This window comes from Syngnathus leptorhynchus, chromosome 8 (genome assembly GCF_054491065.1).
Source record: "Syngnathus leptorhynchus isolate UIUO chromosome 8, UIUO_Slep, whole genome shotgun sequence".
NCBI classification, from domain to species: domain Eukaryota; kingdom Metazoa; phylum Chordata; class Actinopteri; order Syngnathiformes; family Syngnathidae; genus Syngnathus; species Syngnathus leptorhynchus.
Window position 1 is genome coordinate 12,882,545 of NC_141202.1, and position 136,099 is coordinate 13,018,643.

Consider the following 136,099-nt stretch of genomic DNA (forward strand, 5'->3'; position numbering starts at 1 on the left):
TTCCTTCACACTTTGAATAAACACTCAAAGATTTGCTGTGTAATGAGCAATTTCACATCAGCCCAATAGACACATTTGTATTTGGGCAAACACAAAAATGTTTTTCCCAAATTCTATATTTTGATGTTTAATTCACAAAAAGCAACTTTGAAGATTCTGTGAATTAAAATAGTGTTTTTGTTATGATTTAGGTCAACTTGGTCACTGGATACAATAAGATAAATCACGCCGACACAAATGAAGTCTGTAAGTGACTCGGTTAACTACTCAGATAATAAAAAACTACTTAAGGTCAAGAAAATATGTGTTATATTGTCTGTTTGTGTTGCTGCAGGTGTGTGCTTGTTTCGAATACTGTATGCAAAGTGTAATTTTCCTAAGCGGCAATAAGCAGCTTGATACTTCTTTTTTGATGAATCGTTCTGTCTCGAATTTGCTGTTGCTCTTAACATAAGGATGTTTCAGCTTGAGCAACATCACCTCCATGTTCTCCAAACACAGAAACATTTTTTTGCATCAGACAATTTCAGTTGGGCAAACACACAAAAATAATACCTTTTGCTAACAGTGTGTTAGTGTTTAACTAACAAAGCTGCCATTTCGTAGAGGCGGTTTTCTTTCAAATTTGTTTGCAATGAGTTCAGTGGTGGCGTTTCTGGGGAACCCTTTCCCTAGCGCTTTGGAATTTTGGGCCCTCCAAATACCTGCAGGAAGAGCCGAAATTGGTCGTGAGTGCGTGTTTGTCCATACGTGCCCTTGCATTGGCCGGAGCCCAAACTAGAGTAAGCCGGTTGTCGCTTGACTCGTGCAACATTGGACCATAAATTGACATCACACAAATGCGCTTTGGTTACTGCGTTCACAAAGCCACCCAAAATCAAAGACAAATGTCTTTTATGTAAACATAAAAATCAAGTGTCTTTTATTTGTGACATTGACGATGGCAGAGGAATATTGATGAATCACTTTGCATGATGACGTTATTGCGATTCAAAATATTATTATAGTCTGATCCATAGGGGACATGTGGGCCTCTTCCGCACCGTGGCATTTGAAACTGAAACGAAACTGCTTGGTGTTTACACTTGATCCACCCTCACCCGTCTGACATGTTTGTGCTGGCGCCAAGCACTTTCTGTACACGTTCAATAGCTCGTGTCTGCCGGATAAATATTTTATTATCATGAGCACGTTACATCACATGAAATGAAGGCAAACAATATGATACAATGAGCAAACATTAGAATAGAACTGAAATGGAACAAAGCCTACATTGTTGATGACAGCTTATGCCTCAGGGGTGTCCAAAATGTTGATAGTAAATCAGTAATCATTGTCATATAATTCACCAAGATATAATTCCTCCAGCTTTTATTTTTGTCAAGAACTTTCAATAAACCGCCTGCAAATTGAGTCAAAAAATGTAGTTTGCCCACCCTTGTTGGTGACATATTTGTAGCATTATCTATTAGCAGCCAATGTCACGGAAAAAAATGACAAAGATGGCCGTCTCAAATTGTATTTGAAGTTTGGACACTGCAGATTCACACAGATATTGTACATGCGTGCACATATGTGCTTCTTCGGGGGCCGCCAGCATCTGTGAACAGACAAGCAGTCATTGTTTCAGTATTCTCCTCCTTTGCTTGTACAGCACCATAGTGTCTTTGCCAGGCCACTTGACACCCCTGGGACAAACACCCTTTGAAATGTCTCAACAACATAACTTGAGCCAATAAGAACCGGGGAGGCATAATCATTATTACATGATAGGAGGAAGCAGGTCCTGAATCATGGATCAGATTGTGTCCCTGACGTTGAATGTATAGTTAAGCAAAGCTTAAACTGCTAGATCGTTACATTTTGTAATTGGTGAGGTCACACGTCGGACAGGAGGCATCTGAACCACAGCATCACGGGAGATTGTCTCCCTGACATTGAATGTATAGTTAAGCAAAGCTTAAACTGCTAGATCGTTACATTTTGTAATCGGTGAGGTCACACGTCGGACAGGAGGCATCCAAACCACGGCATCACGGGAAGGAGCCACACGTGTGGCTTCAACGATATCGCGTGGGACTCTGAGACAAAGCACACATTATGGGCACCAAATGCAGAATGCTTTTAGCGCCTTAAAAATAAAAAGTAAAAACTTTAATTCAGCAATTCTTTCATGGGCCACCAGAGGAGCACATGTACATACATGTCCAATATGACTCTTACTAGTTATGAGGATGTCTTCAGTGATGTTGCTGCTCCTGTTGGTCTCATTGTTGAAGGCCAGACAGGAATAAGGGCCGCTCTGCCCCTGGTTGACGTGGACAAGTTCCAACGACGGGCCCGTGGCGTTTAGAAAGCGGCCCTCGAAAGCCCAGTGGAGTAGAGCCGGCGGACAGGACTGGGCCGAGCAGCGTAAGGTCAGGTTACTTCCTCTCGCAAAGGAAGCGGCGGGGTGCTGCTCGTTGACTGTCAAAGCCACGTTGTCCGGGCCGTCTGCGGAGAAGAATTTTAAAGCTGCCTGCGTTCGCTTTCATGGTTTACGTTTAAAGGGTGTCGCTTACAGATGACGGTGAAGACGAATGGCTCGCTGGTGCCATTGCTGACGGGGTTGAACGCAAAGCACCTAAAGGGGCCTCCGTCGTAGCGACTCACGTTAAGGATGGTCAGAGTTGAATTCCCGTTGGAGAGCGCTACCCTGTGGTGGGCCGTCACCTCCGAGCTTCCGTTGAACCACAGGAAAGATGGCAAGGATCCCGAGGAGACGGAGCAGGTCAGCGCCACTGCGGACGACTCCAGCGGGCGGCTTTGGTTGGGCCCCAGTGTCACGTTCAAAACTGGCTCTGGGCAGGACACAAATGGACAATAGAGATTTTCTCTTTTTTTTACTGTACGCTGTCTTAGTGTTTGGAAAAGAAGAACCTATCAAACATAAAGGGCCTTATTTTCATTCACTTGAGCTCGGTGTAAAAGCTGGCGGATCTTCTCTTTAGTTCCTGGGAAAGTCTAGTTTACCATGTTTGAGAATTTGGCTCATGATGATGATGATTATGATGCTCCAAATAGAGCGTAATGACACAGGACAAGTCAGACAGGAGCTGATGCCATTATGCGTAGCGACAGAAAGTCTCAGCTGAGCCAAAACACATATACACAAGCTTTCACCGACTCAACCCCCCCCCCAAAAAAAACCCCAACTCAGTTTCCTGGTTGTCAATCCAAACATTGAAATACTTGAAGTTCTTATGTATGTCAATCTTGCTTAGGGACATCTTACGATGGAAAGTTGTTGGTACTGAGTTGCCTGGCACCATACAGTGCTCGCATCTCAGAAGTCAAAGCAAACAAAAATTGGTGAATGACTTCTAACATCTGCAAACTCCAGCGTCTCGGTTTGTGTGATGCTGTGTGTGAGTGGATTTTTAATTTTCTAACATTGAGAGCTCAAAGGGTTAGAATTGGGGACTGTGTGTCTGACAAATGTGTCTTAAGTACTGGCTCGCCACAAGGCTGTATCCTTAATTCTTTGTTTTCTTTATGTACATATGACTGCATTGCCTCTTTCCAGAATAATCTGATTGTAAAATACGCTGAAGATAATCCCATCCCTGGGCTAATACATTCAGATGACGAATCAAACTATGGACTAGAGGTAGAGAACTTAATCAAGCGGAGTGAGAACAATAATTTGATTTTAAATGCCTCCAAAACAAAAGAAATTGTGTTTGACTTTTGTAGGAATAAGGTGTCCCATCTCCCTCTCACTATTAATAGTGAAGAGGTCGAGATGGTGAGTAATTTTAAATTTCTTGGTGTCACTATCACCAGTGATCTCAGCTGACATCTTAACACCAACATCATTGTTAAAAAATCTCTTCAACAGCTTTTTTTTGTTCTGCGTAAACTTAAGGAATTCACATCTAACTGCCAGATTTGATCACATTTTTATGATTGTGTTATCGGTAGTGTTCTCACCTCCTCACTTGCAGTGTGGTTTGGAAATCTGACCGTACGCAATCAGAAATGTCTGAGAAGAATTGTCTGTCTTGCTCGTAAGATCATTGGTACTGAGCTGCCAGATCCGGAAATCACTTACAGGTCCAGGCTTAGAATATCCCATGCCTCTGTTATCTTAAATGACCCCACTCATCCTGCCTCTGCTTTTTTTGTTCTTCTTCTGTCAGGCAGGCGGTATTGTGCAATAAAATTCTCTACCTCTAGGCATGCAAACAGTTTCTTCCCTAGGGCTGTGCGCAGCCTTAACAAACTAAAGCTGCACAATTATTTTTTTTTTATTTTGTTTTGCTTGTATTATGCTCCTGCAGGTGCCAGTGGCGGGCACCTTGCACTTTTCTAGTAAGCATTTTTTTTTTTAATATGAACTGTATTTTTCTTATGTGACTGTCAGCCTATCCATGGGGGCAAATGGTCCTTTTTATTCTATCGTATCTGTCTATTGATTGTCTATTTATCTGCTTATTGGTTGTCTATTGTTCTTGTCTTATGTGTATTTTTTTAGCTCTCGCAAACTCTTTTCCAATGTGGTTTTCCACAAATGGCAAATAAACTGACTCTGCTCGCATTTGTCGTTCTGTAAAATAATCCACGATACAGCGTCTCACCCAGCACCGTAATGGAGGCGTTGGCCCTTAGCGGGGGATCGCTGCTGAGCACGGCGTACACTCCCGAGTCCTCCAAGGTGAGTGAGCTGAGGGTCAGGGTGGCTGTGCGGACGTTCACCGCCGCCCTGCCGCTGTGGTTAGGGAAAACTGCCTGCTGGTCCCCGAGCCAGGTCAGGATGAGGGAGTCGCCCACCGCCCAGCTACCACCCTTTAGGTCGGCAGCTGGCCAGAGCGAGAGCGTCAGGGTGTCCCCGGCCGCCGCCGGGTTGGAGGACGGGAGGACCTGCATAGCCGAAAGTCCTGGTGGGCGTGAAGAAAAAGAATGCTCAACCCGAACCACTGCACAATAACCACTTCAGGATCACCTTGTATTGAAAGCAGCAGCAGCAGCACAGCAACCTGTCCTCTCTCCATTTTGAGGTGTCGACCACCACCTCTGTTCTGCCATCGTTATATACGTCCACCCCCATCTCCTCAAATATGCTACTTCTTATCTGCAGGTGGCTTCTGTATTCCATCTTTGTTTGCCATCTTGGGTGAAGTTCTACGCATGACAAATGATGACAAGGGCTATGTTGTGTGCAGCGAGACTGAAGGGGGCTGTTTGTTCAAGGTTCTATGGCCTTTTCCGTGCAGGTCCAATTAAGACGCAAGCTTCTTGTCATTATTGTTGAAAAACTTTGGCAGACATGCAATCGATAGGTGACCTGTTTCAGTTTTGCGCTACACCAGGAAGAAGTCGTTTGGCCAAATGAGGGAACAAAGAAATGGCTCTTTGATTTGGATGTTATTGTAATTGAAAATTTTGTGTGTAAATCTCAGAAAAGGAGACACGATGGACTGTTCTTGACATTGGTTCCCGTGTTGTAATTTGCTCCTGCTGCCGGGTCTTTCTCATTGTTTGCTGTTTTAAAATCCCGTGTGGGTGAGGCCTACTATTATGTGCACGACACAATCATAAACATTTGTATATAAAAGCACATTTTTGAGAAGGCTACTTCATTTGAGCTTTAGTTTTCAAATAGTTACAACACTTAGCAATGTTTTGGTTATGATCATGTAAGAGTAACATAATGATTGTCTGACTTACGATATCCATACAAGACAGGGGTAGATAATCTAAAAGCAAATACAGCAAGATGTGAGGGGCCCAATAATGCGTCAAAACACACCGGAGACCTTTGTCACTCATGTTTACTCTGTGTGATTCACACACTTCTATTTATTATGTGTACAAAAAATATGAGTCAGAGAGGGGAAGGATGGTCATTGAGATTTTCCGATGTACATCACAATGGCTTCCATTTAGCTTCGGGTGAATCAATAACACGAACCGGTCAAAGGTTGTCATCCAGGCAAACAAACCTACATCCACACTGGCTGGTGATCGGACGCTTTATCGGCAACGTACGCCATCAGTCATGCCAATCGTAAAGCGTAAGCCAATTCAATGCAAATGAGCCAGCCCGCATCTCGACCCATACGCTGTTGGGCCAATGGCCAGTCCGGCTTTTGTTGCCATGACGACCAATAGGTAGCTCCTATTTGCGGAAGTGCGCCAAAACTGCGGTGGTCGTGGGGTCGCGAAATCCATGCAGTCCTTTTCACTCGCAAGGCAGAACTTTATCCTGTGTTTATGTGCATCGATACACTTTTTGACACATGTAGACAAATAATATAGCAATACTAACAGGCAAATTATTTTTACCCCCAATGAAAAGTGGCTCATATTACAGTACCATACTGAGTGATTTACTGAACAAGTAGAAGCGCTGTTCTTTTGTGTGTGCATGACTGTGTTATACTGCCCCCCGGTGGCCAAAGCAAGCATGCTTGGAAAATGTACATTATGATGTACACTGTTGAATTCTTTACACTCGAGGAAATTATAGTGTTAAGTTTAAGAAGTCAATGTTCTACAATCTTTCCACTGTTCATAAATTATTTCATGATATAGAGAATGAGTGAATGTAAGAAGACAACTATCAATATAAAAGTAGTTCTGTGAGTTATTAGAAAGTCATTGATAGTAGAGCCAGGCCGAAAATCAAAGTGGACAATCCGGTGAGCTGTATGGATCCAGAGAGAGGAATACCTGCAGAGGAGAAGAAATAAAATTATGATTCCCCTCAGTTGAACAATATCTGAGCTCGCGTAACACTAATTCACAACCAATGGCCAGCAGCTGCTACCTTTTACTTCCACCATCTTGGTAGCCTTGGCCGAGCGTCCCGCTGCGACATTCTCCACAAGGCAGGTGAAATTTTGGAAGGTTCCCGGCACAGTGGGAATCCACCAGAGCTGGTTTTCATGCACAGAAAAGTAACTTCCCAGGGGGAAACTGCCCTCGAACGGCCACCTCACGGTGCAGTCCACGTTCAAGGTGCACTTCATCAAGCAGGTGAATGAGCACATTTGTCCCGCATACACCTTGTCGGGACCGCTGATGCTGACGTTCCACTCAGCATCATCTGCCAAAAAAGAAGATTAAAAAATGAAACGATGGCTATAAAGACTTCGGGCTCTCAATGTACTTACCGCTTAGCAGGTAGCCCAGACTGAAAACCCGAGTCTGCTTCATCATGGTCTCACACATGTAGAATCCAGCATCAGATGGCAGCAGTGAGTCAAAATGGAGTGTAGTGTTGTGGAGCAGGTGCATATGATCTCGCCACACCACCTTCTGCCCATCTTTGTACCAGACCACGGGCAACGCTGAGAGGGTGGTAGGTGGGAGTCCATTAATGTGGCAGACGAGGTCCATGGGCCGGTTCAGAGACGGAACAGCACCTGGTGGACTGACTTGCACTGACACTGGATCTGCAAATGTAATATGTATGGTTGGTATAGGTATGCTTGTGGGAGTGGCATTATACATGCTGTACTGCAATTACTTTTAATTTCCAAAATGGTCTTGGTGGTGCTGGAATCTCCTCTATTGTTTTGCACGGTGCACTGCAGCGTCACCGACGGGTGCAGTCCATCCGGCGTCCAAGTGAGCGTGTTCCCCTTGAACCGGAGGTTGAACAGAGACCAGGAGTAGGTGCAGTTTGCCAAGCAGTTGGACGAACATGTGAATGTGGTGCTGGACCCGGCGCTCACTCTACCACTCCAACCAATTTGCAATTTGAAGCCTGATACTGGTCCACCTGCATGATGGGGATAAAAGATGGAGAGGCCTGTTAGACTTGATAATAACCCATCCATTTTCTGTACCGCTTGTCCACACGGGGGTCGCGGGCACTGTGGAGCCTATCCCTATCCTTGCCTACCTTAGCCTATCCCAGCAGTCATCGGGGAGTAGGCGGGGGACGCCCTGAACCAGTTGCTGGCCAATCGCAGGGCACACAGAGACAAAAAAACTTTCTGCACTCGCACTCACCTACGGGCAATTGGGAGTGCTCAATAAGGCATGTTTTTAAGATGTGGGAGGAAACCATAGTGCCCGGAGAAAACCCACGCAGGCATGGGGAGAACATGCAAACTCCACACAGGGAGGGCCAGAGGTTGAGTCGAATCCACACCCTCTGAAATGTGAGGCTGATGTGCTAACCAGTGCGGCACCGTGCCTCCTTGATAATAAATAAATAAATAAATAAATAAATAAATAAATAAATAAATAAATAAATAAATAATAACGCACTGGGTAGCACGTCCGCCTCACAGTTAGGAGCACTGCGGTTGTTCGTCTCTGTGTGCCCTGCGATTGGCTGGCAACCAGTTCAGGGTGTCTCCCGCCTACTGCCCGATGACGGCTGGGATAGGGTCCAGCACGCCCACGACCCCCGCGGGGACTAAGCGGTTCAGAAAATGGATGGATAATAATATACTATGCAATACTATTAAAGCTGAAAAAAAACATTAATTCTAAATAATAAGATTAAAAAACTCACCGAGCCACAGTAAATATCAATGTTACAATGTATACATTTTCGGGGGTGAAGATGTTTTCTTACCATTCAGTACCAGCAGCAGCAAAACGACGTATACGGCGACCATCTTCTCCCTGTGTGGACAAGTTGAGGTTGTAGAGTTTGTGAAGTCTTTTGTAAGCTACGAAACTCTACTCGACGATTGGCCACACCTTCATTTCCACAATAAACTATAGAATATGGGGCAACATGATCGGATTTTTCTCAGAGGTGCGCAATGACGGGAAACCAAAGTCAGCCGGATGTCGCAATAGAAACATATACCAGGGAGCGCTACAACAGCTTGAAGCGCTAAACAGACGTTGAGCCCCTAACAATCGTTAAGAGAAATATTCATAACACTTGTCTGCCAACCAATTTCACAGAGGGACATTTTACACCAATGTCATTTTTAAAAGACATTTTGAAAGACATTAAAACACATTTTTTTCTGGTTCATCTTTGCAATGCTGGATGTACTTTGCACTTTGGATTTATTGCAACAATTCTACTGCACTAAAATATCTTGGAATTCGAATTATGCAACAACTAGTTCCTTGTGTACTTTGCGGGAGGTTGCCTATAGTTTCACCACATTCTGTTTATAAAGGTTAGTACCAAGAGTACCTGAAGGTAATCGTTATCAGTTTGCACGGTAAACAAACAAATCGGTATTTTTCCCAAAGTGTTTGTACTCATCAGAATAAATCACGGTGATTAACCAATAGCGTTCCTTGAAATAGTCACTTGGTCTTGTTAACCCGAAAATGTCAGAACCTGACAAAATTTGACGATAAAATTCCAGCTTAGTTTGTGTAGCGTCGTTTTTTAAATTATTGTACCGCAGTGATTCAAGTCAAGTCAAGTTTATTTGTATAGCCCTAAATCACAAGCAGTCTCAAAGGGCTTCACATAGACAATCAATTGACAATTATTCTCAAAGCATCCCCTGATCTTGGGCTCCCAAAAGGGCAAGGAAAAACTCAAAAACCCCTACCAGGGGAAAAATGAGAAACCTTGAGAAGGGACCACAGATGGAAGGATCCCCCTTTCAGTGATGAATAAAAAAGTTGGCGAAGTGAAAGGAAGAACGATAGGGATGACAACACGTCATATTACCTGAACACATGGCCACAATAAGAGGTCAGACGACTTTCTCATCACACATCCACTGACATTGCAGTTCAAACAATTTTTATATGTCAGCTTTTAAAGGATGATATTAACAAGTTTCTGCTCGTCTTGTGTTGCACCTGCAGTATCTGAAGGTCATATATAGGTTCCTCACTAGATAACATTACCAACTTTTAAACAATGTGAAGATTGTAAAAAAATAAATGTTTATGGAAGCAACCCACAAGAAGAACTATTTATTTGCCCCTTTGAGAGACGTTCACGTGAAGCTCTTAGTCCACGTTGCACTTTTGAAGTCTTTCAAACAATATTTAGAGATTCACTTTGGTCAGATGGATACATTCATAAACTTGGGGGGGGGGGGGGGGGGCATATACATTACAGAAATGACAAGACTGCCCGTGGGCCATAGTTGGCCAATTCGCGCTTGTGTAGACAAATCAAATTAAGTCGATAAATCTAATCAACCATTGTTGTGTTTTGTGACAGTCAACTGATCAATGATTAACACACACACGTAATGACTACGCAAACACTCAGCATTATTTGCGTGCCATGAAGGAAGTGTGAGCACACGTCAGACTGTTGACAGCTCCCCGCTTCCATGACACGACTCGTTGCTGTGAACCTGAGGGCGGGCTTCTAGTGGCTGAGGGGCTCGCCTCTTCATCCGCTGCAGGTGGGCGTTGTAGGAAGGAGGTGCGTTGTTCACTCGGACCTCGGCGTATTCGGTCTGGCTGGCCTGGAGCTCCAACTGACCTTTGCCGCTGCCCTTTTCGTGCAGAATAGTCACGTCGGCATAGTTTAACTCCTGGTTGAAAGATGGAGAGCATCAAGAAATAACTAAGAGGAGCACTTCCCTAAATAAACACAAGCACAAATAACGCAACTTCCCGTTTCCATACCACTGTTAACGGTGTATCTTTTTCCCGGTTCAAAGTCCAATGAGTTACAACGAGAGACAAACCCAACAAACATGAACCCAGACTCATAAGCCAACAATCAAAGTCGTAAAGTTGTTTTTTTTGTCCCACACCGGCGGATATGTCGTAGTATCGTTGGAACGGAACATACAGAAGTTTTAATGATTAAATAAAAGTACATTCTTAGAGGATGTTTCAGATGTCTGTCGGTCCGGACCAACTGAATTTCAAGTACCTGATTTTGGGGTTCTTCTGTGTTGTCTTGGCCTATTCCTCCTGCAAGAAATTTCAATCCGAGACACGGACATATCTCTGTCAACAACAGCATTACGTTGAGTGGAATGTGAGTGAATACAAAACCTAAAGAAAAGCTCTGTTTGGATCGAATCGTTTCCGTGTCACACTTACCTGTCCTGTTTGAGATGTCTCTGTCGAGGCGATTCTTTGTCTTGTTCCTGTAATGTGACATTGTCATACCGTAGATCAACGTGAGGATAATATCTCATTCAGTTGTCAAAGAATGCTTATTTTGACTGGTATTGGCTCCAACATTTTCTTAGAGAGGCTTGTTCAGAATTTTGGACAATCCCAAGAACATACCGTTGAATGTAGAAGGCGTAGGCACCCCCAGCAACTGCTACGCAGATGACTAAACACGCCAGCACAATGCCGGCGATGCAACCAGCCGAACACGCAGTTTCATCTGTGAATGTATCCCAGCAGATATCTGTCACGATGCCGCTGCATGCTCCAAGGCACATTTTATCCATCAGTGCTTCTACTTGCCTGTCACATCCAACCTGTGGCTCGCCGACATGCTTTTGCCAGTAATACTGTTGGTGGCGCTACAAACGTAGATTCCGCTGTCGGAAAAGTTGACATTGTATTTGACAAAGGTTGAAGAATTATGTAGCACTGCTGTGCTGTTCAGTGCTGTCCACATGTAGGTGGCGGCTGGGACGGATGCCGCAGAGCAGCTTAAGGTTAAAGTCTCTTTCACGATGATTTGGCTCGGTCCCGTGATTTGGACAGGGTCAGGCCCATCTGCCAAACACGGCAATGTTTGAAGTTAGAGAGGTTTGTACAATTGGGTTAAAACCTGTCAGCCGCAAACTAACAACCAATTTTATAAATTGGGCGGATTGTACTTTGTAGATTTTGATTACTTACAGTTAACAAGCATGCCCAACGTCACTTCCTCCTCGTCGATGGGGTTTATAATCCGACAGGAATATGAAGTGCTATCCGATCTGGTGGCGATCCGGAAAGACACGGTTCTGTTCTTATCGTGGAGCGTCACACGCTCATCCGGGATCAGCGCCGAGCCGCCCTTGGTCCACTCTCTGAAGAAGACCGACCCAGCGGCGTCGCATGTCATATTCAGCTCCATTCCCTCAACTGGGCGACTCGTTGACAGCGTGACAGAGGCACCGGAAATTTTCTCTGTTGAACGCAAAATTTGAATGCATAGTATATGTATAGGAACCTATTAAATAGTGCAGTTGCCCTTACTTAGCACATGAATCGGCCATTGCTGAGAGTCTTTGTGTCTCAGAGTCTTCTTGTTAAAGGACCGGCACCTGTACTTTCCACTGTTATGCTGCTGGACGTTCACCAGCGAGAAATCTGATCCCGCGACCGACAGATTCTTCCCATTCACAAACCAGGTAAAGATGGCGACTGGGCTGGAGTTGGCTGAGCAGGAAAGATCGACATTCGACCCTTCTGCGACGTATTCTTTCCATGGCGAAATAACGAGATGTGTATCATCCGGGCCATCTGCAATGTACACATGGTAAATTTGGAAACATCCGTTAGTTAAAAGGTCATACATTCACCGACCACAACATTTGGTACAGCTGCACAATCTATTAAAGCGAGCTACATGTGTAGCAAATTGTAACATTTAAGTAATTTCTCTGCGACCCTACACACCTCAAAGAAAATAAATTCTTATCGACATTTTGCAAACCGAGATACTTGAACTCCTACACTTGGGGCAGGATCTCATCCCCGATCCGGAGAGGGCATTCCACCCTTATCCGACCGAGGACCATGGACTCGGATTTGGAGGTGCTGACCCTCATCCCGACCGCTTCAAACTCGGCTGCAAACCGCTCCGGTGAGAGCTGGAGATCACGGCCTGAAGAAGCCAACAGCACCACGTCATCTGCAAAAAGCAGAGACGCGATGCTGCTCCCCAAACCGGACCCCCTCAACGCCTCGGCTGTGCCTAGAAATTCTGTCCATAAAAATTATGAACAAAATTGGTGACAAAGGGCAGCCTTGGCGGAGTCCATCCCACACTGGGAACGAATCAGACTTACTGCCGGAAATGCGGACCAAACTCTGGCATCGGTGATACAGGGACCGAACTGCCCTTATCAGTTGGCTCGGCACCCCGTACTCCCAAACCACCCTCCACAGAACCTCCCAAGAGACACGGTCGAACGCCTTCTCCAAGTCCACAAAACACATGTGGACTGGTTGGGCGAACTTCCATGCACCCTCGAGGATCCTGCCGAGGGTGTAGAGCTGGTCCACTGTTCCATGGCCAGGACGAAAGCCACACTGCTCCTCCTGAATCCGAGGCTTGACCTCGTGGTGAAGAGAGAGCTGAGCCAAATGGCAAAGCTCTCGATTTACCGGTTGATCGACGCTCCTACCCTCATCTATGGTCACGAGCTATGGGTCTTGACCGAAAGAATGAGATCCAGGATACAAGCGGCCGAAATGAGTTTCCTCCGCAGGGTGTCCGGGCTCTCCCTTAGAGATAGGGTGAGAAGCTCGGTCATCCGGGAGAGACTCGAAGTAGAGCCGCTGCTCCTCTGCGTTGAGAGGAGCCAGATGAGGTGGCTCGGGCATCTCATCAGGATGCCTCCTGGACGCCTCCCTGGGGAGGTGTTCCGGGCATGTCCCACCGGTAGGAGACCCTGGGGACGACCCAGGATGCTCTGGAGAGACAATGTCTCTCAGCTGGCCTGGGAACGCCTTGGGATCCCCCGGGATGAGCTGGATGAGGAGAGGTAAGTCTGGGAGTCCCTCTTAAAGCTGCTGCCCCCGCGACCCGACCCCGGATAAGCGGAAGAAGATGGATGGGTGGATTTCGCAAACTAAATCGTGCAGTACCAAGACTGGCCTGTGAGAGGCAGCGTAGGGCATCCAGTCTGCTAGGAAATTCAAAGAAGAAGAAAGACCACCAGGTTGTGCAGGTATATCTTATGTTTTGGTGGGTGAAATGTTTCCAGTGGAGTGGCCCTCACAGCTGACGGAAAGATGCACCAAATGGCTGGCATCTTCACTGACAGCGTTGGACACGCGACATTGGAACGACCTCTGGTCGTAGCGGGTCACGGGAGCGATGATGAGTGCCGCGCCTTCGTCGATGAGATGAATTCTGTCGCTCACTGAGATCTCAGCACTGTTATTCAGCCAATGGAAGGAGACGGACGATCCCAACGAAGAGCAGGACAGACGAAGGGTGCTGTTGAATTCCAGCAGGTCTGTGCTGTTGACCGTCACAATGACATTGGACACTGGCTCTGTACATATTTAGAAATCATGCCGGTGGTTATGGACGACACTGTTTCACGATGACGTCACAATGCAACATTTAGCAAACTGATTTTTCATGAAGAGGGCTAATTCTGCTTAGAATTAAGAGAGATTTATAATTGGCTACAGACAAACAGGCGATAAAATACTTCTGTCGAAATCAAGGGCCTCCTCTCACTTGATGACAAAGCAGAACCTTTTTATTCGACAGAAATCGATGCTCTTATTTTGAAACTTTGTCACACCACCACGCTCATATCACATCCAACACGCCAAAAAACATCTGCTCACCAAGCGTCTGCAGTGTGGTGGATCCCGTGATTTGGTCGCCGCTCTCTGTTAGCATGGAGAGACTGTATTTTCCGCTGTCATGGAGAGCCAGCTTGCTGAGCTTCAGGGACCCAGTCTGTATGAAGAGAGTGATCCTGCCGTGGTACCCGGGGCCAGTTTTGTTTTGAGACGTGGCCGTTATCACGGGTATTTCATCGCTGCCATTGATAAACGTCCACAAGACAATCGGGAACGGCGTCGGCATGGCCGCCACCGTGGTGTTAAACATCACAGAGCCTCCCACGGCTGCGGTCAGAGGCCCGTCGGGCAACACACCAGATCCTGCGGTCAAACCTACATGACGGTTTCGGATTAAAAAATAAAACTCACTCAATGAGATAAAATATCTGGTCAAAGTTTAAACTTCAAATTGTTGTGTAGTCTACAAATATTTGTCCAGGTGCATCTTAAGTGCCCTATCATGAGGTTTATGGCCAGACTTAGTTTGTTGCCCTTTGACAGGCATGCTCAATCTACAAAGCAATGTTTGAGACGACTCATAATACAATTGCGTTCCAAAACATGTTCTTCTTCCACGTTGGCACCGTTACATCGTTTAACAAACACCGACTAGGCATTTTTAGGTCAACCAGATGAGTGCTCAGCTTACCTGTGAAAGTCGCCCAGACGATGCAAAACACTGCTAGTGCGCCCATTTCGTCTTTTTGTAAGTTGTATAGCAGAGAATGTCGCATTGAGCTCGTCCACCAGCTCCATTTGACATGTTCAAGTAGGAACAAGTGGTAAACTACCTGCGTGCTGGGCCACAGTCCATCAGCGCTAATAGGGAAGCTGCGCGGCTCATCTTCAATGCGGCATTGCGTCGCCCTCTAGTGTTTGTGCTGGAAGTCAACACAAAGGCACAGCCAGGTGGCCCAGGAAGAATTTTCACTTGAAGGATTTTGCTAACGTGGATACGACACAAAATTTCCTTGAAATATTAAAATCACCTTTGTCGTTTCCTGCAGCCACAGGAACAACATGCGTGGCACCATTTGTCATTTATCACAAGAAAAAGGTTTCTTGTAGTTTGTTTTGTTTCAAATTTGGAATTCGAAGAATATGCTTCTGGAGGGAGACATATTAAGATAGCATGAATTTAGAAATTTTTGTATGAATCTCAGATCCACTGAAATACGTTTGGTCACTGTTAAATTCTGTGAATTGCTTGATGTAAAGATGTCATCAAATTCTCGCCATGTAGCAATAATTCCAAAGGTCCTTCAGCATTTGATATCTCACTTATAAATCCTCGTCAGATGTTGGGCTACATTATGAAGCATTGTATTGCTTATGTAACTTAATGGTGGTAATAATTAAGCGTGCTGAGTATCCAACTTATGATATGTCTTCTTGATTGCAGATAATCTCCAAGGCACTCTTTCTATTGCTGCTCAAACTGTGCAGACAACAATTGAAGAGGAGCAGATAGAATCAAAGGCGACGGTGGTTGATATGTTTTGCCGGGCGGCTGTCTTTGTGTTGCTCTCCTCGGGTCAGTAAGTCAGTCGGGACGACGAGTGGATCGGCGGGCCGCCATGTGTCCAGTACGCTAAGCGCACCGATCCTTTTTGCAGGTCTTTGCCACGGAGCCGGGATCATCCCAGTCGACTGGCTCCGCGGGACACCTGGACAGAGCGTGACCTTCGCGACATCCCTGACGCCGACATCGGAACCCTTTCTGGCTCTGACTTGGAGCTTCAACGCGACCATCAGCGTGATCACCTCCACCAGTGTGGACGTGGTGGGAGAAGGCTACAAGGGCAGGGTCACCCTGGATAAAACCACCGGCGCTCTGGTGCTCGCAAACTTGACGGAGGAGGACAGCGGAGAATATGAGGTGCTCATGGTGCCTCATGCCGCCCAGCCCATTCAAGGGCGTGTTCGACTTAACGTGCTAAGTGAGTAACACGAGCCGTGGATGTCCCCTTACTCGCTTACTTTTTACAATCATCTTTCTAATCAATTCTATCAGTTATTTAAATCGTATTTTAGTCTAAGGGTAGTATTATGTGATGGATTCACAATTTAACACATTTCAATAGCCAGCAAAACTAAAGTTTTACTTCAAAGACCCCCAAGACTTTTGTATTTGTATTATTTGTATTAAGTATTTGTATCCAAGCAATTTGAAAGTCACATTTACCATGCCACGCCCCCTTTCAAGTATCCCATCACTGTTTGATTCCTTTCCGTGCTCAGGTGTGGTGTCTGTGCCCGTTATGGCCTGTCCCACGGAAAACTTGATTGAAGGGAAAAGCTCCCTCAATTTGACGTGCGACGCTGAAGGTGGGGTGACCCACCGAGCGTGGATGAGAAAAGGCAAACCGCTGCTCCCCGGCGGCAGGTTTGTCTTCCACGACGACGGCCGAGTGCTCTCCGTCAGCCCCGTGGACAGGCAGGACACCGGCGTCTTCCTGTGTAACGTCAGCAATGCCATCAGCTTTGCCACTGCCAAATGCAAGCTCAAAGTCTTCTGTAAGTACGCCGACGCATGTCAGACCAAGTCATACATTTGCCGCAGCACACCCGACAGTCTCATGTTGGGCGTCACTGACCTAAAGAAATACCTCCTCTTCGTCCTTTCTGCTTAGACGGGCCTGACCAACCCTTTATCGATCAAGACCCGGTTGGCGCAGAACTCGAGGAGAGCGTCACGTTGCTCTGCTCGGCTGACTCACTGCCCAAGGCCAAGTTCACCTGGAAGTTCAAGCGCACGGTTGCGTCTGGTCCCCAGTATGACATAGAGGAGATGCAGAATCGCCACCTGGGGACGTACACCTGCACGGCGCACAACGAAATCACCGGCTTGCAGGTCTCGGCGGAACACACATTGCAGGGTATTTGAGTTCAGCATTCTTCACCTTTCGATAACAACCCTCGCCCCTTGGTTAAAATGAAGTTTCTCAACCAACATGGCGGCTGCTCTCCGAGTGAAATATGATCCAATTTCTTTGTGGGGAAGTTGTAATGCGCTGTGATCACATCACCATCCATCCATCCATCCATCCATCCATCCATCCATCCATCCATCCATCCATCCATCCATCCATCCATCCATCCATCCATCCATCCATCCATCCATCCATCCATCCATCCATACACCCAATCATCCATCCATCCACCCATACACCCACAAATCATCCATCCATCCATCCATCCATCCATCCATCCATCCATCCATCCATCCATCCATCCATCCATCCATCCATCCATCCATCCATCCATCCAACCTCCCTCCCTCATTACCTTTATTGCATTTTCTTAATTTTCGCATGTACGTACATCAATTGCACATGAATAAAACGCTCACAATGGTGTCACTTTTCCACTGCTTAAGCATGTGCAACCAAAAATAAAGATTTCGCAAAGGGCCACTTGTGACTCATTGTTAAACTGTAATTGCCTTTGAAAGAGCCAACAAAGCATTGGAAAGTTCTTTCAAATGCCAGTGGTCAGCTCGCCTTCTTTGGGGCGCGGCTTAGCAAAAGACGATCAAGCGCCACTTGGAAAAACGTGTGCAAATGGCAAGTGAGTAATGTGTTTCTCTTCCCGCGCAGACTCGGCCGTTCCCCTCCGAATGTCCGTGCTGGTTTGCGCTGTCCTGACGTCACTTGGCTTCCGGTTGCTCTAAAAGATGTTTTCTCTGAATGTGTTTGTTGTACCTCCATTCAAAGCTTGTCCCTCCTCCAATGTTATTTGGCTGTTTGTAAAAGTGCTGTCCGACATCATAATAAAAGATACATGAGGACTTGTGACATCCTATGTAGTTTTTCCTGACATATACTTCTTCATTTTGCTTCATTTTGACAGCCGTGAAAGCTAATTTCTTTGTCTCATTTCTGCATATTCAAGCTCAACCTCATTTGACCTTCCATTTGATCTTCACTTTATTCTTTTATTCTCCGGCGTCCATCCAAAGTGTTATCATGGCTATTCTGATGGCTTTGTGATAACTCCTTATCGGGATGGTCACGCCATAAACGTTTATCAAAGGTCATGTGGCGAGTATCAAGGTTTGTTGTTGTTGCATGCGTTTATCAAGAAGGACTAATACGGCGCCAATCGTGTTCACGCCTTTCTCGCAGAAATGGTTCACGACTTTGCACATCAATTCCACTGAGTGGAATATAAAAACTTCAACTCGAAAAACTTCTTTTTTTTGCTAAACAATTGATTGGTCATGACACATCAGCCGCATCTCAATACATTAAATATGTATCCATAGGAGTTTCACTTTTTGAATTGAACTTTTTTCCTGATATGCACCAGAATACCTCATAGTATTAAGAAAGTGAAAAGTTCAATTTTAGGACAAAAAAAATAATTGTGCCAAAGCATTGAAGTCAGCCAAGGTTCAAGTAGGTTGAGGCTCCTCCCCCCTAAGTGGTGCCTTAAGTGCGCTGCAACGTCTCTGCAATCGCTAATCGATGTCTGAAGCCTGCAGCGATGGCCACACGCGTGCTGCTTCTGATGTTGCTGGGAGCCCTCTCAGGTCAGCCCTCGCACACTCACCAATTATGAATATTGACATGTCGATCTTTTAAAAATCAAATACATCTTGTTGTTAAATGAACTGTCAAAAGGTTATTGTAAGGAAGTTTTGACAATTTTACATTTTGAATACATTCTGATGTTTATCATTTTGAAATGAAATATATGCTGTGATCATTGGATTGTTTCACATTTCAAATAGGAATTAATTATATATGTTAAATGTACTATGTACTGTAATTGATTACGAATACACAATTGTTCTAATCATTGTTATTGTTAGTATTGTGAATAATTGTAACAATGAAATAAAGCTGCAGTATTTTATATGTGTTAGTTTTTTATGAGGCAGCACGGTGTGGCGCACTGGTTAGCATGTCTGCCTCATCGTTCAGAGGTTACGGGTTCAATTCCACCTCTGGCCCTCCCTGTGTGGAGTTTGCATGTTCTTCCTGTGCCTGTGTGGATTTTCCGTGGGAACTCCTGTTTCCTCCCACATCCCCCCAAAAAATGCTTGGCAGGCCGATTGAGCAATCAATTGAGCAATTGCCCATAGGTGTGAGTGCGGTGCGGATGGTTGTTCGTCTCTATGTGCCCGACGATTGGCTGGCAACTGGATAGGCTCCAGCGTGCCCGCGACCACTGTGGGGACAAGTGGTACAGACAATGATGGATAGATAGTTTTTTATGTGAATTGCAATTGTTGGTAAATATTTTATGAATACGTACGTCATTCTCATAATGGTTTCAAAAGTGATTCAAATCCCATCTTTTGCGCTGGTCAGGCTCGAGCTCCGCGGCTGGTGTGCTACCCACCGACAGGCTGGTGGCGGTCGCCGGCGAAACGCTGACGCTGGCCACCACGGTGCCTCCGCCAGCAGAACCCTTCCTGGTGATCACCTGGAGCGTGACGGACATGCACGGTGCCACTAGCAACGTCATATCCTCCACGAGCTTTGCCAACATCACGGCGCCCGAGTACCGGGACAGGATCACCCTCCTCCGCCACACGGGATCTCTGGAGCTGAGGAACGTGAGTGTGAGGGACACCGGAAATTTTAGGGTCACCATCGTCCCGGCCGCTGGGGCTCATCAGAGTGGGAACTGCAAAGTGGAAGTACACGGTACGTGCTTGTGTTCATATTTATTCGTCCAGCCATTTACAGTTTTTATTCACAGAACGGATCTCCGGCGTGGTCTTGGTTGCAAGTGGCACAGACCTGTTGGAGTCCAACCGTCCGCTCAGCATGTCCTGCTCCGTCGCCGTCGGTTCCGGACTCTCATTCCGCTGGCTGAATGACAGCTCACCGATGAAGGCCGGGGGCAGAGTTCAGATCACCGCCGGCGGCTCCAAGCTCACCTTAAGTCATGTGACCCGCTACGACCAAGGACCGTTCAAGTGTCACGTGTTCAACGTGATCAGTAATGGCACCAGTGATCCGGTCCAGCTCTACATCAGCTGTGAGCTCATTGTTCTGATTGTTTCCGGTGTTACTTCTCAGCCCCATTGCCGAGCTTCATAATGAGCCTCTTTTTTTTTGTCCCTCTGCAGATGGCCCGGAAAACATCCAGCTGACCACATACCCGTCACTGAAATACCACTTGGAAGGCTCCAACATCAACCTGTCCTGCTCTGTTGGATCTCGACCTCCTGCAGTGTTCCAGTGGTCCTTGGATGGAAACCCGTTGGCCGCTTCAGGACCTGAGCTTAGACTGCAGAATGTTCTGGACAGTCAGAGCGGGAAGTACCGCTGTCAAGCCTTCAACAACAAAACAATGAAATCCAAAACACGCCGCTCGGCTATAACTATAATTGGTATGTGCTCGATCAAAATGGGTTTATTGAGGTTCTGATTTCCACAGAAATGGAGTCTTGAGTTTTCTGCATTGTCAACAGCACCAGTTTCTAGGGTGGAGATCAAGACCAACGCCACAGAAATGTTTGAATTCAGCGGACCCGTAAGTCTGTCGTGCTCCTCGGCTGGGACCTCGCCCTCCTTCCGCTGGCTGAATGGCAGCGTCGAGGTTACGGAAGGCGAGAGAGTTCGGCTCACGGACGGAGGCGCCAAGCTCACCGTCGTCAACATGACCCGCTACGATCAGGGCCCGTTTTGGTGTCACGTGTTCAACACCATCAGCAACAGCACCAGTGATCCGGTGGTCCTGTCGGTCTACTGTGAGCCACAAACCTCATTTTCATCAGTTGTTGCTTTGGCCGTTGTTTTCTTCCTTTTCTTCCGCCCCACCGTTGTCCTGTTGTCACTATTTATTTATTGTCTGTGCTCTAAAAAAAACATTGACTTGACTATCACCTTGCTTATCAGTGATGCGCTTTTCCCCCGATAGTTGGACCGGAGAATATTAACCTGACGAACCGGCCATCCCAAGACAACTACGACGAAGGTTCGGACGTGGACCTCATCTGCTCAGTGCACTCGGGGCCTCCACCAAAATTTATCTGGTTCCGCAATGGAGTGCTTTTGTCCCAGGCTGGATCGAAACTCAAGCTGATGAACGTTCATTTGCATCAGAGTGGAAACTACAGCTGTCAGGCCTTTAATGACAAAACTATGAAGAATCTAACATCGGAGCCCGTGGCTATTTCGGTGAAAAGATGTAAGTTGGATGAAAATGTTTTAAACCAAGGCGATTCGTGTCGCGGAAGTGATGCGGCTGATTGTCCTCTTTAAATGGTTTTCTTTTATTATTCTTATAGCAGAAATCTCAAACGTGGTGATTATGGCCAGCAGCACGGACATGGAAGAGCTGAGCAGCCCCATCAGGCTCTCGTGCTCCTCGACCGGATCGTTCCCAACCTTTGTTTGGCGCAACGGTAGCTCTGAGCTGGTGGCCGGCGACCGAGTCCAGATCGGCGGCAAAGGCGCCGTCCTCACCATCTCGAACGTGAGCCGCTATGACGAGGGTCCCTACACATGTCATGTCTTCAATAACTTCAGCAGCGCCACCAGCACGCCGCTCAAACTCGCCATCAGCTGTGAGTCAAACGACATTTTTGGACATTCATTGGTGGTTGGAATTAATTTTTTTGGGGGTTGTTTCACCACAGATGGACCAGAGAGCATTTTTTTCCAGCTCTGTCCCTCCGGGGAATACTTTGTGAGAGGATCCAACCTCAGCCTGTCCTGCTCAGCTGCATCCAGACCTCCTGCCCTGTTTGAGTGGTTCTTCAATGGAGATCTGCTGTCCCAGGTCGGCGCGGTGCTCAATCTGCAGAAGGTTCAGGAGAACCAAAGCGGGAACTACAGCTGCCGGGCTTTTAACAACAAAACTGAGAAATATCAAACAACAAAGCCGTCGGCAATCGTTATACAAAGTAAGTTAGGCTATGCCAGATCAGGGCCCCTCAGCCTGGTCCACAATGCGAGCTAAAAGTTGTTGTTGTAATCGTCCGCAGCACCGGTTTCCAACGTGAGCCTTACCTCAAACCTCACAGTCATGTTTGAGTTCAGCTCAGCGACCATGTCCTGCTCGACTGCTGGGTCGGGACTTTCCTTCCTGTGGTTGAACGGCAGCTCAGAGGTCTCGGCCAGTCATAGAGTTCACCTCAGTGATGGAGGCTCGACGCTCACCGTAGTGAACGTGACCCGCTACGACCAAGGACCGTTCAGCGTCAACGTGTCCAACGGCGTCAGTGCGGCACTGAGCCGCCCACTGCATCTTTTCATTCAGTGTGAGTTTAAGGCGGAGACTCACACACACTCTCAGCTTGTCAATACGATACTGATATTAGTCGTTCTTTGCAACAGATAAATAATAAGACTGTGACTGCTGTCATGTTGTAATACTGCGACATAGATGCTATTTAGCATTAGGATGAAGCAAGATGACCACAGGATGGTGCTCTGTTTTTTGTTGTTGTTGTGGTTGCCGAAATTACGACCTATTATTTTGTATATTTGTTTTGTCAGATGGACCAGACAGCCTGACCATCGAGGGCCCGGACTCCGTCTTCGTCGGACAGCACGCCATGCTTTTATGCTCCGCCTCATCCGTCCCGACGGCGAGCATCTCCTGGCTTTTGAGCGGAAAGCCCACGGGTGTGCACGCAGCTGCATTGGTCATCGCTGCTAGCCAACATTGGGATGCTGGCGAGTACGTGTGCACAGCCCGGAATGCCGTCACCGGACAGAGCGCCAGTGGAAGCCACCAGTTGGCTGTTTTGGGTACGTCGTGCGCAACCAAGTTCACTGTGGCGGCGCAAATTGAATTTGTATGCAAGTTAAATAAGTGAAAAGGAAAACATCGCCTTGTTTTCTTCAATTTCGTGATCATTTTAATGAATTTTGATGAATGTGACTAACGGACAAAAGAAAACTTTTTTCAACAACAACTGTCTCGTAAATTGTTTTCCTCATGCCTGGGGAAAAAGTAAATTAAATAATAATTTTTATTGGAATTGTTATGTATTTGTAAGTAGTGCAATTTGTTGCACGAACATCCGAACATCCTTTTTTTCCCCAGACTTGTCCGACTGCAACTGCTGGACGTCTATCATGGTTGCTGCCGCCGTCGCAGTTGGATGCTGTGTTGTCGTCGCCATGGTGATCGGCTTGATCCTGTATGGTCTCAGAAGAAGGAAAAGGTGAACCTCCTCATACTATTACACATATCCAGAAGAGAGGGAGTAAAAAATATGAACTTTCTAATGGCTTTGTGGGAAATATTTCAATAACATATTCATTTGACTTGACAGACACAGAAGCATATATCCAACTCTCAAAAAAGGTTAGTTCTCGTCTTATTTGGTCAAAACTATTTTTTAGACTCTATCAATAAAGACCAATTTGACTGGATTCTAGGAAGAAAAAGTATGAGGGTGAAGCAATCAGACATGTACAAGATCTCAGCTAGAACTCAGAGCGAGCGTTAGTCTGCTGCTTCCTTTCAAGGTGAGTCTGACAATTCTTGTCAGCATCCAAATACAAAAATGGATTTGTTGATAACAAATTTTTGGTATCTTTGTTTTCTGCAGAAAAGAAGCGCAACTAAGTCCCCCACATGAAAACAAAACTCTATTATTTTGTTTATCTATTCCTACTTCGGTCTCAAAACGTCCACGTCATGGCACAGATTAGCTTCTGCCATGGCTGGGATGGAAGTTAGCTGTGGACCACGCCCTCAGCGGCTCAGGCCTCCCTCTCGCAGATCCGCCGGGTTGTGCTCAGCTGTGAAATTAGCAAGAGCGGGTCAAACCCAAGGCGGCTCGGTGGCGCACTGGTTAGCATGTCCGCCTCACAGTTAGGAGGGTGCCGGTTCGGTTCCACCTCCAACCCTCCCTGTGTGGAGTTTGCATGTTCTCCCCGAGCCCGCGTGGGTTTCCTCCGGGCACTCCGGTTTCCTCCCACATCCCAAAAACATGCTTGGTAGGCCAATTGAAATTTCCAAGTTGCCTCTAGGTGTGAGTGTGAATGCGGATGGTTGTTTGTCTCTGTGTGCCCTGCAATTGGCTAGCAACAGGTTCAGGGTGTCCCCCGCCTACTGCCTGATGACCGCTGGGATAGGCTCCAGCACTCCCGCAACCCCCGTGGGGACAAAGCGGTACCGAAAATGGATGGATGGATGGGTCAAACCCACCTACATGCACAATGCCGCACGAAATTAGAGCTCTTGTAGTTGTCTCTGTTTATTTCAGTAATATAGACAATTGTTTATTCATTTTTAAAATTGCGGATGAGCAACTATTATGAAGGAATGTGTGCAATTATTTGTGCACGCGTGTGTACAAAAAAGGTAACATTTTTTGACAATGCGTCACATTTGCTGTTGAGTACATATTGCATTTGTGTATATAGTGAATTTGTAATAACTATTATTGTACACTGGTTATCTCATACCAATAAAATGTAATCGCAGTACGCGAGTTGCATTTCAATCGCATGGAAAAGACAAGTAGACAATAAAAATTTTATTAGGTTTCATGTTCTTATCTTCAAGTTCATAAAGCAGGTGAGGAACGTGACATATAAAAAAGATCTAATGACCGTGGTGCTATTAAGTATGATTCTTTTGGTTAGTTTGCAGCTTTATGCACTTAGTGTAAATTTGTTTTGGTTTCATAAATATGATTACATTATTCATGAATATTTGTTTCCTTGAATGAAAAATATGCAGAGTGTTGTCAATGAGCTCAGAATAGCAATTATTTTTATGAACCTTGTTGTGCGTAGATCAATGGACTTTGTGATTTGTGACAGGCGGCCGCCCTGCAGCTCTTCTTGTGCGGCCACCGCATCAGCATAACTCCACGATATTAACAAGAGGTGACCTCATTTCAGACCTTAGCTGCTGTTATATTCATTTTGGGTCAAAAATTGTGAAGTTTTGAAAAAACTATTCAGTACTGGACAGAGAAAAATGGAAGCTCGAAATGTGTGGATTGGTGGTTTAGGAGGCTTCACAGGGGGCGCTACTGAATGAATTAGGGTAGTCACATTCGGTCACGAGATAAATGTGTCTGCCAAAATTGGTAAATTTTCAGTCCTCTACAGATGTTTCATAAGCAACGAGATGACACAACACAAAACAAGCAGTGAATATGACAATTGTAGGAATGACTCCAAAATCCCTCCAAGCAGGTGTGGCCCTGAAACTGTTGAGGCACTGTGTATTTGCACTTGACAGAGATGCATTGTTTGAATCCGCCTGCCGTAAAAAGGTCAACTCCGAGCACAGTTTCACCGCCCCTCGCTGTGCACCGCTAATTCACATGGCTCCATTGACGACATCTTGGCCTGTAATTCCTTTCGAAATGGCCAAGCAGGCTTTGATCGCCCTGGCGTTGCGGAACTGAACAAGACGGCTGACTGCTGCTGCTCAAACACAACTCACTCAAAAGCGATACATAAACACTCGCAAAGCCGACCTGCCGCACTGTCATCTTGTAATCAGTGACTAACATAGCTGAAGAAAAAAAATCACTTGAAGTCCTGTGTCGGGTTGAGTCGGGATTTCTCATTAGCATTTCTTTTTATTTTGTTTTGACTTTAGTGTTCTTTAATTTCAGTTATTTTTGTTTAGGTTTAGAGCATAATTGTTGTTTTCTACTTTGTCAAAAATGCTTTGTTTTACTTGAGCTTCTGATAGTTTAAGCGGTAGTTATAAAAAAAAAAAAAGTTTCATTTTAAATTTGGTTTTGAAATGAGAATTTCAATGTCGGTTTTGGCTTTCATTATATAGGGTCGGGGTTTCAAATGAATCTTTTAAGTTAAAGACTCAAGATAGGATTTCAAACTAGGAATTTGCATCAAGTTTACAAGTTTGAGTTATAAATTAGAGTTTCAAATTGGTATTTCATGTTAGGGTTTTGTCTCAATGCAGTTTAAAACTAGTGTTAGGGTTTCAAATTTGGGTTCGCCTGGGAGGTGATTACATTGACAGACAGACGTCAAAACTGAGTTCCTTATTTTTGGAACTTTTCTGTCATTTGTCATTCAAAATCAATTGTGGTTCAATTTAAAAAAATTGTGTGGTGCAAAGTGCGCTAAATGTGCACAATGAACTGCATGTGTGTGAGTGTGTGTGTCTTTGTGTGTGTGTGTTGTGGCACGCAGCACATACACATTCCAGCGTTTGTGTTCCCTTTTTAAGAGAAGGGGGAGCTTGTTGAGCATAAAAGAGACGGGAAGACAGGGGCCGCTTCTTATTTGAGACTTGTCAAGTCGCCATGGACAGTAGTCTGCAGTGGAGCACCTCCGTTGTCTTGTTTGTTGTTGCAGGTACACTTCTCCTTTTTTCCTTTTCTGCAGTTCAGGGAAGTACAGTTCATATCTATCTATCAATTTATTTATTTAGTTTGGAGTCAAGGTCTAATCTGCTTTCGTCAGGCACGTGCACGGCCCAGAACTTGCTCCCGCCAGGCCCGTTGAGCGGCGCCGTGTCCGGCAGCATCACCTTCACCACCACCCTCCGGCCGCCGGAGCGCCCCTTCCTCTCTGTCAGCTGGACCTTCAACGGCGCCAACGTTATCACCTCCACCATCGACGACGACCTACTGGGGGACGGATATGGCGAGCGGATCACCCTGAACCGGACCACAGGCAGCCTGCAACTCCGGAGGCTGACGGCGGCTGACAGTGGGGAGTACGTGGTCGCCATCATACCGCGAGGCGAAAGTCTGAAACAGGGCACGGTTGTGTTCAACGTGTATGGTGGGTTGGTCCTCGGACAGATGCCTCCTGCCTAAAGGGGGCTCAGACCCAGAAAGAACATCTGTTTTTTATTTTGGCCAGTGCCGGTCTCCGGGGTTACCGTGCGGGGTCCCACGAGTATCCTGATCGAAGACCAGCACTCCGCCAGCGTCACATGTGAGGCCTCGGGCTCCGTCAGCGCCCGAGTGTGGACCAAGGACGGTCATCGCGTCCTCGCCGGGCCCACCGTCAACTTGTCTCCGGACAACGTGACCGTCTTCATCCAACCCGTTCGCAGCTACGACGGCGGCGTCTACCGCTGTCAGGTCAGCAACCCCATCAGCGCTCTGACAGCTGCTTTCAACCTCACCGTCAACTGTGAGTATGTCGGCTGGCCTCGCTTCTGCGCTCCTCGTGTATGTAATCGTCATTTTCATATCAATAAATGTGCTTCAATGAGGCGAATTTAAAAATTCAAAGGCTTCATTTGCAAGCTATTGTTGTTTGCGCAGTCGGACCACATAACGTGTCCATTGCGGGGCCCTCGGCGGCCTCGCTCGGTCGCAGAGTGACGCTGCGCTGCTTGGTCAACTCGTTCCCGCCGGCCGACTTCACCTGGGAGTTCAACGGCAACGCCACCGGCGTCAACGGCTCCTCGTACGTGGTCCCCCGCATGGACGAGCAAAGCGAGGGCAACTACACATGCACGGCCAGAAATGCGGTGACCCGGCGCCAAACCTCCACCCTTCTTTACCTAAGAGGTACCAATCCGCTCGGAGCACCTCTCCAGTCAGAATTTTCCCATCTGATGTTTTTCCTATTTGTTGCTGATGTCATCAAGCGTCCTGCGTCGCCCCTTGCTGGTCCTTATCAGCACTGGTGCTGAGTGCAACAAGCCTCAGGTGGTTCATCTCAGCCTGAACATGAGCGGGTGAGTTCCAAATCGATTGATCGGCCGGCCGTTATGATCTTTTTTTTTAAGTGGGAGAAATTTACCTTTTTTTTTTTTTTTACCTATTTTTGTTGACACCAACACATTACTGCTTAATAAAAAGCGGTTGGAGCAACATGTCAATTAGACACACTTTTAAAGATTTTTCACACATTGATTGTGGAATAAAAAAACTGTCAACAAACAATAAAAATCATGTTTATATTCGACGTTGACTTTGCTTTATTTTCGGTATTGGACCTAACAGAATTGTTAAATTGGCAGATAGGAAGAGTGACAGTATTGATCGACAAAGATTTGATAAATCATAATTTTATTCTTTGCTAGAATCTGAGAGCCTTTTGCAAATGTTTGCATTCTCACCCTGATGCGTCCACTTAGGACATATGTCTTATTAAAAAGCCTTTGCGAGAAGCATCACCATGGAGATACAAATGAAGGAGCTTGCTTTGGAACAATTAACGGTACAAATATTTCTTTGGACTCAAGGATTTGTATGAACATTTGTGAATATGAGATGCACTGGAGCTGTGTATAGGAATCCTGTTTTCTTTCACGCTCACAAAAAAAAGATGCTCATAACACACGCATGAAATAATGATTGTGGATTGTGGATTGTGGATTGTGGATAATTCATGTTGAAAATAATTCCCATGGCATTACGTAATTTAGCAGTATTGTCATTGAAAGCCCTCCTTTAACAAGGATATCTTCTCAACACCAGCCTTAAAGAATCACTTTTATGTTGTTCGCTTGAATAAACCCCTCAAATGACTGCAACATTATATACCCTCGTGAAAAAAATGTCTGTAATTTTTTGGTTTGTTCCACAGTAAAAGCTTTTGTAATACCTTTGCCCATATTGATATCTATGCGCATCTCGTGAATATATGCATGCCACAGCTAAAAAAAACACGCCTAGTTGATCATTACATGATAATTACGCATTGTCAGCACCATACCCTGAATCAATTGAGCCACTCGCTTGAATAAAGCCACGCAAAATCATCATGCTTAGGTATACTGTTACTTGCTTATTGTCATTATTATTGTTATATAAGGTATTTCTGTGTTTTGTTTAAATGAAAAAAATAAAGCTGTTAAAAATAACAGATCAGATTAAAATTGAGGTTGCAGAAACCCATTTGCATAGTCAGGTTAAATTTGCTCTTTGAACGCACGATTTATTTAGTCGGCCCCCCCATCGACCCCAGCGCCCCCCGCAGCCCACCACACGAGTTGTTTTTCTCGTCAAGCCTTTTTACACCAGCGATTTACATGCGGGGCAACAAGCTGATTGGAAGCAAATGAAAAAGCTTTGCATCACTGACCTGATTAGCTCGCTCGACACCTGCGGCTCATTTTGCCAGGCAGATAATTATTTAGCAGTGCTTTTCCCGCAGGGGGGGAGGAAGCTTAACGGCGGGCCACTGGTGAGAAGAGCCTTTAAATAAATGCACCGCCTCGCTACTTTAGCGGTAACAGTTAAGCGAGTCATTCAACCGGATGCTGATAGTGTCATGAAATGGAGACCACCGCTACTTTTTGAATGTTAGGGGTTTTGGATGCGTGTGAGGGTTAGGTTGCGGGTTAGGGATCAGGTGCGGGTTCGGGTAAGGGTTAGGTCGTAGGTGAGGGTTAGGGGTTACAAGTTCAGGGGTTGGAGTTAAGATTTAGGTTAGGATTCGGGAACGTGTTAGGGTGACGGTCAGGATGAGGGTTAGGACTAGGTTGCGGGTGAGGGTTCAGGTTAAGGTTAGGTTGCGGGTGAGGGTGCAGGTTTAAGTTAGGGTGAGGGTCTGGGTTACGGGGTTAGAGTTAGGATTAATGTTAAGGTTCTTCCATCTATCCATCCATTTTCTATACCGCTTGTCCCCACGGGGGTCGCAGGTGTGCTGGAGCCTAACCCAGCAGTCATCGGGCAGTAGGCGGGGGAAACTGGTTGCCAGCCAATCGCAGGGCACACAGAGATGAACAAGCATTTACACTCGCACTCACACCTAGGGGCAATTTGGAGTGCTCAATCGGCCTACCGAGCATGTTTTTTTTGGGGATATGGGAGGAAACTGGAGAGCCTGGAGAGAACACGGGGCACGGGGAGAACATGCAAACTCCACACAGGGAGGGTCGGCGGTGGAATCGAACTGGCACCCTCCTAACTGTGAGGCGGACGTGCTAACCAGTGCCCCACCGAACCGCCATGTTAAGGTTCTTAGACTTCAAAATAACCATGGCTTTAAAAAGGACCATGTATCATAAATTGAAATTTTTTTACTTTTTATATCTTTTAAAGTTGGGTTTTTATTTAGGATTAGAGATTAGGGTCTGTCTGTATGCTAACGCGCGACTTTGAAAATGTGGTCTTCTTGCACATGCAGACACTGCCGAGCACGAGAACATGGGTTGACAGCTGCTTTGGAACCGCCGAGAGGAAGAAGAGGAGGATGTAGCTTGTCGGCAAAATCAAGTTCAAATGGTTTATTCTTATTGTCATCATCCAACCATCTGAAGAAAGAGCAACAGCAATGTATCACACACACAGGGCAGTAACTTTCCATCACACATAGATACCAAATGGCCAGGTGATAACAGAACAGAGGTTTACTTTATAAGAACATGTTTTGGCCTCCCTGCCTTGTCCCTTCTCACCTTTTGCTTTCCCGCCTTTTCCCTTCTTTGTTCCTACGTGCGGACAGTATAAAACCTTCTGACCTGGAGTGTGGGGGTTGTTGTTTCATCTGATGTAGTGCCATGTATACTAACTGCCATAAAACAACCCAAGATCTTGCAAATAATCAACTGTTACTCCACATCTTTGTTTTCCTTGCTCAACGATGGACATCTTGAACAAAGCGCAACACATCCATCCAGTTTCTGAACGCTGACCCTCCCGAGTGTTGATTCTAGTACGAGTAGTATGTGAAGAATGTACCAAAATTATTAAATGAATGGAACCACAAACAAAATTGAACTGAACATATTAAAATATCCTACATTCTACATTCAAGTTGCAATTCACTATTATTATTATCTGTAATACGGATGATACGTACTAACAACAATGTCTAATAAAAAATAAAAAACACAGGTGACTTTGATTTTCATTTTTTTTCATCCATCCATCCATTTTCTGTACCGCTTGTCCCCACAGGGAACCTGCCCCACCCATCATTGGGCAGTAGGCGGGTGACACCCTGAACTGGTTGCCAGTCAATCGCAGGTCACATCAAGACAAACTAACATCCACACTCACACCTATGGGCAATTCAATCAAGCATGTTTTTGGGATGTGGGAGGGAACAGGAGGACCCTGGCAAGCACGGGTAGCAAAACTCCACATAGGGAGGGCCGGAGGTGGAATGAAACTCGCACCCTCTAAACTGTGAGGTGGACGTGCTAACCAGTGCGCGACTGGGACGCCATTGTACTTTTTAAAATGTATAAAATAGATTCTTAAATTATTAGTTATTTGACAAAAAATAACATTTTCCATCCATCCACCCATCCATCCATCCATCCATCCATTTTCTGAAACGCTTAGTCCCCAAGGGGGTCGCGGGCGTGCTGGAGCCTATCCCAGCCGTCATCGGGCATGAGGATAGTGCCAGGGAAATAGACAAGCCAAACGGGATCAAGAACTGCTTCAGATGGGCATGGCTCGAGAGCAGCGTCATTGTACAACTCGGAACACAGTCCGTAACATATCCGTAAAGTAGATTTCCCGGGGAAGGTTTTGTGTATTTTCTGTCGAGATATGATCAGCTATGGAGGTTGCGGTGCTAGGAACATTAAGGAGCACATCAAAACAAAAATACCACAAAGGTACATTTGTACTTTTACAAGCATGTGAATTTAGAAGTAACATGATGTTACATATAAGCTAATGTTCCGCTATTGTCATGATATATATATATATATATATATATATATATATATATATATATATATATATATATATATATATATATATATATATATATATATATATATATATAAAAATATATACACACACGGGGTCTGGGGGTGCTGATGATATATATCATCGGGCCCCCTGACCCCCGGCTACTTTTCAATGTTTTTTCACATTTGCCATTCTCATCTCTGATCTTAAGTGTAGGCTTAAGATGAACAGTTTCAATATGGAACGGGTTGAACTGGTCCAAAAAATGTAGAAATTAGAAGGGACAAATGAAATTTTCTAAACTTTTGCAGGAATTTTCAAGTTGAAAATGTGGAATATTTGGTTAGTGGGAATGTTTGGAACAGACACAAGATGAACAAGTTTAAAGTTGGAACGGGTTAAATCGGTCAAAAAAAGTAGAAATTGGAAAGGAAAATGAAATTTGTTTTGAAAATGAATCGGATAAATTATGTGCAAATAGTTAAGCATCATAAAAGTGGGGGGAATACGTAGAAAAATAATAAAGTACAGAAGGCTTTTCAACGTTTTCAACTGGTTTTGTCCAAGGAACCACCATTATAACCAAGAAGCAACTCGGGGACCACTGCTTTGGGGGAATATTATTTCATATTGCACCGAAGGAGGATTGGCCTTTACAGGCTATTTATTTGCATCTGTATGTCTATTTTGGGAATCTCAGCTATATTTGACATAATTTGGATGGGTAAATGATTCACAAGATTAGTCAAATTAGCTGGAAAATAAATCAAGTCTAAATAATAAACCAATTTTATTTTCAAAAATGTTAGTTATTTTCCATTTGCAATTTTGTGGACCACCTGCAATATCGCCACAGACCACTAGAGGACCGCGGACCACCGGTTGACAATCCCTGGAATGCCATTCGTGTGAAGGCCTTTGCCTTCGAGCGAATGATATTTTGAATAATTAGGCCAGTGGTTCTTAACCTTGTTGGAGGTACCGAACCCCACCAGTTTCATATGCGCATTCACAGAACTCCTCTTTAGCGAACATTTAAAAAAAAAATTCAAATCCAAGACATAGATGTTTTTTACTGGTGTACAAAATGAGCCGTGCATGATCATCACCTTGTTCAAAGAACAAAACCAACACAATGCATGACCTCAACAAATTACATACCTGCAAATCAGTGTGCCTTTGCGAGACTAGTTCAGATATACATTATCACGAACTTACACGATAAACGCGTTCGGACCTCCGCAGTGGAGGCTCTGCCGAACCCCGGAGACGGACTCACCGAACCCCTAGGGTTCGATCAAATCCATTTTAAGAACCACTGAATTAGGCAAACCAACTTAGTCATTAAAAAAAAAAAAAAAAAAACCTAATTAGTTTCAATCAGTTTCATTTGAACCTTTGTATTGATCTATTGGGGTCAATCAATAAGAAAAGGTTATACGCTGGAAGAATATGCTACAAGTTGAATTTAAATCATGTTTGAAATTAACGTTTGAAGGTTGCCTTTAACAAGACACAACATTCAGCAAAATGTTCATGTAAAGCTTAAAAAACACATTAAAACAATTCAGTCAGGTATTTCAATGACAAGCCGTAATTGTCGGTGATGTCTGTTTGAATATTTTTATTGCAAAACAAGTTGGATCTGTCTATGAGCTTTGCACAACGGGGCGGACCAAGGGACTTCATCTCCCCTCCCTTCTGCCGCCATCACCCACACACACAATAAACATCTTGTTCAGCAACAGGAAGAATGACGACAATGTCGTCAGAATATTCAATAATCCATTTACCACTAGTATAGAAATATGAAAACAAATTCCATCCAAAAGAAAGAAACAAGAAGAAGAGAGCGCCCGCCCTCTTGCGTGAGTGACCGCCTGACACACTTCTATTGGTTTTGTGAGCCTCCCTCCCTCTTGAGTTTCATATTGAGCCCGTAGTTCACAGATGGTATGTTTGATCTTCTTGATAGCTTCATCATGGTGTTGGTTTGATGCCGGCACAGAAATGAGAAGAGAACACAAAAGGCCATCAAACCTACACAAAGAGCACAGTGTGCAAAACACTCTTAGAGAAGGTGGCTGTTCTCAAAGTGCTGTGATTTGTGGAAAATGGGTTTTGTTTTCTTGACATCCAAGATGAAGCCTACCCTTACACACAGTACAACTTTGAACATCTAACATCAGGGACTGGCATGAGAAGAAAAATTGCTGCACTTTAAGCTCTCGGCCTCTGGTGGACTCGAGATGAGCAACACAGCACACAGAAGGAGGGAATTTGTAGTACCAAGAATGACCTGACAGAGGCAACAGAGTGTCACAGGGCATCCAAACTGACAGAAAATCCAAAAAGACAAAATCGAATGAACGGGAAAAGCTAGGCTAAGTGTTAGCATAGCACAACCAAGGGCTCCATGCTTCGAAAAGGTTTGACACTTGCGATTGTTTTCTGAACATATCGGGCTAAAATAATCGTTGACGGTAATATTTCTGACGATTGGGCCTTTGCTGACTGAAGAGAGACATTCGGGCTTTGTCATCTTGTACTCGGGGGACAGGTTTAAAGGATGTCTCTGCTTTGGAAGGAGTTAGGAGACTCGAATTTTGATCAAAGGGTAAAGAATCGACGGCCTTGGGGTCGTTTGTTCTGGGGCAAGGGTAAGGGTCAGGTATTAAGGTTCAGGCTAGAGGAGGCTTCTGTGAGTAGGCATGATATGGGGGATCAATCTGAATTGGCGGAGGCGTAGTTAGGCTGTAAAGATTTTAGAGTTTAAGCGATTAAGTTTGAGGGCTTGGCCGACTACCCCTGCTAACCCATGTAAGGGTAGCAACTTGCTCATGCCGTTGGAGGGAGACGTTTAAAGGGTTTGGTGCTCTTGGTTTCGTGGTTGGCAGGTAATGGTTAAAGGGTTGGCGGTTTAGCTTCAGGCCGTTAGCTTTGCAGTCAAGGAGGTCTTGCAGTTCATTGAAACCGTTTGAAGTTAACCAGATTCCCCCAAATGGGTGACTGGCAGTGACCATGGCAACATCCATTTAGCATAAAAAAATGCAGACATTGACAGATGTTCAAAATGCCACCGCTATTGAAAGTCAAGCTGAGCAAATGATTTTCATGGGATGAAGCGGGGACTCGGCCGTTTTGCTTTTGCCTCATTGAGCGAGCGTTCACGTCGCAAACTTTCAAGCGCATCGACCGCTTGAGCGTTTTGCTCAAAACCAAAGTGCCTGTGACATTAACAGCTCGCAATGGAAAAAAACAGAGTGTCGTCGTTTGGCCCCAGCGACTGATAAAAACATCCAGTCGGCGGAACGCCACCGGTCCAACGGGCAACGTTCTGACGCGCTTCCCCATCGGCCGGGCGAAGGGAGTCGTTAGGCAATCAAAAGCTTGAGACGCTATCGACGATCGTTCTGGCAGACGGCCTCTGAGCTGGACGGCCAAGTCTGGAGCTGCAGTCACAGCTTGCTGGCGTGTGAACAAACACTTTTAAAAAGATGCCCAGAATTAAAGGATCAGGACCCATCTAATTGCAGTGGTAAAGTCATCACTGTTTTTTTTTTAAGCTTCTTTCTGCCATACCTTCTATCTCCCGGGGAAGGGAGCCCGATAACGAGCGACATTCATTTCCCATTTGGAAGTCTCCCGCTTGACTAACAGAAGGGTGCCGTGCTGCTCGTCACGAGTTCTCCTCACACTCTTTGAAGACGCGCACACACAGGAAAGAATGAACTATAGACCGAAGTCTTCCATCCTTCCGAGAGCGACGAAGGGAGGGACACAAAACTCTCCAACGCAATTAGCCGCAGTCATGTTTCTTGTTGTCACGATGCACGGCAATTGTCACATAGAAGGCTTTTGATTGAAGTCCCACTCGGAACAAACGCCAACAAAACGAGACAAAAAAATGAACAAAACATAGATTAATCCTCAGGAAGTCTTTCAGTGTTGATTTCAAACGGCATACAGGTACAACACGTTGTCCAGTGAGCAGGGAGGTTAGCTTCCAGGAAGTGTCTGTGGAAGAAAAGAAAAAAATCCTCGCTCACATGAGGGAAAGAATCAGAAGCTCGGTCTGGCCATGAGCACTCCCATCATCAGTCTTTGTCCAAATGGGAGTGCTCAAAAGCGCATGCGTGGCAGGCTTCAAGGTCAACCACACAACGGGTTCCAGTTTACATGGTTTTGTAGCCGCCTGTTTTTTTTTTCCATCCTTTCAAACTGCCCATTCTTTTTTTTTTTGGTTCCACTTTCAGGCCTGGTCCCCCAGTAGGTCCGCTTTGTTCAGGTTCTGCTGAAGAGGTATGGGCCGGGCGGTGTGGTGCGGGGGACTATGCAGCCGCCTGGGGCTAGGACCCCCGCCACCCTCGCTGTCCGTATTGGATGAAGACGGGGGAGGCGGCGGGGGCAGCCGCGGCAGGGGTGCCGACGATGGCGGTATCCTGGTGACGGTCGACGCCAAACCGCCGTCCGATCGCAGGCTTTGGATGCGGCGGCACTCCTGGCAGATCCTCACGTGGGTGCAACCGCGGCTGGGCAGCATGACTGGGGTGGGTGCCGGTGGGGGAGGTGTGGCGTTGGCGCCAAGGGGCTCTTCCAGGAGCCGCTGAGGACCCGGGCCCAGATCGGGCGGCCCCGCGCTGCCTCCTCCTCCAGCCCCGCCCGTTAGGGGTCCGGCTCCGCTGTAGAGTTTGCCGTTGCTGAGTCGCATCTCACGGACCAAGCGTAAGGGCCGCGGGGCTCCCAGGGCGATACGGCCGGGGTGGCGCAGTGCCGCTGCCGAGCTGCTGAGCGGGCGCCGACGGCGCAGTCGGGCGCTCTTCTTACAGGAGACAGCGTTTCGGAATTCGGTAATCATCTCCTGACAAACAGACACCTGAAAGGACAACCGGGTAAGGGGGGCGGGGACGAGGAGGGGAAGGAAAGACGAAAAGGAGGGAAAAGAAAGACAAAGAGTAGACAGGCGGCGGAACGGGATGCCACACCGATGGGAAAAGCATGGAAAATGGCGGAAACCAGGCGGGCCCAAAAGAATGGACGAACACAATGTAAAAAGAGCAGCGAAGGTGGAAAGACAGGAATGAGGGGGAAATGGATTTCGGGATGGGAAGAGTTTCCAAAGAGCAGAGAGAGTTATTACAATCCAGAGACACGGCAACACCCAATGTCGTTTAGTGCAGCCGTTCCCAACCAGTTTTGCACCACAGACCTGCTTAGTCCAATTACAGTGAAACCTCCTTGATGTCTAAAAAAACTAAAAAAAAAAAAGAGTTAGACATCAGGTGATAATTTCATATGGTGTTCAGCATTCGCTCCTCTCACTCTCTTCAAGTGCCAATCAAACTTGTTTGATTCCAACGTGTTGGCATTATCACGTGACTGAGTTTGACAGGCCCGGGTGGAGGCACCTAATTTCAAAATAAAACTTATTTCAGGTTCTGCCAATTCATCAAACATTTTGGAGGCTCCAAATGGCACAATGGAATGGTACCAGTCCGTAACTGAGCGGTTGGGGACGGCTGGTTTAGTTCATGGACACTTCATCATGGCAACGTGGACGCTCAGGCAGGCCGGCCACACACACGCTCGTCACCACAAACAGCATTCAAAAGAAAAGGTCATGGGCTCACAGAAACAGAAACAGTACTCTTTGTCAGAGAACACCAACTGATGGACAGATGACAGAGAGAAAGAGAAAGCAAGAGCAAGAGAAAGAGACGGCGACAGTGAGATGGGGGAGAAGAAGGAGAGGAAGAAGTAATGCAAAAGATGGAAGACCAAGAATACCAGCAGAATGTGAAGCAGGGGTTCTCAAACTTTTGGGGCCCGGGGACTCCACCCCTTAAAGGATGTCAGATTTACTTGATACTGTACGTCACACAATCATGTCGCAGCTTTTCATTGGCTGAGAGCTAGTTGTTTCCGTACGTTAGTTCTCTTGGTGTGAACTGAAGACGCACGTTTTCCTAAATAATATGATGCAATATTTTATTCCAAATAACCTCAAACGTACGAGTCACGGAAAGTCTCCGGACCCCAGTTTTTGAACCCTTTCTTAAAAGGAGACAGCGACATTTAAAGTCTGATCACAACGTGGCATTATGTCAGCAAATATTGTCAGTTGACAATATTGCTCCTGTGTAGCGGCACGTTTAGTACACAAACAGCTGACATTTACGCTCGACACTCAGAGATGTGCGCTGACCTTAAAAACAGGCAGGACATGCAAAATGGACGCAAATGGCAGTGGGGAAAATGCTGCCGTTAGCGTTTCATTGAGTCTTATGAGAAATCAAACCTGACTACACTAGGAGGGGGAAAAAAAAGCCGAGTACAGCGCATGATGGGAAGATTTGATGGGAAGAAGTTGCTATTTAGACGATACGTTGCTAATTAGTAGTGTGCTAGCCTTTCATGCAGTCAAATTAGCATGACTGGTTTTAGTCGGCATGAGGTAAAATCTTTCCCAATCTGCCAAATTTAGGATGGTTTAAAGCTGCTATGTGAATACAGTAATCCCTCGTTTATCACGGATAATTGGTTCTAAGACCACCTGCTATATGTGAAAATCCGCAAAGTACTCTTTTTATTTAACATACGTACATACATTGTTTGTGTATCAATGAAACCATATAAGTGCATATGTTATCATTAGAACATTAAATAATAGTTTCAAACATGTAAATACTATATTAATACGTAGTATAAATGACAAGTGTACATACTGTAAATATGTTAGTAGAACTCTTATTATTGTTGTAACAATTTTGTATAAGAAGGTACAATACTGCAAATATGTTTTTTGAACTCTATTATCACAACTGTTTTTTATAAAAAGGTACAAGTGTATGTACTGCAATTGTGTGGACACTCCCTGTCTTCTGCTGGCGTGTGGGCAACTTTTGTGCCATAATTCCTCAATTTAGAAGGTTTATTTTGAATTTTTTTTTGGGGGGGAGGGGACGCGATGTACTGAAGCCGCGATAATCAAACCGCAATGTAGCGAGGGATTACTGTATATCTTAGCATTTTGTACTCGGGTTTGTTCGGTTCACTATATATTATAGCATTCCACCTCCTTGCATCTTAGCATTAGTGCAAAGATTACTATTATTGTTAGAAATAAAAGATGGTGCAAGATCTTTCACCCAAGAAACCTAAATGCTGTGTGAAAAGGCCTGCCTCGGCATCTTCCATAATCAGGTTGCTATCTTGGCCTCTGTTAGCATGCCAGCTAATAGCATGTTAGCCTTCTATCCTGGGAGGTTTTAGTACTTCTGACTTGCACAATCACCTCATGTGCACGTAAAAGACATGAAGCCCAAATAAAGTGGGACAGCACACACAAATGGAGACAGTTCCGGAAAAGAAACAAACCACTCACACGCTCACGTACACGCATAAGAAAAGATGGAAAAAGGGTTGGCGGGAACCTACTGGGGTGTGTCCGCGGGTTCGGCGAGGGCAGGTATGGGGGCATACCTCATCGGTCTCTGCTGAGCGGCGCGTCGACCATACAAACTCCATGATGGCCACAAATACGGCAATGATCAGGCCGCAAATGAGCACCACAAAGATGCCGCCGATGTTCTCCATGCCTAGGCCTGACACAAAGCAAGAAACAGAGAAGGACCGCAAACGTCTCAATGGGAAAACAATTGCTCGCTTTAAATTGACTGACTTGCAAATGGATCAAGTTTTCCTTCTGTGACAATCCAGACAGAATTAAATATATCAAATCACTGATCAAGAAGAAGTTAGTGTTTGCACGAGACACAGCTGCCATTTTGATGGATAGGGAACAAAAGTAAAGCTGGCCATGCTTTTTAATATCAAACAGGATTGATGAGTGGAGTGACCTTTGGCCCGGTGGTCTTCCTCCTTGGGACACTGCCCTCCCTCCCACCACCTCCTCTTCAGGATCTCCAGCCTGTTGTTCTCCTGCAGCTGGAGGATGGCCAGCGTGATCTCGTCTCGAAACGGCGAACCTGGTCGATGATGACGAGGAGAGGAAGAAGAGGAAGGAGTGTTTTGACTTTGTCATATAGGGTGAAAATAAATATTTCTATTATGAATTCAATGATTTGCGAAACAGAATTGTAAAAAGTGCTAATCACTTGCTGTGTTCAAAAAGAGGTTTAAAAAAATGGATAATAGAAGAAACTTTCTATCTATATATCAAGGTACTAATAGTGGCAAAGAGTCTGAGAGAAAAATGAGAAAAAATTGAGTTAACCCACTCCAGTTGTTCTTTGCGACTCAATTATGTTCAAACACAAGATGGAAATATAAATTGGCGCTGCGCCGTTAATTAAAAATGTGAGCGGCTGTTTGGTATATTGGAACGCTTGAAGATTCTTCTTGTTGATTAAGATTCCAGTGTGCAGATAAACGGGCGTGGAACACAAAGACGATAAGCTGACCTACTTGCGCAAGGAGCGACGGCTTTGCGTACCCAACGGCATGCCGATGCCGTAGCCCTTGGTGTCCAGCAGGCCTCCGATTTGTGTCAGGTTGCAGTTGAGGCCGCGATGGTACTCGTTCATGGTGCTCTCCATCAGGAAGGCATACTTGGAGTTTACCACGCGGGCGATGCCCTCCTCCGTGCTCTTGACGAACACGCTGGGCTGCTTGGAGTTCATATAGTTCCACATGCGCTGGTACGTCTGGTAGCGAGAGTTCTAAGGACGGCAACAAAGAGGAGATAGTGGGCACAGAACGTAAACAAGCTAAAATACTATACTATAATACGCATGTGAAAAAAAAGGCATCGTGACTCTCGAATAGGGCTAAAAGACACGCAGGCTAAGATAAGGAAAGACGTTGTGCGATAAGCAAAGAGGGTAAAAAGATGCTCGCTGGATAAACAACATTGGAACCCCGAATGTGAGCGTGTGTTTATGAGAATCCAGTGTGAGTAATGACGCGGTGACATCACGGCAGCTAGACGGGGGGGGGCAAGACAATGCGAGGTAACTCGAAGGAAGAGATTATTCCGTAGCGACGTTAAGCAGATACATCATCTCTTGCGATCCAGGTGGGCGAGGCTGGCGGGAGGGGGGGGGGGGGCAACACGATGGAGTGTCTGGAGTGTCTTGCAACATTTTTTAGCGGACTGCATTGGAAGAGGAAACGCGGCATGTTGGGGAGGGGCGCCAAACGTGTGTCTTTGGAATAATAGGCCGCAGTGTCGTTGAAAGAAAAAGGAAAGAAAAAGGAAAGTAAAATTCTGAGAGCGGCTTCTGATTTCCACATTCTTTTCTCAGTCACAACATGAAAGACAAATTTATCACACATTCAATTACTATGATGTTGTGGACTTTGTGCAACACAGACTAGAGAACCACTTCACGCCTGTCAGCCCCCAAAACGATTGTCACAATTTACTTTTTTCACTGTGTTACTCAACACAAGCATTTTGATCACAACACAAGGGAATACAAACGCTTCCAACCTGGCGTGCGGCCATCCGCTCACAGAGAAACAAATACACTCACCTACTCACATTCCCATATGTAAACACACCTACACGCAAAAACACAACATAAACACACGCAGACTCTCGTTGTGCAAACACAGATGCCAACATGGATGCCCTGAGGCGCTCGCGGAAGCAAACAAAGGCGGCCGTGCCGCCACTTAAACACCCGTCGCAGCCAATGAAGATAAAGCGGCAGATGTAAGGACAAACATTAAGACAAATGGGTCATGGCACAAAGAGAAAAAAAAAAAAACAACCAACAGAAACGGGAAAAAAAGCCTTACCATGAAGAACGTCATGGTGCTCCCTCCGTGGATGGTCCCGTACTCGATGTTGGTCTGGTCGGCCAAGTCATCAGGGGACTCAATGGGGACCTCCATCCTCTGCACGGTCAGGAAAGCGGCCAGGTTGGCCGTGTAGGATGAGATGATGATGAGGGTGAACGCCCACCTGGACAGCGGCAGAAACAACGGCCATGGCTGACTTGGGTGTCTTTGCCAAAAACAACAGTTTCAGCTGCAACCATTGATTAGCTCAGCACATAACTTGCAGTCCTAAGGAAAGCCCTCGGATGAGATTTCCTGCAAGCATTTACTAAACAGTTCGTCTCGAATCTTACGGCAAGGGAAAAGAAGTGAGCCGCACGTCAGCTAAACGACCAAATGGAGACAATCTACCCTCGCAATCTAATCCCGGTCCTCCACTTTGTTTAGAGGATTTGTGGATTCATAATTCATGTTACGGGAAGAGCAAGAATTCTTTAATATCCCACGAGGGGAAATTTGATTTAACATTCTGCTTCTAATTTACATGTCATCAAGATGCACACGTTTAATCAGAGGGCGAATGATATGCGAGTCAGATTGGTAGTTTTAGTCTGTCTTGAATTTGCCCTCTAATCTGACTCGCATATCATTCGCCCCGAGGTATCGATAGGTATCTAGTTAGCTAGTGTGTTAGTGTATATCTTTTACTGACTTTACACCCTGGTCTAAAGGCCTGTCCTTAACTTCTGTTAGCGTGACGCTTAGCTAGTGGGACAACTCACCACACTCCACTGACACATCTGGTGGACAAGGCCCTGGGCATGATTTCGGAGCCCTGCTGCATGAAGCCGCCGACGGGGAACCACAAGCTGTTGCCCAACGTGTACTGGTTCTCAAGCATGTCCCGGCGCTCTCGCAGACACGGGTGAGGGTTGTACCACTCGTAAGGGCTCAGCCTGCTTGAGAGAAGGCAAGTCACCACGGGAGTCCGCAGTTTGATTGATAGGCGCGGCGAGGCCAAATGCAGCGGCAAGTGACCCGCGCAAACGGAATATGGTCGGCGACCTTGCAGCCAGGAAGAGCACACAGCTCACGGCCAGGTAGGCGAGCAGCATGAAGAGCCAGACAGCTGGCGAGAAAGGGTCCAGGAAGGAGAAGTAACCCGGTTTACGACCCTGAAGAGGAAACGGATCGGCGTGGGACGGACAGAAGGGAAGGTACAAAAAGAGGTGAACACAGTGGGGCGGGGCACGACAATGTTGTATGCCGCCATCCATACTCGCTGTCTTTTGCAGTCTTCGCTCAAAAGCTCATTAGCGATGTAAAGCTGCTAAAACAGAGCGTTCCACAGCATTTGACTATCTAAGACTAATTACAAGGTACAATAGCACAACACTCAAATTAGGCATCTGATTTCTCCCTCGGGACCACCGATGATAAATAAAAGAAATGCTATGTAGTAGCGTACTGGAAAAATCTGACAAAATAAAGTCAGACCAAAAAAATAAAAAAAAATCTAAAGACCAAAAAAATAAAAAATTGGGGAAAAAGGTGTAAACATGATCAAACAGGCATTAGCAACCAGCGTAACTGCCGAGAGTCTGTCCCCTTGTCTAGACAATGGAGGGCTGCACTACTGCGGGAGTGGTCACAATCATGACCAGTCAAAGTGGCTTCTCTCATGGCCTGTAAACTTTCTTAAGTCAAGTCTAAGCAAAACAATGAAAGCCAGGAATGGGCGTGCCCCGAAAAACATCCTTACCAAATGAACCCTGTAGAGGATGCTGATCCCCAAGGTCATAAAGGGCTTGGAGAAGTCAATCACTTTCTCGCGCTCCGATGTGATGGTGAAGCCCGCCACGGCTAGGTCGGCTTTCTGAAAATAGACCAAATACAGAGAATAGAGACCGGCAGATGGAGAAGAAAAAAGAGAGAGAGAAAAAAAATCAAAGCAGCACAAGTGTTCAGGTGGGTGCAAAAAAAAAAGCGTGCGTCCGCACTCAATCGTAGCGGCACAGCAGCCGCCAGTGCCTGAATGCGCTTGAAGAGACATTTGAAAAGAAAGAAAAAACAGATACAAATGCATCCCTCTCCTCATTCTATCCATCAAGTAGGTGAGGCTAATTGCGAGGAAATGCAGGCTTGGCAGCTCTTTCCACCTGTGCCCCCCCCCCCCCCCCATTAGAAGCTAATTGATGAACATGGGCCGTTAATTAGAGCCAGAGTTGCCTGGTGGTTGAGCGTGGCGAGCCGGTGGGGGGGCAGCAGCGTGCCAGACCCCACAAGGGGATCGCAGTCTGCTAATTGAAGAAAAACGTATGGTAATTGTGTGTGTGTGTGGGGGGGGGGTGCTCTCATTTTGGCTACCCTAAAAATGGCCGTCACTTGCTTCCAAGGCCTGGATGGAGGAAAAAATGACGACATGGGCAATTTCAGTGTTTCTCCCAATTATCACTTTTTGCAAAATCTTGGTGGAGAGCCCGGCCAAAGACAGATGGACGGACACATTTATTTGTTAGCCAGTTTGACAAGATTTTCTACTCGCCATCCTGCATTACAATGAAGCTGCTCTGGAAAAGTACAGCTACTTCCGTAGCTTTTGCCAGGCACGGTAAAACGTTTTTCTGACCCAAATATTTTGAGGAGCCGCTTTGCGAGGACTCACTCTGTTGATAAGCTCTCCAACCATGCCCGTCCAGGAGCCATTGGGCTCGGGGGCGCCGTACAGCCCGTCGTCCACCAGCTTGATCTTGAAGGAGAACTTTAGGATGTCAGCCAGCTCCCTCAGCATGTCTACGCAGAAGCCCTCGTACTGCTCGTTGCCCAGGAAGTCCTGGTAGTTGTCCTTACGCATCACGTACGGGTTTTCCTGAACAGAAGAAACACATGCACGGACATAGAAAATGGGGGCCTGCTTGGCAATTTGACTCCCCGACTATAATAAGACGGGTTCTTCTTTCCCACAGTTGCACACAAGCGCTCTTTGTTGTGTCATCATGTCAAACTCCTTCGAGCTTGTTTCTTGCTTTCTTTTTTTGGATCTTGTTTTGAATGACTGCAGGTTGCTCGGCAGCTTCTTCCTCTGCTCGACTTCCACTTGGGAGCCGTTTTGTGTAATCCTCCAGAGAGGCCAAAACGAGAGCAAGAGGAAGCTCCCACATCGCTGCCAAAGACAAAATTCACAACTTTCTTCTGTATGTGAGCGTCCAAAAAGTTACTTTCCAGGCTGGTGATGCTACAATCCTCATACTATCAGAAAGGCAGAAACGGTGAAGTCACACACAATCACAGATGCTGATCGAGACTCAGGACATTTTTTTTTTCTAATGTCATGAATTCCTAATAGACGAGATATTTATTTTTTATTATATATATATATATATATATATATATATATATATATATAATAAAAAATATATTTATATATATATATTGGCATGCTGGAAAAGTATATATATATATATATATATACTTTATATATATATAAAGTATATATACTTTATATTTTATATATATATATATATATATAGCTATGTATTAGTCTTTCTATAGTGTTTTGTGTTGTTTGTTAGCATTAAGCTAGAGAGTCTACACTAAAAGCAAAGCTATGTGGTTATATTCAATGAATTATTCTCTTTGTTTTATGTTTAATTTGACAGAGTCAAATTCAACTGCAAGTTGAAAGAAAAGAGTTGATCCAAAGTGCAATTCTCATGTTATCACAATGTCGTTTTAAATGCAGTCTGTTTTTCTTTTTGGAACCCACAGCCTCTCGACTTATTATTTTTCTAAATATTTTTAAGACAACAAATGTGGCCAACGAATCCGATGATGTGGTGTGCCTTTGGATTTGCAAGATGAGTCTGGCTCTTGTTGGGCTGCCGTCGCAGCCGCACAACAATTTGCATGTGTCTCCCGTGAGATGGCCCCAGTCTGACTTCGCTCCAATAGCCAATTAGCCTTTTGTTTTGATTTTTCAAAGGAAAGAAAATGGCAGGGCTGATGCATTCCGGCTGCAGATGCGAGCGACAGCATCAAATGGTTTGCATTCCAAACAGGTAGCCGTCGTCCACAAAGCTGGGAGGACGAGCTGCACCAGAACGCCGAGCAAACCAAGGGCAAACAGTTCGCATCAACATTCCACTGAAAGGATTTTTAGTGTGTGTCTGTATGTGTTTTGAGTACAGTATTCCCAACACGCAGCCTACTTCACACAGTGGAATCGAGGCGAGAGGCCCCGCCGGGAAAGCTAAGAACTCATTTGAACAAACGCAGAGCGTAACGGACGCGTGCAACGGACGGCGGCAAACGTCACCGAGGATGCTGCACCTTGTCAAAATCGCGACTCCCCTGCGAGGAGAGAGCCATCACGCTGCTTTGTAAGCACCTTACAAAACACCCTACCTACCCTGCCACACATCACAAGTGCAAGGCAAAGCTTTTCATTTGGTGCAGCAACAGCAAGCCCTCTTTTGTTTTTTCATGTTTCAATCCACACTCACTTCAAAAGATTTCTCAATGATACGACACATGCTTCACACACATACTGCTTCCTTCTGGGAATGGGCGAGTATCGGTGCCCATAGCAGCCTTATTTCAAGGTATCGGTACTCGCAACAACCATCTTTTGGGGCCATTTTATCAGGAACTAGAAATTAGAAAGAAGGAGAGAAGAAAATTGCGGCTAACACAATGTCACTTTCAGGAAAAATGCTATCTTGGCATACGGAGGGCTTGTTTTAAAAATTAATTTTTGGAAGAAATCGTATGTATCAACCGTATAAAGGGCATCGGTTATTGGTATCGGTGACTACTTCAGAATTGATTACTCATAGGAAACATCCTAGTCGCTTGCTTCTAACACCGCCGAGGCTCCTGAGCGTCAGTTGCCAAACTGTTCCTTCTCGTTACTTCAAGCATCCAAAAACACCAAACAAAAATCGCTCGCAACAGCGGAGCAAGCTGGCAAAGGCAGTAAAGATTTGGCACCTTTGCTCACTGCACAAAAACACTTTCCTTGCGACTTACCTCATTTTAGAGGGAAATCAATTGGCACACACAATCGTGCTAAGAAATTAAGCTACCAAGCACACATTTGCACACTTCGATTTGCTGGTAAGCTTGATCTAGTTTCTGAAAGCACATACTATGTGCGTCTCTGTGCATGCGTGCGTGTGCGCTGTTGACTTTTCATATCCGCTCTACTTGACACAAGGTGGGTGTACTGCAGTGCTAAATGGACCGTTACTATTCTATTCCTGTAAACATTTCTCACTAGGTTCGATTGTCAGAACTGACCTTGATTAGGCTTTTGCTACATACAAAGCCAATGGCGAAGGTGAGCACAAAATTAAATGGACTGGGACAAGATTACAACCAGAATGGATCAGTACATGATGGAAATTGAAATAGTTGTCTCTCTGGGTAGTTTTCCCAAATATTCACACTAGCGAAAGCTGCACTGGGCATTGGCCCTGTCGCGAGGTTCAATTGCATGAGCTGGCCCCGCCCCCTTAAAAAATGATTTGATTTGAGCAACGCTAGTCTCCTAGTCTGCCCCCACGTCCACTTCATCTCACAACAACGGGAATATTGTGGATTGTTATGTCAACACTGTCACTTCTTATGAGAACAGCTCGAGCCATGAGTGAAAAGCTGAGTCTCCAACACACAAACGTGTGCATGCACGCCGCCGCGACCCGAATCTTGTGGCGAAGGAAGGAGTGATCTTACCAGAATGGTGGTGACAATGAGGGTCTTGTTGGCGAGCGTCTCTGATACGTTAATATCCAGGCTTGTGGAGTTCATTGCCAGGGTATTGTTGGAGAACCAGATCCCGATCTGAGCGAAAGATAGAAAATGTCTTTCAAGCTTCGGAACCAAAAGAAATACGATTCCATTGTGGAAGGTTACAGCCAGAAAATCACGGTGACACAAAGAAATTATGCAAAGCAAATGAAGGAGAGCACAAGACAGTGTTGGTTCCTGCCTGCGCGCATACTTGCAGCCAACAACGAGGCTCTCGAAAGCAGACACGACCAAACCAAAAGGTTGAATTGGGCTATAAAGCTCTTTTTCTTCATCCCACTCAAACATTTTATCCCACCGCCGAGCTGGAACGTTAATTATAGCAAGTGAGGCACCAAATTAAAGAACAGCGGCCTTTTATCGGTTGGCATTTGGCGCTAAACGCAGGGGCGCCTCATAAGTACGCGGCCCCATCTCGAGGGGGTCGGTGGGGTTCATTGCGGGCACGCGCACGGGCGCTTCATTTAATCCCGCCTTTGAAAGGACACGGCTGGTCAGTTTCGTGACACGGTGGCTTGATTTTGGGGAGCTGACCCAGAGGTCAAAGATTCCCCAAAACAAGCTCTTTTATGGAAGGTAATGGGGATTATCTCTTTTCAAAAAGACCCTCGCATAAAATACATAAACATGAAAACAAGGAGGGGAGTGGATGAGGATGATTATTCTGATTTATTAGCCAGCCCAGAATGCAGCTCATCCTCAGCTCCCTAAAGTCATTAGCAGAAAGACCAAACTGCGGGGAAGTTACAAAAGAGCCGCATGATAAAAATCCCGTCCACGTAATGAAATGGCCTCCGCCCGCAACGGCCTTTTGTCCAGTTCAAAGGCAACGCCAAAATTGCTTCCTTTCTTCGCCGTTATTATTAACAGGCCGAATTTTACAGTCATGATCATCCTGGTGAATATTCATGTCTGGTAGGAGCCGTGGGCGCCCTTTGGAATTTTCTCAAAATTCAGCCCCTGGAGCAAGAAATCAGACAGACTCACAAAACACGTCTCAGAAAGCCTCGCCTGAAATTTAGGCTCAAACAGATTTTCAGTTGAACGTAAGCTTCAGCCAAGCATCATGTTGGTTGCGTGCAGAAATAAAACTTACATTCCCTCCGGGTGTTTATTAATTTTATATATGCAGCACACTACTTTCATTTTAGACAAGCAGGTTAAATTTTTTTTTTTAAATCAGCTGTCAACAACTGCGTAGCAGACGGCTGCTGACCTCTTTGTGGCCTCCTCGGTGCTTCTCCAGGATCCTCAGGGTGTAGTTGGTCCTCTGACCTTTGCTGTTGAACTCCACGTGCCCCGTCAGGCCGTCGTACTCCACCTGGCAGAGAAGAGACCACGGCGGAAGAAGAGAAACCAAAACCAACAACATTACAGCCATCTTTTGATCATGGTGACTCATTCAGGGAAAATGCTGCTGCTGTCGCTTCATTTTTTTTGTTTTATACTTAGTACGGTTTGACTGAAAAATGAATGGCAGTCATATATACTGAGGAATAAAAGTAAGCAATATTTTTATTCTATATTTCATGGATATTGGCACAAACATTTGTGCTACACAAACTCTACCAAGCAACAAGTGGTGAAACGCAACTAGGAAAATAATTAGATTTTTTAAAATGAAAAAAATCAAATTAATTAAGTAGGGATATGAATAATTGACCCTGGCAATTTTTTTCCACCTCACTTGTTTCCATGGGCCACAAATGAAAGGTGCCGTACAAATTCTGCCTCTCAAATCTTTTGCTCCACCAAAACTTGCTGCATTCGCTTGACAGCTGAAATTGTAGCTCAATTTCTCTCCCTGTTGCGGAGTAAATGAAAAATTTCAATTGCTGTTTTGCTGGCCTTACTTTTTCCCACAGAAAAGGGCTCCAAATGCAGACATCAACATGACAATCAGTGTTAGAATTCAGTCGGGTAAACGAGGTGGCGTGTTTGTAATGGCGGCTTAACACAAGCATCAATATTTGGCTCCACGACATCAATAGCTTATCAAGGGAAGAATTATCATGATGGAGTATCGATATTTTGTCCCGTCCTTTGAGAGCGCAAAAAGCAAAGAGTGAAGAGCTAGCCGGGCCAGAACGGGACCGGCGGCTTCAATTCAACGAGGAGACGATGAACTTGAGTGCCCGGGAAATGAAGGAGGAACGTGGAGGACAGCACTCATCGTGATGTTGACGACCATGGACAGATGTCTGGCCGGTGGGGAGGAGACAATGAGGGATGGCGCCACAGCCACGTTGACAACGCACACGCCGTCCTTCTCGTACAGATGCACACGCCCAGACCACATGCAACATGAGATGAGGATGATAATGAAGCTGCCATTCGTTCTCATTAAGCGGCCAGGAAGAGACTCACAAATCATCATCATCATCATGACAGCAGTCAACACCACTTCAAAGGGGTTTCATGGCAAATGAAGTCAAAAAATGACTATTTGCCTTTTGGAACACTCCGTCACCCAAAAGAAGCAAAAAGCAGTTTTGGAAATAAACACAAAATTGTATGACACGCCGTGCGTTGAGTTTCCCACTGAATGCAGAATGAAGCGAGAAGGCGTGTGCGTACCATGCGCAGGTAGTTCATAAGACTGGTCCCGTGTTGCCAGATCTGAGGCGAGGTGCAGCTGAGCGGCTTCACTCCGATTTCCTGGCTGCGGTTGAGTTCCCGCACCGCCCCCACCACCACGTGCACCGCATCAAACATCAGCGCCGACGACAGCTGCAGAAGCCAGAGTGGGAGTACGGGAAAGAGGAAAGGGGAGGGGCGGGGATGGAGGGATGGATGGATGGATGGATGGATGGATGGATGGGAGGAAGGAAGGAACGAGGGAACGAAGGAAGGAAGGAAGGAATGTATGAACGAAGGAAGGAAGGAAGGAAGGAAGGAAGGAAGGAAGGAAGGAAGGAAGGAAGGAAGGAAGGAAGGAAGGAAGGAAGGAAGGAAGGAAGGAAGGAAGGGGGTACAGATGGATGGATCAATAGTCATTACATACAAGTAAAAAGAGGTTACGTGGCGTGTTTGCATCATCAGGAAACAAAACGTCTTTAGTGGCTGCTAATTAGGGTCGGTTTTTGAGGGTATTTGCGAGGGAGGGGGGGCGCTGACTGTCAGCGTATTGAAGATGGTGCCTGTGGGTGAAAAAAGCTAGAGTAGTATAAAACGAATACGGAGTTTTAGTCTTAAAATAACTAACGAGTAAAAATCATTAGGTCAGATGCTATTTTGTTCAAAATGGATTGGTACAGAACGAAACGTGTCATCTTCAGCGCTAAAACCGCTTTGTCAGCTGTTTCATTAAATGCACGGCACCAAGAGCTTTGCAAAAAGAGTTTGAGAATATGACTTCAGCACAGTTCAAGGTGTGAGCAAGACCTGGTATGAATCCATTTTCGTACAAAGGGACTGACCGCCGGGCCGGGGTAGGACAGGTGGCAGCCCTCATTCCATGACAGGTTGAGGCTGCGGATGAACTCCAGGTAGAAGGGATGGCTGGTGTTGAACATGGAGAAGCCCACCACGTTGGACTGCTCGTCCACGATGTCGTCCAGCCTCATGAGAGGGAAGTCCTACAAAAAGCCGGAGAGACTTTGAAGCTACGCCGGTGACGAAAATACAGTGCCAGCAAGTGACAGCATCTAATCTTAGAAGGGCTTTGACAACAAGGAGAGGAGATGAGTAGCAATTGAGTGAGACAGCGACTCGGGTTGCTGACACAGCTGCTCCACTGTTATTATATTCTTAAACAACCACTTGCTCTGTTACTGTAACGACCTTTTTGACAGTAGTCATTTTGTTGTTAGTCATCCCCACATGATCGCATTTCACCCCAAAAATTTGAGAAAGCGCAAGAAACCTTTCCTATACTTATGGGCTAATGTGGCTCATTCACGTTTTTTAATACGAATTCAAAATATATCCAAAATATTCTTTAGGTTAAGCTAAACATATTAATTAATGTTTTATGCGGCCCCACTAGTCCAAAAACGGCATTCAAATTCATATTGCGTTTGTGGAATATCAGCAAAATGTATCCATCACAGATGGCAGTCATTTTACCACTTGCTGTGGATTGAAATGATATTATAGTGATTGAATGGGACAGTCCGACTCCCTAGAATCACAACCGTACTGACTTCAAACATGGGCCGTTCAGACAGTTTTGCAACCCCGGAACAGATCAAAACGTGCACAAACCGGAGCTTGACCAGCATTTGGAGCAGATTTTCTTTTTGAAGTATATCTTTAGAAGCTCAACGGCGGTGTACGTTCATCAGAGCTTTGTATCTTAAAAGTGACTTTTGCGCGGCGCCGCACGCAAACATCCAAATCGCATGTGAGGCACGTACGGAGGACGGACGAGAGATGGAATGAAAGGAGGCAGCGGAGTGAAGGCTGCATGAAGCCACACATTAATCAAAATGCTAAAAAGGGGGGGAGGCGTCGGCACCGCTTGGCTCGTCCTCTGCGCGTTCCCGTTTCTCAGCCTTCCCCCTAAAGTGTGCTTTGCATCACTTTATCTATTTTTTTTTTTGGTCTCCAAACAAAGAAGGGCCTGAACGTCTTTATTGTGCACAAACCCAAACAAGGAAAAGGTGCATCTGAAATTATGGCCAAGAGGCAGTTCAACAAGTAGAAAAGTCAAAATATGAATGAATTAATAGTGAATAAAATGAAGTTTGATGGTACTGTCCTGAGCAATCAGTCGAGATCCTGTGAGCAATTTTGCGCTTGTCACCATCGTGGGAATATTGCACATGTCAAATTTGCACTTGGGTTGCTGCACTTGTAATGTGATTACAGCTCATATAAATAACACTCGGGATTTACTGCACTTGACTTTAAAGTCAGTGTAAAGTGAAATTAAATAAGTCTTCGGATTTTGCCACACCACAGGGATGAGTGTTGTTAACATCCAGGCTACATTTTAAATAATAAAAAAAAAAAAAAGCCAAGTACTGTAAAGGAGGTTTCAAAATCGACAAAAATCAAGCCGTCCTCTACGTGCCGAATGAAACAAAGTCACGCTTACCAGTCAACTGTCAATCAAAATACTGCAGATGCGACGTCGTCAACTAGCCTCTACCTTGTGCTGACACCTTTTAGAATTGACACCTTCCCCCTCCATACTCTTCTCCTTACTCTGTCTGACAGGTGTGCACTTGTGGCCTACAATGAGGCGCTCTAAATCAGCCAGACAGGCTCCAAATGAGGACAACAGACAAACGGATGCATGAAAAATACGAAGGTTGCACTCTTACCATTGTGGTGAGGATGTACTTGTAGAACGGTGACGTCATGCCCAGCTCTGACGCCTGCGGCAGAAAAGGGGGTGGGGGGGCAATGACAAAGACACAGTTGGGTGAGACGATGAGGGATGGGAGCAAAAAAGGGAAGTAATGCTGGCGGGAGAGGATGACGAGTCAAATCATTATTTTACATCACGGGAAACATACGACCCCCGGAGGGCGCAACGGCTCTCCCGCGCACCCCGAGTGAGTCCTCACGGAGCTGCGGAACGATTCCCGCTCCAAAGTCCCGTTATCACGATGGTCCCTCAAGGTAAAAATCCGGCAAGGTAAAATTAGACCTCCAATCCACTTAGTGGGGCAAGCTTGGAGCCCATGGAAGTTAAAAAATTGCACTATTCTGTGGATGATGACCTCACTTGAGGATCTGGCACTCCCACCGAGGACACAAACACACACACAAAAATAAAAGTACCGTATTGGCCCGAATATAAGACGGCCCGACCCCCTTTTTCAAGACTCAAGTTTGAAAAAAAGACTTTTTGAACACCAAATTTTTATACAGAAAATAATTACATCTGAAACAAATGATTATAACAATATATTGGAGAGAAAAAGCACGTTATTTTGCCTCATTCAAATCATGCAAAAACTGTATCACATCTTAATATCTGAACATTCAAATATGTAAGCGCAATCACATTTGTAAATGAATGGTTTCTGGGTTTTGAAATGTAAATAAACCAATCTACTGTGATAAAACAACAACATTTGCAATAACTGCATTAACCATCAAAGTGAAGTCTAACTGAAGTCTTGAAACAAATCTGAATAAGGAAAAACATTGCAATAAAATAATGCAAACTGCTACTGTTGGGGAGCCTGAGGACTGTATAGGGGGTTGGCTCGGATGGTTATGCTCTTTTCGCCCCCGGGTGTCGGTCAGAACACAGGAGGGAAAACCTGGTTCACTTTTGATGGCTTTACTGAATTATTGGCAAAAAATAATAATAAATGACCCTAAATGAAATACTCTCGGCAACACACTGAACATAAGTCATCGATCGATACAACAAAATGCATTTGTTGGCGACCGTTAGTCACCGTGCCGCTGCGTAACAGCCACTCGTACGATGCGAGGCAAACTTAAAGGAGCTGTCAATCAAACGGCCTGCACACAAAGCAAATCGCGATCAGACAAACGGCACAACAGTGGACAGTAGTAACAATGAAACGTAATACTCACTTTGTGTCAAAGACGCACACAATCACAGCAACATACTCAGTCAATACCAGCAACCTTTAACTGACCGCTGCGCATAAGTGAAAATGGGTATGATGTCTAGACCCCGAATATAAGACGACCCCCACTTTTTCCGTCTTATTTCAGTGCAAAAAAGCCTCGTCTTATATTCGGGCCAATACGGTACTCCCACAGTGTTGCTGTGGGCACCAGACTGCAAGAACAATGGCAGGAGCTTTTGTGACACCCCATTTCCAATAATCGTCAGTAAAATGTTCTGAATAAGCACGAGCCAAAAAACTTCAATAAGACTAAGTCCTTACACTATATGGACAAAGGTATTAGGACACCTACAGTGAGCAGAAATAGGATGAATAAAGGCTACAAGTGGTGATGAATTTTTCACTGGTGTTAGGAAGTACTCAGTAACACAGACCAACAGCCAGACGCTCACGGAAAGACTGGCTGACATGAAACAAAAAAAGGGTGTGCGCGTGTACGCTCTGACCTTCTTGAGGATGAGGTAGGAGACGGAGGCGTTGGCGTCAATGATGATGGTGGCGACTTTGTCGTCACGGATCTCCTTTAGCAATGGGGTCGGGTCCAGGCTGTCATCCAGCATCCTGACTGACAGCGTCTCGCGGGAGATGAGGAAGCGCCGCACCAGTTCCTCCAATCTCAGCAGGCCTGAGGCAGAGCGACGCGGCGTGTCAGGCTGCATATCAATGTCTCTATCAGCGCACGGCAGGCGGAGCGGCGGCTGCCTCGCAGGGACCGTTCAAATGGTGAAATATCGCTGGGCTCGGGGCTTATGTGTGTTCAAACCTCCCCGCTCAGTAAAAATAATTGTTGCTTCGTGACAGCGCTGGAAAACAGATTTGTGAGCTGCTGTGAAAAAGAGTCAATATTTTATTCCTCTTGAAGGATTTATTTGAGACCATGATTTAGGGTGCCTTGTTTTATTTGGCTTGTTTGTTGTTTCCAAGTGTAACCGTGGAGATCCGGGGTCGCCATGGCAACAAGAGAGAAAAAAAAAAGAAGGCAAATTTGATTGGATTTTATAAAATATTTCAATAAAAAATAATTTGACTGACTGCAAGACGCTTGATTTTTACCTTCATTTTTTCGAGTCCTGCTGCTTACTTTCACATACGACATTTCTATGTCGTTTTGTCCTTTAGAGTCAAGCAGGTGCAAATGGGCAGTCTGCACAGGCAACAACAGTGATATAATGGCAGCAGCTTCCATTTTAGTTTTACGCAATGGGTGAAAAGAAATGTCCATCTCGGAGGAGGCCTTCAGGCGTGCTGCAATTCACAGTTTATGTCACAGCTCAATTACGGTTTTCGTTCCTTTGAGCACTGCTGTGATTATTCTTTTTGAAAGGCAAACGGGGATAACCGAAAGCTGAGTTAAAAAGAAAGGAGCAGAAAGACAGAAATGTGTGCACTTGAGCTGATTCTTGCTCTTCACGCGAACTTCTTGGTTTGGGTAATGAGCATAACCAGTGGCAGTCGAGACACATTTGACGCCGTATGCGGAGTGAGCCTTGACCGCAAAGTCGACTCTGCCGACGCACGTCGCCTCATCGTAATGCGAGAGTAAAGCACCCCCCAGCTATGTAAATAAGTGGCAGAGGAGGGGCGGGGCAGCATCACCGCGCATCCGGATGGAGAGGTAGCGGATAGAGCCCTTCGGCGGGAGAAAGCCTCTGTAAGCAGAGGGGTAATCACTGAAGCAGGCCAAAACTTTAATTAGTTTGAGCAAGGAGGGGAGAAAAATCAATGCACTTTACAGCTTCCTCTCTTACCTCCCTCTGCCTGCTCGCGTCACATTTTTCTCAGCTGTCTTTGGGGCGGCCTCTCTTCTCTCTCCTGTTCTCTGTTTCTCTGCATTCAACACCTCGCCGTCCTCCACCTCATCGAGTCGCCGACGACCGCTTAATGGAATTAGTCTCACGATAGAGCGTCGGTAGCAGGCCGCGGCGAAAGAAAAGATGCGTCGGAAATGACCCGAAAATTCGCTCACATTTGACGAAGCGAACGGGGATTAATTTCTGTCGGCGGCCGACCATGTTAAAAAGGGGCACGATCCAAACCACTCTAATGGGTCCTGGGATGGTGAAGACAGATGATAGGATGAAAACCATAGAACAAAAAATCTGCGATAGCCAAGAGGGAAAGCCAAAGAATGGGGCATCAGAGCAGCAAATGGGAAAATGCAATCCTAAACTTAGAACAGGAAATGAGCTGAGGAAAAATGTGACAATAACCATAGCAAGAAAATGGCAAAACAAGAAAACAGCAAGAACAAGAAACTTAAAAGGACAAGTTGTCAATGCAACGTCATCTGTGTTCTTCTCCCCACTTGAAAACGTTTGCTCTCATTTGTCCCTGCGAAGACGATTCATAGTTGCCGTCTGCGTCAATAACAGCCGCCTGCCAAAAGGTTAGTCCCCCGCCCTCCCCTTCGCCCATCTTAAATGACTCAAACGTCAGCCTAACAAATGGCCAAAAACACTCTCAATCAAAGAGGACCTTCCACTCTGGATCCAAAAAGCACACACATAGACGCACACACACACATGTGTTTGCCCCAACGCAGGGCAAAGTGAGCAAGCAAGCAAGCAATCAAACAAATGACGAGGGCATCACGTAGCAGGACAATGAGAAGCGCGAGCGGCAAGCGCACGTACGCCCACGCCGCGTTTGCGCAAGTGTGGAACAAGCTGGCTGCTGAATGGCAGTTAGCACCTTTCCCGCAGCCATGGCAACTGCCGTCATGGCGATAAGATAGCACAGCCAAGTGGGTCACCGGCTTTCCGTGTGATAACCTCGTGGGGGAAAAAAAAATAGAGAATTGAAGAGAAGGGATGAAAATTGCAGCGTGTGCTCTATTAGGGCCACCGGAATATAAAAAACATCCGCGATACTTTGCGGAGCAAAGGAGAGAAAGAGCTCAGAGTCATGAGAAAAAGCTTTTGGAAGTCAATGGCGCGCCCGGTCCATAAGAATTTGAAAAAGCAGCTCGCGGCTCCCTCCATTCACGCCCGAGGATAATGATCGGCTCTGTGTGACGCTTTTTTTCCCGGAGGCCTCCAGAGACTTCCGTGGGCGGCCGCAGCACAGCACAGCGCGCCGTCCGTCCTTTGATTCCGATAAACCACTGCATAATCAATCAATAATGTGCTCTTTCAAAAAGGAACATAATGAATTCCCTGACGCTGTCTGAGAGCCTCGTCATTTTTCCCTTCCGAAAACAAAACATTCCAACATTACTTCTATGATTGGATGAGTGCGGCCTGACAAGCCTCCCAGGAGGATGCGCATGCAACTGTAATAAATAAAACCCAAAAAAAAAGCCTCCGGCACGCGCTCAACTTTATGATCGCTGTCCAAACGGTGAAAAACACGCTTTTAAAAATCAGTCACGCGCTGCATTGAAAACAGAACTGTACAACAGTTTGGCAGGCAGCACAAGAGTGGCCTGCTGGCCCTTCAATTTCAGGACACCTGTTGATTTTCAGAACTGAATTTGAAAGAATCCCTTCCAGAGAAACCTTCACCTTTGTAAACTGAACTGAATGTTTTAAGTCACACATTTTGGACCTCATCGGTCACAAATGTACAGTCGCTAGCATCTAGAATATAGTCGCGTTAGTAATATTAAACTAACACTAGCATGATAAATAAACTGGCTTGATCCTAGTTGCCACATTGGCAGCATGGTGTTACTTTTACATTAGCATGATATAAGGAGGCATTTCTTTCTTCTCAGGGTGTGCGCATACTCACATTCCGCCTTGGCACAGAGCAAGCTGGCTGACGGGTAGCTGAAGGAGCGCAGGATGGCCCCGATGGCCAGGCTCAGGTCTTCGTTGCTGGGGTACAAGGTGACCGAGGCAAAGCGCAGGTATGGCAGGCGGGGCGTCTCCTCTGGACCGATCTTCACGTGCGGGATCTGCGAGGAGGTACAGTATTAGAATATTATAATCTTGCCAACTTTTTGCGTGGCAGACTCACTCACCTCCTTCTCACCGCATATGTGACTGACAGTGGAGCCGGACGCGGGGCTGGAGGCGGGCCCGATCACCGAAACCACGCCTTTGGGTAGAATCTGACACACTGCGGGGAGAAAGTGGACCAAAACAAAAAAAAAAACTGAAAACGTTAGATACATACGCAGAATCCAGGCGGGGTTGGAGTTTTGGAATTTATCCATTGATCTCATTGTAGCAGTGAAATCCAACTGTCTGTAATCTGATTTATGTGCGAGGAGGAGTGTCCCCAAAGACAACTGCTGCTGCAGCTGCTTGAAATGTTTTGCGCTATTGTAACTTCATTAGCACAAGGAAAATAGAGCGACTGCGCATGCCAGTAATGAGAGCCAACACCAAAGCTGCATCAAAAAGCCGCTTTTGTTGAGAGGTATGCATCTCCATTCGTGTTTTTGTTCATTGTGGAGATTAAGTGAAAAAAATCTGTTTTTCATATCCTCAAATAGTGGCCCTGCTTTTAATAAATGCTTTGGCTCAATGTACTTATTCTTTGTAATTGGAAGTTCTATTATAATGATAGATTTCTCCCAATAAATGCCTAATAAATGCTTAAAAGTTAGCTGGAAGGACAAAAGACTTACGCTATGGAGTGAAAATGAGGCTTCTTGTGGCCAAAATCAAATGGGCAGTGGGGAAAAAGCACATCGAGCAGCGATCAATAGCACTCTCACACTCGCTCATGCCGTCCACCTGACAGACGCAATTAAAAGCAAGGCCCAACATCGGCCAGCGGACGCACAAGCAGATGTTTGTCGAATAATAGCCCTGCCATCCAAAACAGATGACGGACAGAATCTTCTGATTTTGGACATCACTTTCTGACCTGCGTCAGCAGGGAGAGCAAAAAAAGAAACAAAACCAAATGAATCAATGCCAGACAATTTGTTATGTCCAGCTTGTTGAGAGTCAGGGAGGAAAACAACAACAACAACAACAGGCTCGAAGGCGTTTCAGTGACGCCTGAATGTGATCGCTGAGCCAAAGCTGCGGGTCAACAAGCGCTCTTATCTCACAAGATGAGACGGACCGCTGTGAGGGGAGTCAAACGAGCAGAGTCGAGCTTGTAGGCAGGACATGAATGGACACGACTTAGACCTACAATTCTCAGGCTTTTTCTGTCAAATCAAACAAAATCTACTTTGAGAAACCGGTGTGATACTTGAAAGGATCATAACCCGAATACAGTTTTGTTGTATTTCACTTTTCAGTCTGAGGGTTAACTCAATGGTCTCCAGGCAGCTGACTGTGTCCGTAGCAAATGTACAATTTTATGTTGCAAGGACTTTTTTTTTTAACGCTTCATTTCTTATCATAGAATGTAATCTTTAGCAAACAATAAACAAAAAACATTCAACTAATAGCCCAAAAACAATGTTGTTGTTTGTCTTCATTTTGACCTCGCATGTAAACATTCACAGTGCAGGGTGAAGGGAAACAAAGTATGCGAACCGACTTCTTCAAGAGCTTATCGGCGCGAGCAGTTGGCCAGCCAAGAGTGCAATCAATATGAGTTTGAGGGGATGGGTTAAATGCACGCCGGCCTCAAACAAATACAAACAAGTTTGCTATTCGCAACAAGCATTGCCCGATTCGGAGCGTGCCACGCACAAAAAGAGCTAATCATTTTTATCTTGCATGAAGGTTGAAAAGGTGATGAAAATACATAACTGAAAAGGCCTCAGCATTCATCAGTCCATGGTAAGACAGAGTGTCTATTCAGCGCTGTTGCTACTCTCAGTAGGCAAAATGACTGCAAGAGCGCAGCACAAAATGCTCTTGGGTGACTTTCTCATGGCGGAAACAATGTCAACCAGATGTGTGCAGTTGTTGCAGATCAGATCTGCACAACAGTGAGGAGCAATTTCCGATCATTACCAATTCGGACACCACCCCACAGCAGTGTGGTGTTCCACCAGGGCTCAATTTCAGAACCCCTTCTGCTTTATTCGGTTTGCTTCCATTTAAAGGAAACTTTGGATTTTTTTTTTTTTTTTTACGACAGTCAGCTCTATGTCCCGCTAAGCTAAAAGACAAGGGGTTCACATAGTTTTTCCATCCTGTGCTATGAATGCGGCCGGGTCAGAATAATGAAAACATATCATTGTTTTATTGGGATTTATGAAGCTCAAATGACACTAGCCCGTAGTGACACAGGCCAATGTATATGTTGGTGCTTGCTGTATACGTCAGTATGTTAATTGTGTGTGTATGTGTGTGTGCGTGCGTGCGTGCGTGCGTGCGTGCGTGTGTGTGTGTGTGTGTGTGTGTGTGTGTGTGCGCGCACTTCAGACAGTCATAGCTGTAAGACGACAAGCTCTCTGATCTAAAGACCCGCCCAAAAAATGGCTTTGAGCAAACAAGTCAGAGTCTCCTGCCCATCGGTCAAAGACAGCCACACGCACACACACAGCCGCACGCACATATGTACACAAGCCTTGTCATGCACAAGTAGACATTGTACCAGGGGCTGATGGCAGGGTCAGAGAGCCACAGTATCAGAATTGGAGCAAGGGAGTCAAGCCTGCACTGATGTTTCATTTTTTATCAAAATGGGCATTTTAGTGAGCCATACTGGGCGCAGTGGTGGACAGAAAGCGCTGTTCCTGGAGGGCACTGGTCCACTGCTTTTAATGAGACTGGCTTGGCGGGTCAGCAGCACTCTCCACTGAACATATAAACTCGTTAGCATAAGACCATCAAAGAAAAAAGCAGTGCTTTTTTTGCTCCCGGTGTCATTTTCAGCCTTTTTTTAAGAAAAGAAGGAAAGAAAAAACACAGTGCTAATGAGAACGTTTTTTTTTTTTTTACCATTTGCCAAAGCCAGAGCTGTATTTAACGCCTTCATTCATCAAAGTTGAGCAACAGCGGAACAGTTTGATTTTTGTGAATGAGAGCACGACTCACTGGTGTCAGTGGTGTCATACTGGGAGTCTTTCTGCAGCTCGTAGATGTCTACCTCCACTCGAGCTCGGGCCGGGCCCTCCATCAGGCTGTTGATGTTTTCCCTGGCCAGCGACAGCGCCAGACGCTCGCCACGCCCACACACAGACTGGTCATCCAAAATGGCCGCTAGACAGAGAGCGAGAGATGGGGATATACAGAAAACAAACTATTACAATATATATTTCAGATCTGTTGAAAAAGAAAAAAAAATCGGAATCAGTGGGTGTTGAACCGAAAATACCTAGAGGCTGATTGCAGTTTTTAGTTGTGATATCACCAAGCACCACCAGGCGGCATACAGGTCTCAGTTCCAACTGTATGTGCCTCCCCCCTCCCCCCTCCCCCCTCCCAGTCGCCCTGATGAAAAATTGCGGCCCCTCCAGCTTTGAAGTTGCCCTTCCAGGTCTGAGCTCTGTTTGTATTTTGGACTGTCTTCAGTCTCGCCTCCTGCTTGAACTGTTTCTGTTCTGTTGAGTTGCTCGAGGCAGTGATGCGCTCCCTCGACCAGATTGAAGAATGATAGCGATGGCCCGAAATAGCGGCGACTCAAAGTAACTCTGCTCGCTGCTCCTGTTTGCGAGGTTGACATTTTGCAAGGCTGATTACACAAGAACTGTTTCAAGCCCAGCAGCAGGTAGGAAATCAGATATGGAAGCCGTCACATTAAGGCAAAAATGACTTCATCTTGTTGGACGCATCTCGTGAAAGCTTGTTTAAGAGGCCGCGATGCTGTAGCATCGTTAGTGAGGACCCTTAAAGATGCTGAGTGGACCAGCTTGCTCGTCAAACCATTCAGTTTTTTATTTTACAGCGCTGGAGGTGCCACAAATTTCATTCTCGGTGTTGTGGCAGGTCCCAATTTTCAACGTTGTCGTTATTGCTATCAAAAAGACAAAGCTAAATGAAGACACAGGATGACAAGTCAAAAGCGAAAGAACTGCAGCACCAACAAATTTCATTCTGGGCACGTCGGCAGGACCCTGTTTTCAATGTTACAAAATCTATGTTTTTTTCCTCCCAGAACATGTATGGATTGCTATATCGCAAGGCAGGTGGAGCAATTGTTGTCTTTGCAGCAATGTAACCACATAAGATTCATTGGAGATTGAGTCAAAGGTGGAAAAATTACATGCTCCTTTTCCGCAGCAGAGTATATTACTCTAATTGCTCTGCCGGGGCCCAATTTTCAACAAACCAAGAACTTTAATGGTTTAAAAACAAAGAACAATGCTACACAAGTGCAGGTTAGGGCTCAGAAGCTTTTTCAAGTCGATTAATCAATAATTAATCGACATCATTGATATTTTTCTAGCAGCGGACAGGCCTCGCCAACTGATGTGGTTCGTGGTGCAAGTGCAGTTCAGGTTTTCTCACATATTATTGGACCTAACGGAGCTTAACTTTGCACCGTTGTCGTCGTTCACAGATTGTTTGGGGGAAAAACATGTTATGAATCAGAAAATGACAGAGTTTTGCATGACAACGTGAAGAATTTCTCTTCTCCATCTTGGAAAGACAGATGCACCCTGACTTGTTGTCCCGGAAACGCCACTTGTAGGATTGGAGGTGGAAACTCACCCAAGCGAACGGCAGAGAGCACGGGAGTCTGACAGAGCGAACGTGGCGGCATGTTGGCTAGCAGCAGGAAGGACAGCAAGTGTATTGACAGCAGCAGTGCTGGCAGAGCCGGCATCTTCTACTGCTCCTCATGGAGAACGGTCTGCTGGCTGCCTGTACCACCACCTGCGGGAACGGAGGATATGATGCACGTTCATGGACTGAAAATCACATTGATTGAACATGCAAGAAGAATGAAACTGGCAAGTCTTTCAGCTCAGCCTAGATTATTGAAGGTGAAATGCGCTCCAATCCTGCATTTTACGGATACGAAATGTGACGGCGGTCCGATCACTTGATAATCAATAATGAGGAGTAAAATGTATTAGTTTACGGGGGAGGTTGTGATTTGTTCAGTGGGAACAGAGGTATCGGTATGTTGTTTGTACAATATTTTCTTATCCATTGCTCTTCCCCTCTCCCGATATAGTGCATGTTTTTATGTTTGTATTATTTTAAAAGTGCGTTTAAAGACCTTTAAAAATATAAGTGTTGTAAAAGCGGTAAAAGCACAGCCAGGGAGTATTTGAATAGGATATTTCTATTCTTTGAATTTCACTTATCGTGACGGATGGTCTGGAACGTAACCCCCACAGTGTTACTGTAGTAGTAGTTGAGCCCACCAAGGTAGCGCAAATGGCCCCTGGGAAGAAACATGTTCTTCATCACTGATTTCAATCGTGTGCCGTAACAAGTAGCGCCTGCTCTCACAAAACTCGACTTTCACTGTGGCGAGATTTAATGTGGTGCCGCCATGCACCGCCTGTCTAGGGGTGAAATATGCCCGGCACATTCCCTTGTCGGCAGAGACTGGCTCTTTTGGAAGTGACAGGCCTCAGCCTTGAGATCTCCGGAGGCAGTTCAAAGAGAGCGCCGCCGTAAACAAGAGGCTCAGCTTCCTTGCTCGTGTCCCGACATGAACTTCTTCCCAAGTTCATCCGGAAAACGATTACCGCTGCTAAGCAGGCAGCCCGGGGGCAAGGCGATGCCGCCTGGCCCCGACTGACGACATGGCCAGAAAGGATGGAGCAGGTGGACGAGCTCAAAAGGTTGCAACACGCACGTAAAACGCCCAACGAATTGAGTCATTCGACAAAATGGAAAACTTATTTGTTCATCTCCTTTGGTTTCACTTGATGGCCTTTTCTCCACACAACATGCCCCACTCTTTCTTTTGCTCTGGTTCCACGTTATCCTTCCTGTGTTTCATGTGTCAAAGAGCGGACAAAAAAGAGAAACGAGGGGGTGGCACGCGTGAGCAAACATGGCACTAATACTAATAGCTCAGCATCATACTGTGCAGATGGCTGCGGTGGCCTCATTACGCTTTGCCCTGGTCAAAGTGTACTGAGGACGGACCCGAGCGCGACACCTCGACAAAAAATGGCCGCGTGGTAGGAGACATTGTTTAACATCCACGCAGAGCATGTGTGTGTGTGTGTGTGTGTGTGTGTGTGTGTCTGTGTGTGTGTGTGTGTGTGTGTGTGTGTGTGTGTGTGTGTGTGTGTGTGAAAATGAGCGGAATGTTGTTGTGGGGGGAAAACAACCAATGATTAGTTTGACCACACACTGAGATCCGTGATTTCCCATCGGTGTGCCATGAAAGGTCACAGGGCATGAATCACCACGGTAGTAGCACGCATGTCATGTCATTATCCATTCTTTCTTTTTGTGTGTAAACCACTTTGGTCCAGCTGCGGTAAAAGCGCCATGTAAACAAATTTGAGTTCCGTTGGCTTCAAATGTGCGCCCTTGCTGTTTTCAGCATGTTCATGGCATGCACTCGCAGAGTGTCAGCGTGATGGCGTATCGATCAGGGGCCATAGAGGTGGCGCCGCAGCCGCACTCAATCAAAACGTCGTGGGTAACCTATCCCGGAAGAGGGCCAGCATTTGAGCCAGGCTGTCTGATTGGCTATTACCGGAAGGCGGATGACTAAGGGCCCTCCGAGTGAGGCCTCTACGTCTTTATCAATAAAGGAGGATTGAAAGGGGCCCCTATTTCATTGCTACTGAGGGCTTTTGACAGCATTAGAAGGGGGAAAATAACAGCATCTGTACTCCCGGCGGGGGGGGGGGGGATCCAGGAGGATGACTGAGGAAAGCTAGGCCGGGGGAATTGACTGAGGCCGGCGAGGGAATCGAAGAAGCAAAATTGAATGCTCGGGCTGAGGAGATTGGAAAGTGGTTGGCTGGAATGAGAGAGAAGAGTGAGTCGCAGGAGAAAGGGCACCTTTACAGACACTGCGCCTGCCGCCGTGTTTACATAATTTTCACTGACGCCGCCCAGAGATGTGATCAAGCGAGACGGCGAGATCGTCGTAATTTAAGCTCCCGGCAAGTGGCGGATCCTCCTCAACCTATAGCTACAAGTTGCCGATTGATTCCTCCGAAGGCTCCGTCACTCGACGAGCACATGGCTTCCATCCCAGGAGCCTGGCAAGCCGATAACAAGGCGATGTCGCATCCTGAAAGGACGTTCTGATGCCGAGATACAGGACAACCATTTTTTTCTTGGGCTGACTTGAAGTGAGAGGCAGGCGAGGTCATGGACGTGTCGCCAACGTATCACAAGGCACAAACAACCATTGGGTCTTTTTTTTTTTTCCTGGAGAATGTCGTCTTGAAGTTACCAGCGAGATCCGAACGTACGTGCTGACTGCCCGGCTCTCATAATCAGCTGTAAGTGATGCAAATCTAAAATGGGCGGGCCGGCGCACGTCATCATTTCCACTTGGACACGAGGCGCTTGTTTTATCTGGTTCCCAGTCTAATGTATTCAAGACATCCATCCACATTAGGCTTCAGGTGATTTTGGTGAGTTGGTGCAGATAAAAGTAGATGAGTAATGAGTCTCTAACTGGTATGGTATTACATTTGGTGTCAAGCCTCTCAGCCAGGAAATTATATTGTGGTAGGTGGCAAACACGCCTATTGTGCTTATCATACATGCAGGAGGGAGGGGGATGTGGGCTGGAGAGACGAGGACAACGGATGGATGGATGGATGGATGGATGGATGGATGGATGGATGGATGGATGGATGGATGGATGGATGGATGGATGATTACAATACACATTGTACTTTTCTAGACATTTCAAGGACCATACCAACATTCCAACACACAATAATAAAACTACAGAGCGCTTAAGTAGTTCATTTGAGTCATATAGTGGGTCCTTCCACACAGAGGATAAAGAATATATGCCTGTGAGTAATGTGTTATTATGCTTCACCGTTTGTGAGCCGCTAAACATAGAACCCCCCTCCCCGCCAAAAACTCAAATATACATTTAATATTCAATTGTATCGCCACCACAGGTACGGAGTAACACAGCCGCAGTAACAAAGGCTAAGAACATGTCACGCTGTGATTGTAATCAAACGTGTACGTGTGTGTGTGTCAGCTGTCAGTCTGCAGAAGCCCCCTGCCCACCCCAGCCGCACCCACGTTCCCCTTGTTGTATCGAAGAGCACGCGCGCACCTTTCATGGCTCGAGCCACCCTGCATGCCACCGACAAACACACAAAAGGCAAAAGCAGAGAAATATTCAAATTTTTTCCTGCCTGCAAATGCAGCTGAGAAGAAAAGAGAAATCAGGGGGCATTCATCTTGCCGCGCTTGTATGGAAATGCCTATCGTGTGCGTGTGCGTGTGCGCGTGCCTGAGAGTGGACTTGGCTGCCTGCATATTGTGTCTGCAGTGTCTGTTATGAAAGAGAGAAACATAAAATCAGAGATCCTAATTATCTCGAGAGAGAGAAAGACCAAGGAGAAGAGGTGGGAGTGAGGTAGGCGAAGAGAATGATGGAGGACAAGCTGGACGGGAGAGGGGTGAGGTGGGGTGAGGTGGGGTGGTGCTTGGAGAAAATCAGAAAGGCTATCTGGCCTTGTACCCACCGGAGATGAGCAGAGGATGAATGAAGACTAAGGCGAGAAAGGCGGGGAGGGGGGAGCCAAAAGACAAAAACAAGTCGGATGGAGGAGGGCAGCTTGAGGCGGGTAGGAGGAGGGCGAGGAAGGGAAGCTGGGGTGGGGGGGGGTCTGGCGAATGGTTTGTTTTCCCCTCTCTGCCTTATTGTGTGACACAACAAAATATGACAGTTGTCATAATGGCGGGATGAATCATTCCCGTAATTGAATCTGCGAGTGGAACGGCTTGGGCAGGATTTCAGCAGCGCCGCAGCCTTGCAACATGGCTGACTTTGGCACGTTTATGTGCATGCGTGTATGCGTGCGTGTGTGTGCGTGTGTGTGTGTGTCAGATGCACTACCGTAAACCTTCAAAGTTGAGCGCAAGACGTACCGTGACACCGGTCGACATTTCTTCCTTATGAGATCAATTCATGGACATCAGTGCAAGTGTTGAATGGTTCAACTCTTGTACTGAACCGCTGTGATAAGACATAGTGATTTTCTAGGAATGTTTGTTTATTGTTTTATAAACCCATATTGTGGCCCCCCTCACCCTTACAGGAGCAAAGTTTGCCACTTGTATTTTCCCTCTGGGCCAAAGAACGCTGAGCAGCCCGACTGAACGTGAACGCACAGATGGCTTTTCTGTTCACCAAATGTTCCCCTTCTGCCATGTTGTTGCTGTAACTTTCCATGGGCTAATCCTCCATCTCCCCTTTTGACACTCACTTTTCTAATCCCGCCATCGCTGCGAGTCTCTTGGCTCTGACATTTTCCGGCTCTTTGTTCCTTTTTATCCCTTTTTTGTCTAACTTTGCGGCAGATTTGTATACCCAATACCCCCCCCCCCCCCTCCCCCATTCATGCCCAGCGATTTTGTCCCAGACTTGAAGGGGAGCGAGAACATTTGGAGCAGACGTTGATTTATTCATTTGATGTGGATCTCTACCTGGAAGCTGCTCGGCGCGGCGCACCTCCATTTGCATTCGGCGATGTTTGCTTGAGCGCGGCGGAGGTAAAATGCCATCTTGGCTGGGGAGCATCGAATAAATCACCATAAGGCAAAAATGCAAAATTGGATTCAAATGGAGGTGGGGGGGACGCGGTAATATCACCAACGCCAGCGTCCATTATACCGTCCGATGCAAATCAGATGAAATCCGGCCACGGATGATGTCCGCCTGATATTGTGTCATCCGACGCGGCGGCTTGTATTTAAAATGATAACACGTCAAACGGAAAAAAGCTCTTACATCACAAGACAGAAACTCTCGAATGCAGTTAACATTTCATGCGGCCATATTTTCATCTTGCCTGTGGCGATGCAACACAACGCTAACTCCTGGAGCAAGATACGTTATTCTCCTTAGCGTCATGAAGGCTACACAATGAAAGCTAACATTTTGTCATCTGCTACGTAAAGGTAACACAATGGTAGCAACGTACATCTCAAGTTGATGACATTTACTCACTATTTGAAACTAGCAAGGAACTCACTTACTCGCAAATAAATGATCACTGGTATGAGCCCAAATGATTCTATTATGAGCCTGACGGGTGCTATAAAATGACAAATACTGTGTAAGTGTCACAAAAAAAAGTGCAACTAAAGTGGGAAGACACTTTGGAAGTCAACTTTTCCGGGAAGTCAAGGAAGGAAGCAAGCAAGGAAGGATGGAAGCAGGGTAGCATCTTGATAGCATGATTTGGAACCATTTGAATATCCAAGCATTTAAAAGATTAAACTGCACCTAATTTTTGAAGCACATGTCAACGTGATGAAATGAAAACAATTTAAATTTTGTTGCGCCATGTGTCGGACTGGCAGCGCAGCTCCGACAGCCCAGCAGATGTAAAGAGGAAGCGAGCCTTCCTCCCACCAGCTTCCTCTTTTCATCTTGCCCACGTCTGACCTTGTGACCCCTCCGTCGCTTATTCTCCCTCCCTTGCATTTTGTCTCCGCTTCACCCCCCTCCCCCACCATGTCTCCTTGCCAACCCGAGCGGCATTTTGGCTCTCGCGGGTGACGACAAAGAATGCAGCATTCCATACGCTGCCGTGCGGCTGCAATCGCATACGTAAGACAAGCTGCACCGCCTCATCATCACAAACAATTATTTGCAGTCATTCGAAACAGGAGGTTCGAAAACAACCTCAAGCCACGCGCCACATGCTGCTTCATCAAGAAAATATTACATGATACAATGCTCTGGTAGATTTTCATCAAGTCTACAAACACTGCCGTGGCAATCATTTCAATACCACGGTAATTTTTGTAGACTGCCCCGCACATGATTTCTGGATCAGTGGAAGACCACTGGCAGAGAGACCTAGGATTTTGTTGTTTGATGTGGCCAAGGATATCTCAGGGGGTCCGCAAAAAAAAAAAAAGATTCATGATATGTTTCTCTTGTGGAATGGCTGGAAATGTGGGGGAAAAAATACTGGATTAGAAAGAAAAACAATGAAAATACCAAAAAGACAATTACGTGGTCTGGCACCTGGCGGGGTCCAGGGATATTTAAAGGACTTGAGGGTCAGTCCCCTGCGGCTTCCCCTCGAGCTTTGTCACTGTACAAGACTCCAGTGTATTTTGCCCTTGAAGTCAGCGCAGGATCGAGTAGAACCAATGAAAACGCTGCTGATGCACAACTACAAGAAGTGGTTGGCTTGCTTCCCCTTATGTGGAAACAGCAATGTGTGAAAGGATGGTGGGTGGGGGCTCAAGTGGTTTAATCACTATTAGGATGCTCCCCTCGAACCCTGCACTCGCCCTGTGGCTTTTCTTTGATGAGTTGAAACATTTGAATGGGGCTTCAAGAAAGGTGGCTGGCATACATCACATCATGATTACATTGTGTTACAAAAGGACAGTGAGAAAAAAAAGGAAAAAAAAAAAGGAGAGGAAATGGTGGGTCTTGTCGCAGCGGATGTGGAATATTTTCTCTGGAGGAGGGGGTGAGCCTTGTTTCAGGATATTACATGACAGTATTACTTTCTGCTTTCTTTGCACTTGTCCCCCCACCCTATGCCAACCTCCCCCCAGCAAACGCGGATGCTGCCATGCGAGAAGATTTTTTTCCCCTTCTACTTCTTTTGAACTGCCTCTCCTGAGGTTTCAGTGTCTTTCTTTTTTTTTCTTCTGAGGAACGCACTCGCGAGGGTCTTCTTGGAGAGCCTCGTGCTTCTGTTGTGAGACAAAGAAGCGTACGTTACTTCCTTTTGGTGCAATTGGCTTGCTTTCGTATTGTAAGCAGGTGTTGATTTACTTAAAGGCAGGTGGGGCAGCATCAATGTGTGTGTGTGGGGGGGCTATATGCATTTTTTTTTATCTTAATGAAGACTGGATGCGGTTGTCTTTTTTGGGGGAAGACAACGAAATGGTCAGCATGCCTGCAGACCGGGTTCTAATAGCTTTGGATGGGTAACGCCTTCAGCGAGCACACAGAATCCCATTGGGTTGGAAGGTTGGCCGTTGCAGGGAGCGGCTTTGTCTTCTTGCAGCCGTGGACGGACGTCTCCACAAGCACACACACAGATTGTGCACCCAATGACTCACATGACATTTGGTCCTTCTCTCCTTGTCATGTTGTTGCTGCTGTGGCAAAAGATTCGAGGATGACGGATGGAGGCGGTGGCACCGACGGTGAAGGGGTAGGTGCTGGCGCAGGTAAAACAGACTTTGAATTACATCACAAAAGAGTCACTTCATACCATTTGGGAGGATTTTGATGCTCTGCTCATGATCATACTACAAATACTACCAGAAATCGTTTTGTGGTCTTATTGTTTACAGCAGGTTAACTGACACACTTTTTCTTTTTACAAAGAGAGCGAACAATTTTACATGTGTCACCAACCTTGTCATGACGAGAGAAGGAAGTGAACTGAGTAAGTCGGACCACCCCTTGTTGCTAAGAAACCAGTTGAAAGCAAATGACTCAAAGTTTCGGGGGGCTTCATTTCCGACGGTGGCACCACGATGCATCGCCCGCGCAAAGTGAAAGGCGACAAAGCGTCCTTGACATGGCTCGCCACCTGCGCCGCCGACGACAGCATTTGCAGTGGGAAGAAGCCAAAGCATATACTGGCCCATCTTGATGAAATTGTGTTTGTATTAGTGCTGACTGAGAACTGAGAGCTAGGCTCGCTCGTTCGCTTGTTGCGCTGTGCTCTCATCTTCTCTAATTTGCCGGCGTGCTCATTTCGGCTTTGTTTTCAGCCCGCCGCGAGCGAGAGACAAATCCATCCTGACTGTGCCGGCGAAAGACAAATCCATCCCGACTGCGCGGCGAAGTCGGCACAATAAGTAGGACGAGACGTCGACGCGTTGTGTCGCGGAGCGTCGGCTGTGACGGCGCCGCCTGCTGCTAATTAGCCAAGTATTAATGCGGAGCGCCCCGACAGCCTTTTAACATCAACTCTTACATGCTGTTGATTGGAGGAGGAAGTCGGTGGCTGATGCGGGGGGTCGCACACAAGCGTACACAGATGCAATAAATTTAATCGGCCTCGTGTTGGGTTCAGGCGACTTTGCCGGCTCTACGGAATTCTTTGACACAATCCGTCGATTGGCTTTTTTTGTGCAACTTCAATTACTTTAATTGAAGTGATCAGATGTTAGATTTGCAAAAGCGGGACTTTTTGTCGCTAAATGTTTTTCCCTTCTCATCCCCGGGCTGATGCGACAACTTTTTGCTTTTCACTTCATTTGGGTGCTAAAAGCTCTAAAAAGCTTAATAAAAACAATTTAGAGAAATCAAGGCAGCGTTGTAATTATCTGGTTTAATTCATTTTTTAACAGTCCGGGCATTATTGGGGCAATTGCGCCTCGAGCTAAGTGTGGAATTTTACTTTTGATGCTGTTGCAAAAATAGCAGAGAACTTTTGTGTTCAAAATCACACTGGAGAAGCTTAAGTCAGACGTGCTGACAGTTGTGGTGACAGAGCACATGGGGGGGGGGGGGGGGGGGTCACAACTCTTGGACACATGATTACAATTTGATACAAGTCTGTTAACTATGTAACAAAAATATACAGGACTGTACGGGGGAGGGGGTCTTCAGTTTACGATGTTGATCCGTTCCTACGCGGCAACGTAAACCAAATTTCTGTGTAAGTTGGAACAGTAATAAAATGAAACAGTACAGTAATATAAAAACGAGAAAACAATTCCTTAACTTTATTCCTGTGATTGTCTTTCACACTGGAAGGGGCGTTGCAAGAGCGAGATGACGCAACAGTTCAAAATGGCGTATGCCATGTGAGTGGGTAATGCCGTCTTTCCTGGTCCACAGCCTCTCTCGCGGTGTATTTTTCCGCTGTGCGCACGAATTAGTTCCTGCAGGTTTCGAATCTTACAACGCCTTCACGACGCTTACGACGCAAAAGAGCTTAGGTGGAAAAAAGGCTTTATATATATGAGATGTGTCGTAAACACGAAACAGCGTAACTCGAGACCGTCGTAAACCAAGGACGTGGTTTTGGGTGTGCATGCGCACTCTCTGGACACAACATTAGGTACACTTATAACTGCAAGGGTTCAAATAAAGGTGCACGCAATCGGTGATCATTGAAATCGGCGAACAAATTGACCAACAGGCAACCTATCGGCGCCCGTCTCGGATAACCGATTGCTATTCTATCGCCGTCAGGCGTTGCGGCTGACGTGCAGTTCATGACCTTGGTTTGCCGCTGTCTTTTCTCCAGCTCACTTTATTTTTAGATGTGTAGTTTGTCACACTGCCGGAGGAGGCCGCGCAGCGGGAAATTACTTTTCTGCCTCCGCTAAGGCAAAATGATTTCATCAGTGTGAACGGGCCTTTTTCAATTGAACTGCCGAGGCGCCATAACTGTAGCAAACACTAAACGATAAAAAGAAGGGGAGAAAAAGCCCCGCCTTTATACGGCGGTATTTTATTATGCTAATCCCGAGGCGGTGTATATCTCCCAGCCGGGCTGCTTTTAGATTGTAATGTATATATTGGATTAAAAGTTGAATTCGCAGCCGTTTATGGGAATTCAATTCACCGGCAACAGTTTGGCCACTGCTGACTGGAGTCGTTCAAGTAGCGCCACTTGAAACCAGATCAAATTAGTCTCGTAATTACATTTTTTCACGAGACGGGAATGCTAATGATCGATATCACTCCAAATTTCTTCCCCGTCGTTGAGACGGTGCAAAGAGACGGCCGGACGTTGATAAAATTGCCGTGTGGAGACGTGGCGCTAATGAAGCTGAAAAAGGTTGAGTGCAGAGGGCGCGAGGCGAGGAGGGCAGTGAAATGCGCAAATGGTGGCTGCTCAATACTTTGGCATCTAGCACCGCCATTATTTTCCGTCCTTCCTTTACGTGACAATTGAGGCATGAGTTGAATTTGACTACAACATTGCTTGCAGTTTAGCAAAATGAGTTTTGGGGGGAGAGATGTCTAGCAACACGACTTTTGTGATTTTTTTTTATTTTAGTTCAGCCTTGACTGTCTGTTTAACTATTTTTAAACATTTAAAACACCACCACACTTACTAGAAGCTTTTATCAAAATTTCATCCTATGCATTAAAAGTAGAAATTAGCTGATGGGAGGCTTCGCGCTAACAATAAATGAAATGTGTCAATAGACAGCCGCTTTTTATGCTCAAGTGTCCATTGATTTTTGACACCGCGATCCGTCATTTTTCCCGTGACGGGACTCAGCTCAAGGTCGACGAGCGGCGGGAGGCAGCGGGTGTCTCAACGACATCATCAAAACTGTTGCCTGAGAAAAATGATAACTCATTTCGGCGGCGTCTGGAACCGAAACGTATCGGGTCAAATGTTAATGTCCGATTGGCGGTCACATTCGGCTCGCCTAACGTTAGGTCAGTTATTAAAATTTCCATCCGCAGCTTTTTACTCTCGAGGCTCGCCATGGGGTTATTCTGAGCCGATTCCGGGTCGGGTTTCACCCTGGACTGGTCGCGATCCAAAACGGTGGATGAAGACATTGTGATGATGATTAGCTGCCGCAACATGATGACTTCAGTGTTACTATTGAATCCTAAATATGTAGTAGGGGGTGACAATTAGTAGGCACTTTTTATGGTTGTGATAAAAGTGTATTTTACGCAGGTGGACCTCTGAAGCAGAGTGTGCATCTCCACAAATGTGCGTGACACCGAGTGGCTTCTTCGGGCTCCTCGCAATTCTTCTCTACGCTGAAGGGGTTCGCGCTCTATGCTAATAAACGCTAGCATATGCTAAGAGCAGCTACAGCCATATTCTAATGCAGAATTAGCATTTGTTTTGCTCTGTTGTTGGGTAAACGAGTGGCCCTGGCTGAACAAGCGCATGCATAATAGCACGTCACGTGAGGCCGAGCGCCACTTCATCCAGAAAATGAGGAAAACGAGCGCATCTCGCATTAGCGTCGCTCGTTCGGCTTCAACGCCGCCTGGGTCAGGTTTAGTTTAATTGCTATTTGTCGGGAACAGTCACCTTTATGTATTCCGCCGGCAGACCTTTTTCTTTTTTTTAAACAACTTTTTTTTTTAATTCATAATGAATTCATTAAGATGACCAGATACATGCAAAACAGAACATACAATGTGATTTCATGCAAATTACCATGAAATTATGGGCTGTATAAGTCACCGAATGCCTGCGAGCAGAATAAGATGTGACACGATGGCATTTACAGTATGCGCCATTAATGAAATACATTGTGCACACACTGTATAAAATAATGAAATTGTTGGCACGTCGCCAATGAACCCAGACGGGGTTTTATATGGCATGACTAATACAAGAAGCCAGTGTGTTGACAAGATTATAAGACGATTTACATGTTAATGTAGACAACAGGTTAAAAATAAACAACATCGTGAAGGATACAAAAGACAGTTGAAACTTTTTATTATATTCATGCAAAAATAGTAACTGGGATAGCTTAATTGTAGACGGCTTTGTTTTGTCTTTAACAATCGACAGTTTTGGGACGTTTAACTCATTCACGATTTTTTTAAAAATCTATATATACACATAATTATTTATTTATTTGTTTGTTTGTTTGTTTGTTTGTTTGTTTGTTTGTTTGTTTGCTTGCTTGCTTGCTTGCTTACTTACTTACTTACTTACTTACTTACTTACTTACTTACTTACTTACAATTGATCATTTTTTTGCAATTCCAAAACGAGGCTTTTCGCAATTCATCGAGCAACAGGAGTAGTTGTGCAAGATATAGTTGATGTAATATTGTAGCTCCCATCTTCCATTTCTTTATTGCACACGTCCGTAGTTACGTTTGCTGAAGGATTTTTTTTGCAAGTCCCAAAGGTGGTGGGAAACAACAACCATCTGGACATGTTAGTCTAATAGTATGAAAGTCAGGCTGTGGTTGCAATCATCATAATGTCCTGACTTCTCGAGGGACAAGAAACCAATTTTTACGGAATAATTCATAAAAAAAACGGAAGACACTGAATATCATGGTTCATAGAAAAGCAGTTGGTTGAATTGTTATCTTGAATGATCAGTTATTGATGAGCTCACTATTTTGCAAGAACAAATGCCAGCCACACTAGTCAGTTGCCATCTTGGGAGTTTACCCATTTGTTTTATCGCCAGCCGGGTGGCTAGGCGGTAAGAATATACTATGTGTATATATGTGTATGTCGGGGGGCTCTTAACACAGCTGGTCCACTTCCCCAAGGTGCCAGGGGGTTGTGATTTGAAATTTGCCCTACATTTGGCATGCTGCCTTTAAAATGCAGCCTGTCAAGCTTGACTATCTTTCACTCTGCCTGATTTACTCTCGCCCCACCCTGCCGCTTGCTCAGGTGAGTTATTGACGTCGTACGTACGCGCGCACGTACGCACACTCTTGTAGTTGTGCGTTGCTGTGGATGTCAAAGAAGCATGCAATCAATACGTGACGTGATGTGATGGAAGCCAAGACAGGAAAAGATGGGATGTTTTGGGCTCAAAACACCGGCGGGGTGCAAGTCTTGGTGACGGAAAGCGATGGGAAATGACAAGCGAAATGTCAAGAGAGCAGAGACAAACAACGGGGAGCGCTAATATATCCAGTCGGAGCAAATGCCGGCCCGATGGAGCGAGTGTGGGAGTGCAGCGGCTGGAGGACTCCATGAGGGGAGGCGGAAAATAGAGTAAGTGCACCGGGAAGAGAAGGAGAGAATAGCGAGTGGGTGGCAGAGAGGATAATGCTATATATAATGACACCGCTTCGGGAATAGATCAGAGTGATTACCTAACGGCTCGCGTCGGCAAACACCGCCGCAGCCACCTGCTGACTGAAAACGCACGCATATGGCAAAACATATTCCCTTGGGGAGAGAAACACACACGCAAGGCCCGCCAATCTTCATGCTAACGCGGCTAATACGCCACTAAAGGGCTTCGTCGGTCTGGGCCGCCGTGATAACGGCGAGCAAACAACACGCCGGCAACAACAAACACTTGAAAACGTCTGGCTTGCATCAAAGATGGCCGCTAATCAAGTCAAAACACACTCGCACGTGGACCCGGTGCCGCGGATGCCAGCCACCGTCTCGCCACACTTTGCTCCTCGGATGCTTTTGTCCACTTGTTGGCGCAAATTTTATTGAAGAAAACGCGGCTCTGCTTGTATTGCAGCCTCGCGCCACACAGCAACATTTGGGACGGAGTCGATACCAAATAAAATCAGCTGCTTGGATTTTTTATGCGTTTTCCATTTTTATGTATTTCCCATTATGGGTTAGCATTAGCAATAATACAGTGGGCTAAAGAAGGCATTTAAATCTAGATTCTCATTCACTTTCCTCATTAGTATCCTTTAACAGTAGTCAGAAGTTGGATATAAGTGGAATTCCGCGCACTTGTGCTGCATTATTGATGGCTCGCAATCTGGAGGGAGTGGCCTTCACGCACGCAGACAAGATGTTTGGTCAAGGTATAAGCATGTGATGATGACTTATTAGAGGTTTCTCAGCGCTATGTTCAGCACACACACACACACACACACACACAGACAGTTGCATTCAACCTGCACAGTTGAGGAAATAAGAGAGGAAAGGTCACAAAAAAACCTAAAATGGACGCTTCAAACCAAAATGGCCGTCTTTTGGGTTCTTCTATCTTTTGTCTGCATCTACCTATCATGGCGTTGAGTAAAATTGCTTGTGGAAGCAAAACATGAAAACGAAGATTGTGTACCAAAAACTGGCAGGAAACTGAAAGGATTGACCAAAAATGGCGCAGACAAAGAGAATGCAGATGGTCGCATGCATGCAACGAAACGAACCAAACAACAACGTAAAAATTCAAACGTAACCTTGCTCTGTTATGGTGTCGTCGAATTTAGCAGCTGAGCGGCTTTTGCGTTGAAGGGAGAAGGCGGCCTTGAAATATGGAGGAGGAAAAAAGACGGCCGGCCCCCGTCTGCCACGAGACCATCTGCTGTCTGGGAAAAACTGGTCCCAGGGCAGCCACCTGCCATCAGCAATTCATACGGACACCAGACGCATCTACCCAGACGCCTGTTGAAACACACACCGGAAATCCCAAACAGCCTGCGCAAATATTCACTGCAATTTACAAACTCTCGAGATCTGTATGTCCTCCACAGACAAACGTTTCGGTGCGGCGAATGTCGACAAATATTTCAAACCTCCCTTAACAGATTGTTTGGCGCGTGTGCAAATATGTCGTTAGCCGAGCCGTCGGCGTTCCTCGTGAGACCTCGCTTTTTCCGTTTGCCTTTTTTGCAGGGAGTCGATTCAGAAGTTGCCGCGAAAGAAGCATCGAGTTTGTCGTGTAGATTTGCCGCCATGCTCGGACGGCGAGCAATGACATGGATATCAGAATATGCAGAAGATTATTTCGGAATATTTTTTGGGGTGTCCCGTAAGAGGTCAGGGATTCCGTGTTAGGCAAGTCGCACAAACTCAGATTGAATTTCTTTAAATCAAACAAATGTGGCCTTTACACGATTACTGGATTCTGGCAAAATACCTGAGCAATACGTTTCTTTCCTCAAACCCAATGATGTGTTATTTGCCACCAGCACTTCCAATTCCATCAAAAACCCTCTTCAAAAGAGAGGATGAGAACTTTAGTCAATGGTCGACGCAACTCGTTTTTCTTGTCACCAGCTCGATATCGACTCCAGATGATGTCTGTGGAACAACCGCCTGCTGTTGTATCACATTGATGTGTGGCAACAATGCTGTGTAGAATCATATTTGAAAATGCGTATTAAGTCACTCGAGTCTTGAGTAGAGAGCCAGTTAGCAAATTCGCGGTGCGCCAGTTTTGCGATAGATTTTTGCGACAAAACGAAGAAGCCATCATATGAAACAACATCAAAAAGTAGAATGGATAAATCACAAGTCTCTGAAGAACTCAACATGGTAAGCTAACTAGAATTTGCAATTCCTGAAGAAATTGCGTGTGAAGGTGAAGAAGTTGAATAAATACTCAGTGAATGCTGAAGAATGATGTTGAAACGAGTTGAATCGGTTGAAAAATGTAGAAATTAGAGTGGAAAAAGGAAATTTTGGAAAATTTGGTTGAATTTCAAATTTGAAAATGTTCAATTTATCGTAAGTGTGAATTTGGGGAATAGGGAGGAAGAATATGAAGAGTTGAAAGTTGGAATGGGTTGAATCGGTTGAAAAATGTAGAAATTACAGTGGAAAAAGGAAATTTTAGAAAATTTGGTTGAATTTCAAATTTGAAAAATGTGAAATTTTTGCTAAATGGGAAGGTGTGGAATAGGTAGGCAAAAGATGAACAGTTGAAAGTTGGAACGAGTTGAATCGGTTGAAGTATGTAGAAATTAGAAGTAAAAAACGAAGTTTTGGGAAATTTTGCGAAATTTTGTGAAAATTTGAAACGTGAAAACGTGAAATTTTTTAATTTGGCAAGTTCGGGAATGTCCCCAATGTGATTTGAATGTGTTGAATTATGTGAATTTCAAACTGGAACAACGTAAATGTGAAATGTTGAATCTGCTATTAAGAATGAATGGGGCAAAAATTGCCGGAAATTTGTGAATTTTGTGAAAACTGAAATTTTTTTGAATGAAAAAAATGTAAGCACTCGATTCCTGAATATTTGGAATAAGTGAAAAGTGGAACGGAGTGAATCGGTTGAAGTATGTGGAAGTAGTTAAGGGACAAAAAAACGGGCACAACAAAAAAGTACAATAACAATAGTGTGAAGGTTTTCACCTTCACACTAATACAATAACAATAGTGTGAAGGTTTTCACCTTCACACTAATTAAGAAAAGATAGATTCCAAAAAAAGTCATGGTTTAAACTTAAGCAACCCAGGAAGAGACGCTCCCAGACGGTTCGGTCCTGAATTTGCTTTGACTGGCGGCGCATTCTGGCACAGTTTCCTCCCAGTCTGAGGAAGACAGCACCGGCTCGCTGGGAATGTTATAGTCGGTGCAGGAATCGCTCTGCTCCACTCTCCCAAATTGCTGGCCAACGGGGCGATTCGATTCTGTTCTTTGCTTGATGCAGAGCAGAGTCGAGCCGCTCTAGTGGGAGAAGGGCGGGCACGAGGCCTGGGTGCTCGCCACTAGCTGTTTTGCGCCCTGCATTCAAGTATTTATGAAACCTGCTACCAGGAAGCGGAAGCAGTGCCACCATCGCGAACAGGCTCCAGCAAATTAAGCTCACGCTTGAACAAAACGGGTGCACAATGAGAAGAAGATGGCGCATGTTTGGGGAACGCTGAAGCGTGTCATCAGGGCTGTGCTGATGAGGGAACGCAACCAGGGGATTAAACATCAGTCGTGAAGCGGCATGTGCCTCGTTTGAAACGCGCCATTAGGAGCAAACTAAAGTTGGGCTTTCAACAAAGTGTTTGGCCTTTACAAACAAGGTTTAGGGCTTTCAATCAGTCTTTCCAGATCAGGTCGCAACCAAAGGTTAGGTTTTCAAGTAGGTATCGCTAAAGAGACGGAGGAGGAAGTCAAATAGTTGGCGTGAGACGGAGGAGAGCAACAGGGGGGGATGGATGATGATGACGCCAGAGGCCAAGGGAGCTAGCGAGAGCATCAGCGGCCTGGCAGGCAAGATGGCTGCAGGGAGGACCAAGCCCCCCCTCTGCCAAATATGGTCATCAGCCCTGTCCTACTTTCTCTAATGGGCTGAAGGCGCAGCTCGTATGATACAGGAAGAGCCATCTACGGTTGGGGGGGGGGGTCGCATCTACCGTATTTTACGGACTAAAAGTCGCTCGGAGTGTAAGTCGCACCAGCTATAAAATGCACAATAAAGTGAAAAAAACAAACATATATAAGTCGCACCGGAGTATAAGTCGCACTTTTGGGGCAAATGTATTTGTCAAATTCCAACACAAAGAACAGACATGAACCAGCAACAACAGGCTAAACGATACGGTATGTCAACGTGACATATAGGAGGAGGAGCTGAGAACGGGCCTGACGTAACATTCAGAGTTAATCAAATAACTATTACATAAATAACACATTTATCAAAGCATCTGTGTCACTCTAATTCATTAAATCCATCGATCGTCCTTTATGTAAACAATGCCACGTATGCGCCGTTGACGTCGGACTTGCCGTGAGTTGTTTTTCTTATTATTCCATGGACCCATATAACAATATATAAAGTATATATCAAATAACTATCATATAACAACAATATTATCAAAACATCTGTGTCACTCCAAATCATTAAATCCATCGATCAAATTCCTCATCTTTTATAGCGTCCTTTAACGCTACTATATTGTAGTGTTCACAAAGTACCAGGAAAGACGTGGGTTTGGTAAACGGCTCAAAACAAGAGTTCAACGAGCCTACTGCTGAACTGTAACGATAAAAACATGTACAAGTTGCTACACGAAATAAAATATATCAAATAACTATCACATAAATACTACGTTTTTCAAACCTTGTGTCACTCCAAATCATTAAATTCTTCAAATGTGGGGCCCTTCGTCATCTTCGTCATCCCGTGATCAAATCCTTTGTCCTTTATGTAAACAACCGCCGCGCCGCGCACGTCACTTGCAGTTCAAATTACAGTAATCCCTTGCTACATCGCAGTTCGTTTATCGCGGTTTTACTACATCGCGGATTTTTTAATTTTGAAAATTTGTGAAAAAATTCACATATGTGAATAAAATAAAGCGAGTATTAGCTTCTAATACTTAGAAGCTAATACTCGCTTCTAAGTATTAGTCGCCCACCCAAACTATGAAAAAAATGCGACTTATAGTCCAAAAATACGTTATTTTGTGCGCGCGTGTATGTGTGTGTGTATGTGTGTGTGTGTGTGTGTGTGTGTGTGTGTGTGTGTGCGTGCGTGCGTGCGTGCGTGCGTGCGTGCGTGCGTGCGTGCGTGCGTGTGAGTCTAAAACGAGATAGAAGCCAGGCTACACTTTTGTTCTCCAAGTGCCACCAAATAAGAGCTTGCCTCAAGTTTAGCTCGTTGGTGTGGAATAGCAAAACACGATATTCTAATCCATGTGGAGACTGTAATACATCACATTTAATGGGAATGAAAGGAATCGCTTTGATTGGCCTTGACTGAAATGGTCTGTGAGTACCCCCACAACGGCGCAGCCCTCCACCTTGCAGATCCCACCTCCGCACCGAGCCCTGAAATCATTCTGCCGCTAACAAAGATTGGGAAATCTTCAAAGTCGAGGGGCCAGCTAGACTTAAACAATGAGGAAATGCTGCCCGTTGGCTCTGAGAAAACAAACAGGAGGTTTTCATCTCGGCAGGACTGCAGCAGGACTGCAGCAGAAAGCAGCGCTGCCACATATCTAACTCATTTATTCCAGATGTCCTTCACAGGTCCCAGTTGCTATGCCCGTTGCCATGACTGTCCAGCGCCTCGCACCGGACTCCATTCCCGCCTGAATGATGCCATTAAATGAGATGCGCTGCTTCAGAACAAGGGAGCCTCTCTCGCTGTCGCTCTCATGACATGAGCAGCATAACAAGCACACACCTTACCGCAGCCGCATTCCCGCAGCCGCATTCCCGCAGCCGCACTGTACTCGGCTACGGCTTGAAAGATGCACGTCGGCCCGTTGAGTGAGACAAATCTGAACGTGACCAAATGCTCAGCTGCCTTTGCGTCGGCGCGTGTGCACGGACACAAGAAAGGAGGTGTCGAGGAAAGGGGGATCTTGAAAAAGCAGAGGGCCCACGACGCTCAGTGACGACGTGGGCGGACGTTCGGCGGTTACAACACGTCAACTCACTGTGTTCACATGCCAGGTTTTGGCAAAATGATAAAAAAAGAGAGATCAAGATGAAGTTTTGAAAACAATTTTCATCAGTGGTTGCAGAAGTGTACACGTTCCCATACCGTAAGTGGGGAAGCAGCTGCCTTCACAATGAACCAAGTGAATTTCAATTCAAAAGACTGGAGACCAGAATCATCTCCAAGTAGAGAAAATATGGCGCAACAGTGACTTTTGCAAGAACTGGTAAATTGATGACAATATGCAAAAACTGGTCAGAGGCACTGCCACCAAAGGTGCCGACGGAATTTCTGGCAAGTAAATATGCAGACTCGGGTCTTCTTCATATTGTATGTCGGGGCTATCAGGTAAAGTGGTGGGAGATTAGGCCGCTATCATTAGATAGGTCGTGAAATTGTTGCTATGACCTTCCTCATCTGTGGCACTCTTGCCACACTTTCTAGTTGAATCCACATTGTTGCACGGGTTAGGCACAGTCCCTCTATTACGTGAGCCTACTTAAGATAGTATAAGAACACACAAAAAAATGCAGTGAAAGAGAGTTCCGTTGACTAGTACATGTCACATCAATGGCGTAAGACGTTTTGAAACATTTTATCTTGGTCTCAATATCACATCTCAACAGGCTAGTGGCTAGTATAGACATTTTCTAGCCACTGAATGCAAGCCCACGCACGCCATAACCACCCAGACTATAAACGCCGGTGCGCCAGAGGAGCGCTTGTTTTATGGTACATAAATGGAGACGTGATTTGCATCAAAAGCAGAAGCTTTTAAAACAACAAGCAAGATAGCTTAGTGTTCATGCTGGTAGAGCTTGGACTCATAACGAGGCCTGCTGGCTCAAAGGCTTTGGTTAATATTCAGTTACGATGACGCGGGCCAACAATTCCACAGCGGCAGCGAAGGCGTGTATGAAAGCGTAGCCGGTGCGCTGGCGTGCTTCATAGCACGTCACCTTTTTAAGCAGCCGCGTTTTCATTTCCAATCCCATCGCCAGGCGAAAATGCAAGTCGTCCCGGAGAAGACCTTTCCATTTCGGCGGGGAGAGAGTGTGCGGATTTGATCTGTTGCTCCTGGGAGTGTCCAATGAATTGGTGTCGCAAAAAGATGATAAGAATATTACATGAAAGAAAAAGGCCGAGTATGATCTCACGGCCCGAGTCGGTTATTTGATGGCAACGCATTATACCGGGCAGCAGCCATCTTTGGGGTATGGAGAGCTACTACTCGTTTAATACACAGATTTGCCTCTTAACAATGTTATTAATCTTGATCAACGCAAAGACACTGCTCATACTAATGACGAATAATACGATTTTTTTTTCTTCAAATAAGCGTGACCATGAACATTAAAGTCACATGTTAATGAGGGTGTGTGCGTGCGTGTGCGCATTGCTGACGCGTGCGCCCTTCACGACACCTCGCGGTGACAGCGAGCTACCAGGGAGAACGCGAGTCATAACAGAGCAGCAGGAAGGTGGGAGGGGAGGATATTACCTCGGAGCGCGCGCTCTCACGTACACGATGCAGACACAATATGACACCGTGCTAAAGTCATATCAAGGTCCTGATTTGGATTGGCTATCATCTCTGACCTCCCTCTCCATCCTCATTAGGGGGACGAGACAGCCTTCGCGGGCGGGGCAGCGCGGCGCACAAAGACGTCACGTCGCCTCAGCGCCGCCAAATTGCGGGCCGCCATAATTGACTGATTGATTGACATCTGGAGACGTGATCGTCTTTTTGCTAATACGGCCGCAAATAAACTCATCCACACCGACCTCCAAGAATCGATACAGCAACGTGCTGCGCTCGGATGCAGACGTCGAGTGCACGCTTCAGAGACCACACAAACTAGGTTGAAATCGTATTCTAAGGGCCAAGCCCAATCGAAGCGTTTTGGGTGTGTACTGTTGGTAGCAAAAACTATTAAATAAGCAAAACCAGGTTTTTCATTGGAAAAACAATGAAATCATATAAAAATGAAACGCTTTTTCAAAAACTAACCGAAACTATGGGTTCCAAGCAAATGTATGTCCAGTTCTTAATATTGGCCACGGTGGGGCTTCAAAGTCAACTACAAGAAAAAACAATCAAAAGAACTCATAAAAATGCTGCCAGCATGCTCCTTTATTTCTATTTTAAAATGTCAGGTGTCAAAATGCCCTCCAAGCTGTGAAGTTTGAAGCTGGCGTAATCCGCCGGCATTGTTTGCCGCCACCGGGCGGCCTCGCTTTTAATTTGAAAGCTTAGCTTCAATGACAAACAACAGTTGAATATATATATATATATATATTTTTTAAAAGCATTTGGGGGCTCACTCGATATTAACCTGGAGGACAAAAGCTTTCAATCCTTTTCTGTGGGCCGTTCATTCGTCGATGATGTCATCCAAAGCGGCCTCGCGCTCACATATAAACGACCACCCGCCGCCCGTCTGCACTTGAAGAACTAAGCATTCCCGGTCGCTACATTCAGAAATATGTCGCGCGTATTTAAAAGAGCCAAACAGGAGTGAAAGCTCGCGCCTGCCTATGAGCTTTGACTGGCACTCGTATTGTGTGCTGCTTTCAGCGGGACGCATTTAGTTGCCTGCCAAGTCGCTCGACGATGAAGAGCGCTCGCCATAGCCCGCCTGCTCATTGACTGCAAAAGGCAAGGATTAGCGTGCGTGACATCATAGAGGCCACAAAACAACAAAAAAAAGGTGTCCGATAAGAGCCATTACAGCCCGAAGACGGATTAATTGGGTTTTTGGCTCTTGGCTTTTTGGTTCCACGCGTATCCATCAACGGGTGAATAATACTCGTACTGGAATCTGTCTGGGGAAAAAAGTGATATTAAATGTCGCTAATTGCAATAGCCTTCACCACCGATGTGTTTCATGGCTAAGTCAATAAGATATTTGTCTTTTTCGCAATGAATAAGCATTCTTATATTGTCTACATGTGCCGTCCACCGTTAGTGTTCAAACGCCCTTTGCTTCAGAAACCACATTTTGAAGATGATTTTTCATTCTGTGGAGGCGGGGCTTCTAACGATAATTTTTGTGACACATAGTTGCTCCGCATTGTTGTGTTTACGTTTCAGGAATTGCACCAGTAATAATTATGGAAATGTTATCTGGAAAATAAAGAGCATCCAAGTGCCTCTTGTTTTGTTCGAGATGAGGAAAACTCTGCTTGTTAAGTTCATACATTTCCTTTTCTTACGCTCTTTTGTTGAAGACACTTGACAGAGGAAATTGAGGCATTGCTCTGATGTTGCATCAACCTGCTAGAACAAAATAATAATATATATAATATATTGACGTTTTCTCTGTGTGCCTATTTTGACAAACTTTTTAATACAAATTATGGTACATTCAGTCGCGCAGTTGATAATTCTGTGAAAACAAATGATGTTCCTTCGATCCTCTCAGCCCATTCAGTAAGTGCTCAAACAAGCAATTTTCTCTTGTTTAACGTCAGCATTGTTTTGATTGAACAGATTTGCAAAGGCAGCTCGTTGCAATTGTCACGTCAACAGCGAGTCCGAAAAGAAAACGCTCAGCGGCACTTTCACACCGCTGTGTGTCTTGTGACACATTACCCCCCCCCCAAAAAAATATCCTTTTCCTTCATTCTCTTACAATTTTCTTTATTTTGACTTTTCCAGGATATGTGACACAGTGGGGAAGTCAAGATTTGAAAGTTTCATAAAAAGTGCGATGACTTTGGATGACCTACAAGGATGTGAATCTCAGAAAAAACAGAGACGTTTTGTTGCCTCGCCACTTAAAGACCCAGGTGCACATTTTGATTGGTTTAATAACAGGGGGAAATGGTGTAAAACATGAGAAGGGGATGGGGAGCACGGGAGGGCACCACTCAGGCAGGTGCAAATGCAAATTGCAGCGCACCTGCCTGAGGTGGCACTCATTAGGCCATTAACTGTGCGACATTGGCTCCTTCGTCGGCGAGTTAGAATTTGGGGAACGCAAAATCGACCGGGACACAACAACAGGGTTCGGTAACCGTGAGTGGTGTGTGTGTGTGTGTGTGTGTGTGTGTGTGTGTGTGTGTGTGTGTGTGTGTGTGTGTGTGTGTGTGTGTGTGTGTGTGTGTGTGTGTGTGTGTGTGTGTGGTGGGGTGTAATTTCCTATATAAATAATGTTTAAGAAAAAAAAAAAGATCAGAGGACCTCAACACCTTAATTAAAGTGAGCGGCAGAGCTGAATCTTAAAGGCGCCCCAAGGTGTTTCTTTGTAAACAAACCAAAGTTGTGTTTATTTTATTGAATTAGCCAAGTCAATGCTTCTCTAGCCATGTGATGCGTCCTACGAAATCATGTCGTCTCGTTAATATTTGCTTCGCTGACATTTCCATCTCCCGTTCAAAGTCGTACTCTGCCCCGATAAGCTCATTCGATGGCGCCACTTGAGCGTATTCAAAGCGCAACAGCTGGCCATCTGGCGGTGTGCGTGTTCTTGCCATTTCACTTTGCCGCCATTTCCAAACAGATTTTCCCAACAGCAAATGATGGAAATAGAACTCATCTCCCTTTGCTACAATTTTGTGCATATGCTTAAATTCAATGAATTGGCTTTTTTTTGCCACACATTTACAGTTTGGACCATGAGGGCTGGAGGGCTCTACAAGTCTGCAATAGCAACGCACAAACACAATTGATTTGTTGCTCATCACCATTTTAAAATAGTCAATACAGGATACGTGAAAATTCATCATACAGAGTCCTCGGTTTACGACGTCAATCCATTCCTACGCGGCAACTTAAACCAAGTTTCGGAGTCAGAACAGTAACAAAATGAAACAGTACAGTCAGAGCCGATTCAGACCTCTAGGGGGCGCTACGCACAAATATGTCAAGCCCCCCCCCCCCAGGAGACACCAGAGAGACAAAATTTGACTAACTCAAATTTAATTTAATAAGAAAAACAATAACAATTACTCAGCTTTATATAAACAGTTGCTCCACCTCCTACTCAGTAACAACATCTACACAAGTGTAAAAACACAACAGGTCAGTATAGTTAAATCGGATGGATGGATGGATGGATGGATGGATGGATGGATGGATGGATGGATGGATGGATGGATGGATGATTTAAAATGCTGCAACATCTTTGAGCTAAGAGTCTACTCTACGACAACACGTTACTGCATGCCATACAGCGCTACTAGTCTATACAAGTTACAACACGTGACGGAGTGATGATGTCACGCGAGGCTTAACGCTAACTGCGTAGTGCGCGTATTGGGCGCGCTGGTACTGAGTACAGTAATTAAAAAAGAGAAAACATATTCAAGATTCAAGAAGAATTTATTTGCCGTGTTTGAGCGTGCCAAACAAGGAATTTGACTTCTTTACATCACAGTCTCTGTTCAACATTTAGGTGACTAACCTAATCCTTACCTTTATTCCTGTGGTTTGCTTGCATACTGGAAGGGGAGTTGCAAGAGCGTATTGGTGTATACCATGGGAGTGGGTAACGCTGTCTTCCTCAGTCCACAGCCTCTCTTGCGGTGTATTCTTCCGCTGCGCGCACTAAGTAGTTACCGCGCGTTACGAATCTTACGACGCCTTTGCAACGCTTACGACGCTTTTTTGTGCTCCAAAAAAGGCTTTAAATATATGAGATAAAATACGAAAAAAATAAAAATATCAAAAACAATATATGTGACGTGTGTCATAAACACGAAACAACGTAACTCGAGGGCATCGTAAACAGAGGACCTCCTGTACGTAGAGTCAATTTTGTATTAAAGCTGATAGATCATGGTTATAAATCCTTCCTTTTTACATTTTACTCATTTAGTTGTGGTAAATATAAAGTAGAACAGCAAATATTTTGTCTGAATTCCTCATTATCATCGTATCATAGGCCCTTCTTTTACGCCTGGTCTGAGGAGGGCTTTAAGCAAGGCGTTTTAGTGCCGTCTCTTTAAATGCAAATGAGATGCTTCACACTCCAGGCCACAAGACGTGTGCCTCCATTTCTGGTCAGACATATTTGAAATTTTTTAGTGGAGGTAGAGTTTACTTGCCCACAAACTTTTTGATTGATTGAAAGATGTCAACAGTAGAAGACTTGATATCCAACCGTACATAACACAAAATAAATCTCACAATATTCATGAACACCTCCTGTAAACAAGCACTGCAGTCAAGCTTAGAAGTCAGCTAATGCTAGCGCTAGCGTAAGCAAGAGGCTAACAAATGCATTTAACACACTACTGTGTTCCCCAAGAATAAAACTGCATCTTCGATGCAATTCATCAGATACAACTGCTCAAAATGTAGCCACAAGAAGCGAACAACACTAAAATCAAAGACCGATGCTAATGCTTTGAAAACAAGGGCATCATAGTATAATATGAACGTGAAATACAGTGTATTATTTTTGTGTCATCTCAAGCTTACTGCTTTGCTGAATCCATCGTTTCCATAGATTGAAGGAACTGAACCATCAACGAAACTAATCCTTTTGGCGAATCCCTCTCTACGCTGACAAAAGATTTCTGAAACACTTGTCTTTGAACAAGCAGGACTTTTCCCAAAGATGTGGGAACACTGCTTGAAAAATGAAATTTGACTCGGCACTTCTTTGAGGTTCTGATACTGGTGCAATGAGTTGTGTGGATTGTTGCATCCAACAACGGAACATTTTAATCTCTCCACTTCGTCATCCTTGAGTTGTTTGAGCTACAAAAGTCTCTCCGAGTAATAAAGATGGCGGATTTGTTAAACCGTTTATCAACACCTTGTTTGGTAGTACCAAACGTAATAGCTAAAACGTACTATTACGTAATAGCTAAAAATACGTAATAGAAAATGGAGAAAACTGAACGGAGTAAAAAAAATAGCCCCCAAACAGATCATATAAGTACCTCTACAACACCTGGAGGGAAAGATTACACTTTTCTACAACCTTGGAGACTCCAAGTGCACAATAAAATGAATATAAAAACAAAAGAAGTGGATATTTCCATGATATGTCTCCTTTAAGAACAAGAAAATGATATAATTTCAATAGTCTAACTTTCAAAATTAACTGAAATGATAAAAATACAAATATTATTAATAATAGGTAATAATAATAATAATAATAATAATAATAAATATTTTTAAATCATACAAATAAAACATTCAGAAAATGAAATTGTGGAAATATTTAGTAAGGGACCCAATCTAAAATGCAAATACATTATCCCCACCCATGCACACACAATTTCCCAAAGTCAAATTAAAAACAAAATATGCACACAATGGAGGTCACGCACAACAGTGTTTTCCTTCCTGCCCTTTAAGGGCAAAAATCTCACCATGGTCATATGAACACGTGACGGTTCACTCATCAGCTCGCCGCCTCCCGTTTGCCAGTGCAGCCACGTGACAACTCATTCAAAGCTCCCTCAGTGACAAGTGTGACCCTCAATGATCCACGGCCTTGAATATGCTCGTTTTCCACAAGTTTGCGTCTGGCAAATGACGGCTCGGCGGCACCGAACGCTGATGATGAGAAGCGACAATGGCGACACCCGCGTCGTCGTGGCAGCACCCCCCGTGTCACCTTCCACCTGTCACTCGACGTTATAATCAGCACACACGCATCTTGCGGTCCAGTGATTAGCCCGACATCACGAGGAACACGAGCGAGCCGGCAAGGGAGCGGGCGGGTGCGCTTCGACAACAAAGCCAATAAAGATCCAAGACACGCTTGGGCGCAAAACACTCGCACGTTAATCAGAGTGAGAGGTTCATATTTTCAAATCATTCAAAAAAGAAGAACAATAGAGGCAACGTGCCTGTGGGAGATCACTATTTGCAATCCACGGTGTCATCATCGCTCTAGCTCGCTCCCTCCATCTCAAACTGGAAATAAGCAGTTTGTTAAGAGCGAAGCTTTCATTTCTTACAACTTTGCTTTATACGATAAAGGCTATCTACAATATTTCCTCGTAGTGGCAGGGGTGTTTGCTTACGCAACACGCTTTGGATAGCTGTAAGGCATTTATTAAGAAAAAGGCATTAATTTTTTCCCGGATCATGTTTTATGTATTCCCTCTATCATACAGAGCATTTCTTTATATACTGGAGTGGCTGGTGGGATGTATCTGATCGCTCATACAAGGTAATCATTACAGGTGAGGCCTTCTTTTCTTTCTATTATAATGGATTATTTTTTAGATTGGGAGGAAAGTATTTATTCATTCATTCATTCATTCATTCATTCATTCAATAAAAGTACATTAAAAAAGAGCAATTGATAAAAGGTGCCTGCTGGACATGATTGTACTTGTACTCCTATTTTATTTCTCTTCCCCCTCCCCGCGTTGACATTTTCCATTACCATGTCTTTCTTTTGATGCTTCTCCTCGATTAAAAGGCTGCAGATTGGGGGGGCAAAGCGCCGCAGGGCCCGGAGCCGAGACCTCCCTTCCTCACTAGATGGAGGACAACCCTTCCACTTGCCGCATTTTTTTTCCTTTGCTCATCCAACCTTTTTCCCAGGCGCCTCTTTCACATGTCTCCATTCCATCACTGACATCCAACCTAACCCCCCACCTTCTCGCCTCCCTCGCTGCCATCTGCCTCGCTTCCCCCTTGTTCCCTCATCTCCGATTCCCTCGTCTTGCTCTCATCAACCGCAGTCTTCCTTTTCACACACACAGTGTCTACGAGGGGCCTGCAGTCTGTGAACGCCCGCTCCCCCCCCACGCTTCCTTCCTCCCGTTACCTGTTTATCCACAGAGAAAAAAGGCGGAGGTCAATCACGCAATCTCGCTCCTGCTCCCGGACTGTCTTCGCTCTTTACAATGTTGCGCCATCCGGAAATAATGACGGCAGAGGCAGTTGAGTCGTTGGAAGGTATTTATCTGAGGTCTTTCTTTCTTGTATGCATTTAGATGATAGATAGACTGAAATATCATATTTGCTTCCATAGTGGCTGAGGGGTTATGAACAACGGTTACTCAACTGCCAAGTAGTTATGTGTCACGAGGTGCTTTATTCGGAGCAGGCCTTTTTTTAAATTCTATTTTATTATTTATTATTCTACTTATTCTGTTGTATTTCCTCGTTCTGATCTGAGGCCATTCATTTAGGAATGTGCCAATATTGTAACCGATTAGCTTACATCATGGCCAGGGGCATTAATTTACTCTGTGATAAAAAAGTCAAGAGTTTGTCGTCATCTGCTTGGTAGGTGAGAGGCCTTCATTGGTACACATGCATTTTTCAAAAATGAATGAACTCAAATATTATTATTCTTCTTCATCGAGTGAGCGGCAGTGGGCATTCGTGTTCAAAACCCTCGAGAGCAGCAGGCGTGTATTCGTCATGAAGGGCTCGACTTACAAATGCAGTTTTATAACAATAAATAATGTATAGCCCCTTTGTGCATAAAGTGCCACTTGTTTATGAACCTGCTGGTAGACCCAGACGTCAATTCATTTAAATGTTGCATATGTGTGTTACTTTCCCGTCGGATGTCTTTGTTAAAAATAAGTTCATGACACGCTTGTGCATGTGTGCCGCCACATGTTTGTAATTAAATGACGTGTCCGGCCATGCGCCGGGAAGAAGCGAGCCCGGTAGCCGCAGCGGCGGATTAACATGACAGCTGTCAGCACCTCTGGCGTCGTGCCCTTTTTGCGCTGTGACTAGTCGTGCGTCTGTCACCAAGTGTCACGACACGGTGTGGCGGGCGTGCGCGCGCCGCGCAACCGCTCCTATGATAATACCTTCACGTTGGATGATATTGAGCTGAAGTGGCACTTGACCCTTAGAATGGGCTCAACTGGGGCTCCATGGACTGATTCCAAAGGAGAGACGGACCCCCAATGATTGTGAAATCTAACACCAATAAAACAATCTACTTCCATCACTCAGATCTTGTTTGTCATTTGAGTCATAAAAAAATACTGCCTCCATCTTTGGTGTTTGGCAAGCCATCACTATGGCAACCAAAACCTAGACAGAATCTCTGGCTTGGCGCTGGCCTTTATTGGCGCAATAATGTCACAGAAGAGCTGGCAGACTGGATCGGCGCCCGCGCACACATTTGTGCGTCCGCGCATCGCAATGACAATCAAATACGAAAATGTACATGGCTGTCATATCTCATTTAACGCACTGCTTCTCTCACCAGCAATTTTGCCGTTCGCTCGGCCCCCGCCGTCCATCTATCTCTTCCGATCTGCTACTGTCTCACCGATACGTATTTCCCTGGCTTAAGCCTGAGAGACACGCAAACGCCTCTCAGATGTGCTGACACAAGGATATTTTCCCCCTGCCATCATAGGCCACGAATGCCGGGCTTCGCAAATTATGCCACTGTGTTGGGCAGGCAACGCCAGCAGCCACTGAAAAGTCAAAACAGATCAAAATGGCTTCCATTATTTTTATTTTCTGTCTCAAATAGGTTTCATTCAATCCTGGGCTGACAATTCACATCTCAAGATGTCCCCCCTCGACATAGCTGGTGAGGAGTCAATATGGCCCCTTTCACACTTGCTAGGTTGAGTTATCATTTCCAGGAGAACCTGAAATGTGCGGCCACGCAAGAAACCGCACTTCTGATTTTTATCATCTTTCACCTTCGTTGGATGCCCCCAACCAAGAATTCTCTAACGCTTTCCTCCCTTGCTCAACTCTTGGCACAAAGGTGAAGGGCGCCGAAACGTGGGAGGGGAGAAAAGCGACGGGAGCTGCTAATGGTCATGCTTTTCAATTGTCTTGATTTATAGCGCGTGGTTGCCATTATTTCACCATTTACAGCGGGCGAGCAGGCAGAGGGAAGCAGGCTGGGCCGCTCCTGCCTGGAGGTTGTTTGGGGGGGGGGGGGGGAATGTGAAAGGGCACACCAAGATGCTAGCGTGATCATAATGCTGATTTCAAGACTCCTGGCAACTACAAATTCAAGCGGGCGTCTTGCCGTTTAGATGTGATTCTGTTCCTGCAAATTGAATCATCTGATAAAACAAAGAAATGAAGAATATGTGAAGGAGCAAAAAGTGAAGCGCACCTTAGCAGGAGGTTACTGGAACTATATTTGCGACCTGATTTGTTCTGTTTATCATTGCACTCCAAGGACAGCGACATTCCTTTTGGAAGGTCAGACATCAGACTAGACAGTTTTCGCAAACGCAGGAAAGCAAGCGGGAGAAAAGCAAAGCGGCAACAAGGTGGCAACAAGGCGGCAAGAAGACGGCAAGTACGGGGTGGTGGCCTGACACTAGCCAGGCGCCCCGAGTTGTCCATGAACTCAACTCTCAAGCATGTGTCGGGGTGCCGGAACGCTCCAGTTTAGCCCGTTCTGGTCAGATGTTCGCCAGTGCGGAGAGTCCGGTCCACAAGCAGGTGTGACAGAAGGCAGGCATCAGAATTGCGACAAATGATGGGATCAAAATGGTGTAGCACAGAAAGCGAACTGCGAGGGTCGTGGGAGCGATTGGTGAATTCATCTAGAGGAGGAATTCTCCACGGGGATGTCAGATAGCATCGCTTGTTGGGATATAGCACAAGATAGCTGGTGAAGAGCGAGGGCCGGCCGGGATGGATGTTACGAAACAGAGTCAAAGCCAAAAGGCGGCGCCGGCACTGCGTTAGCACGCTGCCAGACGCTTTTTACTTTGAACAGCCCTTGCCAGAAACAGAAGCAGAAAGCAATGCGTCATGCTCCGTAAATGACGCAACAATTGGGTGGTGGGCACAAAGTGGGAGGTTGCTTCCTTTTAATTGGCTTGTGGAATCAGCAAGTGGAACCGGGAGAAGAATGACAATGACGACTGTGCACAGCCCCCCCCCCGTCCAGCCCTTGCATTACTTTTTATGGAGACTCGTTAGCAGCATTCCACAGTGATCAAATGTCACGACATTAAGGGCCCATTTGTCACTTTTACTGGGGCCATTGGGAGCCGAGCGGTTCACATAGGGGATCAATTCCTAATCAATGCTCCATTCACAGCTAAAGCCAAGATTTTGAATTGAAACAGACTTTCAATCCATCAGTTTCTACACTGCTTATCTAAGAAACTATTTCAGCTGACATCAGGCTCGAGGCAGATGAACGAACAAACAAACTCCCGTTCATCCCTATGAAGAAGACGCAGAGCGCACACAGGTGGTCCTGAGCATCTTCAAGCTCAGGACACGCCCCCCAGGTAGACCCCGCCAGCCACATCCAGCAAGGCAAGGGCGAAAGGTTTAGCACCCGACATGGTGTGTTGTCGTGTGAAATGACACCCTGCAGGCTGCATGTCGCCGGAGCAGGAAGACGAGATAAGTGCAGATGGGCATGGACGGACGGGACGGAGGGATGGATGAGGTCACAGATGGATGGCGTGGACGGTAGATAGGGAAGGCAAGGGATCTTTTTAACCTTGAAAGCATTGATGCTTTGGACTAACTTCCACGCCGTTAGCTAAATGCTAATGCGCCATATTAACTACTGTGCTAAGAACCCGACTGGGTTCAAACTTCATTCGCATTTCTTTAACATATCCGGCACACTAGCTGGATGAACACGGATGGACGGCTGGATGGACGGACGGACGGACGGACGGAGGGAGGGAGGGAGGGAGGGAGGGAGGGATGGATGGATGGATGGATGGATGGATGGATGGATGGATGGATGGATGGATGGATGGATGGATGGATGGATGGATGGAAAGGTGGGTGGAAATGGACGGGTGATGCATGTGGATGAATAACGTACATGAATACTGGTGGATGATTAGCTAGAGTGGACGAATAGATGGTTGTGCAGAAGGAAGGAAGGACAGACAGGCAGCGCACAGTGCGACCAGCGGTCAGGCCTCTCGGGCGGCAATTCAAGCCAGCCAAACGGCAAACGTGAAGGGACATGTGTCATTACCACTTAAAACGACTTCACTTGCCGGATGAGCAACAGCGGCACAAAGTCTTCTTTTGGCACGTCGGCCCGCCAGCGCAACTTTGACTAATAACTCCTGGCCGGGCTGGGCTGGGGCGGGGCGGGCGGTGACGGATGCGCTTGCATGATTTATTTAGCTGCGCGTTTCTTTTTTGGCCGGCTGCGGCATCACGTGACGAGCCCTTTCAATTCATTAACGTGCGTTCGCCAAGATGATGACTGTTTATGAATGCGTGCCCTTGAAGAGCAGGAAGGCTTTTCAACACGCATTGCTGAAGGAAGACTATGAAAAAGGATTAACCCGCTATTATGGGGAGGTGTCAGATGCCTGTAAATACCCAAAAAACATTTGCGCCCGCCATCTCCCTTTAAGCTTCATCTCCACCCCGATCCGCCTAGGAAAGTCTTAACGGCTGTTAGTGATTCGCGTAACGCTTTCAAAGCGACACGCCGCTCGGGTTTGTATTCAGTTGAGCTCAAAGGAAGGATGCGGATTCGGAGGGAGGCACAACTTGAAATAAGCAAATACAGAGCCCCGCCCCCAAACCATTCGCAGGGGATTTAATCGCATTAAACATTTAAGAAGTGTGTTATTATTATTAAACTAAGAAAATTGTGAATACTAAAATTGGAAAAACATAAGTTCACAAAAAAATTTTGTGCACGGGTCATGTTGAAAACTCCGGCTGGCCTCCGAGCGTGGCAGGTGGCCGCTTACGAATAAAACTTCGACAGAAGCGGCCTTCCCTGCACCTCGCCGTCCGTGTTTGAAAGTGGTGCACTTAGCAAGGGTCAACTTGGAAAGATTTTCTCACGTGATGTTTGAAGTGCATCCTGAAGAGCCAGTGTAGGTATTTACCCGAGCCACATGCTGCTTCACCATGCCCATGATTTCTTGCTGCTCTGAGGAATGAGCCCGCGGGAGTTGCCGACAGACCATTTCTTGGACGCGCTGTTTTCATCAATCTATCGCTAATGAGCGTCACACTGTGCAGAGCTCAGAAAACAACTGTTGATCATGTTTATTCATCATATGCCAATGAGGGACCGGGCCACTTCAAACCAGGGGCCGAGTCTTCCTACTCTCTCAGAGTTAGCGTAATGGCTGGGTCGACTGCGACCTGTCTCGCCGCCAGTTTTGATTTCCTGCAAAGGCTCTCACGCAGATCAGCAGCTGCCAGCATGCGCACGCACCTCTGCCGATTTTGGCTCCAGATCAGAGCGAGACCAAACGCAAGCGCTCCACTTTTTTCTTTCTTTCTCGTCTCCTGCTGTGCGCGCGTATGCTGAAGGAGGTCAAAGGTGTTGCACGCTCTCACCGGGTAATCAATTTGTTGCGGGCCGGGACCGCAGAAGCCCTGAGTGGACATTGCCATTCCAGGTCGGGCAGAGAAGACATCGCTTGCACCTAAGCCTTCTAGATCAGCCAACAGCCGGAGGAGTTTACACGTTTTCTGCTGAACTATCGCTTCTTATCGCACACTACCCCCCCAATCGCCCGCCCCCACTCTGCTTTTACATCCACTGGCGGGGAAAAGCCTCGGAGGACGCACACATCCGCTCATTAGCATCTTTCAGCCTGGATTATTGTACAATGGCGTATTAATATTAAAGCCATTGTGGGAAGGTAAACGAGTGTGAATTAGTAATGGTGTAGCTTGCTTTGGGAAGGAAAACACCGCGTAATTGTACCTTTTGGGACTTGAACTAATCATCATTGGTTGACAAGGCAACCGCTGACTGACAGAATTGGTTGCGTCAACTATGTCAAAGGGGCCACCTCAACGCAGGTTAACAAATGACAAATTCCACCAAGCGTTCCCTGACAAAGTCCTGCAAGCGGCTTGGTGGAAACATGACTTTCGCACTCATGACAGTCATGCTCAGATCGAGTCGTTGAGGAAAATGGAAGTCGAGACAGCGTTGAGATAAATGGCCCCAATCTCCACGCAGGCAGTCGGCCAATCAAATCCACGCCAATCTGCCGAGCGGTACGTCGATGGCCCGGCGGGCCAGCGCATCCAAATGAAAACACAAGCAGCGTGCACACGGCTGACACCCGCCATCAGTCACGCAGCGCCGCCGGCCACCATGATTACCTGCTCTATGTAAATCCGGCGAGCAATAAGGCAGGTTATCCCTTTACGAGGCACCACTGTTATTGTCGTCAGCGGGCGGGAGATCTCCCCGCGGCGGCCAACTACAAAGCCATCATCATGATGCAGCGAGGCGAGCGGCCACAATTGGAAAAAGGAGAAGATGTGATCTTCAAGCGGCGCCTAGGACAGTTTGGCGCCAAAGAAAGGATGAACATGGAAGTAAGATCTGCCGTCTAAAACCATACAAAAGCGTCTAACATCACCACTTAGACAAACATCTTCATTGGCGGCTTTGGTGCTAAATGTCGCTTGTGTTGTGCTTTGATGAAATGTGTTGTTGTAAAACATTCATGATACATAGCTCCTGAAAAGAAAAATCACGTTTCATTGGATGGTGACATTAAGTTCTCAATACTTTTGATTTCTATAAAAATGCTCTATAAAGCAACGCGCCATTAAGTTTCGACTTCTGAGCAGACAGAGGCAGGCAGCCATTTGCTAATCCGCAGAACCAAAGCAGAGCAAAAACTGGGGTGAAAATGGGATTACTCAACTGCACGCCTTTCAAAAAAAACACAACAACAACAACAAACAAACAAATAAACAAACCCAATTTAATTACGATGTTCCCTCGGGTATTCAAACAAGCAAATGTTTACCTTTATGAGGTAATAATTACGGCTGGATGCGAGAGGCGCAAATCACTTCTTTGGGGCTTTGAGCATAATCAAGTGAAGTGATGCAACACCTTCTATGTAATAGGCCACAATCTACAGCAAAGACCCAATTTGCCGACTAATACCAGACGCTTAGCGGCTCTCGGGATAAGACACAAGCAATTTGCTGACTGCTTTTGTGTTAGTCGTTACCAGGGGTGGCTTTGGGATTTTCTTTCCTTCCTGGGGCTAGACTTTAGGGGACTGAGAAAATCATTTACAACTATACTCGCTGGAAAGGCTTAACTGGAGCTACACAGATTTCTGAGGGGGGGCGTGAATGACGCTGCCTCCACCGGATGCCACAGTCAAAAAAATCTTGGAGTCATTCAGGGTTTGAACATGACTACTCGAGGCTAGCTGACCCGACTGAAAGTACGAAAAAAGGGGGCCGGTATTTTGCCGCCCCGCGGCCATTTGGACGGAGGCTGCCGCCATGGATGTGACTCACGCGCTAATATCGCCGATCGACAGAGCCCGTTGCGGCATCTTGACTCACGCTTCAAAAATACCAAAAACATTGAGAGCGGGTGATGCAATTTGGCAGCAAAAACATATCTCGCACACAAATACTAAGCGAAGAATGAAATCAAAGGGTGGAGAGAAAATAAAAAGCAATCAAGCTGTTACGCGCTTTAATGAGGGATGCTGCCTCCGCCAGACCGACCTATCTGAGATTAAATTGACTAGATAGCGTCTTATTTATTCAAGTATGGCACAATAATTCTCAGGTGGCTGCTTTCATTACTGGCCCGCGAGGACATAAAGGTTTCCGCCGGCGGACCTTTATTGTCAACATCGCAGCTGCGGTGAAAATGCGACGCAATGTGCCGGGAGGGGCACAAATAAAGTATGAAGAAGGACGCCCACACTTATTTTGAGGCGGCCATAACCGACGTCAACGGCAAGTGTACAAGAAACTCGTCTTTCATTGGAACGCGCCAGATCTTTCATTTGTTTGTGTCAAAAATGCAAAATGGCTCTTTTTGACTGGCTTCTTTCATTTCACACTTGACGGGTGGCCAGGCACTCCAGAAAGCCATCCGTTTGGGTGCAAGCAATTCTAAAGTCAATTTCCATCTTAACTTTAGAGGAGCGTTTCCATTTGATCTGGAGACGGAAATCACTCAATTACGCCGCCTAATGGTCATTTCGGCCATTGGAAACAAAAGCGCTTTTAGTCACAACAAAATAAAAGATGACCCCCGTGACAAAACGTGACTGTCAATTGGGGCTCAAACAAGTGGCGCTTAGAGACAGTCAGAAGCAACAATTACAATATGGAGAAGGCTGCATGCGCCCGCCGCATGTGTGGCTTTCGATTACGAATCAATTAAGATGTATCGTGGGTGCAAAGAGTGTGGTGGTATCTGATCAAAGCGAGAGGCTGCTCTCCAGATTTGCCTTTGTCTGTAGTACCCCCCGCGGGAGCGTCAGGTTTGATCACTGATTGCATTATTGCGGCCCCCTGCTAGGATGCCATTTTACGGCGACATGCTTTGCTTTGCACAAAATGCTGATTGGATTAAAGGGAACGTGCTTTCACCTTGGGATCTGTTTTTTTTTTTTTTCCCAGTCGAGATGAAGATATGCTCAAAAGCGGCGCATCTTTGAATGAAGAACGAAACAAAATTGGAGGAAAGGTCAACGCCATCAAGTGCTGTTATGCCTCTTTCACACAGTTTTGCGACAACATCAAAAAATAGCTGACTCTGATCTGATTGTGGTCTGCAGACTCATTTCAGAGTTTGAAGCAAACACGGTGAAGCAGCATTTGGCTGTTATGCTGGCACCCAAATACAATAAGCCTCTTACAATGCCACAGATGTGACTCTCTGTGGTATGTTTGGGTGTCATTTTTCTCTTTTAAATAGCTCTGTGCAGTGTGCTATTCTCGTTTTCATGTAAATGACCATCCCCCGGTGTTCCGAGACCGCAGCTGCGACCGACGCAAGCAAACAAGCCTCCGGACAGCACGAAGAAAGACTTGAGCCGCGGTGAAGCAACACGCCAGGCCATCCAGAATGCCTTTTTGCCACGCTCTGCGGTGCCCCCCTAGTGACCTCCCGTCACACGGCGGTGACGTGGCAGAGTCAGGACACCCATCGAGGATTGCTGTGACGCAAAAACGGAGCGCTGTCAAAAGTTGTGTCGGGTGTCGCTGACACAGCGGAAAACGGCAGCAAGCGACACGGCTGGCGTGACGATTTCTCCGTTCGCAAAAAACGATCACGCCGGGCACACGCTGCCCGCATTGCTTTTATCTTCTTACAATTCGATCTTAATGAGTCCATTAAGCGGGAGGCCATTAGCGGCCATCTCTTTACGAGCCACCAAACAGCTCAGTCGGGAGAACGTTTATACAAAAAGAAAAAACAAGTGTCCATTCAAGCCCAAGCCCCCATCACAATGGTCACTAACACACATGCGTTCGCTACCCTCCCCCACTCAGCCTGGGGTTCTGAAAGCAAGCAGGAGTGGACAAACAGCTAAGCAAATAGGGCTCTATTTTTTGCTCCATTAGGCAATGATGAGGCAAGCTTTAGTGCAAGCTGGTCAAGCACCTGAGGATTGAAGGCGCCAAGCAAGGAGGCTCAAACACGCCGCTCGCTGGCTTGCCTCAGCTTGACGAAAGGCGCCCGGGCGGCGTTTTACAGAGATGAGACACTCCACGGGACACCATGGATGCTGGGAAAAGCTGACACTGAGCTAAAAACGCTAAAAATACAGTCCACAGCCCATGACCTCAAATGACCCCCAACCTCAATTTTTCATGCCTCATTGAATTCAACTTGGGAAGATTTTGCTTTTTTTTCCCATCGCCACATTTTCCGTGCCAGGTCTCTTTAAATTGAGACGTCTCGCTTTGATTTTGTTATTGTAAATTTAGCGTGAGTATAAATTTCTTGCATTTTGACGAGCTAATCTTCATCTCAGCGGGCAAGTGATTCCTTCTCACAGGGCTCGTGGTGGGGAACAAGCCTCAATATTTGGTTCAGCGGGTTCCGCGCGCTTTCTCGCCAAGGATCCGGGTCGGATCTTTCTGGCTGCCCTCCCCACTCCTGAAGTACTAGAGGAACATTCATCAAAGACTGTCCAATTCGGCTTTTTACTAGACGGCAAGGTCAAAACGTTTGTGAGGCGTACTAGACTGCAAGATGGATGTGCCATCATTGTCATACAGCAAAGAGAGGAAAAAATGCCCAGCACCTAGTACTTCGCCAAGACTACACACCAAGATAATATTTTCAAATAAAATTTTTCTCTCAAGAGCAATGTTGTAAATCACACAAACAAAACGTGCAAATCAATCGCTTTTCATTGTAAACTTTTGCACCTGAAGTAAGGACGAGAACTAGCTCGCAAGCGCTAAATCACCACAATGGTTCTGATTGGGTCAATGTCGCAGAATTGGACAGAGTACAATCCCAATAAAAATGTGAAAACGGTATATCGCAGCCACAAACCTTCATTGAATCACAGCTCTGTATTAAATATACAACAGGAGAGGTAGTCATTGCTTTGACCTTATGGACGAACAGCTCACGTTTATAGGCTTCAGTCGGGAAGTCAGAGAGACACCCAAGCACAAATTGGCTTACTGCTCTGCATCAAATATGAAATTGTTCCACTTGTTGCTATGCTACTTTGTTTGTCAACCACGTTGTGAAGCCAATCATCTCTTTGAAGGCAACTATAACCCCCCCCCCCCCCCCTCACTTTCCATCCTGGCAAAACAGAAGCGGTTGGGGTAGCAGTGTGTTATCAATGTGCAGCTGCAGAAATGGTATTATTTAATAATCTCGGTTGTCAGAGGCTGAGCAGCAGTGCGAACAAAACGAGCCCTCGCTAAAGCCATCACATTGATCCCATGGATGGAAGGTCTTTTGCTGCTCTAGGGCCCCTCTAATACAGTACAGACACACATGCACACACCACACACACACACACACACACTGCATATTTTTTGCCTGTCCCTTCCAACCTTTCCGTCGCCGTGACACTCCGAGCTAGAAGCCGGCGTAATAGCGTTATTCGCAGCTCATTGGTCTGTTTGACGGGACTATCTTGATTGAGCGTCTCCCGGGTATGGTGGTTGGAAAAAAAGGGTGGGGGGCAGCTATGCGACTGTGACAGTGTATAAAGATGTGCACATGTCCCAGGCGAGACGACGTCATTGCTCGCATCGGATGCAATGGCAAATCAAAGGAGGCGGAAGCATTGCACAACGCTCTTGGGCGTGAAACGGAGGCGCCATAGTACGAGTCGGGGAATCGGGGCTCGCTCTCATCAGCTGGTTTATCCTTCGTGACAGAAGATCATAAAAAAAGGAAATGCTCAAAGAAGCTGTGGGCGGAATTGCCACTAATTAGTCCACATTAACCTCGGGACCAATATGAAGGCAAAAGGCTAATTCAAGATCCCAATAAGCTGAAATAAAACAGATGCTGGAAATATTGTTGGCCTTATGCAGAGGCTTCTTGGTTGACAGTCAGAATTTGCTCAAGGAATGCTAATTTACGCCCAACTCGCAAGAGGAAATAAACTACATTTGGACCCCACCAAAAATGCCCAAAACACATTTGAAATATCCATTCATTCATCCATTCATCCGTTCATCCATCCATTCATCCATCCATCCATCCATCATCTGTACCACTTGTCCTCACAGGGGTCACGGGCAGTCATCGGGCAGTAGGCAGGGGACACCCTAAACTGGTTGCCAGCAAATCGCAGACATTTGAAATATTACTGTAATTTTCGGACTATAAGTCGCTCCGGAGTATAAGTCGCACCAGCCATAAAATGCACAATAAAGTGAAAAAAAACATATATAAGTCGCACCGGAGTATAAGTCGCACTTTTGGGGCAAATGTATTCGTCAAAATCCAACACCAAGAACAGACATGAATGAGCAACAACAGGCTAAACGATAGGTATGCTAACGTGACAAACACAAACGAAGAGCTGAGAACGGGCCTGACGTAACATTCAGAATTATTCTAATAACTATTACATAAATAACACGTTTATAAAACCATGTGTGTCACTCCAATTCATTAAATCAATCAATCAGTCCTTTATGTAAACAATGCCGCGTACGCACGCTGTCGGACTCGTCGTGATTTGCATTTCAAATTATTCCACAGAATGCTTGCTATAATATAACGATATATAAAGTATATTTCAAATAACTATCATATTACAACAATATTATCAAACCATTGTGTCACTCCAAATCATTAAATCCATCAATCAAATTCCTCGTCCTTTGTCAACAACGCCGCGCGTGGGCCCTGACGTCAGCCTCGTCGTTATTCCACAGATCTAGTATATAAATATATTGTAGCATTAACAAAGTGCAAGCAAAGACGTGGGTTTGGTAAACGGCTCTTTATTTAACAAAAGAAGAGTTCAACGAGGCAACAACTACTGAACTTCCAGCCATGGAGGTGGAAGAGAGCTCCATAGAATAGGACCGGGCGTGCGTAAAAGCCATGTCCGAGCCCCATCCACCGTCCCCGGACAGCCACCCGGTCGAGCGCCGGCCCCCGACTTCCATCCACAGAGTGAAAGAGAGCTCCGTCGAGTCGGACCGGGCGTGCGTAAAAGCCATGTCCGAGCCCCATCCACCGTCCCCAGACATCCACCCGGCCGAGCGCTGGCCACCGACTTCCATCCACGGAGGTGAAAGAGAGCTCCGTCGAGTCGGACCGGGCGTGCGTAAAAGCCCTTATGTGTTTTCAAACCTTATGTGTCACTCCAAATCATTAAATCCTTCTAACTCTTCGTCCTCCGTGGTCACTTACAAACAAAGCCACTAACGATGCCGGTAGTGCGTGGGGCCCTTCGTCGTCTTAGTCATCCCGTGATCGAATCTTTGTCCTTTATGTAAACAACCGCCGTGCTGCTGACGTCACTTGAAATTCAAATTACAGCAATCCCTTGCTACATCGCGGTTTGTTTATCGCGGTTTCCCTTTTTGTTTTTTTTGTTTTTAGATTTTTGAAAAAATTCACATATAAGTCGCTCCTCAGTATAAGTCGCCCCCCCCCCACCCAAACTAAGAAAAAAAACGCGACTTATAGTCCGAAAATTACGGTATATACCAGTACCAAAAGACAGAGAAGCATATCAGCGACTATCGCTGCCCTTTGCCACATGAAGGGCAATCAACAGCGCATAAAGTCAAAAGGCAGTCTGCACCGATACCAATATTGATATGGTTGATACTGTACGTTGCCACTACTCGCACATGTACAAAATTAAATGCACTAATACTAAAGTCCCGATACCACTTCCACAGTGTGTCATTTTCCTTCCAAGTAGGAGGCATTTTGTGAAGATTGTGTAAAATTGAAACCAGAATTCTTTAAATTGGCTACACACAGCGGGGCAATTAAAGCAATTAAAGCAATTAAAGTAACATTTCTTTGTGCCCAATCAGATTTCATCTTATATTTATCGCCATGTTCATCTAGGCATGGGTGGCCAACCCGCGGCTCGCATGCGGCTCTTTGCCTGGTCGCATGCGGCTCTTTTACGTTCATATCAACATTTGTGTTTGTGGGGGTTTTTTGTGTGTGTTGCTTCGCTTGAGTTCAATATGGTATTTCCGTCAAACACGTATGCGCATGAGGTGAAATCCTGCAAAGGAAGAGGGGCAAACCCATTCAAGGAAGCAAATAGTGTAAATTCCGCTCTCAAAAGGGCAGGGAGAAAATACACAGCTAAACAAAAATATGAAGATGAACACAGGGCGTTTTTAAAAGAGTGGGAAAGTTTATATCTTTTTGTTGAACGCAATGGCCAGCCATTCTGCCTGATATGTCAGACGTCATTAGCGCATTTCAAAGCTTCAAATCTTCAGCGCCACTTCAGCTCAATTCATGCTAATTTCGATAAGGACTTTCCAAAAGGGACTGAATTTCGCAAGCGCAAGTTGGACACTTTGAAAAGTCAGGCAGAAAAACAGGTAGTTTTTCCCAAAAATTACGAAACACTCAGAGACTGTCACGCTTTGTGACATGATAATGTCACGCAATAAATTTGGCTGAGCAGAAGTGTGTGTGTGCGTGTGTGTGTGTGTGTGTGTGTGTGTGTGTGTGCGTGCGTGCGTGCGTGCGTGCGTGTGTGTGTGTGTGTGTGTGTGTGTGTGTGTGCGTTTGTGTGCGAGTGAGTGTGTGTAGGTGTGTGTCTGGGGGGTTGTTCATGTGTGCTCATGTGTATGATGTGGCTCTTTGCGGTAACACAGTAAAAAATGTGGCTCTTAGTCTCTGACTGGTTGGCCACCCCTGGTCTGAGGAATGACCGAGGCTGTTTCTTTAACCAAACCGATTTTAAATTGATGACAAAGAATTTTCCGCCCTCTGATTTGTTGGTGGGACCACAAGGAAAGCAAGTTTGTCACAATCTGCACACGTCAATACATTTAATAATAAGGATTTTAGCTAAGTGTAATGTTTTCTACTTCAGTGTTGCACGTGTTTTTCCCTTGGTTGTGACCTGCATCGATTGATGGGTTCGATAATTGCAGCGTGATAGTGACGGTATTGGGAACAGATTTTTTTTCCCTTCTTGGGGCTAAAGGGGGACTTGACTGATATATGCGAAATATATTTTAGAATATCAAAGAAAATGCTGGATGGGCTTGAGTGGTGTGTACAAAGATTTTTGAGGGTTCTGTGGCCCCTCAAAGCCCCGGTCTAGCGCCCTCCCTGTGACTGAGGTCCCAGTATGAAATACACCAACGCATTCACATTGCCCGGAGCGGGAAAAGCGCAGGAAAAGCAAACCCCTGCTGTCAAAAAACTAAACAAAACAACAGCGCACATCCGAACAGGCGGAACGGGAATAGGAAGGTTGTTACTCACAGAAGGAATGAAGACGGCAATCAGAAGCGTCACAGCAGGAGAAGAAGGAGAAGATCTGGCACGGAGATCTGAGCTTTCTGAGCGCTTCAGCCAAGGGGGGCGGCCAAGGGGGGGCCACAGGGCCGCATGGTGTGTCACTTAGGAGCTGCGGGGGCAGGGGCGCGTGTGAGGCACACAATGAAGGAATTTGCAGGCTTCCGTCTTTATTGAGCGATGAAACAAAATAATCCCTCGGATTGATGGAGGGGGCACTGGGGGTGGATAAAAAAGTCAACGGCAAACAGATGAAGAGGAGGCTTGGGCACACCTGCTCTCTTTCCTGCCTTCCACCTGTTCTGTTGGCGCGGGCAGGCCTGCTGCAAAAACAACAGGGCTGCCGCCGTCGCCTCACCCCTCCTCGCTATGCCTTTTATTCTTCCTCCTTCCTCCTTCACACGACGCTCAGAATGACAATGAGTCAACTGCCCGGCACGTTTGTCCGTCTACCGAGTCATCTTTCCAGTGGCAGGTTTTTATCCGCTCCCGTTCTCCAGCGCATCCACGGCAACAAGAAGCTGCTTAATTTGTCGCTCTCGCTTTTGTACGTGCTCGTTACGTTCTTCGGTCTACTCCATCAGGATGAAAAAGAATTGCCCCGTGCCTTATCTCGATAAAAAGGAAACTACAGGCTAAGAAAAAAGGGGGCGGGGGGAAAAATGGGATGAAATTGTTCCATATAAAATTGAGCTCTCCTTCTGCCCTGACAAGAGAATGGGGACACAAAGTCTTCTCGGTGGGGAGGAGGGGGAGGCGTGGATTTTCAATTACTCCTTGTGGAAAAGAAGCTCGGTGGCCAAATGTTGCAATCTCAACAGGATATCCGGGGGATAGTTCCGGACATGTCCGAAGGCGCTGCCGCCTCGCCGGGGCATCACTGCGGCCTATTTGCTCTGCGATGATCCCCGACAAGCCGCTCGACAGGCGAACCGGATGGCGGATTCCTCAGGGGGGCCTCCTTGATTGCGCCGCTACCGGTTTAGCAGGCCGTCACCGCGTCCACCTTCTTCACATCTGGAGAAGACTGTGGACACAAGGAGGAGACATGAGAAGCACACGTTATAACGCTCACTTGACGGTCTGGCCAATTGCGGCCCCGGAGGAGCTCCAATGGCCTTCGGGCCCCTTTGGGCTCCTTTGGGGCTAGGTGAGAACACAACATTGGAAACAGTAAGCCGTGTCTTTTTATTCACATCTCGGCTAAACAGAGTGGACCACTCCTCCCTTAAGCGTTTCCAGTTGTGTTGTGATGGCCTTTATTGGCTTTTTTGGCAACTTTTAACGTTGAAGCAGCATGCTGAGGCTGCGTGTTGGCTGGATGGAGAAGCATATGAAAGGTTAGCGGAGCAGCCTCCGCCCTCGATGGCCGCCTCGGCCTACTTCCTCCTCACGTCTCCGCTCACTTCAATCGTCTCACTTTGGAAACACTCCACCCTGTCACTTTCTCCTCTCAATGCCCGCATTAGATTTGATACACTCAAACTTGATCATGACGCTTCTTGTTGTATATTCACAGCCAGTCACTCGCTTGGTATCCTCAATGGCGGAGAGATAAAATATTTTTTTATTTCATCTCTAAATAAAATTTATATTCTCGAATAGTCACAAAATGCTTGGTTTGCGTGGTGGAGTGTGAAAATTATTTCGTCTCTCAAGAACAAAAAGGGTAAATAAGGTTAATGGAATTATTTTTGAGATGTTGAAGTACAGGTCCAGGTTTCAAAGTTTTGGGTTTTGTGCAAATTCTTCGTCATGTGGACGTGTCGAGCAACTGTCATCACGGCTGACTAATATAGAGCCATTTACACATTAGAAGAAAAAAAACTTCAACTGCCGCTATAATAATTCCGATTTCAAGTTGCTGTCATGAAATTGTGACTTTAATGTGCATTTGATGTGTGCGGCGCAGTCGATGATCTACACACATTTGACAAGCGCCATTTTGTAAGCACAAATGAAATGCCGGCCGTGATTAATTCCATTCCCTTCATCGTTATTTTATAATTTTGAACCGCTTATTTGTGTTGTCACAAATCAGGTGGCCCTTTTATAAGGTGCCAAGACATTTAGTCACGGAGGGAAGCTGACAGGTATGAAAGTCGATCGCAAATGGGGAGCTTAGACACACGCTTTTTTTATTATTCATCAGGCTCTATCCATCGTTTTATTCACACAAGCTCAAGTCAGCCGGAGGATGTCAAATTTGAGCTCCCACAACAGGTTGCCTCCACTCGTTACTATGCAACAGTTTCCACTTGTTCAATGTCTACAAGCAATCCTGAGGCAGCGACAAGCGCTGGAAGCTCACGAGAAATCCTTGCCAGGACCGACTGCTTCATCTCCTCCAGGCTGCCTGTTAGTGTCCAGTATAGCGGATGGCCCACGTGGGAAAAGAACAGTGGAGTCCATTCGCTCTCCACACCGATCGATACCGCAATGTGGACATACGTGACCCGGCAACGGATTGCCAGATTCGCAGAGGACCGTTTAGAATGGGATGGCCATTAGAAGAGTGTGTGTGTGTGTGTGTGTGTGTGTGTGTGTGTGTGCGTGCGTGCGTGCGTGCGTGCGTGCGTGTGTCTGTGTGTCTGTGTGTGTAGGTGTGTGTGCGTGCGTGCGTGCGTGCGTGCGTGCATGCGTGCATGCGTGCGTGTTGGCGAGCTTGAAAGCGGAGCTCCTGTGGTGTTTTGCTGCAAGAGCATTGTGACAGCAATTGTGAAAGCTAGTAATTGACGAGTGAACTCTGCGAGCTCATGACATATACATGTTGACTAGGGTTGGGAAGATTCACCGATATGCAATCGGAAAATCGATACGACCTGTAAGATGCAGTTGCATTGTATCGCATCGCACTGGATCACATTGTTTTAAAATTAAATCGTACTGTATCGCACCGTATCGCAGGAGATGGGAGAATTGTATCGCATCTTATCATTGGCAATTCCATGAATCGTGAATGCATTGAATCGTTGGGAGTGTATCGAGATGTGTATCGGATCGCTTTGATGGTGAAGATCCCATCCTTAATGTTGACATATACATGACATATACATGGTCCAAATTTGGTAGCATTTGGACAAATCCAAAGACACATTCCTTTTTTAAATTTTTAATATTCTGTACGAATAGGAATTATTTGAAGACATTTTGCATGAATGTTTTATTTTGACAAAGACTATTTGCAACTTCCAAAAAGTTACCGCCTCCAAAATATAGCAACATTATTGACTTTGTCGAATGGCGGGTTTCAGAATTAAGTGTCATTTTTTGGGATAATTAAGACGTTCGTGCTTGGGAAAATCCCATTTAAGAGCGCTGCATTGCCAAAGTGTTTAGTCCACGTGAGTGTGTCCGATTGCAAAGCCTTTATTGCCACAATTAACATGTAATCACCAAGAGGTGTGAAAACACTGAGGTGGGCGTGAATTGGCATGTGGAAGCTAAACGCTACGAAAAGCCAGGCGTGCTCGTGTGTGTGTGTGTGTGTGTGTGTGTGTGTGTGTGTGTGTGTGTGTGTGTGTGTGTGTGTGTGTGTGTGTGTGTGTGTGTGTGTGTGTGTGCGTGTGAGTGTGTCTGTGTGCGTGCGTGCGTGCGTGTGCGTGCGTGCATGTGCGCATGCGTGTGTCGTGTCGCATGTGTCATGCCTGAGGCGATTAGACATGTTGATCTTGCAATCCGGCGAGCTGAGCTTGAAAACACACCTCTCTCCTCCTTGCATTGTCTCGCACAGGCACAAGCAAGACAATCTGAATGATTGACCCGCGTAGAAATACACGCAGTACTTTGACACACACACGCACACTGACACAGTCGTCTATTCATTCGCTGGTGACGTGTTAGGCGCGTCTGTACTCTGTTTGAATGCATATCCAGAGAAAGAAAGCCAGAGGATAACACTCCAACAGATGCCAGCTGTGAATGAGATGAGGATGAGGAGGAGAAAGATAAGGGTTGATGGAGCCCAAGTAAAAAATGGAAGAATGTGAGGGGGAGGTCAGGTTCATCATTGGGAAGTGGGGTGAGTGCAGGACAATTGAACTAAACCATTTACAGCCAATCATTGGAACAGGACAGACGGAGGGATGAGGCCGGATAGAAAAGTTGAACACAGGGAAGTACAGACACGATTGTGATATGGACGTGCAGATCACAAGAATGGATGAGGGCATTGGGATGGAGATGTTAGCAGAGGGCCTGAGAATGGATTAAGTGCCATACACGTGAGTAGGGATTCATTAGATGAGGACATGAGGCAGGAGATGTCAGAGGACATGACCATCAGGAATAGGAAGGAAAATGGATATAGCGGGAGAAGATATGGGGAGGAGTGGACGGCATGGACAGCACATGAGGGTGGAGGCATCAGAAAAGGACACCTGGGTGGACATATCAGGAAACATGAGGAGGATGACGAAGGTGGATTCATCCGGAAGAAATACAACAGGAGACGACGGTTAATTCCGGAAAAGACATTAAGATGTGGACACGCGTGGGGGTGGACCCCTCAGGAGAAGCCACAAGGATGGTGACATCATTAGTGGACACGCATTGGCTACATTGGGAAAATACATGAGAATGGACACCAGCGAGGTGGAGGAGAGTCGAGTCGACAAGACCAGACTGAACAGAGGACATAAGAATGAATTCAGATAGAGGCATCAGAAAAGAAAATGAGGACAGCTGCATCGAGAGCGTAATGGGGATGCGTGCGGAAACTGGACAGAGGACATCGTGGACATGACATCAGGAAAGGACGTGAGGATGGCTGAGAAAACGAGCAAAAATAAGGATGGGGTGGAGGCAAACAGGTGGGAGAGGGGGGCGAAGAGGAGGGGGAGCGGAGCTGGCAGAAGCAGAGACACCGGTTGACGCTTGGGGGAAAAAAAGAAAAAAAATCATAAATCAACGGACAGAGGAGGATGAGGAAGGAGAAGAAGGAGGGAGGACAGGCATGCACTCACTCACCCATCGGAGAGGGTCTCCCGGTGCCTCGCACAATCCCCGCTCTGTGATCCCGTCCTGGGGAAAGGCGCAGTGAGATCGCCGAGCTCCTGTCCACTGAATACCAATGTTGCCGACGGGGGCGCGCACGCACGCATCAAGTCTGAAGACTATGCGAACCACGACACGGGACAGCGGGACACACGCAAAATACGTCCACACTTGCACACTCACTCGGCTGTGCTCGCGCACTCGCGCGCCAGTCGCCCGCCTCACTGCGGCGAGGCACTCGCTCGCTTGCTCGCCCGCTCTCTCACCGGGGGATGCAGATGATCGCTCTGTCCGCGTTCAGCGTACATCCATGTGTTGCTCCGTCCGTCTGTCTGTCCGTCCGTAGCAGTAGTACATCCACTCGGACTTGCGTGTGTACACTTTCTCTGCTTCGGCTGCATCCACTTTGCGTCCTCCACTTACTCAATAGTGCGTCTCTCTCTCGCGCGCGCGCGCGCTCTCTCACTCTCTGTCTCTCTCTCTCTCTCTCTCTCTGTCTCTCTCTCTCTCTCTCTCTCTCTCTCTGTGTCTCTCTCTCTCTCTCTCTCTCTCTCTCTCTCTCTCTCTCTCTCTCTCTCTCTCTCTCTCTCTCTCTGTCTGTCTGTCTGTCTCTCTCTCTCTCTCTCTCTCTCTCTCTGTCTCCCCCTCTCTCTATGTCTCGCTCTCCCTCGCTCTCGCTCCCTCTCATCCACCACCCACTCCTCCTCCCCTCTCTCTTTTTCCCCTCAAAGGTGTTTTTCCTCAAAGATGAACATCTACTGCCCGGCACCTTCGTCTCTGTCAGTCAGTGCGATCAGCCTTTGAATTAGGAAAGGCAACACACACACACCAGAAAAAAAATACTCACGAGGAGGGAAAACACACTCGTATTAAACACACACATAAACATACACTGGCGGAGGACGGGTTAGACACACTAAACTACCCTGACAGAGTTTGACACTACTTCATGCTCAAGCGTGATAAACGCTATCACACCAGCATGCCTCGCACCCTGACTGACGCAAAAACACACACACACGCGCACACACACACGTGCGCACGCACACGCAATTCAGCCTGTTCTCACAAGAATTTAGTCGAATTTTACAACCAAAGAAGTACTCGGAATTGTTTATTTCTCATCAGAAGAAGAAAAACAAATTTCAATCAATAAGAACAAGCAGATTAACAAAAACAAAATAAACAAGTAAGGCAAAGTGTAACCCAAGCCCCTTCCTCACATTATGAAATGGAAAAATGACCGAATTTCCATGGCCTACACACAGCGAGACTTCAATATCATGAAATGCAACGATAGATCATCATTACAATCAAATATGGTGATAAAAAAAACACGTTTTGTAGTAGAAAGCTTCACTTAACTCTGCGAGGGCAATTTAAAGAGTAATGTACACCGTTGATTGTCTTTTAATTAAATTCCACATTTATTCAGCTGTCCTTTGAGGACGTTCATCTCTGTGGGTGATATTCATTTCCCGGCCTGTAGGAGGCAGCAAAGATAGGAAAGACGAGTGTATTTTCACTTGAGCGTCATCTACTGGATGTGATGGGTCATTGCCCCACTTGGTCCTTTTTCAAGCAATTTGGACTGGCAAAAAAGCACCAACATTTTATCTAAACAACCACCGACACAAAATAATGATTTGACGCATTTAAAAACTGCATCACAATCCAGCTACAATCACTTTGAACATGTCCCAATTCAAACTTAAATAACTGACTGGGTGAGGAAGCAGTGCGTGAGGAACCAAATATGCTTCCACAGCAGAAATCAAAATCACATTTATACCGGAAATATATTTCCTAATGAAGGAACCAAAAGTGGTTCGCTGGCAGCTAAAGTCGCATCATAATTTAGACGTGAAACATTTCCTACCCAAGTGGCCAAGTATGGTTCTTCCCCATCTGAGAAAGTTCTAATAAGCAACATTTCTGACTTAAGGGCCCAAATGCAGTTCCACACAAGCTGCACATCAATGAAGAGCAAACTGAGGCAAAAATATTTCCTACTCAAGTAACCACAGGAACTCCACAAGGCGAGAGCAAGACCAAAAGCCAGACTTCCAATGACAGCAACTCACGCATGGTAATCGCCACACAGAAATGCTGTGACACAACTTGAACTCTCACTGGCATTGCACGCAGCCCCAACGCCCGTTTGTCTGCCCCCCGTGCCAAACTATCTATTCTGCAACAGCAGCCTACAGTTCATTTCCATCCCACACTACTTTGCTCTTGACACCTTGAGGAGGAACATTTGACACACGTCACACAAACACACAAATGACGAGCACAGTGTAAACTTTACTCAAGTGTTACACGTGCACCCCCACCCTTGTCCGAAGATGGTGGGATAATGCAAGAGGATGCGGCGGGAATTAGGGAAGGAAGGAGGGACGACAGGGGATTGACATTCAGGCCAAGCTGTACGCTCTGTTGCCGGAATAATGATGAGCTCCTTGGCATTCTGCTCACATCTGCTTCACTATCAATGATAGGGAGGGAGGAGAGAGTGGGAGGGGTGGGGGGAGGAAACAAGGTGAACGACAGAGCAGGGGATGAAAGGAGGGATGTAATGGAGGACAAAACAGAAGAGTGTGCAAACGCACTTGATAGGCTCCCCAAGACACACATGAAACGAAGCTAACAGTCCCACAGCGTTGCAGCAAAGACACACACACACGCACGCGTACGAGAAACCAGTCGTTTTCAAATCGAGGACCACCCAAAAAGAACAGCACGGCGCTCTCCACATACCAGCATAATGGCATCAAAATACAGTAACATAGTAGACCTAAGTGCCCAGCAACAATAAAGCTATTTTAATCCTAAAAAGTAAATAAAAGATAGGGGGGGATCTCATTTGAGTCAGGACCACCAATGGCTCCAAGGCTAAACTAGCAAAAGGTAATTAGCTTACGATGTTTATTTTAGTGTAGTTACGCTACGCTAGTGGACCACAGTTTGAGAAACAAGTATTGGCTCCCATATTAAACCAAGCTAACGGCTCCTTAGGAGTGACCAACTACAAGAACAAGCACACAGCCAGGCGCGCAGGCACTACTTTGTCAAAGTCAGCGCGGGTATAGTCGCGCTGCCTCAGCAGAGGGAAGCAGAGGATACTTGGAAAACGGTGAGCGCCAGCAGAAGAATGGAGCAAGGTACCGAGCTGAGCAAGCAGGGAGCCATCAATTAGAGGAATGCCACCACAAAGCGCGACGAGTGATTCATGTAGCAGATTACGCCGGCAGCCCCGCCCGCCGTTAATGACAATATGTTAATAGCGTGCAAGACGGTCGAGGGAATCGTCGTGTCCTTCTACTTGACGCCGTCCCAATTAACTGTCGTGGTTTTTTAACCACTTTCACAGAGACTGAATGTGCTTGTTTTCCATCACACACTGAAAAATCTTTTCAGGTCGTGTCAATATGTCCTTGTTTTCTTTTTTGCAAAATGCCAAATGGCGAACGCAATGTACCTGTTTTGGTGGGGTGGTCCTCTCTCATGCAAATTGGCCACGTCTGACTCCGCCCCTCTCTTGCACAGGACCAATGATGAGTGTTGATTGTCTTTTTTCAGGTGGCTTTGTCTGACTTCTTTCAGTCCATTTATCAATGTCAGACATGTTCATGTGCCACGTTGCTCAGTACATAAAAACATTTTTTTTTTTTTTAAATAGCAGTCCAATTCACCAAATCGGTGGAACGTTTTCCGCAATGAATGACAATGCACGGTAAAATCCGAATCGCGGCGAGCTTTTCGAGGCCCATATTGAAAACAAAACATTAAAATGCAACGTCCCAAAAGCTGAGGTGCTAAAAAAAAAGAGAAAGAAATCAGCGCCAAAAACGACTTCAAGCTATCTCTAATTAAAATTTGCTCCTGAATTGATAGTGATGCGGGAAAAATGACACCGATATCATTATGGGGCCGATTCTAGGCTTCATTCAAAATATCAAGTATTCGCGAAGGCTGCCGAGACTAGCAAACGATACTTAGGGAGCCCACTTGCTGCCGTTCACCTGCCAGGAAGTAACCGATATGCACGGCTGGCGCAATGCCCTTGCCCGAAAAGTCAACGCTACATTCGAAAATTGGACCTTTTGAGAAGAATATGAAAAAATGTGAACAACTTCATAAAATGAAGCAAGCATTTGCTGATAAGAAGTCATTTGATTTGTTCTCACCAGGACAAATTGCTCGGTGCGGCGCAGACGCTTCATCCCAAGGAAGATGATTGGTTGGATTTTGCCTTCCCGGCGCCGGCTTGCATTGTTTACATTGTTAAATCCATCACATGCTCGCAGCGGCCTGGCTAATCATGAGCAGGGGTGATCGAAGCGCCACTTTTCCAATAGCTGCCGATGGTACGCTAACGCTCCAACGTCCACAAGCAATGCGGCCATGACCATTGATTTGCACGCATTTCGTGCAAATCCACACAATTCATTCAAGGAGACTTTGCGGGCTAACAATTTCACTGCAATCATTGCCAGGATTGTATTGTGGGATTTTGTAGCACGTTTTTGTATATTTCTTGTTTTCCGAGGAGAAACAGTTGTCATTCACAGGCTGCATTCTTTCTGAAGGGCAAAAAACAGCTGCAAGGCATCGCAGAACATCAAACGGCGGCTGGATGACTGAAATTGCACACAAGTGACGAGGCCTTCCGAGAAATTCCAAAAAGTATCAAATCAAAGAAATGATTCTAATTGTGGCCAAAGTTCACTTTTGGGCTGAGCAAAAATGCAAACAAATATTTTAACACAACATGTGCGTTTTAAGAATAATTTTGAAAACAGTTCAAAGTCAAAGTCCGCTTTATTGTCAATTTCTTCACGTTAAGGCACACAAAGAGATCGAAATTACGTTTCCCACCGTCCCACGGTGACTAGACACAGTACACAACACTCACATCAAACAGCACAAAGAGTAAAAATAAATAATAAATAAACAATAAATAAATAAATAAATACATAAATAAATAAATACATAAATAAACAATAAATAAATAGACAAATAAGAGCAGCAAAATGGAGCAAGCGCGCTAATAGCAGACAGCCAGATCATAGCGCAAAAGAACAGGACGTCATGTAGCAGACGGTGGAGGGGGGAGGGAATTCAGGATCCGGACAGCTTGGAGTACGAAGCTGTCTCTGAGTCTGGTGGTGCGGGAGCGCAGGCATCTGTACCTCTTCCTAGAGGGCAGAAGTACATACAAAGAGTGAGCGAGGTGACTCACATCACACACAATCGCGGCCGCTTTGCGGGTGAGACGGGAGGCGTAAACTTCCTTCAGGGAGGGGAGTGGAGCCCCGATGATTTTACTCGCAGTGGTCACTATGCGCTGCAGGGCCTTCATGTTGTACTCAGAGCAGCCACCACCCCACACAGCGATACAACTGCAGAGGACGCTCTCAATGGTGCCACGGTAGAATGTGGTCATGACGGCGGGAGGAGCACTTGCTCGCCTGAGTTTCCGCAGAAAGTACAGGCGGCGCTGAGCTTTCTTCGCCAGCGACGCAGCGTTGGTAGTCCAGGAGAGGTCCTCACTGATGTGCACCCCCAGGAATCAGTGACCTAGCGGTAGAGTGTGCCCCCTGAGACTGGAAGGTTGTGGGTTCAAACCCCAGCCGGGTCATACCAAAGACTATAAAAATGGGACCCAGCATTAAGAATTGGATTTGGGGCTTGAGATCACCAAAAGATTTCCAAGCGCGGCACCGCTGCTGCTCACTGCTTCCCTTTCCCCCAGGGAATGGATCAAAATCACATGGGGAAGGGTTAAATCCAGAGGACAAATTTCCCCATACCCAGATGTGTGTATGACGATGATCATTGGGACTTTAACTTTCAGAGCACTGATTTCAATTGAATTTACCTCAACTACATTAAAAAAATCTAATACCTTTTCAATACACGAAAATTGTGGGGGCAAATGTTTGGGAAAATATTAATTATAACCAAAATTAAAATGTTGTGCAAATAGTGATTTTGTGGCCAAATGTAGCATTTTCATGGACTTTTACTTTTTACAATTAATTAATTAGAGATTTTTTTTCATTTTATTTTCCTTTGGCAGATGTTTTGTTGACTCAGTGGCCTGCTTAAGCGGTGTTCTCTCCTGCGGCTCCAAGGCAATACAAGCTGGACAATGCGGCGCTTGCTTGTTGTCCTTCATCTGCACGGGACATTGTGATGTCAGCTTGTTTACTGCTGAGAGAGCTGAACATCGCACGTTCTCTCCCGAGGGTCACTTTGGGTATTTTTAGGGTGCGTGATATCAAGAGAATATTACAAGGGGGATGCAAGGAGACGAGGAGGGGGGTGGGGTGGAGGGGGATGGGCAGCTCACTCATCGGAGTAAAAATTACTTTCCGTCGGCTCTATTTAAAGATAACAACCTTGGAGTAACACGGACCTTCTCATGGATGTTAAGAATTGAATTTTCAAACCGCTTTCCAAAGGTTGTTATTCTGCATCTTTAAATACAAGCTAGTCATATTTTGACATGCGGTTCAATTCAAAAACTTCTGTCAAACATTTCAGTTCCATGGCGTGTCAAGATTTCCATTGTCCAGTATACCGTGTTGGCCTGAATATAAGACGGTGTTTTTTGCATTGAAATAAGGCTGAAAAAGTGGGGGTCGTCTTACATTCGGGGTCTAGACATTATACCCATTCACAACGCTAGATGGCGCCAGATATCTTTAAAGCAAATGCTTAACTTAACTATCCAGGCCAAAGCGAACCCGTCATGAAGAAATCAAATGAAAATAGCGGTAGCATAAAAAAAGAAAAAATTAGCGGTATGAAAGAGAAGAAAATATGAAAAGAGATAACAGAAAATGTGAGGACATTGACACTGAGCACAGCGAGGCAGAGGATGTTTGTGAGTATTGTTCTGACATGACAGATCTCAGCTACTCAAGTTTAAAACTGTTTGCATTATTTTATTGCAATGTTTTTCCTTATTCTGATTTGTTTCAAGACTACAGTTAGACTTCACTTTGATGGTGAATGCAGTTATTGCAATTTTGTTGTTTTATCACTGTCGATTGGTTTATTTACATTTCAAAAACCAGAAGCCATTCATTTACAAATGTGATGGCACTCTAATTTACATATTTAAATGTTCAGATATTAAGATGTGATCGAGTTTTTGCATGATTTGAATGAGGCAAAATAACATGCTTTCTCTCTCCAATATATTGTTATAATCATTAGTTTCAGATGTACTGTAATTATTTCTGTATAAAAATTAAATTTGATGTCCAAAACGTCTTTTTTCAAACTTGAGTCTTGAAAAACAGGGGGGTCGTCTTATATTCGGGCCAATACAGTACTTCAAACAAACATTTCAATTCCATAATATTGTTGAAAATATTCAAAAATTCCAATCCCTTAAATGTTTGATGTTTTTAGTTTGTGCCATTTGTAACCAAATTTCAATGTTCATAAGTCAAAGGTGTCAGCAGGGCTTCAATGCATTCACTCACCATGTATACAACTGACAGTAAAAATGTATTTTTCACTTTTGCCACCCCTGTCAAACACAAAATTGGGCCTTGGTTCTCTCCATGTCGGCCGCATGTCGAGCATCAGAAGAAAGCAATACAAGGCAGACAAATTGCCGTTGCCGGACGCCTTCTGCACCTTGGGAGGCCCATCCGTTGCCACCATTCGCCCATTTTACTTCCCCTCCCTCACTATCATCAGCATTTCTGCTTTCCTTGACACCAAAACAAAACAAGACAGAGTGGTCCCGTTTGCGCCGACACGTGTTTGCATGTGTGTGTGTGCAAATACAAAGGTAGAGGACCTCCATAATAAAGTCTTGCTCACAAATAGGATCATGATTTTGGATTTTCAGTGCCAGCAACCACTGGATTAATTCCATGGAACGACGCACAGATAATTTTAATAATAGGATTTATTTGAGGTCAAAAAGTCACTATCAATGAATGCCGATCTATAGAGCAGACAATTGAGTTCACACGCACCTCGCCAAGCCGGTGACAGTTGAGGGGGGGGGCGCTCTGACTCGTACTTTTTACTCCCACGTTTGTTAGCCCAAAGAGGCGTGCGACAGCACGGGCTGCCGAAGGTGGATGATCTGCAGCTGCGGAGACGTTTTTATGAACGGCTCTTACTAGCTTGCATAATGTGATTTGAATTAACCCTTTGAGTTAACCCTTAAACAATCGCGGGGACATTGGATATGCCTTTCAGGTTTTGTTTTTCCATTTACCATTTTCCAAGTCATTTGGGCTGTTTTGAATGAAGCGCCAGGGGATATATATTTATAATTGTCATCTACTCAGGAAATGAGCACAACATGGAAACGCAACAGAAAAAAAAAAAAAAAACATCCCAATAGAAACTGTCATTTGTTAAGATTTACATTTGGACTGCCGGGTTTCGCATTGATCTTTTTTTTTTTTCTTTTCTACCAGATGGCACTACATTTCGCATTCAAAGCATGCAGTAAACTAACACAAGTAGGAAGATTTTTGTGAGATTTTCTTCAAGGGTGGCCCATGACAATTAGGTGTGTCGCCACTGATGTTGGATAATGGTCATGACAAACACCAGTCTTTCTTCTTACAATTCGACATTCTGTGTTATAAACTGAACACAAGGCAGTAATTTAGGCTGAAGAAGAGCTTAAAGTAACCTAAATGTTTTGACAGCAGTTGAGGGAAGTTTGGATTTGAGGAAAAAACGGATGGTGGACACTTAAAGGATCTTTCCAGGTTTGATTGTATTTTAAGGCAGGGTGGTTAAAGCTGCAAACTATTAAGATTGCGTGAAATTAAAGGAAGATCCTAAAATGCGCTCTAAGCTTTAAAGGTGACCTCCACGATGCACACGAACATTTAGTCAATGTTTCACTACTTGTTTGCACTTCAAAATTCACAATTTGTCCATTCCTTGAACTTTTCTGGTCTTTCCGAATTTCTGTCGCAATGTGCTGAGCGCACCAACTCTGCGGCCGCATCTCGTTTTGTTGATCAATTACAGTATTTGGCGGCGGCGTGCACTCCTCATAACAAAGAAGAGGCGTTAAACCCTAATTCGAAATGAGGCAGGGATCGTGGCTCACAACTACTGTTGTGCGTTTTGCCATTCGGCTCCTTGTTAGCAAGTTGTGCAAGAGGCACTGAAGCATTGAACAGAAGGGCTTGTATTCCAAAGTTAAGAGAAGGTAAAATCAATCGCACCTCTCACGCTTGTGAACTTAAGCGCTCAACTTGACTATCTAATTTTCTTTCCAAGGAATGTATATTTTGAGTGAAACTTCACCCGGGGCTCGACGCTTATATGGTCTCCTCCACGATGAACTCGATGGAGTGCTGCGGGGACTGCGAGCCGTCCATCATGGTGAGCTCACTGCCGTCCATTGTGATGGTGGGAATAGTGATGCCCTGCGCTCCCAGCATGGACGAGGGCAGGATGACCACCTGCGAGGTTCCGTCCATGCCACTCAACTCCTCGGCGGGGATCATGACCGCCTCGCCAACGCCCTCACTGGCCTGCAGCACGTAGATGGTCTGCATGCCGCCGCTGCCGTCGTCCACCTCCACCTGGGTGGCGTCGGCCAGGGAGGAGAGCACTTTGGCGCCCTCCAGCACCTTCTGGACCTGCGCCGCCTCGTTGGCGCTGGCCACCTCCTCGGCAGCCTGGGCAGCCTGGTCGCCGTGCTGCCGGATGTGCTTGTCCAGGTTGGAGCGGGAGCGGAAGGCGGCGGGGCAGTTGGGACACGGGTACGGCTTCTCGCCGCTGTGGGTGCGGGCGTGCTCGGTGAGGCGGGCCGCCACACTGAAGCTCTTGCCGCAGATCCAGCAGCAGAAAGGCCGCACGCCGCTGTGGATGCGCTCGTGGTCCTGCAGGTGGGGCAGCTGGCGGAAGCATTTGCCGCAGGTGGTGCACTAGCGGAGGAGAAGAAATCAGACAAGACCATTATTATGTGAACTGCTCCCGCTCCGGCTTCAGTGGACCTTTGGCCGGAGAAGTGTCCTCATATTTTACCGTGCCTTCAAGTGCCACTTGAGCAAAAGTTATAGATACGCGGCGGCGGGCTACCCGCACGGCTTATTGTGCCTCTTTATAGCAAAGACATTCGCCTAATACGAGTTAAACATGTTTTACGAGGTTTTTTCACAAGGTGGGAAGTGAATAACAGCAAACTTTATTAGAGCACAACATCATCTGCTGCTTGATCTGCATTCAGTGGATTTTTCATACTTTTATGAGCGACTATACAAAACCGCAGCATCAAGGTTTGTGGCTTCCCTATGTCTTCTTTTTTTAACTTTGTCGGCAAAATTCTACGAAAATGCATGTTTGCTCTCTGTCGCCTGGCTTCAATTAATATTCAGCCACAGAAGGACAGCCTGTGTTGCGTCTCCAATCAAACATCCATCTTTGAGCGCGGCCAGAGGGATGCTGCATGGTTGCCAACATTAAATCAATTCCCGCAGCGGCACGCAGGGCGACATGGTGGGGAGAGTTGATGTCACCGGCACGGCAAAGATGAAGGGTCGCCAGTGGGATGGGGGCGGCAAAAGAGGTGGGGGGGGGGGGGGGTGGCGGGGGATTCCCAGAATAGTAACAGGCAGCGAGGGGAGCTGACAGGTCCTAATTCAGCCCGGCCATTAATCACAAGTAAAGCGAGGGAGGAAACACCCGTAGGACACACATACACGCACAGGTTGCAAATGGCTCAGGTCCAGAAGTGGCAATATGGCCATTGCGGGGATCAGCTTGTGACCGTGAATGCTGGATTTCAATTTGTGACGTAGGTCATGAAAAAAGGCAGGTCTTGCCAACGATCCTGAATGACTTTCTTACCTCGAAGGGCCTCTCATTGGTGTGAGTCCTCATGTGAACCTGGAAGGTGGAGTTGTAGGCGAAGCCCTTGAAGCAGATCTCGCACTCGAAGCGGACCCGGCTCTTGGACTTGCTAATTTTGCCCTGGCAGTGGGCCAGCACATGCTCCTCCAGGGCCTTGTTGGAGATGAAACGGCGGCGGCAGGGGCGCACCGGGCACTTGAGCGGCGTCTGGCCGGTGTGGGATAGCCGGTGGAGGTCCAGGCCCTCCTGGGTCATGCAGCGGTGGCCGCACAGGTCGCACTCAATCTGCGGGGGTGCGTTTCAGACTTTCAGGTTCTGATCCTTTGTTGACATGGTGTGGACAACTCCGTAAGGCTTACCTGTCCTGTGGAGCGCCCTCGTCCTTGTCCTCGCCCGCGTCCAGTGTTCCTCTCCTCCTCGCTTGTGCATCGCTGCAGGTGGATCTCAAGCACAGACTCGTTGATGAACTGGGAGGAGCAGTGGGGACAGACGACGGGTTCCTTGTCTGAAAAGGAAGAAAAGGTGGGGTTGTGAATCCAAGTGGAGATGTACACATTAAACTTCAAATCAAGTCTATTTAGGTAGGCCTTCATATGGCCAAAGTTGACAACTCATTCTCTGATCTTGACCCTCAAAGTTTGCATGTTTTCCCCGTGCTCTTAGTGTTTTCCAAAAACATGCACTTTAGGCTGGTGAAGTCCTCTTAAGGTGTGAATGGTTATTTTCTAAATGTACGCTGAGATTGGCAGGCAATCAGTCCAGGGTGTACCTGGCTTCTCGGCCAAAGGCAGGGACTCTAATGAGGACAAGCGCTAAAGAGAAGGAAAAAATTAATAAAAAATAAAAAAATCAATACACAGGCGGTGGCACGCGCAAGTGCTGTTCGTTAGTGTGCGTTGTAAAACACGTTGAGTGAAGTCCCGCTTCAATTCACCGAGAGAGATATTTGACTCCATCTTAACGCCGCAGTGATCATCTGGTGTTTGAGTTTCAGGAAACGTTAAGAGCATTAATAGGTGGCAACAGTATCATTGGATTCTCCGGGGAGAAAAGGTCACATTGGCTCATCGACACTTTGCCACTTCATTCACTCCTAAATTAACACCGTTTTCCCACGCTCAGCCAAAAAACAAAACCAGCCAGAAATATAATCACATATTTCCCAACTGAACATTAAAAGTATTTTTCATTTTTTACAGCAGGAGAATAAAAAATACACGAGTTCCCACTTCAGACGTAGTCTCATTCTTAGAGCGACTGCGTCGCCAGGATTGATGTGCAAGTCGGAACGAGGTTGCCGTCTTCCGCTAACTCAAAAGAAATGTCATAATTACAGTACAGGACGTCATAATACTTTCATTTTCCACTCAAATGGCATAAGTCAAGATAGGCTCAACGTTATTCTTTCCTCTCTATTAAGTGCTAAAGTTCTATGTTGAAAATTCCTGGTTTACTCCCTGCGCCAAAAAGAACTTAAAAACAGGGAGGCCGTAAATGAGCGCACATCTCTGTGATTGGACTGCTAACACATTTGCAGTGCCAATGCTGCAAGTTTTGCGTAACTAACTATTGCAAGTGATGCTCAGTCTCTAGTGATCAGCTCATCAATGAATTGGGAGCGGATGTCGTGGGTGAAAACATGTCTGGGGAAGGAGGAGGAAAAAAAAGAAGCCAACCGATGGATTATGAGCACGTCAAGGGGTCGTCACCCCAACGACTGGCAATCTGCTAACCATCAGCACCTTTCTACTCCAGGAGGGACGACCGTCCCGCCCCAGCCCCTCCTTTCATTTGGGAAGCAACTACCGTATTTTCCGGACTATAAGGCGCACCTAAAAACCTAAAATTTTCTCAAAAGCCGACCGTGCGCCTTATAGTCCGGTGCGCCTTATATATGGATCAATTTATGAATTTGTTGATCCATACTGGTTGTACACAGTGCTCTGCCAAAATTTTCAGTACGTTTTAGTACAACTAGTAAATTACAAGGTCGCATCACTTACCAGCATTACGGCAACCGTGGTCAGGGGGCGTCACTGAATAGCTGTTGTACCCGTCAGGCTATTTCATGTCAAAATAGGCTGCTCGGTTAATGTTTCGAGTAAATTTACGGATCGATATGGAAGGGAAACATAGGTAAGCAGTACCAAGGTGTTAGATCGAACTTTAGTCAGTTCTGATCATTTTATAGGATAGTTTGAGAAACGCGATTGTTTACAGAGGGCTCATTGGTTATTGGCTAGTGGATGCATATCGCAACCCTAGTCAACCGCAGTTTGTTGCAGTATAGCTTCTATTTTATGTGCCTTATAATCCGGTGCGCCTTATATATGGACAAAGTTTTAAAATGGGCCGTTCATTGAAGGTGCGCCTTATAATCCGGTGCGCCTTTTGGTCCGGAAAATACGGTAATTAAACTTTTATTAAGGACAATCTCGCCTGATGGGTCCAGGCTGATCGGCGGATCGATGTCAATCATCTCTCGCTGAGGAACGCCGTACCTCTGACCTCTGCCTCGTGCGGACACATCAAGCTTAACTAATGAGCCCCCCCTCCCCACCCCACCCTCCTGATTAAGATGAAGTGTGGGCAAGTTGACCCAATTCATATACCTGCATCTTTCCCATTCCGTTCCACTTGAGACAGAGATCAATGCAAAGTCGCTGACCTAATGCATGGGCGCAACAACGGCGACGTATGTTTAGTGATAAACAAGATTGACCAGGTGAGCGGGCAGGCATTTATTGCCTTGTCAATAGTAATTCACTGGGAGTTGCACTAATAAGAACATCATAATTGATTCGTTTCCATTACGGCGTAGCGGATTTTTCATTACGCGCCGATCCCTGCTCTTCCGGTCCCAAACAGAAACACAAAAGGACTGACGGAGAAGGTAACGCAAAAAAGAGGAGCGCAAAGGAGCTTTCATGGGCAACGTAAAGAGTTTCCTGCTAGAGTGCTTTCTTCCCGCTGACAATACAAATTGGGTAGTTCAATGGGGGCTCTAACCTTGATGGGTGAGGGAGTGCAGGTCGAGGTCCTTCCTTCGACTGAATGCCTCTCCGCAATCCGGGCAGGGGAATGGGTTGCTGGTGTGGAGAAGTCTGACGATTTAAAAAAACAAAAAAAAAACGTGAATAAATAGCCAAGAGTGTCTGAACTAGAAGAACAGGAGTAAACTAAACCCTACTTGACGTGCAGATTTTTGCTGCTCGTGACAGGGCTGTCGCCATATCCAACTTAAGGACACAAACTGTCAATAGTGTACAAATGCAACCGTTCTACTCGAAGTCAATGAGGACTGCGACATTGTTCTGAAAACGAAGAAGCTAGGGAGGCGACTTCATCAGCCATTTCACCTCATACTCACAAGAAGAAAACAGACAGACACAGTGTCCACATTTCCTCCCTCCTGTCCTGTCCTGTCCTGTCCTGTCCTGCCCTGTCCTGCCCTGTCCGCTTAAATTGCTTGGGCTGTCTGTCAATCATACGTAGCTGAAACTCAAGGACGTCGAAGATATTCGGGCACGGCGTGTTCAGAAAGCTTAAAGGTCCGACAAAGCTGCTACACGGGCAGCCGAGAGAAGGGCGTTAATCTAAATGTCATCCTGTGATAATCGGACACACATTTAACTGGATTGCCAAGGCTGAATATTGTCACTGAAGAGAAAATAGTGCCGCGAGACACAAAAAAATACATCAAACAATATAGAGAAAGGAAACGTGTTACTTGTGATGGTTGAGCTGTTCCTCTGTGTTAAAGTGTGAAGGACAGAGGGGGCACGAGAAGAGACCGTCTCCAACGTCGCCATCTGCAGCATACATCTGTAGCCAAGGACACAGTGAAGGACAGAGGAGGAGGGGAAAAAAAAAAGATTAGTAAGCAAGGTCTTGAAAAGCCTTGTGCAGTACGCTTCATTCAGCCTTTAACGCAGTGAAATGCAAAAGACTAGCACCTACAGAATCCTTCAGATGAAAGAAAAATAATGCACTAGAGGGCTCACCAAAGAGCAAGAGTAAACAAAGCCAAATAAACAAACCTGAAGCGATATTAAACAAGAGTTTGTTTCAACAGGCAAATGTTTATGTTATGGTGGGAAGGTAAAGGACCAACGGTAGAGCGTGCCTCTTGTTGAAGAGGCAGAAAAGGGGACCGACCGGTTTGCGTCCGCGCTTGCGACGAGGCTGGTCCGAGGTGTGAATGAGCTGGTGCCTCTTGAGAGTGGCGGCCTGCGTGAAATCTTTGCCGCACACGTCGCAGCAGAAGGGCCTGTTGCCGCTGTGACTCATGGTGTGGCGCAGCAGGCTCTGCGAGTTGGTGAAGGACTTGGAACATACCTGCAGGACAACGGCAAGGCATGACGTGGCTGACTTGTGTTGCTGCAGTGCGCTTTAAGATTCTGACGGCCACCTTGCAATTGAAGAGCTTCTCTCCAGTGTGGCTGTAGACGTGCGTGCGCAAGAAGACGCGCCTGGTGAAGGTTTTGCCGCAGTAGGGGCACACGTGGGGCAGGGCGGTGCGGGACCAGTCCTGCAGCAGCTTGGCGGGTGGCGGGAGGTTCGCCGTGTCCACTGGAACTGCTGCCCCGCTCTCCACTTCCTCTTTACCGCTAGAATCCTTGTTTCCTAAAAAGACAAATAATCGCTTTTGACATGGACAGGCTACAGGAGCAGATTTGAACATCTATCCTCAGCAAAGGCCTGATCGTTGCATTGTCAGCTTTTGCGTTGTCCACTTTACCTTTGCCAACGATCCGGAAAACCTGCCTGCTCCTCTTTGGGGCTGGTGCATCTGACTCAGTGAGCGAGCGCTTTGAGGTCTGCGCCTCCTCTGTAGGCGACGCAATCTCGTCGCCGGTCTCCACTTCATCTATCGGGCCGCACTCCAGAACGCGATGCTGCCTGCGATGATACAGGTACTGGGTGGTGTTCATGAATGTCTCCTTGCAGTAGGAGCAGGAATGGATGGGCGTGTCCAGGTCATGCATGGCCCGACGATGCGTGGCCAGCACGGCGGCGCTGTTGAAGCTGCCGCCGCATTGGAGACACAGGAAGAGCTCGACAGGCTGCGCCGAAGAGGTGGAGGGCGCGCCGTCCGGCTCCTGCCCCTCTGCCGTGCTGCTGTGCGGGTACATTTTCTCTGATTGGCTGCTCGCCACCGTGGTGCTTCCTTCGCCTTTCTGCCGGTGTTGCTTGCGGTGGTAGAGGAAGAGGGTGGTGTTGAGAAAGCTCTCGCCGCACACGGTACAGTGGTGCAAGGCCTCCTCGAAGCCATGCGTCTTGCGGTGGGCCACCAGTTCGGAGACCAGGCCAAAACAGGAGCCGCAGTCCACGCACAGCAGCACCGGATCAGGCTTTGGCTTCTTTAATGCGCCTCTCTTCCTGGGAGACGACTCTTCCAGCGCAGATGACACCGTGACCACCTCAGGAGCCGCCGGGTCAGAACCGTCGCACGACGAAGCTTCGACATCTCGTGGTTGTTCCTTTTCTGCTCCCAAAGCGTCCGCTCGGTCGGACTCATGCTCACTCGCGTCACGCTCGGCAACGGGCTGAGGTTCCTCGGCGGGGAAACCGGACTGCGGCTCGTTGTCAGACTCGCCCACGACGACGGCCCTCATACAGACACCTTCTTTGCGATGACTCTGCCATTGGTCCAGGCTCTTAAAGAGCTCCTCGCAGTCTCCGCACTGGTAGAGGATTCGGGGCTGATCCAACAGTTGATCTTCGCTGAGCTCGGCCTCTTGGGCCTCCATGTCAGCCTCCTGCACCACATTATCGGCAGACTGTGCCGACAGAGGCTCCAGCTCCACTTGGATTTGCGGGCCGACTGTCTCCTCCTGTGTTAGGGCCGACTGCGAGAAAACAATGGATGAGGGAGAAAGTCCAGAATAAATGTTTCTTTGGTTGGAGAATAAAAATAAAAGAAAATTTTCTTGCCAGCGTTAGATGACTAAATGTAACAAATTCGTAAAAAATTAAAAATACATATACGTTCATTAGTATCATAAAGCACAGAGGTAGTTCTGCACTTGTCAAGGCGCTACTCTTACGGCTCCCTCACTCAGATTGACCGTAAATGTTTGCGTGCACTGAACGTCACTGTAAACACTCTCTTCCTCCAATAAAAACATTAATAGCTGTTGTTATGTGGCTATATTCCTTAATAAACATGCAAATAATAGCCAATGGAGTGGGACGGCATGCGTTATATCAAACCTCCTGAAGCTTAATGGCTCCCATCTCGCTGGGTGAATGCAAATTGAAAATTATTTGGAAAATTATCAACAGTAATTCAACAGTCACACAAAACACAAAGACAACAATGGAGGACAAAGGCGCATGATCCAGAGCTGGCGAGACGGCCTGGGTAGATAGCGAGCATCATGAGCATCAGTCTGCCGAGTGACCTCATTAACAGCCATGTTCCGAAGCCCCGCCACATCGATTGCCATCTCGCAGATATAGAACCTTTTTCCAGACATGTGACTGAGCTCCACTTGCAGGGTCAGTCAGAAAAACATAAGACTAGAGAACTTTTTCTCAAGGATCGGTTTTGTCTGTATGACTATTGTTTCAGGCCAAAAGGTTAGGATTTCTATTTTTGTATTCTACCATCTTAATAGAGGTTTAAAGCAGCGAGACGTTGCAGTGTACGTGAGGATAAGCGGTTCAGATAATGTGGGTGGATAAAAGTAGTGAACCCTGTTTATGGATATTGCGAGACGACTTCAAAGTTTCATTGAAACGTATTAAAATGCAGTCTTTCTACGTGCATGTTTTACTGCTATGCATGAACAAATTCTCAAGTCTTCAAGGGAATCTATCCTCTGTTAGCTAATGAAAACCGTGGCTGTGTTTATTTTTGTGCCTGTGACGCTGTGGAATCTTGTAGTAATTTATTGTAGTTACAATTTATTACTTGTGAGAAAAAAAATATGATGAAACAAATCATGTTGGAGGCTAATCTATGACAATTACTTGCTGGAGGTCCATAATTGACTTTTCTGCACAACTCCACGTTTGCAATATTGACAGCGATACAATCTGTGCTCTCAGTGAGAAAAGTGTTCAGCCCTCAGTCCCGCTGAGATAATCAATTCTGAGAACAGAAAAATCCCGCCGAGCAGCCTACAAATTGTGGCAAACAAGCTCCGCGTTTGGTGCTCAGCTGCAGGCCAATGCTACCATTTAGGGATTTTCATTATTAATCAGTGGAGCCACCGAGCACCTTACGTCAATGCTACGAATGCTTTTTGGGGGAATTTAAACCAGCGAGCTTTTATTACCTGCGTTTGGAGCACTGGAACAATCATAGGTGTGACGCGGGACGAATCGGCCTGGTCCTCCTCGGCCGTGCAAGTCATCTGGTGCTTCAGCACCTCTTCCAGGGTGTTGAACTCCTTGTAGCAGGGGAAGCACATGTACACCGACTGAGTCTCCATGTCCCCCTGCAGTAGCCGAGAAAATATCAGAAATTAAAGATTTGTGTGCTGCAACTAAAAAGATTAGCTTTCAATATAAAAGTAATTGTATGTGTGTGTTGTGTATGTGCTTCTGGTGCAAACATTGCCCTCTCCTGATGGAAGACAAGAGTGCCAGTTGTGATGTCACTGTATGAAGCATTCACAGTCACACACCTTGTCTCCCCGCCCTAATTTGTAGGCACATTTATGTTCTTGAAGAGCCACCTTTCTGTGCTTCTGACATCCAACAATATGCAACGATGGTTCTCCCCGATTTGGCATTGCAGGATTCTACGAGTGCTTAGTGACGGTGGTAATAACATCACGCTGCTTAACCTGCGAAGTCTGTAAGCGCCTCACTTAAGTAATGCGGTTGATCTCAAATGACGTCACGTTTGGTCAGTCAGACAAACATAGTGTCCGACTGATGGTGCAACTATAGTTCCACGAAACACACAGATGTGTATTTAGTGACATTATTTACTATAAACCTCTGCCATTTACAAGCTTCTACCCAGCGAAAGCATTTCTAGCGGCTCGTCCACAGCTTTGGAAAAGAATTGAAGAAAACTTCCCTCATATGATCCCGGTCAGCATATCGCGAGTCGCTCCGGCAGACTCCAAAGCAGCAGTGTTTGGTTGTAACCATGATAGGTCCTTTAATGTTATTTCTATTAAAAATCAGCGAGTTGGTCCTTTGCGCTTGAGGTGTTCACTTACCTGCGCGACTCTTGTGTTTGTCCGACCACAGCACATGCGCAGTTCAAAATTTTTTAACTTTGGGGTAATTGTGTCAAGCCGAAATTGTTAAAAACCTGCTGTAAGCTAGGAAAGTCAGTCCGTTAAGTTTAAGGGGCACATTTGCAATAATAGAAGGGGTCTGGGGGCTCATTTCAAACCACTATTTTAAATTATGAACAACAGATTGAGTATTTGTGCTTAGAAACACTAATCTAATTGATTACATTGCAGTTTGATTTGATTTTTTAATGACTACTGAGGAAATCTGTTCACATTTCAGCCCTTTGGACAATTTAGTCTTCAATGAACAGAACATGTTTTTGAAATGTTGGGGTCAATTGAACAAGCCTTGCTTGGTAGTGTTTTTGTTACATGTACATTGTGTTGTTGTGTAACTTGCACGTCATTTTGACCAGATCATCAACTTTCGCTCAGTGGGTTGTTTTCTAGTTGAATCTTAAGACAGTGCGGGAATTACAAACACAGAACCGACAAAGTCTGAAGATGAAAGCCAAACGGCCTAACTTTCTGTGTGCGTGGGCCTTTAAGTAGCGTCTACACCATTTCAAAGGCGCGACGGTTCTCTTTTGGCCTTACTAAACCACAGCGACATACGTTATTAAAAAAAACCCTAATGAAACGCACACTATTGAAAGCGAACACAGAAAAGGTGGATCGGGGCTTCGTTTTGCTCGTACATAATAAAAAAAATACGTTCGACGGCGGCGAGCAGCTCGGCGGTTAATTCAGCAGTCGGCGTCATGGACAAGAACCGTTGAGCTAAATGGCCGCCCGGCTATTAGCAAAAGCTAACGGCGTGGCCGCGAGATAGCTCCAAAAGCTAACGAAGGGCCTCGTCTTCGACACATTTCGGCATTCCAAACCTAACGTAAGTATCCCCCTAAAATACTTAGATGACTTCTGCTTCCTCGTCAAGGTTCTACCATGAAGGCGGTGGAGAAGAAGAACACGGAGGAGAAGAAGAAGGAGGCGAAGGAGCAGAAGAAGAGAATACTTAAGACTGAGGGCGGGATAACCTTCTTCGGTGGTGTAATGGCGGCGATAGTCTAAAAGTCTCGCCGTCCCCTTACCGGTGAAATGTTGTCCATATGATAACATACGGAGTAGGAAACGATGCCCCAAAAGTATGAAAAAGAAGCGATCGAACGTCGAGTAACTCACCGCGGCTTTGCCGTTACGTTTTGACGTCGACGCTTGAAGGGGAACTCGGACAACAAGTTGAGTCGGGGCTTGGTAAGAAGAAGCGCGGCGTTGATTTGTCCAGGCGGTCCCGTAATCCGCCAATGGCGTTCGCTGACACTGACATTTGATGGACGAAAACGCGCTAAAACACGCCGGAAACGTAACCCGTCCGATGCAAATGAGTCTGTCCACTGCGGAAGAGGATTAGGGCCAGTGAAGAAAAAAAATAAATAAAAAAAAGGGAGGGGGGACAGGATTCTGACTTGTTCTCTCACAAAATTCTGACTTTAAAGTGAGAATTTCCACTCTTCAGGATTCTGACTTTACAGGATTCAGATTTTTTTTTAACAGGATTCAGACTTTTTTTCTCAAAATTCTGACTTTAAAGTGAGAATTTCCACTCTTCAGGATTCTGACTTTACAGGATTCAGATTTTTTTTTAACAGGATTCAGACTTTTTTTCTCAAAATTCTGACTTTAAAGTGAGAATTCCCACTTTAAAGTCAGAATTCTGAGCCCTAATCCTTTTTTACGTAAAAAACACTATGTACTCAAGTGCTTTACTACATTACCATTAATCCTTAGTACTCCTTCAACTCCTGAAATGCATAATCCACAATTTAGATGTCATGAACCCTGTATTTCAATATTTAGGTACTCATTTCAGATCTCTATATCAATATATTATTCATTCTATATTTGTTTTGCATAGCTGCCAACCTATAGTATTTCACTTCCTGAACAATTTGAAGTTTCACGATTTTAAAATTCTGCCAGGAATATTACAGTAGGACTGGACACTTACGTAAAGGCTATGAATATATACTAACATCACTAAATCCAAGGCATTGCAATCACACAAATTAATTAAACGGTTCAGAAAAAGAAATTGATCACAAAATTACTTGATTTTATTACCAGACTTTTTTTGTGGGCCTACACTTGTTAGACATGACTAAAAACTTGCTCGATAAAACTTGCTTCTAGAGCTGAATGGGAGGGGGAATACTTTTATTTGATCACTATAGAGATTGCTTCACCCGACGACCTGAAATACTTTTGTACACGAACCTATTTTTTTTTTATTTGGTATTCGTTGAGTGAGTCATCCTGGGTGAAATTGAAAGGGGGTGTCTGAACTTTAAATTTTAAGTTGCCCTCATTCTTCGACAAGAAAAATAAACGCTGCTGAATACAAAGTAGACCTTTGTTTTGTTTTTTTTATGTATATTTCAGAGTCCTATAATGGGGCAGTAAATCAGTCGCACGTTTACAATATTTCTGACCTTCACTTGTGTGTAACGTTTCTATGGGGAGTTTTTAAACAACAAAGCTCAGCACCCATTGACACATCCAGAGTGCATGGATATTTCAGCACTACCTATTTCGCTCTCACACACAGTCAAGGGGATAATTTGAAATTCCGACAAGACTCCTCTATAAAAGCGCAGTAGGTTTTTATATAGTCTGCTTGTGTGCATGAACCTTTTGAGTATTAATGTGCTCGTTGGCGCACTCTCTGCTGACGCTTGTTTTTTTCTGAACGCACATGCAAAATTAAATGTTTGTCCTTATGCGGCCCGACCCATTCATGTATTAGCCTCTCAGGCAAAACTGTGCAACCTAATGAGCTCAAATACCTCAGTCAAGAAGTTGCTCGGGAGCCTTGTTGGTTCGGAATTCACACATGCCGTTACCGACAGTGTAGAGAAAGAGGGGCAAAACATATGAAGCTCCTGGAGCTTCATCACAATAATGTTTTTTCGTCAAGAAAGAGAGTGGCTGTGGCCCATCTGGCTGCAAGCCATCTCTTCAATACCCATTTGGCGTCTGGTTCGCAAGTCTGGTGGGAGTTCCTCATCCTCCGGTTGGTCGGGGGGGCATCCGAGGGCACACTTTGATTGACTCGTCACTCTGTGAGTATAATGGTTTATGCGGCAGTGGAAGGCTCGCTGCGATTGCTCAATTGCCAATTTGGCAAGTGTCTGGCTAGTTGATAAACAGTAGCGGGAGATTGAGTAAAACCACTGTAAATGTATTAAGTGCCGGTAAAGTCACAAGGGACATTCAATATTGTCCTGATGGAGGAAAAGGAAAATCACATCAGCAACTTGGAAGGAGTGACACAAAAAATGGTGGCATCAGCACCTTTTCAAGAATTTTTGCTGATCACTAAAGTAAATGTTTGACTGTGTAGCTTAAAAGAGGCCATAGTTTGCGTTTTGTGCAGACACCAGCCAAAAGTTTTCAAATACACAATCGATGTAGAGTTTACAACCACACAAGACCTCAGAGGAGGATTTCAACAAAAGGCCGCCACAGGAAGGAGAACTAGACTCCCCTTTCTGCACTTTCTCTGTGAATCAGTCTGATTCCACTCAGGTCAGGTGCAATTTCCTGGGAGGGATTCTCTCAGTTCTGTCTCCCAAACTCTTTACGGGTTCCATCTCTCATACAGTATTCTCCTTGGTCTACACTTGCAAATTCTACAAGTTGGCCTGTCCCCTGCTGGTCTTGGGCAATATTCCATTAGTCTCCCAGCATGAGGGATGTCATTATTCAACATATCCAGTCCCTAAACGTATTCCATCAGTCAAAATCACATGGAGATTCTGTCAGACAGGCACAATCTCTCAAGACTAGTTTACACAGCTCAACTGCAGCCCGACTCTCTACGGATTCCTTCCATTTTGGAAGCAATTTCAGACCACCTGTCCTCAGGTGAAATCTATACAGTCTCAGGGACTACCAGTTAGTCTCCCTCACCCCTCAGGTGCAGCCGTCAAGAGTATTCCATCAGTCTCGCTGCCTCAAGTACAGTTACTTTGGAGTTTCAAGCTCCAGGAGGATTCCATCAGCACCTTCCCTTAGGCGCAACTTCTCCAGAATGAAATTTGTCTTCACACTTTGGTTGGAAGTTTGCCTTGGGTATGGATTCCATTATTCCAACTCTTTCTGGTTTTTCATTTGAGTCACGAGCTGATATGACTCAATGCGAGACTGGTTGCAGTCTCAACTTTTAAAACAAACTCCAAGCACATGGATTCCCAACATCTTCATCTCTTCAACTGCATGATTTAAATTGAAGTTTAAGGATGGAGCCAAAGAACCCGCCAGGGCTTAAAAAAAAAAAAAAAAAAAAAAAAAGTCTACCAATTGCTGAAGAGTAGCTACGAAAAAAAGGAAACGAATTATTCAAGCGCACTGCCGATGCCTATAAATATTCTAGAAAAGATGACTGTTACTGCAAGCCGGAGATTTCATTAAAACCTCCGGTTCCTCCTTTACACAAGAGTCTTGTGTGAATGGAAAATGATTGCCTTGAGACAATGAGCGTGAGCGCACACGCATGTTTGGTCCTGGTTAAATATCCATGTACTACTTTAGATGGAGGCTGAAGCCTCACTGTCTGACCTGCTTGTTTACCTGCACTTGCAACTTTTGAATTTGAATCATGCTCAGTTTGGATTGGCAGGAAAGTTCTTCAACAGCAGCTTAGTGGCCTAGTGGTGGCGTGTCCGCCCGGAGACTGGAAGGTTGTGGGTTCAAACCCCAGCCGGGTCATACCAAAGACTATAAAAATGGGACTCATTGCCTTCCTGCTTGGCACTCAGCATTAAGGGTTGGAATTGAAGAGTTAGATCACCGAATAATTCCCGAGTGCGGCACTGCTGCTGCTCACTGCTCCCCTCTCCCCCAGGGGATGGTTCAAAATCACATTGGGATGGATTAATTGCAGAGGACAATTTTCACCACACCCAGATGTGTGTGTGACAATCATTGTGACTAACTTTAGCAGTGTTGAATTGATGCCGTTTGGTGCAGGACGCACCACTTAAACTACACTCTCAAAAGTCACAAATCAAAAGTGGCACAATTCTTTGGCTTTTCTTTTTTAAGGGGTTGGGGTGCAAGAGTCAACAATGGTAAAGTTAATAAAAGTTAAGGCTGGAACAAATTGCCTTGACATTCTCCCTTTTGTCCCAGTCAGCATGAAATGATTAACCCACAGGCACCAATCATGTCACAGCGTTCCCCTGGCGATTGTGAGAACACGGTGACACAATCGGAGTCTCAATTACAGCTGTGACACGATCAACACCTCGATTACAGACGCACAATTAAAACACGGCTGTGCAGAGACGCCAACAGTTTCATCACTTTATTAATGAGTTGAATTATTTATAGCAACAAACAAAAAAAACTGTCTCTCTCCCCCCATCCCTCCCTGGTCATCCCCTCTAGCCGACCATTTTTCACTGTTCTCCGCACCAATGCCGAGGTCTGTAATCAAACAGTGGGTCAGGGCTGCTAAAACGGATTTTAAAAAGTAACATTAAAACAGCGCGTCGTACAACAGTGGACGGACGGTCGGACACAGGAGACGCTCAATGAAAGGCTCTGTTTTCACCTACTACACGCATGCGTGCGTGCGTGCACACACACACACACACACACACTCACGTACACACAAGCGCACACACTCACGCATGCACACACACACACACACACAAGTACGTGCGCATACACACCCTTGTAACGTTCTGTTCACATTGAAGCTCAATGGAAACAAGCGTTCCACCAGAGGACTGGCGATCAGAGTCGAGGTACAGTATCTTGGATGTGACTACGTTTTCTGCCCCACTACTACACGATTTTGAAAATAATATACAAAAAGAAACCAAACACACAATACAATAAATAAAACAGTTAAGAGAGCTACGGGCGGGGAGAAGTCATGACAGGAGAAATGGAAGGAGAGAGATTCAGATGTGAGACTTTTTTGTTCCATTTTTCCCTCCCGAATCAACCAGGGATCCCCCCAAAAAATTAAAAATAAAAGGTAATACCGTATTTACAGACTGCGACTGAGGATAAACAGTCTATTCGCTTGGACGCGCCATCTACTGGAGAAAAAAAACATTACAAGAACAACAATTGAATAATAACAAAAAATAAAAATAAGAGTTGATATTTACAGATTAGCTGTGTTGTGGAGGAGCAAGGACAAACAGTAGGGAAGGGGATCAAAATTCAAGGTCCGAAACAGGAAGTCACTCTGGAGGAAGTTCTATAGCTTTCGGTCAAAATGATGATGAGGAGGTTGGACCCGTTTGTTTAGCCTGCTGAAACACTTTCCAGCTTACATGCTCGATACGTGAGCTTCTACTATTCATACAGTGGCCCTCAACGCCCACATTTAAAAATAATAGGTCACGTTAAAGGGGGGAACAGAAAGGCTGTTGCAGTGTGCTTCCTTTGTCATAAAATGTTTTTTAAAATCCACTCATCTAAAAACGGTGCCATCAACAAGCAAAATGTTTGACTGCTTCAAAGGACCGAATTGACTTTGTTGTTTTAGTGAACGAGCAGAGGTTTTGTATCTTTTGGGTGATTGTCATTCTCCTAAAGCCAAAT

At 45.9% G+C, this 136,099-nt stretch overlaps 7 protein-coding genes and 2 long non-coding RNA genes across 12 annotated transcripts; 3 read left to right on the plus strand and 6 right to left on the minus strand.

Moving 5' to 3' along the window:
* Positions 1–1,998: 1,998 nt before the first annotated feature.
* LOC147053769 (cell adhesion molecule CEACAM1-like) lies at positions 1,999–5,033 on the minus strand. The gene is made up of 5 exons (XM_085917531.1): positions 4,985–5,033; positions 4,620–4,919; positions 2,562–2,840; positions 2,224–2,493; positions 1,999–2,081 (listed from the first exon to the last, which is right to left on the minus strand). Exons 1-5 carry the CDS (start codon positions 5,031–5,033, stop codon positions 1,999–2,001), a joined length of 981 nt encoding a protein of 326 aa, XP_085773657.1.
* A 1,588-nt stretch (positions 5,034–6,621) lies between these two features.
* LOC147053770 (uncharacterized) lies at positions 6,622–8,618 on the minus strand. The gene is made up of 5 exons (XM_085917532.1): positions 8,576–8,618; positions 7,514–7,768; positions 7,158–7,439; positions 6,812–7,090; positions 6,622–6,714 (listed from the first exon to the last, which is right to left on the minus strand). Exons 1-5 carry the CDS (start codon positions 8,616–8,618, stop codon positions 6,632–6,634), a joined length of 942 nt encoding a protein of 313 aa, XP_085773658.1. The 3' UTR covers positions 6,622–6,631.
* A 1,349-nt stretch (positions 8,619–9,967) lies between these two features.
* On the minus strand, positions 9,968–15,222 carry LOC147053771 (cell adhesion molecule CEACAM20-like). Its single transcript, XM_085917526.1, has 10 exons — positions 15,083–15,222; positions 14,434–14,766; positions 13,851–14,129; positions 12,100–12,366; positions 11,758–12,030; positions 11,374–11,631; positions 11,188–11,290; positions 10,996–11,042; positions 10,823–10,863; positions 9,968–10,475 (listed from the first exon to the last, which is right to left on the minus strand). Exons 1-10 carry the CDS (start codon positions 15,165–15,167, stop codon positions 10,242–10,244), a joined length of 1,920 nt encoding a protein of 639 aa, XP_085773652.1. The 5' UTR covers positions 15,168–15,222; the 3' UTR covers positions 9,968–10,241.
* A 651-nt stretch (positions 15,223–15,873) lies between these two features.
* LOC147053772 (cell adhesion molecule CEACAM20-like) lies at positions 15,874–18,196 on the plus strand. The gene is made up of 5 exons (XM_085919038.1): positions 15,874–15,967; positions 16,050–16,373; positions 16,675–16,950; positions 17,067–17,312; positions 18,033–18,196. The coding sequence occupies exons 1-5, from the start codon at positions 15,928–15,930 to the stop codon at positions 18,104–18,106; spliced, it is 960 nt and encodes a 319-aa protein (XP_085775164.1). The 5' UTR covers positions 15,874–15,927; the 3' UTR covers positions 18,107–18,196.
* Positions 18,197–18,921: 725 nt separating this feature from the next.
* On the plus strand, positions 18,922–27,685 carry LOC147053773 (cell adhesion molecule CEACAM5-like). The gene is made up of 15 exons (XM_085918277.1): positions 18,922–18,967; positions 19,752–20,090; positions 20,146–20,427; positions 20,519–20,782; positions 20,864–21,142; positions 21,313–21,582; positions 21,683–21,961; positions 22,034–22,300; positions 22,382–22,657; positions 22,896–23,150; positions 23,449–23,569; positions 23,681–23,712; positions 26,844–27,134; positions 27,216–27,529; positions 27,626–27,685. The coding sequence occupies exons 1-15, from the start codon at positions 18,922–18,924 to the stop codon at positions 27,683–27,685; spliced, it is 3,375 nt and encodes a 1,124-aa protein (XP_085774403.1).
* A 43-nt stretch (positions 27,686–27,728) lies between these two features.
* LOC147053774 (uncharacterized) lies at positions 27,729–31,112 on the plus strand. The gene is made up of 3 exons (XR_015066954.1): positions 27,729–27,874; positions 27,955–28,044; positions 30,444–31,112. It is a non-coding gene; the product is annotated as an uncharacterized LOC147053774 (long non-coding RNA).
* A 2,459-nt stretch (positions 31,113–33,571) lies between these two features.
* On the minus strand, positions 33,572–111,445 carry grik5 (glutamate receptor, ionotropic, kainate 5). Of its 2 annotated transcripts, XM_085917776.1 has the most exons (22): positions 110,681–111,445; positions 110,388–110,441; positions 105,387–106,446; positions 62,601–62,765; positions 60,984–61,148; positions 58,049–58,146; positions 57,817–57,982; positions 54,531–54,709; positions 52,792–52,845; positions 50,941–51,099; positions 50,099–50,251; positions 48,738–48,842; positions 47,447–47,554; positions 44,379–44,582; positions 43,476–43,589; positions 42,779–42,888; positions 42,496–42,669; positions 41,732–41,897; positions 40,422–40,647; positions 39,826–39,954; positions 39,404–39,570; positions 33,572–36,842 (listed from the first exon to the last, which is right to left on the minus strand). In XM_085917776.1, the coding sequence occupies exons 4-22, from the start codon at positions 62,713–62,715 to the stop codon at positions 36,219–36,221; spliced, it is 3,216 nt and encodes a 1,071-aa protein (XP_085773902.1). In that variant the 5' UTR covers positions 62,716–62,765; positions 105,387–106,446; positions 110,388–110,441; positions 110,681–111,445; the 3' UTR covers positions 33,572–36,218. The 2 variants fall into 2 exon arrangements, with proteins under 2 accessions (XP_085773902.1, XP_085773901.1); XM_085917775.1 differs by having other exon boundaries at positions 110,388–111,445.
* Positions 68,549–70,981, minus strand: LOC147053776 (uncharacterized). 2 transcript variants are annotated; one of them, XR_015066940.1, is made up of 3 exons: positions 70,414–70,981; positions 70,113–70,214; positions 68,549–69,740 (listed from the first exon to the last, which is right to left on the minus strand). It is a non-coding gene; the product is annotated as an uncharacterized LOC147053776 (long non-coding RNA). The 2 variants fall into 2 exon arrangements; XR_015066941.1 differs by having other exon boundaries at positions 69,823–70,214.
* Positions 111,446–116,860: 5,415 nt separating the features above from the next.
* znf574 (zinc finger protein 574) lies at positions 116,861–130,897 on the minus strand. Of its 2 annotated transcripts, none has more exons than XM_085918534.1 (10): positions 130,661–130,897; positions 128,561–128,722; positions 126,016–127,126; positions 125,686–125,900; positions 125,433–125,612; positions 125,005–125,099; positions 124,284–124,378; positions 121,634–121,779; positions 121,272–121,559; positions 116,861–120,349 (listed from the first exon to the last, which is right to left on the minus strand). In XM_085918534.1, exons 2-10 carry the CDS (start codon positions 128,714–128,716, stop codon positions 119,738–119,740), a joined length of 2,898 nt encoding a protein of 965 aa, XP_085774660.1. In that variant the 5' UTR covers positions 128,717–128,722; positions 130,661–130,897; the 3' UTR covers positions 116,861–119,737. The 2 variants fall into 2 exon arrangements, with proteins under 2 accessions (XP_085774660.1, XP_085774659.1); XM_085918533.1 differs by having other exon boundaries at positions 130,570–130,673.
* Positions 130,898–136,099: the final 5,202 nt, after the last annotated feature.

Excerpts from the sequence above, each read along its gene's own strand:
- LOC147053769 (XM_085917531.1), bottom strand. The coding sequence starts at position 5,033 with ATGGAGAGAGGACAGGTTGCTGTGCTGCTGCTGCTGCTTTCAATACAA. Across the intron at positions 2,494-2,561 it reads ATTCGTCTTCACCGTCATCT|ACGGCCCGGACAACGTGGCT; the intron begins GTAAGCGACACC and ends TCTTCTCCGCAG. Across the intron at positions 2,082-2,223 it reads TGAAGACATCCTCATAACTA|AGTCCCACGCGATATCGTTG; the intron begins GTAAGAGTCATA and ends GCTTTGTCTCAG.
- LOC147053770 (XM_085917532.1), bottom strand. The coding sequence starts at position 8,618 with ATGGTCGCCGTATACGTCGTTTTGCTGCTGCTGGTACTGAATG. Across the intron at positions 7,091-7,157 it reads TCTGGGCTACCTGCTAAGCG|ATGATGCTGAGTGGAACGTC; the intron begins GTAAGTACATTG and ends CTTTTTTGGCAG. Across the intron at positions 6,715-6,811 it reads CAAGATGGTGGAAGTAAAAG|GTATTCCTCTCTCTGGATCC; the intron begins GTAGCAGCTGCT and ends TCTCCTCTGCAG.
- LOC147053771 (XM_085917526.1), bottom strand. The coding sequence starts at position 15,167 with ATGCGACATTCTCTGCTATACAACTTACAAAAAGACGAAATGGGCGCA. Across the intron at positions 12,031-12,099 it reads ATGGCCGATTCATGTGCTAA|AGAAAATTTCCGGTGCCTCT; the intron begins GTAAGGGCAACT and ends TGCGTTCAACAG. Across the intron at positions 10,476-10,822 it reads CAGAAGAACCCCAAAATCAG|GAGTTAAACTATGCCGACGT; the intron begins GTACTTGAAATT and ends TCTTTCAACCAG.
- LOC147053772 (XM_085919038.1), top strand. The coding sequence starts at position 15,928 with ATGTTTTGCCGGGCGGCTGTCTTTGTGTTGCTCTCCTCGG. Across the intron at positions 15,968-16,049 it reads CTTTGTGTTGCTCTCCTCGG|GTCTTTGCCACGGAGCCGGG; the intron begins GTCAGTAAGTCA and ends TCCTTTTTGCAG. Across the intron at positions 16,951-17,066 it reads ATGCAAGCTCAAAGTCTTCT|ACGGGCCTGACCAACCCTTT; the intron begins GTAAGTACGCCG and ends CTTTCTGCTTAG.
- LOC147053773 (XM_085918277.1), top strand. The coding sequence starts at position 18,922 with ATGGCCACACGCGTGCTGCTTCTGATGTTGCTGGGAGCCCTCTCAG. Across the intron at positions 22,301-22,381 it reads GTCGGCAATCGTTATACAAA|CACCGGTTTCCAACGTGAGC; the intron begins GTAAGTTAGGCT and ends AATCGTCCGCAG. Across the intron at positions 27,135-27,215 it reads GGTTGTGTTCAACGTGTATG|TGCCGGTCTCCGGGGTTACC; the intron begins GTGGGTTGGTCC and ends TATTTTGGCCAG.
- grik5 (XM_085917776.1), bottom strand. The coding sequence starts at position 62,715 with ATGCCGGCTCTGCCAGCACTGCTGCTGTCAATACACTTGCTGTCCTTC. Across the intron at positions 42,670-42,778 it reads GTGCTCTTCCTGGCTGCAAG|GCTGAGCCCTTACGAGTGGT; the intron begins GTCGCCGACCAT and ends TCTCTCAAGCAG. Across the intron at positions 36,843-39,403 it reads GAACCCGCGGACACACCCCA|GTGTCTGTTTGTCAGGAGAT; the intron begins GTAGGTTCCCGC and ends TTGTCCTTTCAG.
- znf574 (XM_085918533.1), bottom strand. Across the intron at positions 121,780-124,283 it reads GCACTCCCTCACCCATCAAG|ACAAGGAACCCGTCGTCTGT; the intron begins GTTAGAGCCCCC and ends CTTCCTTTTCAG. Across the intron at positions 121,560-121,633 it reads GAGGGCGCTCCACAGGACAG|ATTGAGTGCGACCTGTGCGG; the intron begins GTAAGCCTTACG and ends GCACCCCCGCAG.